This window comes from Papaver somniferum, chromosome 9, assembly GCF_003573695.1.
Source record: "Papaver somniferum cultivar HN1 chromosome 9, ASM357369v1, whole genome shotgun sequence".
NCBI classification, from domain to species: domain Eukaryota; kingdom Viridiplantae; phylum Streptophyta; class Magnoliopsida; order Ranunculales; family Papaveraceae; genus Papaver; species Papaver somniferum.
In genome coordinates, this window is record NC_039366.1 from 9,112,474 (window position 1) to 9,240,440 (window position 127,967).

The 127,967-nt window shown below is 37.1% G+C and overlaps 8 protein-coding genes, 1 long non-coding RNA gene and 1 other non-coding gene across 16 annotated transcripts; 3 read left to right on the top strand and 7 right to left on the bottom strand.

Moving 5' to 3' along the window:
- Nucleotides 1–29,190: 29,190 nt before the first annotated feature.
- LOC113308281 (probable proline transporter 2) lies at nucleotides 29,191–30,430 on the bottom strand. Its single transcript, XM_026556769.1, has one exon. The coding sequence runs from the start codon at nucleotides 30,412–30,414 to the stop codon at nucleotides 29,191–29,193; it is 1,224 nt and encodes a 407-aa protein (XP_026412554.1). The 5' UTR covers nucleotides 30,415–30,430.
- Nucleotides 30,431–33,353: 2,923 nt separating this feature from the next.
- LOC113308061 lies at nucleotides 33,354–36,904 on the bottom strand. Of its 3 annotated transcripts, XR_003339485.1 has the most exons (10): nucleotides 36,381–36,904; nucleotides 36,212–36,296; nucleotides 35,918–35,967; nucleotides 35,743–35,826; nucleotides 35,552–35,635; nucleotides 35,154–35,210; nucleotides 34,893–34,995; nucleotides 34,277–34,351; nucleotides 33,715–33,817; nucleotides 33,354–33,613 (listed from the first exon to the last, which is right to left on the bottom strand). It is a non-coding gene; the product is annotated as an uncharacterized LOC113308061 (long non-coding RNA). The 3 variants fall into 3 exon arrangements; XR_003339484.1 differs by having other exon boundaries at nucleotides 33,354–33,817; nucleotides 35,579–35,635; XR_003339483.1 differs by having other exon boundaries at nucleotides 33,354–33,817.
- Nucleotides 36,905–40,547: 3,643 nt separating this feature from the next.
- TRNAE-UUC lies at nucleotides 40,548–40,621 on the top strand. The gene has a single exon. It is a non-coding gene; the product is annotated as a tRNA-Glu (tRNA).
- Nucleotides 40,622–46,476: 5,855 nt separating this feature from the next.
- LOC113311323 lies at nucleotides 46,477–47,640 on the bottom strand. Its single transcript, XM_026560161.1, has 3 exons — nucleotides 47,334–47,640; nucleotides 46,839–47,180; nucleotides 46,477–46,652 (listed from the first exon to the last, which is right to left on the bottom strand). Exons 1-3 carry the CDS (start codon nucleotides 47,638–47,640, stop codon nucleotides 46,477–46,479), a joined length of 825 nt encoding a protein of 274 aa, XP_026415946.1.
- Nucleotides 47,641–70,711: 23,071 nt separating this feature from the next.
- On the top strand, nucleotides 70,712–73,183 carry LOC113308840. The gene has a single exon (XM_026557287.1). It carries the CDS (start codon nucleotides 71,480–71,482, stop codon nucleotides 72,989–72,991), a length of 1,512 nt encoding a protein of 503 aa, XP_026413072.1. The 5' UTR covers nucleotides 70,712–71,479; the 3' UTR covers nucleotides 72,992–73,183.
- An 823-nt stretch (nucleotides 73,184–74,006) lies between these two features.
- On the bottom strand, nucleotides 74,007–75,089 carry LOC113311324 (basic 7S globulin-like). The gene has a single exon (XM_026560162.1). It carries the CDS (start codon nucleotides 75,087–75,089, stop codon nucleotides 74,007–74,009), a length of 1,083 nt encoding a protein of 360 aa, XP_026415947.1.
- A 481-nt stretch (nucleotides 75,090–75,570) lies between these two features.
- Nucleotides 75,571–80,123, bottom strand: LOC113309702 (probable mediator of RNA polymerase II transcription subunit 37c). 4 transcript variants are annotated; one of them, XM_026558198.1, is made up of 5 exons: nucleotides 79,960–80,123; nucleotides 79,264–79,834; nucleotides 78,639–78,775; nucleotides 77,961–78,167; nucleotides 75,571–77,505 (listed from the first exon to the last, which is right to left on the bottom strand). In XM_026558198.1, exons 4-5 carry the CDS (start codon nucleotides 77,983–77,985, stop codon nucleotides 75,755–75,757), a joined length of 1,776 nt encoding a protein of 591 aa, XP_026413983.1. In that variant the 5' UTR covers nucleotides 77,986–78,167; nucleotides 78,639–78,775; nucleotides 79,264–79,834; nucleotides 79,960–80,123; the 3' UTR covers nucleotides 75,571–75,754. The 4 variants fall into 4 exon arrangements, with proteins under 4 accessions (XP_026413983.1, XP_026413982.1, XP_026413981.1 ...); XM_026558197.1 differs by having other exon boundaries at nucleotides 79,938–80,123; XM_026558196.1 differs by having other exon boundaries at nucleotides 79,264–80,123.
- A 4,587-nt stretch (nucleotides 80,124–84,710) lies between these two features.
- On the bottom strand, nucleotides 84,711–91,962 carry LOC113310382 (probable mediator of RNA polymerase II transcription subunit 37c). Its single transcript, XM_026559040.1, has 11 exons — nucleotides 91,836–91,962; nucleotides 89,775–89,900; nucleotides 89,509–89,638; nucleotides 89,349–89,424; nucleotides 89,162–89,257; nucleotides 88,857–89,062; nucleotides 88,515–88,773; nucleotides 88,097–88,423; nucleotides 87,822–87,937; nucleotides 86,959–87,740; nucleotides 84,711–86,660 (listed from the first exon to the last, which is right to left on the bottom strand). Exons 10-11 carry the CDS (start codon nucleotides 87,161–87,163, stop codon nucleotides 84,910–84,912), a joined length of 1,956 nt encoding a protein of 651 aa, XP_026414825.1. The 5' UTR covers nucleotides 87,164–87,740; nucleotides 87,822–87,937; nucleotides 88,097–88,423; nucleotides 88,515–88,773; nucleotides 88,857–89,062; nucleotides 89,162–89,257; nucleotides 89,349–89,424; nucleotides 89,509–89,638; nucleotides 89,775–89,900; nucleotides 91,836–91,962; the 3' UTR covers nucleotides 84,711–84,909.
- A 123-nt stretch (nucleotides 91,963–92,085) lies between these two features.
- Nucleotides 92,086–93,513, top strand: LOC113310383. Its single transcript, XM_026559041.1, has one exon. It carries the CDS (start codon nucleotides 92,295–92,297, stop codon nucleotides 93,360–93,362), a length of 1,068 nt encoding a protein of 355 aa, XP_026414826.1. The 5' UTR covers nucleotides 92,086–92,294; the 3' UTR covers nucleotides 93,363–93,513.
- A 7,193-nt stretch (nucleotides 93,514–100,706) lies between these two features.
- LOC113309797 (probable mediator of RNA polymerase II transcription subunit 37c) lies at nucleotides 100,707–103,871 on the bottom strand. Of its 2 annotated transcripts, none has more exons than XM_026558310.1 (2): nucleotides 103,481–103,505; nucleotides 100,707–103,087 (listed from the first exon to the last, which is right to left on the bottom strand). In XM_026558310.1, exons 1-2 carry the CDS (start codon nucleotides 103,503–103,505, stop codon nucleotides 101,337–101,339), a joined length of 1,776 nt encoding a protein of 591 aa, XP_026414095.1. In that variant the 3' UTR covers nucleotides 100,707–101,336. The 2 variants fall into 2 exon arrangements, with proteins under 2 accessions (XP_026414095.1, XP_026414094.1); XM_026558309.1 differs by lacking the exon at nucleotides 103,481–103,505 and adding an exon at nucleotides 103,567–103,871 and having other exon boundaries at nucleotides 100,716–103,087.
- Nucleotides 103,872–127,967: the final 24,096 nt, after the last annotated feature.

A 127,967-nucleotide genomic window follows, 5' to 3' on the forward strand; every position in this document is an offset into this window, starting at 1 on the left:
GAAGAAACTGAGAGAAAAATAAGATAAAATGAGGAAAGGATTTGAGAGGGTTAGGGATGAAATAAATGAAATTCAATCTTGCAGCGAATTGAATCTTCTGAAACTGAGAGAGAACTGAAGAAGAAGAATGGAAGAGTTGGAGAGGGAGATGAAATGAGAGAACTGAAAATGACGGTAATAAAAATAGGACAGAAATAAAGAGAGATTTGTCTCGGTGACATCTATGCTGAGGTGGTAGCTGACTCATTCGAAATTTTTGCTGAGGTGGTAGCTGACTCAGTCAAGAGGGTGTGGACCTTTTCTAAACAAGGGTATAAACGTCCATAAAACCCCAAAAGGGTATTATCTGTATATTTCATTTAAGGTGGCAGTTTTGGAAGCTTGTTTTCAAAGGGGGCTATTTTTACACATTAAAGTTTTATTATATTTATATTAGCTAGGGACCAAATTACGGAATGCTAAAAAATTTGTGAGCTTTGCCGAGTTGAAAGAAGTTGGGTTTTTTCTGATTAGAAACCTGAGCAAGACCTATTTAAGAACTCTCGAGATTGTTAGAAACAAGGATTCATCGTACACTGTGTACTTCCCAATAAAACCCTCTGCTAGGTGTATCCGCTTGAGATAGCCTTATAGATCTATTCTTTTACTAATAATCATCAATGGCATCTGAAGAATTAATAGAGGTTTCTTCATCTTATAACTTCGTGTAGAAGATTGAAAAGTTTTCAAAGAGTAACTCTCACGATGGACATTGCTCTAGAGTTTTCTCTGTGGGTAATAATCCCAATTCCAAATGATTTTCTAGTTCATTGTTTTTATTTTGTCATGATGATTAAGTAGTTTCTTCATATCTTCTGATGTTGATTAACCCATCAAAGCTTGTCACTTATTAGGAAAATTCGTATTTATCCAAAGGGAAAAGGGAAAGTGTATGATCATGTTGGATAATTGTGGGAATTGTTATGTTGTTGTTTGAACTTGTTTTATGTTTTTATGAACTTCAAATCTTACTTGTGAATTCCCTTTATTATTCACTCACTTCTGTAAGTACTTCTTTCTTTTTCATTCACCAACTCTCTTTCTTCTATTTTCTTTTTCTTACAAAGTGAACGATACAAGTACAAATACATATATGTAATACATAGCCGACCTTAGACTGTTGTAGACTTTTCTAGAATTCTCATGACTAAGCTACTTTGACTGACACTCTTTACAATCTCTAAAGAATTCATTCTCTATCTTTTCTAAGACCCTTTCCACATCAGTTTACATTACAGGACTTACTCTAGCATACTCTAGAGTTTTCTTACCGCAAACTACATTCACACTAACCTGACTAACTAGCTAGGTTATTCTTCTAACTTTTTAACTGTTTTACAACTTAAGTAATTTTGTAAAATGCATTAATTCCAACTCTCCTCCTTAATGCATTTTTTGTTCTCTTCAAAGGTGCTGCTTTCATCTCACAGGTGCACTTTGTTTCTTTGTTAAAACCTCTTGATCCAAGTACAATATAACGGTAAGACTCAACTGCGCGCACTGGCTTTGGTCTCCATACTTTCTTGTGCATAGAATGTGACCTGCAATGCCTATAACCTTGACCTTCACATGACTTATGTTGTTGATGCGGCTTTAGCGAATGAAACTGTGCCTTCATTTTTGTATTGTGAACATAACTCCAATACATAGGAAAATTTTTATCTTTCACTTTTATTTTTTTTATGACCTGGTGCCTATTTTTCTTTTCATATATGAAGCAAAAACCATTATCAAAGTATAAAGCATACCCATTTTCTACCATCTTCCCAACACTTAGTAAATTAGATTTTAGGTTGGGAACTAGAAAAACATCTCTGATTAGTCACATGCCTTTTCTGGTATGTATGGCTATCTTACCTTTTCCTTGCGCCTCCACTAAATCACCATTTCCCATCCTGATTAGTGATTTGATAGACGTATCTATGTCGCGAAAAATGCTTTCATCTCTCGTCATATGATTGCTGCAACCGCTGTCTATGTACCATGCTTGTTTTTTCTCTTTTATTGTTGTTTGGCAAGCATATAACATGTGCTCCTCCACCTTTTCAGCTTCATGAAAATTGGCTTGATTGTTTTTCTTAAAGCGGCATTCTTTTGCGAGATGTCCTTGTCGACGATAATTGTAGCATTGTGGTTTGCTTTCGTCAAACCAACAATCCTTTTTAAAATGATTATTCTTTCCACAAATCCTACAAGTTGGATAATTCTTCTCACATCTTTCATTTCTGTAGTTTTCTCCTCTTTCTTTAGAAATTTCACTGCTGACTTTTTTTCTTCTCTAGATTTTCCATACCTTAGGTTTAATTTAGACTGAAAGGCACTCTCTATTGATTATTCATGACGCCTATTCAACCTCTGTTCATAACTTCAAGAAAACCCATAAGTTCTGTCACCGAAAGAGTTGCGACGTCTTTCGACTCTTCAATGGCAGTAACAATTGGGTCATACTTATCTGTAAGGCTAATAAGGATTTTTTCCTCCAACTTTTTATCACCAATTTTTTCACCATAGCTTTGCATCTGATTAACTATTTCTTTTACTCTAGAATAGTAGTCTTTTGCAGGCTCAAATTCTTTCATTTTATATTCTCCAAATCTCTTGTCAAAGATTGTAATTTAACCATACGTACCTTGTCGTTTCCTTGGAACTCATTCTTCAGCGTAATTCATGCTTATTTAGCCGTTGTAGCTCCCATAATCCGCGGAAATATTGTATCATCTACTGCCATTTAAATCGTGTACAAGGATTTGTCATCATTCAATTTCATGTTCTTCAGTTTCTTTTGTTGCTTTGGAGGTTTTGTTGTAGTCTCGGTCAGGGTTACGCCAAATTCGACAATATCCCATAGCTTGAGATAGGAAGTATGTTTTCATTTTGACACTCCAGAAATCGTAATTCTCTCCGAAAAAGATTGGCACAACTATTGATTGATTTGAACCTCTACTAGTCGACATGATTTCAAGCGGAAGTTATTGCGAAACTTCAATCGAACGAATCTCTGATACCACTGTTGTATAATCGAGGGAGCTGTTATGTTGTTGTTTGAACTTGTTTTATGTTTTTATGAACTTCAACTCTTACTTGTGAATTCTCTGTATTATTCACTCACTTCTGTAATTACTTGTTTCTTTTTCATTCACCAACTCTCTTTCTTCATTTTTCTTTTTGTTACAAACTGAATGATACAAGTACCCATACATATATGCAATACATAGCCGACCTTAGACTATTGTAGACTTTTCTAGAATTCTCATGACTAAGCTACTTTGACTGACACTCTTTAAAATCTCTGGAGAATTCATTCTCTATCTTTTCTAAGACCCTTTCCACATCAGTTTACATTACTGATAGACGCATTTTTGTGTCTAATATGATCTCAATTGTATATATTTTTAGTGCTCGATTTTGTACTTATTTTGGTTATTTTATGTCTTTATAGGTATTTTGGAGAAATAAGCTTTTGCGGCGAAATTGGCTGAGAATGCGGCGTTTGGACCTCCGTTGATAGAGTACCGGAAGCGCCCCAGAAATACCCCAGAGGAACCCCGAAAAAGTGCGGAAAATGTCCCAGAAAAATCACTATACGGACACTCGATATTGGATAAGGGGTAACCTAATTACTAAGGGGTGACCTATTTCCAGGCAGCTGCTAAAGGGACACCGGAACTGGATAGGGGGACACCCACCTTCTTCACGTTTCAAATTAGAAATTTTGGCGGGAAACTATGTGCAGCGCCTGGCAAATTTGGACTCGATTTTTGGAGCAGTTTTAAAGAGATTCAACACTGGAATTTGATTGGGCTGGACTTCTCATGGCAAGACAAGTTTACTAGAAGCAATTGATTCGATCGAATTGGGCTGGAATGGCCGGAAAAGGGAAACAGAGGTGAATAAGGAAACACGGTCCTGTTGGGTTTGTTTTTGGATATTCAGAGAGATTAAAGGCAAGAAATTTGTTCCAAAGGTACATATTCTATCTAAGGAAGAGGTTGATATAAGTGGGAGAGCTCAGAAACGCGTAAAACAATTTCTGGAAGGAATTATTGTCGTGACTGCCAAGGAAGGAAAGAAGAGATTTCGAAGCGATTTGGGAGAGATTTAATCATCATGTGGAGTATAAATAGATTGTTTGGGTCATGTAGAAGGGGTGTCGAGAGTTTGGGGTAATTTAGAGAATCACAGGAGACAAAAATCAGAGTTACAGACATTCGTTTCTGCTGGTGTAGAAGGAAGAACACGAGGAACATCGACCCTCACCTAACTGTCGCAGAAAACTGTCGTCTTTCTACAGCACTAAGCTTCTATCTTTCTGTAACAGTTCCGCTTGTAATAGAAAAAGTCAGTCTGTAATGCTTATAAACGTTGCAAACTGTCTGCTTATTACTTTTTCATTCTTTTAATCAACTTTTGGGCTATAAACATGTATTTTGAGAAAGTGATTAATATGAGGAGCTAAACCCCATCACTGGGACGACGGAGGAAGCCCTATTTCACGCATGTGGTAATTCTAATAATTCTTTTATGACTATTTGCATCGATTTTTAATCGATTTATGATTTTTATTGAATGGGTGTGATTTCCTTTGATGGTGTATTCTTGGTCTATGTATTTTTGATACATCATGCTTTTGATTTACAGTCATTGCTTTTCAAAAGTCTATTTTTGGCAAAGAACAAGAGTCCATATTTTTATTATTCGAACTATAATTGATTGGAATTATTATTTGAGTCGCATGAATGGAATTTGGTGGAATCCTGAGTCTCAGTCTCTCTCTCGACATTGTGACAAACCTTTTGTATATATATTTTCTATTTTTATTTTAAGTCTAGAACCCAATCTTATCGAGTCCGAGTTGAACGAACTTTACTACCACTTTTAAAACTACATCAATTACAAGACTTACTCTAGCATACTCTAGAGTTTTCTTACCGCAAACTACATTCAGACTAATCTGACTAACTAGCTAGATTATTCTTCTAACTTCTTAACCGTTTTACAACTTAAGTAATTTTGTAAAATGCATTAATTCCAACAGATCACGTATCAGTATACATATTAACGACCTGACAGAACCGGTGAACATTGAGTTCAGTGTTGCGGTTACTAGTCAGATAGATCCCAATAATACAGTGACTCATGGTATGTTTATCATATAATGCTATAGATATTTGTTGTTACTCACATTCTTTTTACCTTACATTTTTTATTTTGATTCTGCAGAATTCAAACACAGATTCCCTGAAAATTTTAATAAAGGCAGGGGTTGGCCAATGTTTTATGCGTCTTAGTGAACTCCATGACCCTGCTAAAGGATATTTTGTGAATGATGCATGTATCTTCAAATTTGAGGTTACGTGTTGGTTGAAGGAGGACTCGGTTGATGATGGACATATCGAAGAGACTGAGCCAGACAAGGTCTCGGAGGTCAAGCGTTGCAAAATGAACGGCAGTAAGGATTTGGAGAAGGTCGTAGAGAGGTTCGGCTTGATTGCAGCTACGAGTACTCTAAGAATTATGACTTCTTGTTTGTTTTGGAAAGTAAAGTTTAATAATTACAATGGTTTATGATGAAATTGACGCTATGCCAGTGGGAATTTGATACATCTTTTTGGGATTAGATCTTTGGTCATATTTTGAGGCGTAATTTCAAGGTTAACCTTGGTCTTCTCTATCTTATGCTTCTTGAAATTGAATTTCTACTATTTTCAAGGGTAGAAAAATGTTATAATTACCTGACAAGTGCAGTATGCCTGCCTGTATAAGTCCTGGTACATCTTTTATCAGCTTATAGATGGATGCAAATACTTATATGAAAATCAGATTTTTGCTAAACAACCTCATAATCCGATTTTTAGCAACATTTTTGCTTCTAACAGGTATAGTTTTTCTTATAGTGTGGTGATTTTTCCGGCTTTAGCAGTTGTAAAAGTAACCATATTGGGTACCATCAGGGCAAAGTTTGTCCTTTTGCTCATCAACACCAGAGCCCAAAATTCTTACTCTCTCCAAGATCTAACACCAACATTTGTCAATCCTAATAGCCATTCTCATGGGGTTGTGCACCTGAGTTATAAGCAGAAGCAAACGATGGAAATGTACCACGGATTCTGCAGAATGGAAATACAGATTCCTTAAAGAAACTAATCAAGGCGGGGGTTGTAAAAAATTTATGCTCCTTAGTGAACTCCATGACCATGCTAAAGGACAATTGGAAGATCATGTTTCAATGAGCTTATAAGTGTAATACCTTACGGTATAAGTCCTGGTACATCTTGTATCAGCTTATCGTTGGTGAAAATCCTGGACTCATGAATTGGAGGCAGGCAAAAGAAAACAAAAGACAACTTCTTAATTATGATTTGGAAGTTTCCTACTGTGGTAATTTCAGGCTTTTGCAGTAGTAAAACGAGACCATATTGTGTACCATCAGGGCAAAGGTTTTGTCCTTCTCTTATGCTCATCAACTCCAGATAACCAGAACCCAAAGTTCTTACTTCCCCCAAGAAGTACTCTCATGGGGTTGAGTACTTGCGTTATAAGCAGAACCAAACAACGAGAATGTTCTAATGGTACTAGTTCAACCTTGGATTATGCCGGGGCAGATGCTAATAATTATCATCATGGAACGCAGAGATCCATATTATGTGGTGTACCATCAGGCATCAGGGCAAAGTTTTTGTCCTTGTGCTCAGCAACACAAGCCAATCTTAATAAAAGACCATCTCTGATTTCAACAATTCTTCCACGCAATTTTTCACTACTAGTATGGGCAAAGTGAGAACGGTTAAGAATTTAACTTTTCTTCGCTGATCACCAATCTTATAAACCTGTAATTGAACATTCAGTTGTGTTTGGATAGATTGATGAAATGCAGCAAAAAAAAAAAAAAGTAAAGAGCGGAAAAAGTTAACATATCTATAGTCACTGAACCATGGGAAAGATGGATGGTTACTTTACTTAGACAGAAGCTGCAGCAGTATACACTATATCCCTCCTACAGATGCAGCTCGGAATATAGCAAACCATATACCAAGAAGGAAAAAAAAAAGGAATAACCAAATTTCAATTGCATTTTAGCTGTTCAACCCACAAACAGTCACTAACAGACTACCACACACAAGTCTAATCATATGCGTAAGTAAAAAATCATATGCATGATCATACTAATATCTCTATACTGTCTTGTAAATAAGAATGCCTAATAATGGGAGATATCTGCCTAAATATCTTTTAGATATTTAAGAAAAAAAAAAAAATTCTGCAACATCCAAAACTGATATGCACCAATGTAAAGTAATTGAAATATATTATCAACACTAGTCTATAATTTGACACGCTAACAACATTTATAGATGAAGAACAACATTCAAAAAAATTTGCTTTAACAATTGAAATGAAAGCGCCGAACTGATCTTCATTCTATGATCTGATAACCCCAAGTTACAAGTCGAGCACTACCCGAATCTGATATTAATACATCCTGAATTAATTTCCAACACAGACCAATTACATAGTCTCAATTGCATTTAACTAGAAAAAAACACTGGGTTTTTGAGGTCGTCAGTGTGAAGCTGGTACCTAAATAACTGAAGCTTTGGTCCTACACACAAATTGATAGTTTCACATAATTGAACAATTAACAAACTTAAAAAATCTCTAAGTCAATGATTACCAACACATCAGATCTTCAATTTTCTGCAGATCTACCACTTCAGCAGTTGTGGCATTGGTAGTAGCCTCTATTGGATATCTCCATAGAGTAGTTTAGAAGGAAGATAGCTCGAAATCATGTCTTTTTGGTGCTTGCGTTTGTCCCTGCATACAAAAACCAAAAGATGAATGTGAATATTGTGGGATAAGACGATGAAAATACCAAACACAATAATTTTACAGATCTTATCAAAGAGGCTGTCTCAATTCTAAAAGCATGTGCAACTTAGTTTTGAGAGGATAAGTCATTATGACTGAGAATTTCAAAGATGAAACTAATACTCTTCTATTTGTGTAAGGGTTACGAGATTAAACTAAAACTACCACCCATCTGATTCTGGTAACGTCAGAAAACTCTCATCACCAGATATCCGGTTACTGGGTTTGCACTCAGCGCCCCCTCAGTCCCGGTAGTCTCTCTCTACTAACAGACAGGGTTTGGTGGTTTTATACAAGGAAATATTCGATTTATTAAAATGACCTTTAGCTAATCTACTGGTAACTGTTTATTTGAATAAGCCCCAGTGTGCAAGCCCGGTTATGTGAGACTGCCAGGCGGCCCAAACATGATTATGGTGGATCAATAATGAACCTCACGGCTCACACAGTGGGTATGTTTTTATGGATGTGTTCGGCATGGCTTATAAATGAAGCATTATATAAATCAATTTTAGCTCCACATTACATGCCCATAGAACTCTTCTGCCTTGCCTTAATCCAGATTGTAAATGTCATGGAGCAATTAGCCTTACATTTGTCTTTGATTCTAGAAATTTTTACCACATGTAATCTTGTTCAAAAATTTTGTCGGATTGAAATTTGAGATGCATGACTTTTGCATCTAAGGTGTTGTTCGCACTGGTCAAGGTGGGAATGAACATGCACACTTAATTCTGAGAGATTCTGCATCCATTTATATGCTCCATATGATAACAAATGTGAAGGCTTAAAAGGTCAAGGTGCATGCTCATTGTGCTCAAATAAATCTACTTTGGCTCACCTCTAGCATCTTCTTAAAAAAATTCCGGCTACATATTTGACCAGACGTGGTACCCATTTAAACAGTCATCTTCTCTTTTCTTTGAGTCTCCATTTTGCCTATAAAACCCAAACTGATTTCTTTCTCCAACAATCAATTTGAACCCCTGTTTTGTGTTAAAATTCTGATTGTCAAAAGAGATTACATAGAATACCATTTAGTTTGAAGTTTCTTGTTGTTTGAGTGCTCCATCAACAAGAAGAAGATTGTTGTATCCTGGGAGACGAACACCATTAACCATACGACATCATTGTGGGGGCATAACCGTTTTAAGGACATAGATAATTTCTCTAGCCTCAATCCAAGATAGTTGTATCTATCATTCTCTCTGTCCTTTCTATTTTCATATATATTTATGAATGAATGATTGTATTGTATTGTATTGAATTGAGTTTGATGGATTCTTAAAAGTGTACGTGTAATTGGGTATTGTTTGAATACACCAATCTCTGTAATTTTCTGGTGAATACTTGTGTTGAATTAGAGTAACAACATCTTACAATTCTGGTGCTTACAAAGTGTTCGTGAAAACGCCACAGTGACAAAAAAAACAAGCAAAGCCACCATTTCATTCAATTGAAGGTAGGCAAATAGAACCAATTGAATTAATTCATAGTGATCTTAGTGAATTAAAAATAGTGCAAACTACACGCGGTAAGAAGTACTTCGTTACCTTCATTGATGACAATACAAGGTACAATCATGTTTACTTGTTGGCAAGTAAAGATGAAGCGGTAGAAATGTTTAAACGTTTCAAAACTGAGGTTGAGAATCAACTCAACAAGAAAATAAAAATTATGAGAAGTGATAGGGGGAGAATATAAGTCACATTTTGAAGATATATGTGCTAAACTTGGGATCATTCACCAATATGCACCACCATATTCTCCTCAATCAAATGGAGTTTCTGAAAGAAAGAATCACACCTTAAAAGAAATGATGAATGCATTATTACTAAGTTCTGGTTTTCCATAGAACTTATGGGGAGATGCAATACTTTCTGCAAACTACATTCTAAACAAAGTACCCCAGAAAAGAAATGAGAAAACTCCGTATGAACTTTGGAAGGGAAGAAAACCTTCTTACAAGTATCTAAAAGTTTGGGGTTGCTTAGATAAGGTAATGGTTTCTCCACCTAAGAAAGTGAAAATCGGTCCGAACACAATTAATTGCGTTTTCATAGGACATGCTGAAAATAGTAGTGCATATCGTTTCTTTGTCCACAAATTTGAAATTCAGATATACATGAGAATATTGTGATTGAGTCAAGGAGTTCTTTACTCATTCTTTGAAGACATATTCCCATGTAAGGGAAGGAAAGAAAGAAGTTTAAAAAGAACTTATGAATTTATTTCCAGTGAAAAGTCAATTCAAATGAGTTGGAGAAACCAGAACCTAGGCGTAGTAATAGGGGCCGAATTAGTAAAGATTTTGGTTCTGACTTTATAACATTTTTGGTAGAAAATGTTTTTTTAAGCGTTTGAAGAATTGTCTTGTTAATAATGACGCTAGTAGTGGTTATGGTAGTTTTGTTTTTCATAGAGTAGGCATTGCTATTCAGAGGGGGTTGGTGCCCAGCTTATTGTTAGGTTGCCAACCAATAGCTCTGTGTGATTTATTTTTGATTAAAATTTATGTTACGTAGAAAATAATTTTTTTATTTTAATTTAAAAAATAATTATTATAATAGTAATTAATAAATCATACAGAACTTTTGGTTGGTAACCTACCAACAAGCTGGGCTACAACCCCCTTTAAAATAATTAAAAAATATAAATAATAAAAGCATTTTTGCCATTATGAAAAATTGCTAGATAAGGGACACTACAAAAACACTATTTAGCATCCTAGTTTTGTCTTATTCTATATGCCCCAAAAATTTTGTGTATGCCCCAAATGATGGTTCTAATTGTACCACGGAGCGAGGCTAACAATGCTGGACAAACAAAACCGGAACTGAATGGTGCCTGGTGTGAGTGAAACACTACCCTACCATAACATAGGTGCGATAAGTGTAGTCACAACGGTGAAACCTGGGCAACACCTTTTAGAACTCTCTAAATTTGCTTCCCCATTTGATTTATGACCCCCTCGGGCCCCACCATTCAAAATCTTAAGAATTCAAATTTCAAAATCGACCGTACACTGTGTACTGCCCGATAAACCCTTTGCTACGTGTCTCCTCTTGAGTGTGCCTCCTACATCTCTATTAGCTGCCCCTTCTGCCCTAAAATCCCTAGACGGTTGGTTCCAAATAAATACCCTTTTTCACCGTAATCTCATTTGCCTTGCGTTTCTTGAAATTGAATTGTTACTTCTTTAAAGTTTAAGATGCTCGTGTTTCAAATGAGTAAACAATGTGAATTCTTTTTCAAGGCCGCTAACGCCGTGCCAGGTTTAGTGTGTATAAAGTCAAGACAAAAACTGTTTTGTCATATATGAAAATCTGTTTTGTTTTATTATAATTTTGGTACCCATATTAGCAATGTTGTTCTTTTCCATCTTTTTCGTTCCGATGGTTATAATAGCATTTGTGGCGGATAATGTTTGAATGACCTTACAAGTGTAATACCTCTGCCTGTATATATAAATCTTGGTACATTGTGTATCAGCTTGTAGACGGATGCAACAGAGATACAAATAAGATTTGTGTAAAATAATCTCATAATTATGATTTGGTACCTTCCGGTTTTTGCAACAGTTTTGCCTCTAACCTCCTAGTAAGCGTTTGCATCAGATCATTTTTCTGGTCATTCAACTGTATGTTGCAATATCATTCAACTTAAACTTCAATTTGGGCCCAACATAGAAACTCTCATTTATTTGATCCAAAAAAAGGAATTTTTCAAGTTTTCTCTCTGTTTAGAAAACTCACCTATTAAGAGGTTTCTTAATAAGAGGTTTCTTAAGCTTGCTGCAGCATGGGATTTTTTTGTTAACTTAAATTCTTATAGCTATGGCAAGGATTGCTTTCGTTGTTATGATGATGGTAATGTCAACTGATGCAGTAGAAGGGGTTACTACATCTTCAGAACTCACTTGGAAGATCCAAACCTCTACAAAAACCGAAGTATAAGAGGTTTCTATAGATGGGGATGAGTAATGCAACACAAAGTGAGAATGATTGACAATTCTTTAATTTCTTTGGTTATCATTAAGGCTAGTGGATAACATCTTTTTAAGTATAAGGGTCGCCACAACTATAGAGTTCTTTAAAGTTTCATGGGATATTCTTAAAGATGACTTGATGCTGGTTATTAAAGAATTTGAATCTACAACTACTCTTGATTGGAGGTTGAATTGCACTAACTTGAAGTTGATTCCAAAAATCACTGGTGTTGTTTCTCTTCAAAATTTTAGACCAATAAGTCTCATTGGTGGAGTTTTCTCAAAGCTCCTTACTGAAAGAATGAAGAAAGTAATGTCTACTATCATTTCCAACTTCCAAGGTGCTTTTGTCCAAGAAAGGCAGATAAATGATGGTATCCTTATTGCTGCAGAGTTAGTAGACTCCAAAATGAAGCAAAATAAGACAGGTCTAGTGTGCAAAGTGGATTTCGAAAAAGCCATTGACATCATTAATTGGAATTGTGTTGACTTGGTTTTGGAAACTTGTGGAGGAGCTGGATTAAATGGTGTTTAACCCATGCTAGATTCTCTATTCTCATAAATGGTGAAGCTTCCAAGTGTTTTGAGAGTCAAAAATGCGTAAGACAGGGAGATCCACTATCTCCCTTTCTCTTCATTATGGTTGCTGAAATTCTATCTTCAATGATTCAGAAGACTACTGTGATGAACCTTATTTCTGGTTTCCAAGTAATTCCAAATGGTACAACAAATAATCATTTGCAATTTGCTGATGATTTGATTATTTTCTTGGATGATTCTGAGGAACAGGTAACTAATCTTCGAAACATTTTATTTGCTTTTGAGATATTTGCAGGTCTCAAGGTGAATTTTAGAAAAAGTTCTATAGTGGGAATTGGAGATAATCACAATGCAGATTTGTGTGCTGCTAGTTTTGGTTGTCATGTAACTAACTTCCCAATAAATTATTTGGGCATCCCACTTGGTAGCAGATCAAAGACGAAAGCTATTTGGGAGGTGATAATCCAGAAATGTCACCAAAAGATGAGTACTTGGAAGAGAAGACACTTATAAAAAGGAAAAAGATTGATTATGTTAAATAGTGTTCTTGCAAGTTTGTCTATTTATTATCATTCTATATTTCAAATGCCAATATCGATTGTTAAGGAAATAAAGAAGATAATGAGAAATTTCATTTGGGGTTATTATCAAGCAAACAAGAAAAGAAGTTGGGTAGCTTGGTCCAAAGCTACTTTTTCAAAATCCAGAGGAGGCATTGGAGTTAAGAAACTAAAATTGGTTAATAAGGACTTGCACTGTAAGTGGGTGTGGAGATATGGTAGAGAAAAGAAGGCTCTCTGGAGATCTATCATACATGAGAAATTTGCCGAAAATGCAAACTCTATCTATCCTTCTGCTTATTCTAAATCTCTAAAATACATCTTATGGGCAGGTATGCTGAAATCTAGAAGGTATGTTGTTCAAAATTCTAAGCTAATATTGCAGAATGGCGCAATTATACTTTTCTGGTCAGATATTTGGGTTGGTGATGTATCGCTAGAAGACAAATATCCTGCGATATATAAACTCTCAAGATCAGAAAAGGCAACAGTTAGGGATATCTCACCGAGGATGAAGGTTGGAATTTCAATTTCAAGAGGTCCCTAAATGAAACTGAAATGGTTGAAGTTGCAAGCTGTTTAATTTTAATAGGTGACTTATCAGCTGGCATTCTTAGTACATAAGAAGAAGATGAGTTAAAATGGAACTTTGGGTCTGAATTTACAGTTGCAAACTGTTACTCTTCTTTGGATATATATGATTTTTTAAGGTTCCCATATAAACAACTGCAGAACCCAAAAATTCCACTGAAAGTTTCTTTTCTTGCTTGGACACTTTGTTACAAAGGAGCCCCTACCATGGACTATCTACTGAAGCATGAAAAGTAACTAATAGCTTATGTTTATTCTGTCAGTTTGAACAGGAGACAAACAATCATCTTTTCTTGCATTGTTCAGAAACAAGAAAGTTTGGCATTATTTCTTGGACAACTTTGGAGCTCAATGGGTGTTTGCAGAGGATGTTAAAGCTAATCTATGGGAGTGGTCAAACAAAAAGAGCACAAACATTATCAAGAAAATTTCGGGTTTACTCCCTTTTGCGATAGAGAAACAAGGAATTCATACCAACTGATTATTTCTGTTAAATACATTTTGTTCAATTGGTCTGTGCATACCAATTTGTTTAGCGGTTATTCTTTAAGCACTCTAATATGTAACTGGGATGCACCGGTGAGCGGAAATTAGTCTTTTCAGGCTGCTTTGTAACTTTTATAACTTTTCGTCTTATCGGTGAGAGTTATTTTTAATTGATTTTGCCCTTTGCTTTGTCAAAAGAAAAAGTATAAGGGTAACCAGAGGGAAAAGAATTTTTCAACATCTTTTTTCTTGGGGCTTTTTTGGTACAAATACTTGTGCCTCATCATTGTTGTTTAGATTTTCTGGCTTTTGGTTATAAGGGTCTTCTTGTGAATATCGAAGGAGGCACAAAGTAGAGGAAGAAGGAGAAGAAGAATTCTATTAATCAGTACATTAGACAAATATTAAGGCCTCTATTTATAGGGTAAGACACAAGGGCATCCCATTAATAAACGAGATTTACCCTAGATACTATTAACATAATTACACGTTTATAACGCTCCCCCTAATGACATTGTGTCTAAGCTATTTTCCTCGTTAAGACCTTGTCAGGAAACCCCAAAGGGACAAAACCTGATCGAAGGGAAAAAAGTACAATTGTGAAAACTTAGAAAAGATTTGGACACACAAATGTTGCCTCATTAAAACCTTAACAAGGAAAACCCAGTGGGAAAAACCTTAACGAAGGAAAAAGAGTACAACTTGATAGTCCAGTAAAATACCTTCTAATTTGACACTCCCCCTGATAAGTACTTCAGTTAAATCTTGTCTTGCAAATCTTCGAGTCGGGAAAATCTCAATAAACGAATTGCTTGAATGCTGGAGATAACAATGCTTTTGTAAGAAATTGTCCAGCTGATGAAGTCTTCTTTTGTGTTAGTCTTCTAACAGTAGTGTTCTCGAGTCTTCACATTTCTTTAAATACATTGAGGACTTTCTTCTTGGATTGCTAACTTCTCGGAGATGATTTACAAAAGTAATTGATGTATCTTCTTCAACAAAGGGCCAATATGCAGTTACAGTACCAAAGGTGAGAAAAGTTTGTAGTCATACCTTATATGGATCATAATGATATCCAAATTACTAGGGTCTTATTATGTTGATTTGGTATAACAAAATTACCTAGTTAATGGTGGGAATACACCAAATAACCGAAATTATACAACTCCCCCTTGGATGACCACCATGTTGAATTAATTTGCCTCACTAAAACCTTGCCAATAAAATCCAACAGGAAACAATTTGGACGAAGGAAAAGAGCACAGATATCAACAATTTTAAAGAAAATTAAACGTCAACAAAATATTGCCTCGTTAAAACCTTGTCAGGAAAACCACATGGGATAAAACCTGAAACGAAGGGAAAAAAGTACAACTTTTGACGTAAATATGGATGCTAACCCAACTATATGAGTTTTACAAAAAAAAAAAGCATCAAAATAATAACTCTAGTTTATTTCAAAGACGAGTTTAATCTAGCATAATTCTAATTGCAGATTTAAGAAAATAAAGAAGAAAAATAGAATTTATGTTGATAAAGCGTGGATTTTTGTGTTTTTAAGGACTCCTCAAGAGACCCATAAAGTTGATAGCATGAACTAATTAATCCGGATTCTTGGTTTTATACCAAATTCTAAAAACACATAAAAGATTGTTCAACCAGACATAATCGAGTAAGGTGGATGCCATAATATAACTTGAATCCTACAAGGATAACAAATTTGAATATGTTCCCAATCATATTTCTTGTGTAAATGCAATATGAGTCCTTCAAGGACTACCACGCAAAAAGCATCATACATGGAGAACAAAAATTTATTGAATCAATCCTAGGGTCTGAGAATAAATAGAACCCTCAAATCGTTTTTAAAACGAAGAAATTTCTCGTATAAAGATGCAATATGACTACACCAACCTGTAATTAATATGCTTGGAATGTTTATGGTGTTAAGTTTGGATCCAAAATTGCATCAATCGAGAAATTAATCCAACCTAACTTGTGTTGTATGCCAACCAATCACATATGTCGATATTTCTCTGCAAAGGGGTTAAGAACCACCATCTGTTATTATTTCAGTAGCTACTTTAAATTAATATTCAACAATGTTAACTAACTATGATCCCACATAATTCTCAAGTGTATGCATATCTTGAAAAATTCACAGAATTACTGGTACCATCTCCCAGAGGCATTATAATCTTCCCATCTTCTAGTGAGGAGATATGAAGTACCAGAATGTGGATATTTTTGATAGACTCTATTAGAGCACTTTGTATCCTCTTATAAAATGCTACGTTTATTATAGATGTGACTGGATTCACCTTCCAAGATACATAAGCTTATTAAAAGCATAATGAAATATTTTCGTGCCTTATTTGAGATGGCAGCCTTTTTCGATTTGATCATGATGGGAGAAAAATATAACTTTTAAAGTTAATGAACATCGACCTTTAGTGGTGTATAATCTCTCCCTGATTATGGCGGAAATATTTTCATCATATGTACGAAAGAAAACCTCATAAAGTATTGCCCGTTCAATTCGAGACGTATATTCATTATGAAATATGTCTATCGACATGAAGAAAAAAATTGTCGCTTGATATACTATTATCTGCAACCATGTATACGTTTGGAACCCGAAATTAATTGGTACAAAAACATGTAAAATATGTACACTCTCCAAAAAAAAAAAAATGGCGATCTACGGGCTAGGAAAAATAATCATTCACCTTAGAAAAAAATAATCATTCACCTTAGAATAAAATTATGGACATTATATTTCATCAAAATAAATTAATTCAAGACCAATATAGTCACTACAAGGACTAATGATTTTGGATAACAATCCGGGTGCGCACCTTTTGATTTTTAATGTCCAATTCCAATTACAAGCGGAAGTATTTCAAAAATAAATAAATGGGAGAATAATATTTCTCAATACACCTAGGGAATGAAACAATTCTTAGTTTCATCGGTGTTACCATAATAACGATATCTCATTCTGAAGTCGATAGAGAAAATCAATTTCAATTGGCTTATATGATTCTTTTTAAGAAAATAAAGAAATCATTGTCGTTATCGATTTTGAAAAAAAAGAATATATATCCATTATTGGTTGAAAATGGCAAAAAATATTTTTAGAGAATATGCCAATTTATTTTCTCACATCTTATAAAAATTATGAATAAAAACCAATACCAATTGGTTTATACGACACAACCAAAATTGCATCGACAAAAAAGAGGAAAAAATGTCGTAATAGTCATCCTTTATGGAAAATCCATTCTACGTTGAGGATGGTTTCTTATAGATATATAGAAACCATATAAATCACATGATCCTTGTTTAACAAACAAAGATACCAAATTTAATTAGCCGTAGGTTTTTCAACCATGCACTTGATTAGTGTAAACGTAATTGTTGGGATATATGGTTTTTTAAAAGAATTATTTTGTACATTTATATCAACAATTCAAGCTTGGCCCAGTGGTTAAGTATTTTGGGTCTTGAGGGTGAGGTATCAGGATCAAATCCTTCCCCCTACTGATTGGGTATATATATCATTAGTCCGGGAGCGGGGCCTTGGGGGAGGGATTTGATCCTGAGACCTTGGGTGTCTTGGGAGGTCTCTTGAATTTGGAAAGTATTTTTTACTGTTTTATAAAAAGATTTTTTTCAAAACGTTTTTACAGGTTTTAATTACGGATTCAATTGTATTTATTTTGGCATAAATTACTTGACCGCTTTTGGACTATTACACAGGATTTTATGGAGACAATTAAAACCAAAATTTATTTCCATTAATTTTGTCTTAATTGAGAAGGTATAAAAAGCCAGTTTTGAGAGGCAGCATGGTAAGAGTTTTCCATATACTGTTTTTGTGAATGAAGAGACCAAGTTTTTTTTGAGAAAGAATAAAAGAGTGAAAGTGATCGATTTATCACTGTGTGCGTGAGAGATCGTCGAGAGTTTTTTTTCTCGGCTGTTTTATCCTGGGGACGTTGTGACAAAGAGAGACTGCTTGCACAAAACTCAAGGCAGAGCCACGAAACGTCTTAAAGAGAGCGAACTGGTCGTGACTCAGCCGATACCTTGGATTTTGTGTTTGACCCTTGTTTTGCAGATGTGAAATCGGTAATTGTTCCAACAATTTTAAGATGCATCTTTCTGCCATGGAATCTGAAAAGAAAACCGTTGCTGATATCAACAAGTCGTTCAAGTTTGAAGGACTTCATTTCAGAAGATGAAAGCTAAAGTTGTTTTTCTATCTCAAATTGATGAAGTTGCACATGATGGTGACCTCAATCAAACCATCTAATCCACAAGATGCAGAAGCTGCGAAAAAAGCAACTCCAGCCGCAACAACTGCAACTCCTCAACCAACTGAACAACCTATTGAAATCCAAACTGCTGAAGAAAAAAAAAAGCCTATGAAAAATGGATTGATAATGACTTTGATTGCAAAAACTATATTTGAATGCTTTGTCTGACGATTTTATGAATACTCCATTTGATACTGCTAAAGATGTGTGGGATGCCTTACAGAAAAATATACTGAAGAAGCCGGATCAAGAAATATGTGTAAGCCGCTACCTGAGATATCAAATGGTGGATGAAAAATCAGTCGTTGCTCAGGCTCATGAACTTCAGAAAATAGCTCATGAAATTATGACGGAAGGTATGAAAACTGATGAACAATTTCAAGTATCTGTATGATTGATAAATTACCCCCATCTTGGAAAGATTTTCGTAATACTTTGCGTCATAAAACTAAGGAATTTTCTCTTGAAAGTTTGATTTCTAAGCTCAGGGTTGAAGAGGAAGCACGGAAACAAGACAGAAAGGAAGAGATTCTTATCGTTTCCAACAATAAGAATCAGACTCAACCGAGTTTGAAACCTAAGAAAAAACCATGAAACCTGACCAGAACCAAAGGAAAGGAAAACCTAATCAAAACAAGAACCCACACCCATCAAGAATTTCAGAATTCTGATTCTGAGTTCCTTTGTTATGCCTGCGGTAAACCAAACCACATGGCTAGGGATTGCAGGAATAACAAAGGAAAGAATAACGCACAAGCTAATGCTGCTGAAAGCGTTATAATTGCCATGGTTTCTGATCCAGAGATTCACATGGTTGGTGGAACCGATGGGTGGATAGACAGTGGTGCTTCGCATTGTTGTTTTGATAGGTCCCTATTTAAGACCTATGCATAAATCAAGGATAAGAAAGTGTTGTTGGGAGACTCCCATACCACTATTGTGAAAGGTTCTGGTACGGTAGAACTGAAGTTTACTTCTGGGAAGACAATTATGCTGAAAGATGTCCTCCACACTCCAGAAATGAGAAAAAATCTTGTTTCTGGCTATCATCTCAACAAGGCTGGGTTGTCTCAAACTATTGGATATGATGTTTACACAATTACTAAAAACAGAGTGTTTGTAGGAAACGGTTATGCTGCTGATGGAATGTTTATGCTTAATGTTGAAATGAATAAAATTGCATCTTCTTCTTATATGGTGTGTACTTTTAATGTTTGGCATGCTAGACTTTGTCATGTGAACAGTAGATCAGTAGATACCATGAGAAAGCAAGGTCTTATTCCAAAAATATCCATGCATAATTTTGAAAAGTGTGAATCTTGTAGTCAAGCAAAAATAACAAAGAGTTTCCATAAATCTGTTGTTAGAGAATCTGAGCCTTTAGAGTTAGTGCATTCTGATTTGTGTGAATATGAAGGTATACTAACTAGAAATGTCAAAAGATATGTCATGACTTTTATTGATGATTACTCTAATTATACCTTTATCTACTTGCTAAGTCATAAGAATGAAGTTATTGGAAAATTTAAGGTTTTTATTGCTGAAGTTGAAAATGAATTTGGTAGGAAAATTAAGAGATTTCGTAGTGATAAAGGAACTAAATATGATTCTAAACCATTCACTGAAATTTATGAATCGTCTGGAATTATACATGAAAAAACTGCTCATTATAACCCTGAAATGAATGGAAAATCTGAAAGAAAGAATCGTACTTTTATTACTCTTGTGACTGCATGTTTTTTGAGTTCTGGTGCTGCCCCTCATTGGTGGGGACAAATCTTGATGACTGTTTGTTATGTTTTGAATCGTGTTACAAATTCAAAAACAAAAATATCACCTTATGAACTTTGGAAAAACAGAAAACCTAATGTTTCATATTTTAGAGTATGGGGTTGTTTGGCTTATGTTCGTATTCCTGATCCTAAAAGATCAAAGCTAGCAAGTAAAGCTTATGAATGTGTTTTTGTTGGGTATGCTCAAAATAGTAAAACTTATAGATTTTTTTATCTAATTAATAAAGTTATTATTGAATCTATTGATGCTGATTTCTTCGAAGATAGATTTCCTTTTAAATGTAGAAATAGTGGGGGTTCTCTAGCTAGTACAAGTTCTGAACTTAGAATAGAAGAACCTAAAACTGCAGAAACTAGAGACGCTGAAATTGAACCTAGGCGTAGCAAAAGGGCTAGGATTGCGACAGACTATGGTTCTGATTTTGAAGTTTATACCCTAGAGAAAGACCCTTATAGTCTTCAAGAGGCACTTAACTCTCCTGAATATGGTTTTTGGCAGGAAGCCATAGATAATGAAATGGACTCCCATAATCTTAATGGAACTTGGAACCTAGCAGACTTACCCCTTGGTTGTAAAGCAATAGGTTGTAAATGGGTACTTAAAAGGAAGTTGAACCCTGATGGTACAATAGACAAACACAAAGCTAGGTTGGTAGCTAAAGGATATAGGCAAAGAGAAGATGTAGATTTATTTTATACTTATTCTCCTGTTACAAGATTGAATTATATTCGTGTTTCGATTGTTGTTGCTGCTATGCATAATCTTGTTGTTCATCAAATGGATGTTAAAACAGCTTTTTTGAATGGTGTATTAGAAGAAGAAATTTACAGGACAACCTGAAGGTTTTGTTGTTCCTAGTCAAGAGCATAAAGTGTTTAAGTTAGATAAGTCACTGTATGGTCTGAAACAAGCTCCTAAGCAATGACATGAAAAATTTGATAACTTGATGATTTCACATGGTTTCAGAATTAATGAAAATGACAAATACATATGCTATAAGTTTGAAAACAATGCATGCACCATGATTTGTTTGTATGTGGATGATTTGCTGATTTTTGGTTCAAATTTGTCTGTGGTTGAAGAAACTAAGAATATGCTTAAGTCTAACTTTGAAATGAAATATTTGGGTGAAGCTAGTGTAATTATGGGAATTAAGATTACTAGAACTAATGATGGTATTTCTTTGGATCAGTCTCATTATATTGAAAAGATTTAAAGAAGTACAACTATTTTGATTGTAAATCTGTGAGTAATCCTTTTGATGCTAGTGTTAAACTGTTTAAGAATACTGGTGATAGCGTTAGACAATCTGAATATGCTAGTATAATTGGTAGTCTTCGTTATGCAACTGATTGTACTAGACCAGACATTGCGTATGCAGTGGGGGTTTTATGCAGGTTTACCAGTTGTCCTGGTTTGGAACACTGGAATGCAGTTGAGAGGGTTATGCGGTATCTTAAAAAGACCGTTAACCTAGGATTACACTACAAGAGGTTTCCTGCAGTCCTTGAAGGATACTGCGATGCTGATTGGAACTCTCTTTCGAATGACTCCAAGGCCACTGGTGGATATTTGTTTAATATTGCTGGTGGCGCTGTGTCTTGGAAGTCAAAGAAACAGACAATTCTGGCTCAATCTATGATGGAGTCTAAATTGATAGCACTAGGAGCAGCTAGTGAAGAAGCTGGATGGTTGAGAAACTTTCTTTCTCAAATTCCTGTATGGGATATACCGATACCAGCTATTATGATCCATTGTGATAGTACCGCGGCTATTGTAAAAGTACAGAACTGTTTTTATAACGATAAGAATCGAAAAATGCGTCGAAAGCACATCACATTTAGAGAGTTTCTCACAACTAGTGTTGTACGTGTTGATCATGTTAGGTCGGAAGAGAACATAGCCAATTCTTTGACGAAAGGATTAGCTAGAGAAAAGGTATTATATACCTCTAAAGGCATGGGACTTTTGCCCACTAGAAGTTGAGTCATTTTATGATGTATACCCACCTAGAAATAGGTTCAAAGGGAATAACGATTCACAAATGATATGGAGATAGAATCATGCATCTTTCCCATGGAATGATATTCTGAATCAGGTTAAGTTTGAGTTCTTTAACTCTTAATGAAGTCTATAACTCTGTATAGAGTGGGGTACCAAGCTATAGGAGTACCTTTGATAGAGTCATCTGTGTGAATGACAAAGTGTGGCCGCTTTCTATGAGAACATGGGCAGTTCTCTAGAACATTCATTGAAACCGAGATAAGCACAAGGCTGTAATGTGCTGGCATTTAGGACTTTACTCTTAGTATAGTTGCGTGTGTATTAAGTAACCTGTTCTCTCCATAGAGTTCAAAGACATGTGTTCACTCTATGTCAGAGTTCAGAGAATTTAATACTATTTAAAGGTTCAAAATCGAAAGATACCTTTACTGATGCACATAACTATACGGATCTTGCTCAGTGTTTTTTAAAAAACATATAAGTGGGGGATTGTTGGGATATATGGTTTTTTAAAAGAATTATTTTGTACATTTATATCATCAATTCAAGCTTGGCCCAGTGGTTAAGTATTTTGCGACTTGAGGGTGAGGTCTCAGGATCAAATCCCCCCTACTGATTGGGTACATATATATCATTAGTCCGGGAGCGGGGCCTTGGGGGAGGTATTTGATCCTGAGACCTTGGGGGTCTTAGGAAGTCTCTTGAATTTGGAAAGTATTTTTTACTGTTTTTAAAAAAAGATTTTTTCAAAACGTTTTTACAGATTTTAATGATGGATTCAATTGTATTTATTTTGGAATAAATTACTTGACCGTTTTTGGACTCTTACACAGGATTTTATGGAGACAATTAAAACAAAAATTTATTTCTATTAATTTTGTCTTAATTGAGAAGGCTATAATAAGCCAGTTTTGAGAGGTAGAATGGTAAGAGTTTTCCATATACTGTTTTTGTGAATCAGGAGACCAAGTTTTTTTTTAGCAAAAATAAAAGAGTGAAAGTGATCGATTTCTCACTTTGTGCATGAGAGATCGTTGAGATTTTTTTTACTCGGGGACGTTGTGACAAAGAGAGACTGCTTGCATAAAACTCAAGGCAGAGCCACGAAACGTTTTAAAGAGAGCGACCTGGTCGTGACTCATCCGATACCTTGGATTTTGTGTTTAACCCTTGTTTTGCAGGTGTGAAATCGTAACTTTTCTAACAGTAACCAAATTGCGATGACACCAATTTTGGTGATTACAGTTTCACTAGATGAATAGAAACTGTAAATCATCATTTGATGGATTTGTTTTTTTTCTTTCTCTATGTGAGAAGTTGATGGATTTGTTTTTTCTTTCTCTATATGAAAAGATTAGAAAAATTGACAAGACCACACCACACCACGCAGAGAGCACTAACTTTAGAACGATTTTTTGGGGACCATGGTTTTATTTTTGGTAAAGGCATTAGAAGTAATTTTAGGTCACCCCATATCTAGTTATTTATTTAATACCTAATCTACCCTCTTAATTAATTTTAGGTTATGATTAGTGAATGATTTAGTTAAAAACAATTAGTGAGATTAAATTAAAAGATGGGTTTATTATTAGTTGAGTAGAATTATTGAGAGAGTGGAGTTGGAGAAGATGAAGGAGAAAAACATGAAAAATAATTTTTTTTTCCAATTCACTAAGTTTGAGTATTCCGATGATGAAAACTCATATGATTCTTCATCTCCATCCTCTCATAGAATATTTGTTAATCTTCAAAATGATCCGGATTTGAACTGGATTTTGAAAAGTTCGGTTACTTTATATGAAGAACAAGTAACCGAACTCATCTGAAGCTGTAGTTCGGTTACCCCGTGAGATGAACATGTAATCGAACTCATCTGAAAGTGTAGTTCGGTTACTTGTTCCAAACACGCAGATTACCGAACTCTCAAATAATAGAATTTCTAGGAGTTACAGCTTTATGTTCGGTTGGTTCGCAAACTGCATGTAATTTTGATCTAACCGAACTTTACATAATATAAGAGTATATAAGTTTACAAAGTTCGGTTCTTTCACAAACTTGAACCTAACAGCTAACCAACCGAACTCTGAGTTCGGTTTCTGCGATAAAATTGTGAAGTTACCGAACTTAACAAACAAAAAAAAATGTGAAGTTCCAGCGTCTATTGGCTAAGTTCGGTTACTTTGTAGTTTTAAGAGTTTTTGCGAACAAACCGAACTCTATTGGCTAAGTTCGGTTATTTTGGAACTCAACATAGTGGCCACAGTAACACAGTTCGGTTAGATTGGATTTGGTTTTTTTTCGGTTCTAAGGGTGGAGTTCGGTTATTTTGTAGTTAAAAATTTTTTGCGAAACAACTGAACAGCGAGTTCGGTGACTTAGTTTTAAATCCAATAGAACCGAACTGTTCTTCGTGTTCTTCATTTTCAAGAAATTCGGTTAGTAAACTAGGGTTTTTTGGAAAATCGACCTAACCGAACATGGCTCTGTAACTCCTATTAAAACCCTATTTTGATGATTTCTATTCGATTGAAGCAATCAAAATCAAATTAAAATGAAAGGTTTGTTGGAAAATACCTCCAGAGTGGTCCCATGGAAGAATCAAGTTGCGGCTGGCGTCTTTTATACTCGATAAAATTATTATATAACCGAACTTAATTGTGATTGCATTGATGTTGTTACATTTCTTAAATAGGCGGTGGCGGTGGTGGTGGGAGGAAGTGGTGGTGGTAATCCGCGGTTGATGGTGGTGATAATCGGAGGTGGAGGTGGCGGTGGTGGTAATCGGCGGTGGTGGTGGTGGTGGTAATCGGTGGTTGCTGGTGGTGATAATCGGAGGTGGTGGTGGTTATAATCAGGGTTGGTGGGCGCAGGTGGTGGTTATATATATATATATGTGATTATTAGATTGATTTTAAATTAAATTAGGTTAAGGATAGGTTAGTCATTTCAACGTTTTAGGACACCCCTTATCACTATAGAGAAGGTGGTTTAATAAAACCATGGTCCCCTCAAAAGAACCATGGTCCCTGAAAAATCATTCTAACTTTACTTGTCCGCATCTCTTTGTAAAACTAGTCTCAAATCAGAAGTCAAAATCAGTCCTCACTGTTGATCATATTTTGAATTTTCCCTTCCTCCTTGGTAAAAGTTAAACTCATCGACATTACTTCAGTTTACCATTTCATTCCCGCTCAAAATTATGACAATTCAAACTTCGCTCAAGATTTTGGCGCGTGTATTCCCGCCAGATATTTGGCGCCCAAAATTTCATCTCTTATTTTTTACCCCTTTCTATCTCCAGAGGAGAAAAAATAGAATCCCCCATTGTAATCCGTTTTCATCTGTTATCTATAAACCCAGATTTGATATTTTTCCCCTTTCTTTACTTGATCATTTATTCACTATCATCAAGTAGTAACAACATATCTATGCTAACAATCAAATCAATGGCATCCAATAAGATAATGAATCGGTCTACACATTTTTCTACGAAATTCGATTAGAAGATTGAAAACTTTTCACAGGTGTCTAAGGATGCGCTTGACTCTGATGTTTTCTATATGGGTGGTTACAAATGGTATGGCGTCTATCTTACTAATCAATTTTCCTTTTCAATACTTTTTTTTCCTGATGAATTGGTGGGGTTTTCATCATGGTTTCTCCCGATTCTTACAGGCAAACTAGGGTTTTTCCAAAGGGATGCAAACCACGTAACTAACGTGACGGTGAGTGATCACATATCTCTGTACCTGCTGTGGGCTTGAAAGAAACACAATTGCTGAACGTGGAGGTCAATTTTGGAATTATAAGTCAAACGGATTTTGCACGAACACAATGAGAAAAGGTATAATCGGGATTATGTTACACCACCACATTTTTGTTAATTAATCGCATTACCTTGTAAGTAAATTGTTTGGGTTCTGCAGAAATTAAACGCAATATCCCTGAAAAACGTATCGATGGCATTTTTTGGTTGGATACTGTTATTGGTTTGGATAAATTCATGCTTCTTGGTGAATTCGATGACCCTGCTAAGAGATATATTGTGAATGATACTTGCATCATTACAGTTGAGTTTACTTGTGAGATGATAGAGGATGGTGCTGCCGTCAAAGGGGTTGAGTACTTAAAGAAGCGTAGAAGAATTTCTACTAATGGCAGCAACGATTACTATTAGAATCAGAGATTAACAATTATATTTTTGGTTATGTTTTGAGTCAACTTTTAGTTGTAATCTCCTTCGGGTCAATTTTTGAAATTTGATGAAATGCTACTACTTTTTAATGTTTGAAATTAATTCCTTATTAGTCGATTTGGTCCGACAACTAATGCAGATCAGTTGTACAAGAGAATCACTGGTTGTGGCAGACTATTTTTTGGATAACTTGATTGCTAATAGTGGATGAAGAAGGGAGACTTGTTCTCAGTGATATGTTCTTCTTTGGTACTGCCTTCCACTGCTCGTGATTTATAATTACACCAAATATGTGAATGCTTAGTAAGAGTTCCACTCCCTGAGGTTGTGAACACTGGCTGTTCGTATAAATGCCTAATAGGAAAATAAAGTTGATCAGCTAAATGCCTAAGAGAAAGTTTACTGTTAACATAATTCTGTTTTACATATCAAAATTGAAGATAAAGGGAAATAAAGGGGTATGGTTTGGAGAAAGTACGAGTTCAGCTTCATTGCAGCGGAGTAAAGTTGAGTAACGAAACTTTAGGTCTTCATCCTGAAATTGATGATGCTTGTTGTGAGCGTTTGATACATTTTGAGGCGTAATTTTGTAGTTAACCTTAGTCTTTTCTGCCTTGTGTTTCTTGAAGTTGAATTGCTGCTATTTTTGAGTTTTATGAATTTCAGGTTTCAAATTAGAGGAAAAATGTGAATCCTTTTCAATCGATTCATTACTTGAAAATGAATGACCCTACAAGAGCTATGCCCCTGCCTCTATTACTATAGAAGTCCCAAGACATAAAAATCTGAAAAATCTCAACTCATGACGAGCAAAAATAAAAACTTAATTATGATCTTTTAATTTCAGGTTTTCGCAACAATTTTAAAAGCCTCGCTAAATGGGGCGTACATGACAAAAAAGAGACATTTTGAAGTAAAATGGAAAACCCCTTAACTAATTATTTTTTAATGACAAAATTACCCCTGATTAATTAGTGTTAATTTGGATGATTAGTGATAAAATTACGTGTTAGACGTGAAATTAACTTGTGTTAATGAAAACAAAAGAAGGGAGTAGGAGAGTACGATGTAACTTGATAACCAAAACTGATGTTGATGACATCCATGAAGGAATTACAGGAAAAATACAAAAGCGAGATTTCGAAGGAAAGAAAATTATGACGGTGGAAAAGATATCTCCCTGGAGGAGTGGGAATAGAAAAGGATAACATTCACAGATGAGGAAATACCAGAATAAATTTAAGACGAACAGCTCTTTTGTGGTAACAATAACTATTGGGTGAAAAGAAAAAAAGTATGGGAGCGAAAACACAAGATGAATGGGCGATAGATAGAACCTTAGTAGGTACAGGGAGTTCAGTGGACATTTTATTCTATCGAGCATTCAAAGGAATGGGATATAAGGATTCAGATATGGATCTTTCAACCTACATTATTCATGGATTCAATAAAAAAACAACCAAGCCAAAAGGAGAAATAATTGTGCGAATAATGTTGGGAGAAATAGAAACACAAGTGACATTGTGCATGGTTGATATGGAATCACCGTACAACATGCTCTTGGGACGACCATGGATACATGCGATAAAAGTCTTAGTATCAACTCTTCACCAATGCGTTAGATTTCCAATATCAAGTGGAATAGGAGAAATCAAAGGAGATACCAAGAGTGCGAAGATCTGCAACCAGATAGACATAAAAAATTATGAAGGTCGCGCAAAAAAGCGAAAGGATCGTTGGAGAAGAGCGAGAGAGTTAAGGAAGGAAGAAGAATTAAGAGTATATATGATAAGAGCACCAGAAGGGAGAGGAATACCAAGCAAAATTCCTGAAAAAGAGGGCCAATCAATGCATGAATTAAAAGAGCCAATACCAATGGGATAACCTAAAACGAATTTCACCAAAACAGGGCCAACAAAAGAAATAAATGTTGGAACAATGGAAGAACCAAAGATGTTAAAAATTGGAACTACAAAAGCAAAGGATAAGGAAGATAACTACAACATATCATCCTCAGAAAGAAACAGAGTTACAAAAGATGCTTGAAGAAGGAATAATTAGACCAACAAAGTATCCGAAGTGGATAGCAAATATGGTGGTGGTCCCAAAGAAAAATAAGGGAATAAGATTTGTATTGACTTCAGTGATTTAAACAAAGCATAAGGACGGCTTTCCATTGCCAGACATACCTCAGATGGTTGAATCGGCAGCAGGGAATGACAGGGTATCATTGATGGATGGATACAAGGATTACAATCAAATTTCGTTAGCTGAGAAGGATCAAGAACATACCGCATTCTTCGCGCCTAGAGGATTATATTGTTATACAAAAATTCCTTTTGATTGTTCATGATATTTCCATGTTTTATGATATTTTTGTGAACATTACCCGGGGGATTGGAATGGTGATAAAGATTAGTAATGTCTTTGTCTAAACGACTTTCATTTAGAAATTTTCCTTATTAATTATGACAAAAAAAAAAAAAAAAATTTATGCTGGAACACACTGTAATTATTCTACTAAGTTAAAAAATAGAATACAAGATCTTCAAGAGCGCAGAAGGCTCGAATATTAGACCTTCCTTATTTCATATGGAAGAATGACTTCAAAGAAAAAAGAAAAATCACCCGAGTAACATTACTCCGCTGCAGCATAAACAGCCGGAATATCTGAATTAGTAATGATCTGAACACTTTGGCGCATCTCTCCGATACGGATACAGTAGTGATCTCCTCTGGTGCCTACTGGTATGTTAGGATCCGATTGGTCATGAACATAGTAAGGTGCTGCCTGTCTGGTCTTTAGAGATCCGCAAAAATGTTGTACGTTTTGGAGTCAGCTAGGATTAGCCTCACGGCAGAAACCCCTGCTGCAACAGACACTACACTAAAAAATGTGATATTCAGCCAGTGCCAAGATTTTTGTGGCATTGAAAGCTTATGCTTCTTCGCCATTAGGTACATATGATTGGCGAGGACAAATGTGAGTGGCAATGTGCTGAAGGCCCCAGTTAAACTCATGAAATCTCCGAGGAAAGGTAGAAGGGCTGACACTAAGGTGTTTATAGTAAGGTAACCCCCTCGTACAAGAACTCTGAATGAGATATGGCTTAGAGAAAATGCACCTCCTTTAGTTGGACCAAATTTTGTATCCAAGTATTCGTACATTGGACTAGCAAATATATGTAAAGCGATGACGGACTGCAGAAAGGCTGAAATGTTGGCAACTGCTTTCACCCATACTGGACCTGAGACATTGTTAAGGAGGTATGCTGATGTTTGGTTTCCGTATGCCCAGTAACCCATTAAAGTAATGGCGTACATAGGTACAAGTCCGATTGTGAACTGAAAGACAAGAGCTTTCACCATGTTTCCAACCACGGGCTGTTTCACTGTTGCCTGTATCTCTGGAAGCATTCCTGTATTGAATGAGAAAAAGAGATTTGCAAATCCACCGATACAGGAGAAAATCTTGGTTGCTGTTGAACCCGGAATGTTGTAGTCTCTAGGTGAAGCCTTCTTCCCGTCGTTAAGCGCCAATATAAATGCTATGACGATGTATATGATACTTAAGAAATTTGAAAATCCTAGCCAAATCTTCAGAGCTGATAGATGTGGTACACCAAAGGCAAACAAAGCGCAAACGAACCCAGCTATAACAATGAAGTAAGGGAGCTTCATTAAGTGATCATCCCTGAAAAGAACGTACATGGCCTTGAGAGCTTGACCAGCTAAAATGATATAACCAGTGTTAATCATGAAAAGATTTATGTACTGGAATGCCCATGTAAGAGCGTACGCATTCTTTCCGTAGATATGGCCAGCAAGATCTCTGTATCTGATGTGTCTCTTTCCACCAAGCTCATGAATTCTGGCAAGAAGAACATTGGCATACAACGACAAAGCTGCTGCTAAAACCAAACCAACTGAACCTCCTACCCAACCTAAAGGAACCATAACCGTGCCGGAATATCCCAATACATACGCACTGTTTATGCCGGTGGTAAGTATAAAAGCAATTTGCATCCATGAATCTTGACTAATTTGATGTGCAGTTTCTGGTACTTTGACATCACCGCTTTCAAGGTCTCTTTTGACATCACCGCTTTCAATATCTCTTGATTCTCTCATACCAGAATCGAAGTCTGCCATTATTATTTTCTCCGCCTCCTTTTGTTTTTTCCTTCCCCAATTGATAATTCAATAGAGGGGGAGGACCACTATATATATAGATTGATTACCTTATGTATTCCTCTTCAAACAAGGATTGGATTTCCTATTTCCTTGAGAAACTAAATCCTGGTAGAAACCTGATATTTTTCGTTCTTTGTTTATTTCTTTCTTTCAGGAGATCTAAAAAAACCTCGCGTTTTTAGGGGCCACCCCAAAGGATTTAGGGGCCATCAATTTATACCCAGCCAAAGACTCTAGTTAAGGGGTACCATGTATGATATTGAAGTTACATAAATGCCCTTCTGGTAAAACTGTATAAAAAACAAATCAAAAAATATTCTACTCATTTCAACTCTTCTTCTTCCAGTTTCATATTATCTTCCGATTGTGGAAGAAAAAAAACTTTCCCTCGTTCTTGTGTTCAACCGAAACATCGCCGCGAATCGTAAAATCAAAACTTCGTCGATTCGTTTATAAAACAATGGATAAGGGAAATGAAACCCACAGACCTAGAACCAAAAATGTTGCTCGGGGTATCGATCCAAAGATTGGAATTTTAGCAAGAAATAAAGAAATTGTTGCTGCAAATGAAGAAGAACGCGAAGAACGCGAAGAAGAAGTACCCGTCGATGTAGTCGGTGGTTGCGATTCCGATAGTCAAACACTTCGTCAACTTCAAATGGCCCCAATAAGGTAAGAATCTATCATTTTTGGGGTTTATTTCGCTTTAATTCGACGAATCGAGAAAAAAAATTCTAGGGTTTTCGGTTATTTATTCAGATTCGGGCGATATTCATGCTTATTTACTTCCGAATGTAGTCGTGTTCTTCATTTCTCAAGAACATCGACAGTATTCGGGAGAAATATTTGATGGTTATCGGCCGAATATTGTTGGCCATATCTTCCTGGATACAAACTGGTAATAATCGGTAGTTTAATGAATTTTTTGGCTCCCGAATATATTTAAGTAGACACACAGTATTCGGAAGTGCACTCACTACCGTATATATTGAAAAAATCTCAAAATTTCTGATATAGGAAAAATCCCATTTTGGGGCCAGTATTTATTCGGAAGACAATATAATGTTTTATACCTCCGATTGTGTAGGATAAAATATTATAGGTTACTGAACTCCAAATGACGCATATTCAGTAGGAAATGATCCATCTCTTGTTCCGAATGTTGGTTATTCTGTGGCTAGGTACTTATTTTGTTTTCCGATTATATATAGTCGGAAATATTCTTTTGATATTAGAACCGAATATACAGGCCAGAAAAACTATAGGTTACTGAACTCCAAATGACGCATATTCGTTAGGAAATGATCCATATCTATTTCCGAATGTTGGTTATTCGGTGGATAGGTACTTAGTTTTATTTCTGATTATATATAATCGGAAATAATGTTTGGAAATTACTACCGAATATACACAATCTATTTACTAAAACTTGGTTTCTTATGTATATAGGCATGTATCTATGACCACTTCCTTATCCTGAAGTTGGCCGGAGAGAACCCGGGGTGGTGCAAAGGTACTCCTAGAGGAACAAAGTATATATTTGAAGACAACCGTTCTAGGAAAAAAGAGCAGCAGTTGATTCGCATGAGGGAGACTTTGGACCAATTGAAGGCCTCAGACGTATGCTTTGATCCATACAAGGAAGATCGAGCCAGTGGGCATATAAATGTTCGGTCGGACTTGTCCCTTTATTTTGGACCATTGTGGCACCCCACAGGATATGTGATGTATAACCCCTCTAGGGTGATGCGACAACACGGGTATATACAACATCAACCTGTGGAGGAAATGGGGGATTACTACAAATTGGAGTTGGAGTTGTGCTCTTCTAGTGGTGACAATCTCACGATTGTTCACACAGGCCCACCTACTGTTCTTGATAACTGGGATAAGAGGAATGACTTCATTATCGACACTGGTAGACGAACCACCCAAGGTGATGAAAATTCTCCAGACTATATGAGTTGGTATAACAACGTATCACATCCTTTGGTTATCCGTGAAATCAAATCCAACACTACTGCGGCGGGTTCAAGTTATAATTGTATCTTAGTAACTTGCTTCGAGAGCTACATGCACCTCTACTACCACCTGGAAGACTTTCTTCGCCAAAATTAACCTTAAACTTTATAGGAAACGACCAATACCGTCTCATATCGGGAAATGTAGGAAAATTTCGTATCGACCGATACGGCCGATATTATCGGGCGAATATCGTATCCCTGATATCCTTCTTATCGTATCGTTCTGGGCCGATATTGACTACATTGGTTTTGACAACCGTTATCAACTTTATACATTTTATACTCTTTATTTTTAATACCATCGGGATTATAGAAGACAATCTTAAATGGGCATCCTATCTTCTTGGTATTGCTTCAGTATTTCATATTCGTCTTCCTTACGTACTTACTATTCTTTCCCTCGTGACTCTTTCGCGTCCCACCTCGCTCACAAATCATTTCAAATCGAGTGTCCACTAGTGGAAAATGGAAGCACCACTGCTGGGACAAGAGGTAATATCGTTCAAAACGACTGTGTCCATCAGCTCTAATTTAGAAGTGGTTTTTTCCAAAACGACTGTGTCTCACAAACGTTGAATTCTTTAAAAAAACGATTTCTTTTCACAGTGTAATTATTAACTCTGAAGACACAGTAGTTTATTTTGATTATATATTATTAAAAAAAGGATTTGATTCAGCTGAATCTAAACCTGATTCAGTTGAAGCTTAACCTGAATCAGCTATATTGGATTAAAAGTGAGTCCGGAACTGAATTTTACAAATTGAATTGATAACGACTTTCAACTGAATTTGTATGAAAATGAGTTCTCAATTACAACTTTTACAATCTTCCAAATATGAAAATTTCAACATTAAGGAAAAATAAGTTTAACCTGCAGATATTCCTCCTACAAACTTAACAAACCAACTACAGAATCTTCCATACAAGTTAGCAGCTTATTACCAATTAACAAGACATCATTGCCTGACAAACTAGCCCAATTCATGTCCATCACTCTATCCTTAAGCTACAAATAAAACCCAAGACTATTTCAACTAACAACCGCAAAATGAAAAAGAGACGAGAAAAAGAACTCAAACAAGCACATGAAGAATAGAACTGCAATACCTGGATACTTGTTAAATAAGGTGTTTCTGAATGATAATAAGCTGCCATTTCACAACACATCAGTAGTTTGATCATTTAGAAATATCTGCACCAATGAATTCACCTACAAAGAAGAGAACTTATATTAGTAATCGATCAAAAAGAAGATTAAAAATCCACATTCACAAAAAAAAAAAAAAAAAAATCTTTATCAAGAAATTTATTCCCATGCATTTAAATTGACAATAAGATGAACTCCGCAGAACATAACTCTAGAGAGCGTATTGACTAACATAAATATATGTTAATAAACAGCGAGCAACATGGCTCAACACTATGAACTAGCTCAGAAGAATACTCAACATAGCATCATGAAGAGTGAGAGACATATAGCTAGGCTGTACTGGATGCCAAGGGGTACTAAAGATAATATGATTCGACATTATTTCAAATCTCCAATAGTCCAGTATATGCCATCACTTTGAAATCATGAACTGGGGAATACTTTTTCCATTCTCAAACTCATGAAGACAAAAATTAAGATACACATTTAGTACTAGATATGTTTTGGGGAGAGATTTACCTTACTTGAGTCGGCTATTAGATTAGGAATTTTTGACAACCTTAAGATATATTGGTAAAGCTTGTTTTCTGTAACCTGAAAATCAATAAAAAAATCTCAGTAATTTATCTTACTAAGTACTGTGGTATAAACTATAAAGCAATCAGTTACTGGTCTTTATAAACCATTAGAAGGACATGCAAAAAAAAGGATTCACATAAACCTATTTTGATCATTTAAATATGGGTACTACTGTCAACTACAAAGTCTTTCAGTAAATTCACACGTCGATCACCTCCAAATAGAACATGCTTCCTGCAAGGTCAAATATGCTTAGGAAGGACAAATCTTCAGAAGTAAACCAAGCCTAGGATTTTGTAGTTAGGTCAACCATCCTAAGATGTTGTGATAAGGCTTCGTAAGAAAGGAAACTAAGGTTAAACATGCTGTCAAGAAAGACTACTTCAGTAAAATTTTGAAGTCCATAAACCCTGCACCATTGAATTGTTTATTTTTGTCACTAGCATTCCCACATAAAACAGAACTTGTCATAACCATACATGCTTTATAAGAAGAAGCAAATCTACCCGGTACCTAAACATAACAGAAAAGTAATTCACTATGTGGAGCTGGTTACCAATCAAATAGGGTGCATGAGATGATACAAGGAAAACCACAGGAGATGGTTGGTGTTGCTATTGATTTGCTTCCTTAGAAGAATTTCACATATTCCTAGCCCCCTGTAAAACATTATCAACAGAATGTAATGCTTAGAAGGCTGATACCATCAAATCCCGAAATTAGAATAATACTGGCATCTAAATTACAAGAATGAGAAGTTAGTTTATCAAAAGTCACTAATTAAACTTGCAAACATAGTTTATTACTGGAATATTACTTTTAGGTCAGAGAGACTTCAGGATTTGGAGAAACTTTGGCGAGTGCACCAACTATCCTGCATACAAAAGAAGAAAAATGATGATGCTTAATTCTAGCTGATACTGTTAATCAACAACAAAATATAAAATTATAACATGCTACTCATATAGAATTGGTACAGGGCATAATGAAAAATAGGGTTCATGGTATGATACATAGATCGTCACAGATAATGGTTGGAGATGCTCTTCATTTGCTTCCTTAGAAGCATTTTGCATATTTCTAGCCCCTTGTAAAAAATTATCAAGAGAATGTAATGCTTACAAGGATGAGACCATCAAATCCTAGAGTAACAGTAATAGTGGCATCTAAATTACATGAATGAGCAGTTAGCTTATTAAAAATCACTGAACTTACACACTTAGTTTATTACTGATATATTACTTTTCGGTTAAAGAGACTTTAGGCTTTGGAGAAACTTTGGCGGATGCACCAAGTATCCTGAATACAAAAGAAGCAAAATATTACAAACTTAACTGCTTAATTAAAATTATTAGGTCCTCAAAACAGGAGAGGTGGTGACAAGATGTGAGAATCATACACCGTACCTGCATGTCATAAGCATATCCATAGGATCGACATCAAACCATAATTGTAAAACTACATGGCTATAAGTAAAGTATACTGTCAATCTGCACAAAATTTCAATCTTCCAAATGATTTTTATGTCACAGCAAAACTCAAGTAGATAAGCTCACTTAAGATAAAAATACATTGATTTACCTTGATAAGCCCAGATTTTTTGGAGTGCGTATAAGATTGATTCTCGTAATCTACAAACAAGTAAGATTATTCAATCAGCTGTCATACAGTTTACCACAGTAAGCAACACCAATATACTACAGTTACTTCTTGAAACTATAAGTACAACATACTTGCTTCAGAGCTAGGACACAGTAATTTAAACAACTTCAGATAGTTACATCAATTGTAACGCACCATAAGCCGAAACACCAAATTTCTAGATAAATCACCAAAACAGTCTATACGAACATGGCCAACAGAGTCTACACTCACCCTGCGACTTTCCTTAGTGCAGAATTACATGCCACCTTCAGCTCTGAACTTAGTCCAAGATCACACATCACTACCTCTTCAAATGCTGAAACATCCAAAACAGTTTCATGTTAGGGGATACCTCGCAAGCACCAAACCAAATGCAAAACAAAATAGAAGTTAATTAGACCTTATATTCAATGATGCAAGAAACAGATGTCCTCCACAGGTGGTTCTCGTTGCCTAGAAGAGCAATCCAAAAGTCAGCAGGCCGATAAAAATCCAGCAACACAAACTGATGTAGTGAGAAGAACAACCACCTAACAAGAAACACCACCACGACAACAACAACATACAAATAAAATGGTCGGAAAACCCCATTCAAGAACAACTTTTATCCATTCAAGAAAACCCATAACTGAAAAAGAGGAGAAAAAATGAAAACCAATACCAAAATTGAATGTCTACCAACTACATAAACAATTAAAATCAATAAAAAATGCCCAAATCTACGAATTTGAACTCCAAATAAGAAAAACATGTTAAAATTAAAAACCCTAATTTGAGAAATTGAAATCAGAGGAAGTTTTTGTATACATTAGAAGTTATTTCTCATGAAGTTGTTTAATTAAGCCGTTAATTCAAAACCCTTTTCATCACCAACCAAACTGAAAAAACATCAACTTATCAGCATCAGAAACCCTAAAACCCAAATCTGAGAATCAAAAACAGAAATTTAATAATACCCATATGTAATTATTTCCCAAAAATCTCTTTAAGAACCTTAGAAACCTTAGATTTCTTCATACTGATTCGGTTAAGAGAAATAGGTTGAGAGAAATCTCAAAACTATAGGTCTAAGAATTTTATTTGTGATGGATCTCTTTGAAGAAGAAGAAAATCAGCACCTAATACTGATTCACAAGCGACTTACTGTTGTGATTGAGAAAAAATCGACAAAAGATAGAGAGTGATTAAGTTGTGAGAGATAGGTGGTGAGAGAGAAGTGAAGGAAGCAGAAGAAGTGCAGACCGAGATAAAGATAAGTCAAAGAGATAAAGAGAGAGGATTATAGAAGTTGCTTTCTCTTGCAGACGTTTTTCAAGTCTGATAGAAGCTATTAGGGAGCTATGTATTTTTACGGAAATACCCTCCAAGAAAACAACTGTTTCAGAGACAAGTTTTAGTAACACTATTGTGGCTCACAGCACCAATGGTTACATCTGCCCAGTAACAGTGGTTTTTATGAATCCCAGGAAGTGGTTAAAAATCCATTTTCCACTAGTGGTCACTAACATGATTATTTTGAACTACCACGCACATGTTATCATTTGCCTTGTTCATAAGTCATTCCTTTGCCTCCTTCTTACTTCCAAATGTCTAAACGTGCATAAAACAAAAAAAAATCTAATAAGCATAACCATTTAACATATATATTTTGTAGAAAAAAAAGTAGTAATGAGTATACCAAATCGTTTGCATAGTATAGAGAAGTGTCGGGCCTCAAATAGAAATCATCAACAAACTCTTCAACGGCCTGCATATGAAAGCAACAAATTATTATATAATAATCTGAGGTTATTAAATAAGTCAAACTGCCGAATATACTATATTCAGAATCCTATCGGTTACCAAAAACACCTGATTTATGCAAATGAATGTACGCAATTTACTGAGTGCAAAAAATGATATAATCGGAAGCTAAAATATATAGTAACACAGCCGAATATAAATAACCGGGAGATAACTTTAATCGATAAACATCTGATTTTCAAGTTTTCGGAAATTTTATTTTGAGGCCACTGTTATATTCGACAGTCAAATAATGTTAAACTATTATCGATTGTAAAGGATAAGAATACTGAGTTTTGAAATTTTTGAGGAATTCGTTTTTGGGGCCATTCGGGGGTAAATAACTCTACATAACTACCGAATGTAGATTTTTTTGGAAAACCAGTTTGGGGTTTTTTGTATGGGTAAAAAACATGATGGATTGCAAACCAATTGCAACTCCAATGGGTACTAATGAAAAGTTGGTAAAAAATGATGGAGTGACAAAGGTCGATCCAACCTTATTCAGAAGTCTAGTCGGCTCACTGATCTACTCAACAAATACAAGGTCAAACATCGTCAATGCAACCAGCATTGTTTCTCGGTATATGATCGATCCAAGCAAGTTACACTATGCAGCCGCAAAGAGAATTCTTCGGTATATTAAGGGAACAAAGAATTTCGGCATTAAGTATACAAGAGAAAAAGACAATGATTTAATTGGCTTCACAGATAGCGATTGGGGAGGTTCTATTGAAGACCGAAAGAGCACATCAGGCTATGTTTTCTGTATGGGAACAAAAGTTATATCCTGGAGTTCTAAAAAACAAAGTACGGTGGCACTATCGTCAGCCGAAGCAGAGTACATAGCATCAACAAGTACAACATGTGAAGCAGTATGGTTGAGAAGAATAATGACCGACCTACAACAAAGGCAAAAGCAGCCGACAACTACCTACTGTGACAACATGTCTACAATTGCAATGACAAAAAATCCAGTGTTCCACGGAAGGACGAAGCCCATAGAGCTACGACACCATTTCATCAGAGACTTAGTGGAAAATAAAGAAATCGAGCTCCAATTCTGTCTGACACAAGAACAAAATGCGGACATTTTCACAAAAGCAGTCACGATAGACAAGTTCAATAATTTTATAGAAAAGTTTAACATCACAAATTAAGAGGGAGTGCTAAAAATATAAGTTAATTTGTGATTACTCTAGAATAATCTTGGAGAGTGTACGGCTTAGTCTCATGGACTAAGTAAAGCCCAATAACTATCTACACTAAGTAAGGCCCAGTACAGTCTAGAGAGTCTTCTAGGCTTTCTTTTCCATCACGTATTATCTAGAGAATTCTTTCTCTAGAACTTGTAATGTCGGTCAATTGAGAGTGTAAAGAAGAGTCGAGAATGTAAAGAAGAGTCTAGATAGAACTATTTAGAGAGGTAAGTAATCGCTGTAAAAAGCCTATAAATAGGCAACGATGGTTCATTTGCAAACCATCCAAACTCGAGTGAGTAAACAAGCAGTAGAGTGAGAGCTAGTAGAAAGAGCCAAAGAGCTTTGTAATAAAGAAACGAGTGTATGCCAAAGTTGCTACACCAAATCCCTGGATAATCAAAGCCTCACTTTTCAAATTAACCAACCTCTTCTCCTAAATCGTTTTCATAAACCCATTACATTTTCCCATTGCGCCAACAAACCTCAATCGTGCGGTCTTCATTTGACAAGAAGGAAAACAACGAGTAAACAAACTTTTTACCATGTTTACAGTTCAGGATACTTGTTCACTATATAATATAAACAGCTAGTCACTAAGCACGATCCTAGAGTTGCTCACTATACTAGCTATCAAACAATCAGTATCCAGCTTCTACAGCACTTAGAAACTCTACCTATTTCTATACCGGTACTAATAACTCTCTTCATGGATACTGCACATCATCTATAATCCGCTATAGTGAACGATTAGTTCATCTAAAAATTTAAAGAAGTCGTTCAAAATAGAGTTAATCAATGTAAAGTCGACCGAAGGTGAACGATTTTTTCTTCACCATAACAGTACCAACAAAATTGAATTTAAACATAAATTTCTACACACAATCATACATCAAAAAAAATATATTTACAATTAGGTTTAGCTTTGATTTCGTTTTGAGAATTGATTTTGCTATAACATTCCTTGATATCTTAGGCATCTTTAGAGACAGAGCCAAAAACATGAAGCAAAATTATGATAATATCACTGAAAGGTGGTGGTGCATTGTGGAGAAGTAGTGGCCGGTGATGGAGATGGAGAGCAAAAAGTGATTTATTTATTTTTTTTCTGAAGCAAAAAAGTAATGTTGTAACTTGGGTTTTTTTCTTTTTTGTTGGGTACAAATAACATGTCAAACATATGGTATTTAGAAAATTTGAAAATATATACGGGTGGTTCATATGAATACTGGGGATACGAGTTTATGTGGATAGGAAATATCGAAAGTGGGGATTGGAGATAGGGAAAATCGAATTTAAAATTTAAATGGCAAAGTTAATAAATAATCTGAAATCCAAATTTTAGTTAGTCATTCACACGTTAACAGATTTTTTAACTCTCAAGGTAGTCGACGACAGTGAGTGACCAAACTCTAATTAAAAAAATTTGGTGACCTAATCGTAACTCTGCTCACTTTTATGTGACCTCAAAATATCCCCACTTTTTAATCCCATTTGTACTTTGAAACCCGAACTTATCCTTGGAGATTTTACAAGTTTAATGATAGTAACATCGATAGGTGATTTTAATGCTTTGCTGTCAACAATCCATTGTAGTCCAGCCCGGTTAGGATACCTGGCTTTCACCCAGGCGACCCGGGTTCAAATCCCGGCAATGGAACTTTTTATTTTTGCATTTTTCTGGGTTCAACTCCCGGCATCGTATCATCAGTACCAGCGGCCCTCATGAGTGGTTTCATAATTTTTTCAAAGTCTACTACCGCCGACCGGTACTTCAAACCACCCTCAATCCATGCGATAAACACTGGCCGTATGCTTGCATAAGTAGGACAGAACCTTACTCTATCATCCTCTCGTCAGTTTTTCTGCTAAAAAGCTCATCGAACGAAACTGCAGTGGAATAGACCAATTTTTGAAGCTATGTTGGCGAAGCTATTACTGGCCAATTATTTGGAAAGTTCAAAATATTATAACTATTTGAGAAGGGTCAAAAATATTTAATGAAAAGAATCGCAAGACCTTGAATTCAATGATAAAACATTCTTTCCTGCTCTCTTAATTTCATCCTCCGGTATCCAATTTTCCAACAAAATTGACCACACACCTTGCTTTTTGTAGTTAGGCCAGATCTTCAATTGCTGACGTATTGAGTCCATTGACTATCCAGACCTGGGGCGAATGAATTGCCAAACTTCCTAAGTGAAACGCATTTAGACGACCCAATCTAAGTTACGGAGCCATCTAAAAGTAACATTTCGGAAATGCTAGGTCCTGTAAGAAAATCATGTATAACCAATGGTTGAATGTCACTTAGGATTGGTATGCATTTAGTCTCCCACAACTGTTTTCGCTACTTTGTCAACTCTCTTTGTGATACTTAAATGTTTTTGTGATACTTTTGGCGAACAAAATATCCTGGAGCTGGGGATCGGAAATGTGATAATGACTAGGAATGTCTCCGTCTAAACGACTTCTTAGAGAATTTTCTTAAAGATTATGACGTTTGAATAACACAAATTCACTTTTCTTCCATTATAAGCAAGAAAAGTTAGCTAAGGACCTAAGGTTGTACTAATGTTTGGATTTTGGTGAAGCACTGTTGGGTACAATAATCAAAAACAAGTAAAAATCAAATAAGCAAAAGTTATTGATACTTGGCTCCTTTATAGTGGAAGTGGTCGATTTGATGAAACAGACGAGCTCCCCAAATACCCGCAACATCAACAAGGCAAAACTTTGGAAAAACAAAGTGAGTCATGTGTTCAACACGTTGCCCTTAAGACATTAGCGTCCGGATACACTCAAGAGTGATGCTATAGCCCTCACAGGACGGATATCTCCAGGATAAAACACCCTACTACACCTACTACTAGCATATGTAGTAGATGCTCAAACTTGAGCTTGGCAACTCCAAAAAAAACCGTTAAGGAAAATCGCGAACGCTTAAGAAACGCTATAAAATATTTTCCCTTTAGGGGTCCTCTAAAATATAGAGCAACCTCTTTCCCATAGATTTTACAAAAGTAGTAAATTTGTTTATATAATTGACAAATACAACTTAAGAAGAGGAACTCTCCGATGTGGGACTAAAAGGTTTATATAATCTCTTATAACTACTAAAAAACGAAAACTCCACAATGTGGGACTAATAAGTTTCATTCACAAAGAAAACAATAAATTAATTTTATCTAGTTTAAAACCTTAAAATAATTATTAATAAAAATTGTTTCCAACAATCCCCCACATGAATGAAAACCTTAATAAAACATGAAAACACAGATAGATCTTGGTAAATCAACATCCCAATCTCACGAACCGAATGGACTGAACAGACAGACGGATCGTGCAAGTGTTGAAATCATACTAGTCATTTTCTACGTCCTCTCATCCACACAAAAAGTGTGTTGACCCCATGGTCATACTATGGATTGCAAAAAACATATGGTATAGAGAGCTTTCATCTTTAGTTCCTCACAAGTGAGACTAAAGGTTCCTTTCACCAAAGTGAAAAAGCATGAACTAGTGAATCTTTAGTGACCCTTAGGTCCTAAGTTCCAGTAATACCAAAACCATCAAAACGAAAATCACATAAAAAGCGCAGGAAATACCATTTTAGGCAGAGGTGTCCATGAGGTCTTGAACCTTTGCTTAGTGAGATATCACCAGAATTACTTTCTAGAGACAGTGAATTATGTCTTGAACTGCTAGCGTTTAATGTAAGTTGCGATAACAACCAAGGATGATATCTCCAAGGGTGCTGCCAAGCTCGTGTTGTTTTGTCCAATTTGGCCCTGGACATATCATGTTTATCAGAATGCTCTAGAGAATCAAAGGCCATATTCTCATAGGAAGCGTCCTCACTTCCTCATTCAGATAGGTGAGTTTCCATAAAGAGTATTACTGCTACACCCCACTTCAATCTTAAATTGAAACTATAGAACTCATTAAGACTTCTTAAAAGTCATCCTTCACATGCAGTCACACTATCACGTCTACACCATAGGGAAGGGACATAGAATGAAATTATCTGATAGTGTTTACCTTTTATCCACCACAAATTAGTTGTCTCATTCGAAACCTTGATCTTGGGATCTCCAGCCAGCAAGGTTGAGTATCCTTCATGGCAAGTTTAATTTATGAGCTTAAGCCCCATCCCCCTCGATGCATTTCTAACTATCTCTTTGGATAAACCTATCGTCAAAGGTTGCGCGATATTCTCCTTGGACTTTATCCAATCAATGGAAATAACGCCGATTGAGATTAGTTATCTTTAGCTTTAGCTATTACAGCTTGGCCAACACAATATATAGATATAGCTGGCACAGGCCTATGCCAGAGAGGAATGTCTTCTAAAAAGCATCTTAGGCACTCGGCCCCTTCTCGTGCTTTATCTAACGCAATACTCTCAGATTCCATAATGAATTGAGAAATATATGTCTGTTTGGAAATCTTCCAAAAACAAACCCTCCTGCTAGAGTGAAAATATATCCACTCGTAGACTTAGACTCCTCTGAGTCAACTATCCAGTTTGCATCATAAAGTCCCTCAAGGACAGCAAGATACCTTTCATAAATAAAATAAAAGGTAATAGAGTATTTTAGGTACCATAATACTCTACTCGGTGCATCTGAATGCTCTTGCTCTGGACTACAATTATATCTACATAACTTACTCACAATATAGTCAATGTCTGGACTATTACAGTTCATTAAATTCATCAGACATCCTATAACTCTTGAGTATTCAAGTTAAGATACTCCACTACCCTTATTTTTCTTGAGTCTACAAGAATAATCGTACGGAGTACAAGAAGGCCTACAATCAGACTGATTGTATATCTTAAGCACAATTCAACATAATGAGAATGACTAAGACTATAAAAGTTTATTATCTTCTAATCCTCATCCCTAATATTACATCAAAAGGGCCTAAGTCTTTCAAGTCAACGTTCTCATTCAGTGCATGTTTTTAGTGGAATTAATCACATCTATGTTTGTATAAAGTAAAAGCATATCATCAATATACAAGCATATAATCACACAGGCATCCTTAACAAGTGACTTGTAATACTTGTCAGATTCATTAAATTAAATCCACTACATATTATCACATGATCAAATTTTCTATGTCACTGTTTACGTGCTTATTTTATAAACCATACAAAGATTTTTTCAACTTACAAACTTTGTCTTCATAACCTTTCACTACAAAGTCCTCAGGTTGGTCTATGCAAATTTCTTTATCTAATTCACGGTTTTAGAAAAGCTGTCTTAACATCCATATGATGTATTTCTAAGTTCTTTATGGCAGCAATAGCAATTAGCATCTCAACGGAAGTAATTCTCGTCACAAGTGAATAATAATCAATCAAATTTACACTTTCTTTTAGTTTATAGCCTTTAGCTATCCACCTAGCCTCATAATTTTCCACAGTTCCATCTACCCTACGTTTCTTCTTAAAGACTCATTTACATCTTATGGTCTTACTCCCTGGAGGTAAACTAGCAAGCTCCCAAGTCTGGTTTTGACGGACTGAGTCCATTTCACTAAATGAAGCTTCTTACCATAATGGGGTTTCCATAAATGTTATGGCTTATTTACGAGTCTGGAACTCATACTAAGTTAGGCATATTATGAAGTCATGTCCATAAGAAGTCTCAGTTCTAATCCTTTTACTTCTCCTAGGATAAACTCTACTTCATCTTCCTTTGAAGGTAAATTTTGACTAGTTGAAAATAAATCTAGGGGATCAACAACACATCTCTAATGAGGTACAGGTTTAAGAATAAACATGTTCAAAGAACTCAGCATCCCTAGATTATGTAATAATACTCACAACAAAGTCATAAAAATCACACCAAAGTCTGAAAATCAGAACACCCAACCAAAAATCTATATGTAGAAGTATACTCAGCATACCCTATATGAACACACAATTAAAAAATTTAGGAAGAGGAATGACAATCTTAGTCAAACACCCCCGCACTTTGACGTATGCATAAGAAGGTTGTATATCTTTCCATAAATCATATGGAGTTTCATCTGATCCTTAAAAGGATACTCTATTCATGATATACTAGTTAAGAGGACTGCCTCCCCCCATAAGGCCGCAGAAAATCCTGAACTAATCAACATGGCAATTATCATCTTCTTAAGGATATAGTTGTCATGTTCAAGGCTTATAATCGTTTTTCAACTTCAAGTTTATACATATTAAGGCTTCTAAGGCATCATCCTTATCCCTAAGAAAGTATACAAGATAGTACCTCGTACAATCATCCACGAAAGTTATAAACCATATTTTACCAAAGAGGTTTTGGGTTAAACTCATGTCAACTATGCCTAACTGAATCAATTCTAAGGGCTTAGAATTACTCTGAACATTTGTGCTAAAAGATTTTATATCATATTCATTTTACTTTTGTATTCAAGATCCAAACTAAATTTGGGTACGCAGCCTATGATAGGCAGTTTATGCATTGACTTGTAATTTTATGGTTCCAAGTCTACCATGCAAAACATTCAAAGACATACAAAAGAAAACACAAGAATCAATTATGTTCACTTAATCAGATTTTCCTTTAAGCTTATATAGACCCTAAGTCCTATAAATGTTTCCTAAAAAATCGTTGCCCTTAGTTATAACAAGTTTTCCACATTTAATTAAGATCTTCAATCTTTTACCATCTTCAAGAGAACAAGATACAAGATTCTTTCATATGCTCGGAACATGAAAACTTCATTCAGTGTGAGAATATTACAGATATGAGCTTATGTTCGACCTTTCCCTTTTATGCAACCTCTGTCGCAGATGAGTTACTCATATCGAGTTTCTCGACATCCCTTATCCTCTGATAAGAGGTGAACAGGTCTCTGTTTCAACAAACATACTTAGTGGCTCCAGAGTCCACCCACCAGTCTCTCTCACATTGGTTATTAAAATAACTTCCCACATCATGTCAATGAACTCGTTTTAATTTGTTTCAACTAAATTAGCATTAACTTTCAACTTATTAAGGTTTTATGTTGTCTACACTTTTGGCACATGTGCATATGCAATGCACCCAAAAATTTTCAGATGTCTTACACTTGGTCTTACTCCTCTCCATGCTTCTTATAGTGTCTTGTTATTCAAACTATTTGTAGGACATCTGTTAAGTAGATACACTGATGTATCAACTGCATAACCCCAGAAATTTTTTGGTAAACCTTTTGTTCTTCTTATAGTTCTTGTCATCTCCATTATAGTTCTGTTCTTTCTCTCTGCTACATCATTCTGTTGAGGTGTATATCTTGCTGATAACTGATGTAGAATCCATGTTCTTCCATGAAACTATCAACAACAATATATTTTGTTCCTCTATCAGTTCTTAATATCTTGATGTTTTTACCAATTTGTTTCTCAGCATAAGCTTTGAAACTTCTAAAAGCATCACTCTTTTGTTTAAGTAAATATACTCATGCTTTCCTACTAAAGTCATCAATGAAAGTTAAGAAATAGTTATTACCTCCATGTTATATAACTTCTATAGGACCACACAATTCACTATGAATGATCTCCAACTGTTGTTCAGTTCTTCTTGCTTTGTTAACTGGAAATGGATCTCTCTGCTGCTTGCCAAAGATACAGTTTTCACATCTTGATTCTGGAATTTGAATAAAAGGTAATCCTGACATCATCTCCTTCTTTGCTAAAGTTTGTAAACTGTTAAAGTTTACATGTCACATCATCTTATACCATAACCAAGTATCATTATGTACACTAGTACTATAACAGTTTTCCTTTTGATGCTGAATATTCAAAGGAAATAATCTGTTTTTGGTCATCTGTACTTTAACAATCAATCTTCTTCTTCTATATCTGATGAAACACAAACCATTATAAATATTCATAGAGTATCCTCTTTCAGATAATTGGCCCATACTCAGCAAGTTTCGGTGTAATCCTGGTACATATAACACATCCATGAAATATGCTTTTGAACCATTCTTAAGAATAATTCCAATTCTTCCTTTTGCCATAACTGGAATTGTTAAACTGTTACCAAACTTCACTGTGGATCTTACAGACTCATCTAGTCTGTCAAATAAATCTTTTCTTCCATACATATGATTGCTGAAACCTATATCCAGATACCACTTCAGTTGGGATTGTTCTTCTGCTGTATGATATGCTAATAACATATTTTCATCCTTCTGCTCTTCTTCTTCCTCTTCTTCTTGACTTTCAACAATATTTTCTTTGAAATTTGATTTATAATTATTTTCAGAAGTCTTTCTAGGTATTGGACGCTCTGTAGCAAAATGCCCATAATCTCCACAGTTGAAACACGGAATTTTTGATCTATCAACATGTTTTCTTCCTTGATAACCTCCAGTATTAAATCTTCCTCCATTGTTATATCTTCCTTGAAACCTTCCAGCATTAGGTTTTCCTTGGTTGCTTCTCCAGCTAACTTGACTTTGAAGTGCTTCTTCAACTTGTTTTGCAGAAAATGTCTTCTCTAACAATCTTTGTTCATAGGCTTGTAAAGAACCCAATAACTCATTAAGAGTCATGGTTGCAACTGTGCTGCATTCCTCTTTAGCAGTCACCTTTGATTCAAATTTCTCTGGTAAGCTTCTTAATATCTTTTCAACAACTGTTGAATCTTCTACAGTATCACTATTAGCCTTCATCTCATTGACAAGATTCAAAGTCTTTGAGAAAAAATCTTATATTGTTTCAGTACTTTCCATCTGCAATAATTCATACTTTCTCTTTAGGGTTTGCAATCTAACCTTCTTGACCTTGTCAGACCCTGTGTAATAGCTAACCAAACCATCTTATGTTGCTTTAACTTGCTTGATATAGATAACTTTGTCCATGAGAGATTCATGAATACCCTGATGAAGAATATATGTAGCTTTATAATTCTTCTTTCTGTTTTCAGTTAATTGAATTTGCACATCTCCTTCAAGTACAACTCCTTGTGCTGGTTCTACATAACCATCCTTCATAATATCCCAAACCTCTTGGAATATGAATATATTCTCCATTTGCAACCTCCAGTGTTCAAAGTTTTTACCTTCAAACACCGGCACCTTGATTGAACTTAAACTTGTCATCTTCTTCAACTTAACTTCTCATACCCACAGTCCTAGAACCTGATACCAGTGCTCTGATATCAGATGTAGAAAATCTGGTATCAAAGACTTAATGAAAACACACACAAACTAAAAGTTAAACAAACTTCTCTTAATTGATGTGTTACGACTCATGGCTCAACAGCTTATTTATATGATTAACAAACTTGATTCTCAAGTAAAAAGACTTTCCTAACATAATCAAACTCTAAGAAAGAAACTTCTAGATAATTCTCACGTAAACAAACTCTTAAAACCAGTAATACTTGCAACCCAAGTAAACTTCTAAATACCGTACCATGGATCAACAACTCTTGTTGATCCATCCGCTTCATGTCAACTGTCCCAGTTGATTCATACTATACTGGATCAACACACTGTTGATCCATACCACTTTCTTCATACTGTATCAACACACATTGTTGATCCCTCCTATCTTCTTCATAGTATCTTGGTTTATTTCTCAACAATTGAGGTTCCAATCACACACCTAAAATCAAACTATGCCAACAAGAACAGACGCCACATGAAATTATCAATATCATGCATGAAAAAGAAACATTTTTTTGACGGCCAATGAGTTTCTTAAAATTAAAGAGATGACAAAATCCAATAGCACCTACTAATTAGTTCAACCAGCATATTTGTCATTTGGATTTTTCCAATCAAAGATCGTGAACCCATGGCATCTTCATGAATGCGTTATATACTTTAGTTCTCGAAGGAAATTGGCCGGGTGTCCATAATTTTGCGTTAGTGAGCCCACTTACTTAGCTGATTCTCATAATCAATACCGGCTTAGAAATCAGCTTGTTTTGGCTACCATAGCACATCCTAAATGAATTCGAAGCCCTATTTTGCTGTTGTTGTTTTTTCGTGTGTTTGTTTTTTGGGCAAAAAAATCACCTAACTAGCAAACTCATTTTCATACAATTTAAATCTTTAGTTGTTTCATGTAAATATTTCGTAACTTATATGCATCGTTAAAACCAACTCTCCCACACGGCACCTCAACAGAAGTGGCATTTTGTTTCGACGGAGAAGTGACACGTTAAAGAATATAGGTCGTGAAGATAGAAATTGGTGAATGGAAGTGTCATGAACCTGGTACTGATTCACAACAAGAATAGGTTAATTACAGATAACGGTAACGTCAAGATCCTCACGGATCAAGCCTCCTGATTTTGAACACGGTTTAATCGATTGAGACGATTTAGGTTTTGATTAATTTCTTAGTTGATCCTCTCTTACAGACTCCTGGGTTTATAAAGCTTCACTCAATACTACCCTAGATTTAACGGCTAAACACCCTCCAGGTGGTCACAACTCGACCATCTATTACAACCACATTAACTAACAACTAATCCCTGATTAAGCTAATTAACTCTCTAACTACATTTACTAACAACCAACATAGAACATGATATGCGCCACCTCTTCTCCCACAGTAGGTATAGGTACATGACAGGAAGATAGTCGGTATGATTATTTACAGTTTAATGAGCAGTATCGTGAGAAGCTGGAGGAAACTGAATATAGAAGAATGGTACTAAAGAAAGCTTGAACATCATTCAATGCGTGTAAGACGGTTTTTTGAATCTTAGTTTTCGAGTAAAATAAATTTGTGACTCTAAGTGGAGAACAATTTCCTATATGTTTGAATGAATCGAAGGAGGTTGAAAAACCAACGACACATCAAACACTAAATTTTCCTAAGTGTGAAATTGCAAAGGTCACTATTTCGGCGCTGATTGAATTGCTGATAAAATTTGTCAAATTAAGGATCTGTATTCGGCTAATAAAATATCCGTTGCCATCACAGTTTCAAGGTACATAGCATTTGGGGATTGATTATGCCTTATATTATCTTAAATAGTGTTACATGGACCATAACAGATATCATAATCAACTTAATTCAATAATTTGCGCAAGTCAAATGAATATATCCGAAAAACAAAAACGGGTGGCGAGTCTGGTGACCACAGCATAGTGTATATGTGAGATACGTTTATGAAAGTCAAATTAGCTTTACTTCAATTATATAAGCGATGAACTGTTCTAGTACTGGTCGAACAAAGTACAGATGGTAACAACTAACATGTGAATGAAAGGTAATTGCTAAGAGATTATTAGACAGTAAATGATTTTGGTTCAACGATACATGAATTTTTTTTTTGATTCGGCCCATTTTTATTGTTAGCCCAACAAATATAGGTGTTAGGCTAACCCCTATGGACTAGATATTTAGCTGCTAAATTGACCATCCACGTCAGATTGGGCAATCTCTTAATCCCTATGGGAATGACCAATCTAGTCGCGAAAGGCCTAACAATTCGGCGTCCAACGCCGAACCAAACATCGTTACATTTTTTATTTTTTAAAAAAACTGATTATTTAATATTTCTCTCTCCATTATTTCATCTGGCTCCCCATTTTTTTTCTTATCTCTCCTTCTTTTCCTCTCTCCTCTCTCCCTCTTTTTTTCTCTCTCTATTTCTTCCTCTTTCACCACGTTCTCCGTCACTTTATTTCCTTCTTTTTCTCTCTCTTTCTACGAAAAAAAATATATATCGCCGAACCATTCGGCGTTCGGATCACCTTTTGAGCGCCGAACGATTCAACGTTTCGATCTCGCTGATAGTTGGATGGCGAGCAGCTGTTAGGAGAGAAAACTATCCACTATTACTGTTAACTTTTCTCCAACACTTATTTTTTGATTTGCAACATTTTTTGGCCAATCTAGCACTCAAATCTAGCCCATAGGAGTTAGCCCTAGCCCAGCAGTGGACAGATTATCGCCCATATCATGTTAAGCCCATGTAAAAGTTATACCTTGAAATCAAATCTCTCACGCCATCACCCCTCAAGAGTTAGAACAGTTTGTAGTATAGTACTTACCACTATAAAACTCTAATTCCCGTGTGGTTTGGTATGGTTTTGGTAGACATTAATTTAAGCTTAACGACCGTGGAGTGATTCTCAATTAGGAACTCAGGGCATTCATGTTTTTTTAACTCTAAATGGGTAAATGTGTACCTTATTTGATATTTGATTATAGTGGCATGCATCTATTTGATTATAGTTTTTTACTATCTAAAGACTTTTGGTAGCCGGTACCCCTACTACAGGAAAGAAATAGCCTTATTCCAGGTACATTTTTGGATCCCTCCCTGTGGCATATGCTGCTATAAATGGGATACTAAGGTGGAGAGTGAACTCTAGAGGTGTAAATTGGGTTGTGGCAGTACGAGCACAGCCCAACACGATAGTTTTGTGTGTAGTGCTGGGCTAGACTAACCGGACAGTGGCACAACAGTTACATCATAGCAAGTCAAGAAAGCACGTCATAACATGCATAAAACACAACATAACATGGTTTTTGCGTATACAAAAGAGTTTATTCTAAACCATTTTTTGACATTTTAGTTTCATTACGTACAAGAAAAATAAACGTTCAAAGTGTGAGATAGTTTGAGAATAAAAGTGTGAGGAAATCCTCCCTCTGTGTATATGTACATATATATATTAGTAGTTGTTAAACCATTAATTCTAATTACACGTAGTCATCGAAGTGAAATAATTAAAGATGTCAGCATGATTATTTTCTGGTTAGTAAGCATTCTTCTCAAGATGCCGGAGGAAGCTGAAAGCGAAAGAACACTAAAGATTGACGGTCCTAAGGTTTAATTTTAATAGTAAGGATTTCTGCCATATTTGTTTCTGCCATATTTTTTCCCGATCAATTTATGATAATGTTGGAGTAAAATGGTTGTTTGAAAATTAATCTTTGAGTAAAATCAATTTGTCACTTAAGTGGAAACCAAAATTCTATTTTTCTTGGTTTAAAGGGGTGTATTGGATCAGGATTTATCTAGATAAAATTAGATATTAGTTTTACCTAAATCTAGTGGATTTATAATGTTATTTTAAAGAATCTTCAAGATTTTTATAGATATATGATTCTGGAATTATAATGGATTGTCTTAGGAGTAGTTAGATTTTGATGTCAGAAAAAACTCAGGAGAAAGGAAAAGTCCAAGAAGCAGCTTCGACCGTCGATCCAGAAGTTTTCCCAGTCCATGTAGTCGACGATGATGAAGTCCACAAATCTGCGGAGAAACCGACATCAAAGGATCCCGTCGGTTTCATGGAGGACCGTGGGAAAGGAACTACGCCAACTGTCCACCGTCATCAACCTCCATACGCTGCTGCTACACAAAAGATCCCTCTCCCAAAAGTCTACACTTCTCCAACATTCACGTTTTACAACGGAACGGGGAACGCTCGAGAACATGTCTCTCGGTTCCTAGAAGCGCTAGACGAACATGAGCACAACCATGTCGTCTGTTTGAAAGAATTTTCAAAATCTTTGACGGGCCGAGCGTACACATGGTACAATAACATTGCACCAGGAAGCATCACAAGTTGGGGAGAAATGGTCAATGCCTTCTAGAGGAAATACTTCTTCGTCTCAGAGAAGATTACTCTTTATGACTTAGGAAGGATGAATCAGAAGAACACTGAACACCCGAACGAATATGTGAAGAGGTTCAGGGTTCAAGCCTTGGATTGCCATGATCTGAATGTCACCGAACAACAATTGGTGGACTTGTGCATCAATGGGATGATCCATGTCTATAGAGCCTTACCGGAGAATCTGCGATTCCAAACTTTTTCAGAACTTCATTAAGCAAGCAAGCGATCAGCAACTACCGTGCATGCTTCACTGAAAGAGAAAGACCTAGACTAAGAAAAAACCAAGGTCATATATTTTAAAAAACCAAGGTCATCATGATTCCCTAAAGGGAAAAAAAAGTTTAGGTGATGGATGGAGGTGGTGATGGGCGGTGGTGGCTGGTATGTGTGGTGGGGTGTGGTGTGGGGATGGCGCTGATGGTTGATGGTGGCAACGTGGGCGGTGGCGGACTGGGTGGTGGTGGTTGGTGTGTCGCGATGATGGTGATGGTTGGTGCCGGCGGCGGTGGTCGATGATGGTGGTTGTGATGGTGTCAGTTGGTGGTGTGTGGTGGTGGTGGTGGTGGTTTGTAGTGGTGATGGGGAAAAATATAGCATGTTGTGATAAAAAATAATTGTCCATAAGAATCCATGAAACTCTTGTGGTTTGGGTTAAGAAAGATATGAGATAATAATATACATATTTTGCCTACAAATATCCACAAGAATCCATATATATCATGTCTCTTAACTATCCTAAGAAATCTTAAATGAATTGAATACCTAGAATATTGGTGGAATTTAAAACAATCATAATTGAATACGATGGATATTTAATGATTCTTTACATATCCTAATTGAATACCAATGAGTTTTTAGGATTGTAAAATATCCATGTAAATCATAATCCAATACACGCTTATTAGTTAAGTAAATTGGGAGAACAATGACATGCTAGGAAAGAGTAATCACCTTTACATAATTTACCTCAATTATGGAGATGACTATAGCAAAATAAGTGAGATAAGATCTTAATCTTAATATACATACATACATGATAATGGAGGTTCTCAGGGAATATAGGCAAATTGGGAGATAACGTGTATAAGTAATTTAGCCGACGCTTGTGTTTCTTATTTTACAAAGTCAAATTACCTTTACTTGAATTGTAAGCGATGAACTGTTCCATTGCTTATCAAAACTAACCAAAATAATTTCCCAGGAAATCATTTATTATTCAATCGTTACAGATGTAAGGAAACAAAACGGTTCTAGACTTTTTATGTTAGGATCAAGACGTATGGATAATGGACGTAGCTTGCTGATAAGGTTGGAACAATGGAATCTAATGTTGGTAATACCCAATAATAAATCTATTTCAATCAATATAATTGAGCAAAGAATCAAACTTTGGTGAAAACAAATTCATCCACGGTTAAAAGGTGACAACGTGTTAAAATTTTATGTTAAATCAAAATCATTGCTTGTGAAAATTGGATTCACACGTTAGTTTAATATAATATGATATACTATCTCTGTTATTGAAGGAGATATTATCATTTTTTTCATTTTAATCAAAAATATGTCAAATTAAAAAAATAATAGTAACTTTTTAAAACGGAAAATGGTTTATTTATTCAAATATTTTAAAACATAGTTTTAATGGACGAGTAAAAATTAGTATCGGTGAAATGTACAAAAAAAAATAGCAAGAATGAAATTGGATTCATCTTGGTTTAGACTTAAAAAAGAGGAGGATGAAACTGGATGCACCCTGATGTAAATTAAAAATAAGAAAAAATATTTGAAAATGGGTGGGATGAAACTGTTTACATCCTATTTATTTTTACATTCACGTTCATTTAAACAATATCAAAATTTGGATGTCTTTCTCTCCCAGAAATTGTTGGTTTTCGTCTTTTTAACCAATTTTGTGTTTTCATCCGCGGTTAAAAGGTGACAACTTGTTAAAATTTTATGCTAAATCAAAATCATTGCTTGTGAAAATTGCATTCACACGTCAGTTTAATATAATATGATATACTACCACTGTTACTGAATGAGATACTATCATTTTAACAAAAAAAAAGGTCTTATTAGAAAAATGATAGTAATTTTTCCTAAAACGGAGAGTGTTCAATTTAAATTGGCAGATGGTTGAATAAAAAACACAAAATTGGTTAAAAAGATCAAAGTCAACAATTCCTAAGTGAAAAGAACATTTAGATTTTGATACTGTTTAAATGGAAAAAAAATGTAAAAATAGTCAAGATGTAAACAATTTCATCCAACCCATTTTCAAATATTTTTTCTTATTTTTAATTTACATCAGGATGCATCCAGTTTCATCCTTATTATTTTTTAAGTTTTAGTCAGAATGAATCTAGTTTCATCCTTCTATTTTCTTAATGTCCATTTCACCGATACTAATTTTTATTCGTCCATTTGAACCATGTTTTAAAAATATTTGGACAAATGACCCATTTTCCGAATAAAAAATTATCAGAATTTGACACAAAACGGTAAATGAAAAAAAAATCAATGTACATGCCAATTAGCACAAAAGACACTAATCACACCTGAACATAACCCTAATCACTCATTCATCCTAATATAGAATACTTAAATTCCTCGTTATTATCTAGTGGTTTTATATTTCTATTCTTTTGCATTTGTTTACCCAATGGCCGGTCCTCTAAATGCCCTAATCGATGTGTACGTATTTTCCCTTGTAAACTCGTCGACTTCACCTAAACGAAAATAGTTTAGTCACCAAATGAGTCGATTATATTATTGAGAAATTGTAACCCAAGGTTGTCCCCTCTTGGAATAGAGTGTTGGGTGCAATAATCTTAAGGTTTCTAAGGCACCACCCTTAAGCACGTATACAAGATAATACCTCGTACAATTATCTACGGAAGTTATAAACCATCTTTTACCACAGTAGTTTTGGGTTGAATTCAAGTCAAATAGACCTAACTGAATTAATTCTAAAGGTTTAAAACTACTCTGAACATTTGTGCTAAAAAGTTTTATAGCATATTTTGATTATTCACAGATTTCACTTTTTTGCTCAAAATCCAAACTAAATTTGGGTACGCAGCCTATGCTAGCCAGTTAAGCATTGACTTATAAGTTTACGGTTCCAAGTCTACCACGTAAAAAATCAGTCACTCAAATAAAGCACAAGAATCAACTATGTTCACATCATCAGTTTTCGTTAAGCTTATATAGACCCAAAGTCCTATAACTCTTGCTTAAAAAATCAATGCCTGGTTACAAAAATTTCTCCAGATTCAATTAAATTTTTAAATCTTTTGCCATCTATAACAGAACAAGATACAAGATTCTTTCATATGCTCGGAACATGAAAACTTCATTCAATGTGAGAATATTATAGATATGAGCTTCTGCTCGACCTTTTCCTTTTATGCAACCTCTGTTGCAGATGAGTTACTCAAAAAGAGTTTCTTGACATCCCCTATCCTCTGATAGGAGGTGAACATGTCTCTGTTTCAATAAAGATTCTCGGTGGCTCCAGAGTCCACCTACTGGTCTCTCACATTGGTTATTAAACTTGTTCTAGTTTGTTTCAACTAAATTAGCATTAACTTTCTTATTATTAAGGTTTTTATGTTGTCTACAATTTACTTCCGCGGGGCCAGGAATTTTACAAACATAACAATCACCCTTTAATTAAAGTAATGCCGGATTCAGTTTTACGAAACATACATTTCTTCTGAAGACTACGCTTAGAATTGTTTGATGTTCTCTCCTTTGTCAGCTTTGGAAGACTTGTGTTCATCCACAGGCTCCTGGTATCCATGTCCCTTTCAAATTTCTTCGTTTACACTTTGACCACGGACACGGTAATTTCCCAATTACCTAATACACCACATCTCACAAACCTTAATTCCGAATCGGAAAATAAAATATGAGTTCTGAAGATAACATCTAGATATACAAACTTCATTTGAATCACCATATCAAAAAACTCATGGTTACCCCATAAAAACTACTTTAGTTAACAACAAATTTCTGCTCGTCAGAATTTCTCAGAAACGTTTTTCTGCTTTTTAAAATATCAAAAAAATACTTTTACAACTCCAAAAATTCCGAAATTTTATGTGGGTAACTATAAAGATGTCTACTACATTAGGTCAAAAGGGTTCATCGAAATTCCTTTTAGGTTAAGAGATAAATTCTAAACTCTACAGCTGACCAAAAATTCGTTTTTTTGTTTTTCACTTCACAATTAACATCCATGATTATTACAAATTGTAATGTCTTAAGATTGTTTGGTGCAATAACCAAAAACAAGAAAAAAATAAAATAAGAAAAAGATATTGATACTTATATCCTTTATAGTGGAACTGATCGATTTGATGAAACGGACGAGCTCCCCAAATCTGCGGAACAACAACAAGGCAAAACTTTGGAAAAACAGAGTGAGACACGTGTTCAACACGTTGCCCTTAAGACATTAGTGCTCGTCTACACTCAAGAGTGATGCTATAGACCTCATTGGATTGATATCTCCAGGATAAAACACCCTACTATACCTACTACTAGCATATGTAGTAGATGCTCAACTTGAGCTTGGCAACTCCGAAAAAACCGTTAAGGAAAAACGCGAACGCTTAAGAAATGATATAAAATATTTTCCCTTAGGGGTCCCTCTAAAATATAGAGCAACCCCTTCTCCATAGATTTTACAAAAGTAGTGAATTTGTTTATGTAATTGACAAATACAACTTAAGAAGAAAAACTCCCCGATGTGAGACTAAAATGCTTATATAGTCTCTTATAACAATTAAAACGTGGAAACTCCACAATGTGGGACTAATAAGTTTTTCATTCACAAAAGAAAACAATAAATTATAATTTTATTAAAACCTTAAAAATCATTTTTTTATTAATCGTTTTCCAACAATCCCCCACATGAATGAAAACTCAATAAAACACGAAAACACAGATAGATCTTGGTAAATCAACAACCCAATCTCACGACCCGAACTGACTGAACAGGCAGACAGGTCGTGCATGTTGAAGTCATACTAGCCATTCCAACGTCATCTCCCTCACACAACAGTGTGTTGACCCCAAGGTCATACAGTATATAGTATAGATTGCAAAAATCATATAGTATAGAGAGCTTTCATCTTTAGTTCCTCACAAGTGAGACTAAAGGTTCCTTTCACCAAAGTGAAAAAGCATGAACTAGTGAACCCTTAGTGATCCTTAGGTCCTAAGTTCCATTAATACCAAAACCATCAAAACGAAAATCACATACAAAACGCAGGAAATATCATTTTATGCAGAAGTGTCCATGAGGTCTTGAACCTTTGCTTAGTGAGATATTACCGGAATTACTTGCTAGAGACAGTGAACTATGTCTTGAACTGCTAGCGTTTGATGTAATTCGCGATAACAACAACGGATGATATCTCCAAGATTGCTGCCAAGCTCGTGCCGTTTTGTCCAATTTGGCCCTGGACATATCATGTTTCTCAGAATGCTATAGAGAATCAAAGCTCATATTCTCATAGGAAGAGGCCCCACTTCCTCATTCAGATAGGTGAGTTTCCATAAAGAGCGTTACTGCTACACCACACTTCAATATTAAATTGAAACTATAGAACTCATTAAGACTTCTTAAAAGTCATCCTTCACATGCAGTCACACTATCACGTCTACACCATAGGGAAGGGACATAGAATGAAATTCTCTGATAGTGTTTACCTTTACCCACCACAAATTAATTGTCTCATTCGAAACCTTGATCAAGGGATCTCCAGTCAGCAAGGTTGAGTATCCTTCATGGCAAGTTTAATTTATGAGCTTAAGCCCCATCCCCCTCGATGCATTTCTAACTATCTCTTTGGATAAACCTATCGTCAAAGGTTGCGCGATATTCTCCTTGGACTTTATCCAATCAATGGAAATAACGCCGATTGAGATTAGTTATCTTTAGCTTTAGCTATTACAGCTTGGCTAACACAATATATAGATATAGCTGGCACAGGCCTATGCCAGAGAGGAATGTCTTCTAAAAAGCATCTTAGGCACTCGTCCCCCTCTCGTGCTTTATCTAACGCAATAATCTCAGATTCCATAATGAATTGAGCAATATATGTCTGTTTGGAAATCTTCCAAAAACAAACCCTCCTGCTAGAGTGAAAATATATCCACTCGTAGACTTAGACTCCTCTGAGTCAACTATCCAGTTTGCATCATAAAGTCCCTCAAGGACAGCAAGATACCTTTGATAAATAAAATAAAAGGTAATAGAGTATTTTAGGTACCATAATACTCTACTCGGTGCATCTGAATGCTCTTGCTCTGAACAGCAAGTATATCGATTTAACTTACTCACAATAGGCAATATCTGGACTCTTACAGTTCATTAAATTCACCGGACATCCTATAACTCTTGAGTATTCAAGTTAAGATACTCCACTGCCCTTGTTTTTCTCGAGTCTACAAGAATAATAATACGAAGTACATGCAGGCTTACAATCACACTGATTTTATCTCTTAAGCACAAAAATCAACATAATGAGAACGGCTAAGACTATAAATGTTATATTATCTTCTAATCCTCATCCTCATCCCTAAGATTACATCTCATGATCAAATTTTCCATGTCATTGTTTACTTGCTTATTTGAAAACCATACAATGATTCATTCAATTTACAAACTTTGTCTTCATAACCTTTCACTACAAAGTCCTCAGGTTGGTCTATGTAAATTTCTTTATCTAATTCACGGTTTTAGAAAAGTTGTCTTAACATCCATCTGATGTATTTCCAAGTTGTTTATGGCAGCAATATTAATTAGCATCTCAACAGAAGTAATTCTCGTCACAAGTGAATAAGAATCAAGGAAATCAACACCTTATTTTAGTTTATAGCCTTTAGATACCAACTTAGCTTAATATTTTTCCAAAGTTCCATCTACCTATCGTTTCCTCTTAAAGACTCATTTACATCCCATGGTCTTACTCCCTGGAGGTAAACTAGCAAGCTCCCAAGTCTGGTTCCGACGGACTGAATCCATTTCACTAAATGAAGCTTCTTACCAGAATAGGGTTTCAGTAGATATCAAGGATTATTTATAATTCTGGAGATCATACTAAGCTAGGCATGTTATGAAGTCGGTTTCATAAGAAGTCTCAAGTCTAATTGTTTTATTTCTCTTAGGCTCAACATCAACTTCATCTTCCTTTAAAATAAGTTCTGACTATTTGAAAATAAATCTAGGGAATCAACAACACATCTCTAATGAGGTACAGGTTTGGAATAAACATGTTCAAAGAACTCAGCATCCCTAGATTCCGTAATAAAATTCACACCAAAGTCAGAAAAAATCAGAACACACAACCAAAAATCTATATGTAGAAGTATACTCAGCATACCCTATATGAAGACACAATCAACATTTTTGGTTTCAATCTAGTTCTTTTAGGAAGAGGAATTACAATCTTAGTCAACACCCCCACATTTTGACGCATTCATAAGAAGGTCATCTACCTTTCCATAAATCATATGGAGTTTCATCTGATCCTTAAAAGGGTACTCTATTCAGGATATACTAGTTAAGAGGACTGCCTCCCCCCACAAGGATGCAGGTAAAACTGAACTAATCAACATGACAATTATCATCTCCTTAAGGATACAGTTGTTATGTTCAAGGATTCTAATTGGTTTCCAACTTCAAGTTTATACATCTTAAGGCTTCTAAGGAATCATCCTTAAGCAAGTATACAAGATAATACCTCGTACAATCATCTACGGAAGTTATAAACCATCTTTTACCACAGTGGTTTCCGGTTGAACTCATGTCAAATAGGACTAACTGAATTAATTCTAAAGGCTTAAAATTACTCTGAACATTTGTGCTAAAAGGTTTTATAGCATATTTTGATTATTCACAGATTTCACTTTTCTGCTCAAAATCTAAACTAAATTTGGGTGCGCAGCCTATGCTAGCCAGTTAAGCAATGACTTATAAGTTTACGGTTCCAATTCTACCACGTAAAACAATCAATCACTCAAATAAAGCACAAGAATCAACTATGTTCACATCATCAATTTTTCCGTTAAGCTTATATAGACCCAAAGTCCTATAACTCTTGCTTAAAAAATCACTGCCTAGTTACAAAAAGTTTTCCAGATTCAATTAAAATTTTAAATCTTTTACCATCTATAACAGAACAAGATACAAGATTCTTTCATATGCTCGGAACATGAAAACTTCATTCAATGTGAGAATATTACAGATATGAGCTTCTGCTCGACCTTTTCCTTTTATGCAACCTCTGTTGCAGATGAGTTACTCAAAAAGAGTTTCTTGACATCCCCTATCCTCTGATAGGAGGTGAACATGTCTCTGTTTCAATAAAGATTCTCGGTGGCTCCAGAGTCCACCTACTGGTCTCTCACATTGGTTATTAAACTTGTTCTAGTTTGTTTCAACTAAATTGGCATTAACTTTCTTATTATTAAGGTTTTTATGTTGTCTACAATTTACTTCCGCGGGGCCAGGAATTTTACAAACATAACAATCACCCTTAATTAAAGTAATGCCGGATTCAGTTTTACGAAGCATACCTTTCTTCTGAAGACTACGCTTAGAATTGTTTGATGTTCTCGCCTTTGTCATCTTGGAAGATTTGTGTTCATCTACAGGATCCTGGTATCCATGTCCCTTTCCAATTTCTTCGTTTATACTTTGACCACAGACACGGTAATTTCCCAATCACCTAATACACCACATCTCACAAACCTTAGTTCCGAATCGGAAAATAAAACATGAGTTTTGAAAATAACATCTAGATATACAAACTTCGTTTGAATCACCATATAAAAAAACTTATGGTTATCCCACAAAAACTACTTTAGTTAACAACAAATTTCTGCTCGTCAGAATATTTCAGAAACGTTTCTCTGTTTTGTAAAATATCAAACAAATACTTTTACAACTCCAAAAATTCCGAAATTTTATTTGGGTAACTATCAAGATGTATACTACATTATGTCAAAAGGGTTCATCTAAATTCCTTTTAGGTTAAGAGATAAATTTGAAACTCTACAGCTGACCAAAAATTCGTTTTTTTTGTTTTTCACTTCACAATTAACATCCATGATTATTACAAATTGTAATGTCTTAAGATTGTTTGGTGCAATAATCAAAAATAAGGAAAAAATAAAATAAGCAAAAGTTATTGATACTTAGCTCCTTTATAGTGGAAGTGATCGATTTGATGAAACGGACGAGCTTCCCAAATCTCCGGAACAACAACAAGGCAAAACTTTGGAAAAACAGAGTGAGTCACGTGTTCAACACGTGACTCTTAAGACATTAGCGTCTGGCTACACTCGAGAGTGAATTTATTTATATAATTGACAAATACAACTTAAGAAGAAAAACTCACCGATGTGGGACTAAAATGCTTATTTGGTCTCTTAAAACAACTAAAACGTGGAAACTTCACAATGTGGGACTAATAAGTTTTTCATTCACAAAAGAAAACAATAAATTATAATTTTATTAAAATCTTAGAAATCATTTTTTAGTAATCGTTTTCCAACATAGAGAATAGTTAGTAATGGTTCGGTTTCTTCTGGATGTTTTATGCAAAAAGAGGGTGGCACTGGTAACTGTAGTCATATACATCAACTTCGTGTGTTATACCAGGCGATTATAAATTCATTCTCATGCAATTCAGTTTGGATGTTTTTGTTTCACGCAAAATTATTCGAACATATTGAAACTAGATTTTGGTTTTGTCATATGACAATATAAGTATATATATCTATGTAGATGAGTGAGTGAGAGTTTTGTCAAAATGGATATTAGATGGCCTTCGTTAAATTAGCACCACTTATAAGGTGTCGGAGAAAACTAAAAGATTCTTGGAAAAATAAGGTTGTGCATACGGCAAGTTCGTAATAAGATTAAATTACAAAACTTGTAGATCTCATATGACTTCTTATGGATTTATTACACCAAGGTAACCAACAGTAATCGATATGATCGAACCATTCAAACCTGGCTCATCTAGTTCCCCTCAAAGTTTATCCAACCAACTGTTCTACGCACTTGTTTGGTTATATTTTTACATGTTTCGCATATAACACATTTACAAGGAATCAATATAAATATTAAAAATTAGTATATCACGGTTACAAATGTTAATCAATTTATTATATTTATGGGCCAAATTCTGTGTGAGAGTTCATATTTCTAAATCGGATGATGCATGTATTTATACATTTCGAATTAATTCTGAATCACGAACCGTTGACCAAATGTTTGACCGTTCTCGACTTTTATGGATCCAAATAATACCCGTACGTATGTCGTGCGGTACATCTGTCGAATCACGAACTTCTAACTAGGGTTCATATCCCTCAACTAATTTACATATCCCCCGATTGTGGGTTCTATAACGGTGACGATAACGTATACTATTTTAACAAGTAACCAGTAGCATATAAGATTAGATTATATGATGATATTTTGGGAGACACTCATCATGTACACTAGCCAGCGAAAATTTTGTTCTACTAAATTTCATAATGACTTCTTGAAGTGAAAAGTAAAATTTACTTGTCCTTTCTGAAGAAGCAGGAACAGTGAGAAAACTAGAAATTTAATGTAATAGGGGTTTAAAAGATAACTGGACATGTAAAACAAAAATCACACCGCCTATTTTTCAGGCTTGTCCTGTCAACCCCACTTAAATTGCAAAGGAAAATTTTACTTTTTGATGGTTCTCAATCTTTCTCTTATAGGAGATGTTAAAGATCGAACCCCTGCAAAAGTATAAATCTCACGCTGAGGCCACTGTTCTATGTATAAAAAAAAAAGAAAAATTTGGGCGTGGCTTCAGGCAAAGAAGCCTGACCATTGTTCCGCTCCTGATCAGCAACACTTCTCTTTTCTGATTGCTAAACAGACTTTTCATTTTAACTTTTTATGTGAACGATCTCACCATTTATTTTTAATATGAGATAATGCAACAATCGCAAACCAAAATCATCATAGTGTCCCATCGGATATGCAAGAGACCCAAATCAATTCCACCTTCATCTACTACTGGGTTGTGCATAATCAAATCAATCTCATTAGCATTCTCCCCCAGTGGGAATCCAACTTTCCTCTTCCTTGTTGCTTCTTACAACTTAGTCAGTTGATACATATATGTTGTATCTACGTCAAAAGTTAATGAAACTAGATCAAAAGTTAATGGAAGTAGATCACTAGGATACTCTTTAATTCAATATAAGCATACAATTATTTCAGTAGTCGTAAGCAAAAGCAGTGATTAGTCGAATGTTATAACTACGATTTAAAACTAAACTACTTATTTAATTAATTAACAAATCAGATAATACCTCAACCAATACTAGGTGATATCAGTGGGGGAACACATTATGCGTATCCTCTTATATAGTATTAGCCTATTAGCTAAGAATCATAGCTCGAATCATACTTTAATTAGAAATTAAGTCATTGGTTAACAAAAAATGATAATACTCAATTATTCAAATCCTAAACTCATTACCAGACAATTAAACATGCATGTTCTTGCTAGATCTCTATTATTGTCCATAGTTTATTATTTAGTTCGTGGCCCAATGCTATTCTATTGCTTATATAAGTTAAGCATTTTTGGGTGCTTTCTCCATTCTTAATCAATAAAATGTTGATGATTAAGCAGAGAAAAATTATGTTTATTGTTTGTTTTTGTTCTGGTCAGTGCTCTTTAGGGAAAGTACATTAAAAGAAAATTTAAATTAATTTTATTTTTTCTATTTTGATAAGCATTTAAGGTCGCATACTCGTATCTAGTCGTGTACTATGAACATGAAAAAGCTAACCATGAAGCTTCACTGTGTGGTGCAATGGCCATTATAAAACTACTTATCTGCACAAGCCGAAAGGAGTCATAGACTTATTATAATCAGTATAACATCAGTGAAACAGGGATCTATCAGATGTTTGTGGGTTTGTGCAAAGAAAACCCAACTTGCAGGAGCCAGGAAGGACTTTAAATAGCTTTAAGTGGTGTCAATGAGCTAAGCACGTACCTTGAACCTAGGAACTCGAACTTCCATAACTAACCGGAATTATTCGAGTTATCTATGAAACTATAATTTTGTTAAAATAATATATATTCAATTATGAACTTTTTTTCATTATAATCCAGTGAAGGGAGGAATTTCTTGACACAGTTAATCTTGCATTATCGATCTTACAATTTTGGTGCCATTTTCATACAAACTCCAATTGATAATGAACACTGTCAAGCCAAAAACCTGATTAAATGGAAGCAAAGTCTTATTATGGGTGCAAGAAAGCAAAAACCGGGTTGGAAGCCTGACTTCTTTGAAATGTTAGGCTTAGGAACCAGATGGATAGCACACCATACTTTCAACTAGCTTCGCTCCTGATAATGAGTTTGAAGTTAATCTTTTGCTAATATGTTATGATTCTTTACGTATAACCAGGGACAGGATCCATGATTTTTCCTTGGATATGGTTGGATTGTAACAGCCGATAATGCGGCCTTCGGCCACGGCAATGTTTTTTGGAATACATCACATAAGTAGTGGCCAAATAGTAATCCACCCGAACGATACTAAATAGCTAGGAAAATAAAAGTTAAAACAAACACAAATAACAGAAAAACAAAGTGATTACCAAAAAAGAAGAAAATAGGAGTAGAAAGTAGTGAGTGGAATAAGATTATTTACTTTAAACATGACTTAAATTTTGATCACCTCATAGTATGGGCTAAAAATCACATACAATTAACTAAATATACAACTAATATGTGGGCTAAACATAAAATTTAACCTAAATTTCTATATTAATTTTTTTTACCTAAAATTTAGGGACGGGCTATAGCCTCCTCTAGCCCCTTGCTAGACCCGTCCATGCGTATAACATAATCGGTCGCCAAAATTAAAATAATAAAATATGAAATTTGGAATATGATTATATTATTGGATAGATATTATTACATGAAAATAGTTGGAAACCTAACAAGCTAAGCTCCAACGACATACTATTACATTAATTAAACAGGTTGCTGTGCTAACCTACCAGCGAGCCTCATAGGTCCTAGTCAAGGGAGACGAAACGGCGGGAGAGGGTGAGATTGTGTCACAAGGGGGCAAACTAACACTACCTTCCATGTTAATTCCTGCAATATTACGCCATTGGGGACTCGAACCTGTGACCTCCTGGAGCACATTAAACTTTGGGGAACGGGAATGACCAGCTGAGCTCTTAGTCCCCTTCTATGTAAAATCCTGGCTCCTCACCTGGTTATTATCTGGTGAAAACATTATAGATAAGAATTGAACTTCCAAAATATGTATCTATCGTCAACTCATCAAGCCTATCTTCGCAAAACAAAATCAATAGCAACAACCATTGATCATAGGTGATGCATGTGATGAGATCAGGGAGAGGTTAGAAATATCTTGAGCTAGAATGTTGACAAATCACATTAAACACCTCTTCATTCATAAAGGCACCAAAAGCCATTAAGCCAACCTACTTATATAACCGACTCCAAAATCACTTGCACATTGTTTTTTTATAAGAATCAACTTGGTGCACTTGGTTTGCCATCATCAATGTTGTGTCAATTTCTGAGTGGGCCTCATCCACAAAATATTCATATGGATTGGACCCACCCAAAGAAACCATTAAGAAAACAAAATCAAACAAGAAAATATACTTAAAAATAATCGACATCTTTTGTTTGTGGTTACCTGTTTATAGAATTTATGCATTATTATCTTTTTGTTGTTGATGGGGTTGGTTGGAGTGTGTGCTTGAGAATTGCGTTCAAGAAAAAGTGCAAAGGTGATACCACCAATCAAAGCTCAATACGGTTTACTTTTATAGTCTTTAGGTCTTTGTTTAATTAGATTCCTTACAAAAGATAGCTTTTATTAACTAGCGTTTTCGTGGTTGTTGTTGGCGAGATTTGAACTCAGCAGTCAGCACTAACTAGTTGTTATGCTGGTTTCGCCACTGATTGAAAATCCACATATATGAAGACATAAAGTGAAAAGAAACGAGGGGATTCAGTTGGTGAATAGTGGTGCTTTATGAAGATTCATTGATTCTCACAAAAAAAGAAGAAGAAGGAAAAAAAAGTCATGGTGATGGCAGTAGCTGGTGTAGTACCCATCAGTGTAGTCAATATCGGCCGTATCGGCCGATATATCGGGGATATTTCGGATATCGGCCCAGAACGATACGATAAGAAGGATATCGGGGATACGATATTCGCCCGATAATATCGACCGTATCGGTCGAATATCGGCCGTATCGGTCGATATGAAATTTTCCTATATTTTCTGATATGAGACGGTATTGGTCGTTTTCTATAAAGTTTAAGGGTAATTTTCGCGAAGAAAGTCTTCCAGGTGGTAGTAGAGGTGCATGTAGCTCTCGAAGCAAGTCTACTAAAATTACTCTTTTGTTTTTTGGATAAAATTGATGTTATCTATTATATCTTATCCGAAAATGTGTGGACAAATGTTTAATATAAAATTATAGTCTCTAAATCTAGAACCGATATTTCAACGATAATATCCCGATATAAAATCGTACAAGTGTATCGGTCCCGGCCGAGATGAACCGATATCCGATATTAACTACATTGGTACCCATACATTTGGATGTGGTTGTTGTTGACGAGATTTGAACTCAGCAGTCAGCACTAACTAGTTGTTATGCTGGTTTTGCCACTGATTGAAAATCCACATATACGAAGACATAAAGTGAAAAGAAACGAGGGGATTCAGTTGGTGAATAGTGGTGCTTTATGAAGATTCATTGATTCTCACAAAAGAGGAAGAAGAAGGAAAAAAAAAGTCATGGTGATGGCACTAGCTGGTGTAGTATCCATACATTTGGATGTCTTAACGCCTCCCACATACTAAAAGTTGTAAAAGCAACTGCTCTTTCGAAGAAGAGATGAGATAAGAAGAGAAGAAGAGATGGATTATTAGCTGCTAGGGTTTTCTTTCGGATAAGGGTCCACAATGAATCAACTATTCACTACGTGACATAAAAACGTGTGTGTTGCTTGTTTCTCTGCATATAAGCAGAAAGAGATAAGCCAATCAAAGTCTCTCTTTTCCTCTATATCTTCGGGCCTTTCTTCTTGGACGCCTATTTTGACCGTTAAGATTCCACATTCTAACCGTTATGATGTGCACTGGCATGGGGATAAACTGGATAACAACCTTGGCCAGTGCTTTGACAACCATAATCATTTTTTTCTTCTTTTATACTCTTGCTAAGACTGATAAAACAAATTAAATGGGAAAATAAAGCCAGAAGTTCCTAAATAGAGAAGTAAAAAAAGACAATATATAAATTATAAAAAATCAGAATAACCCAAAAATTGCATTAACAAATTCACACAAGGGGATTCATCTTGAAATATCTCCCAAAGTTTAGAATGAAATCTCTAATAGCGGGTGTTAAAATCCTAGGTGGAAGTTTTATTGAGATCTCTGTTTATGAAGATTTTTACATAATTAATAAACTATTTCTAATAGCATAGAAGTTTGGCCCTTCGAAAATCTTACTTAATGAAATCTTGACCGTTAAAGTGTATTTTAATTAATTATTAAAAATCGAAAAATATGGTATGGAGATCATTTTGAAGGTCTAAATAAGATTTTTTTTTAAAACCTTCAAAATTAATGTTGCATCTCTCCTGTCTTTTGTTGGAGATAAATTTAGTTAAAATGAATGTCTAAAATTGTACGTGGCATTAAAAAATAAATATTTCACCTTCTAGTGGAGATGCTCGACATTTCAGGATAAATCACCTTATTCCTCAGCTCATTGATTTTTTTTTTTGACTCTTTACTTGTTGCTTTAGTTACGTTCTTAATTCTTTTACCATTTGTGTGACATGCTTTCCCCAACAGAATCTGGCCTAGTCGTCCCGAAGCCTGAATCGCGTAGTTGAATAGTAGTTGCAGACCTAGAATGGCGTGCGGAAACAAAAATTATGTCTATCTAGGCCTCATCGACACTTTGTGAGGCACCAGATTGGAAGCATGCTTGGATAGCGGAAGCAAAAATATCATATCCCCAAAGTCAGAAGTAAATTTCTTTTTTTTTTTATAAAAGCTATTTTTTTTCTATTTTTTTTTTCTCAAGGTATGTCGCTATTTAACTTCATAAAATTTATCCAAATATCTTATCAATTTATGAATTGGAGCTATGTGAACGAGTCCCCTAAGAGCATCCACAGTGGGCGAGTATAACCAAAAATTTGGGATGAGATCGTAACACAGTGGGACGGAGTAAAGATTAAATCCCAACCAAAGATCAAATTCCAGACCAAATATGGTCGCGACCAAATCCCAAATTCTAATATAGTCGGGCGTAAATTTAAAGTACGCTTGTTGTTGGGCGTAAATTTAAAGTACGCTTGTTAACGGGCGGAGATTTAAATTACGCCCGATGAAATTTTAATTAAATAATAAAAAAAATGGGGGCGGACTTTTAAAGTCCGCCTGATGAAAGTTGCAAAGAATGGGGCGGACTTTTAAAGTCCGCCTGATGAAATTTTAATGGGGCGGACTTTTAAAGTCCGCCTGATGAAATTTACAAAAAATGGGGCGGACTTTTAAAGTCCGCCTGATGAAATTTTACAAAAAAAAATGGGGCGGACTTTTAAAGTCCGCCTGATGAAATTTTAATCATGTACCGTTGCGTCACAACACGGACTAAACCCAAATTTTGGTCTTTTTTTTGATCTTTGATCTTTGGTTTTGATCGCACCACTGCAGTTGCTCTAACCACCTAAGCTAACCCAATTTGATTTTCTAAAGCATTTTCTACATCATAGGAACTTTTTTTTTTTTTTTGATGGGATAGGAACTTTTTATTGGATGTCCAAACTCTTAGAGTAAACAAGTAGTAATAGATACCCTCTCTCCTCTCTCTGTCCCTTAACAGAAGAACAAAGTTTTCTCGTCGGAAACACCACTTGCTCAAATCTGGTCTGTTTTGGATCGGATTTGAGTGGGAATCTCATCTCCTTTTATTACTTATCACTAGATCTTTGTTATCATAAGGTTATATATGTTTTCAAAAATTCTTTACAAACAACAAAAAAAAACCTAGAACAAAAACCGCCCCCATCTTCTCTCACAAATACCGACCCCCTGCCGTCTTCTGTGGGGCCATCGAGACCCACAAAAAAAAAAAACTCTGGCGGTTTTGCCGTAGTCAGTTTTCTCGGTCGTAAAGAGTTACTGATATGTTTTTCTCTTATCATTTGATAAGTTTTGTGCACATTTATGGTGATTTTATCTCCTCTACTATAGAGGTTTATCTCGGCTTTGATGGTCGTTTTTTGGGTACTATGGGTTTTAAAATCACTTGAAATGCATTCCAACTACGAGATCCTCATCATTTTTGTCTCCGGCGACGGAATCTTCATCCTTGGATTATCCGGCGACGGAATCTTCAACAATAATATTCTTGACGAGGGGATGTTCAGTTTTAAGAGATTTGAGCAAATCACTCCAACTTAAGGAGCATTTCCTTATGAAGAAGAAAAACAAACAAAACGGTTGGAATTTAATTCCGATAAAAACCATTATTCCACCGATTTAATCGGTTCTTATTCATGCTTGTATTCGTCATGTTCCGTTAATCCTTCTTTTTCTCTTGTCAGATTTTTCGGTTTTGTACCAGTATGGCACGTTCTGATTACTTTGTATTCTATAATTTTCCATTTTAAATCTAATATAACCTTGAATTTCCATTAATGAAAGGTTCCTTTGTTCTCAAAAAAAAAAAAAAACGCATCAAACAAATCAGTTGCGGAGCCAAGAGTTGAATAACCCAGGTGTCTAGCACCCTAGAATCATAATAACCATATAAAAGCCCTAAATTTATCTTATAATTTCTATTTGACCAACTTATATTTTGCATTTAGTCCACTATGGTCTTTATGTTTATTTGATTTCCTCTTTATTAGCTCCCCTCAAATAACCTAGCTACAAATGAATTAACTAACAGCGTTAATAAACTTAGACGGTAGTGGGCAACTAGGGCAGGTCTTAACCGTGTAAAATCCGTTAATTTATACACGGTTTGTTTCATTTCTCTCTTCTCTTCTCCTCTCCTTATCTCTCATTTTCTTCTTCATTCATCTTTTTCTGTGTTCTTATCAGAAAAATAATGTAAAGAATCTCAACCTGAAAAAAATGTCAAACAAGAGACTTAATATTGAAGATCTCTGCTTCTCTGCTTGTGGATTTAAACCTTACCCAAAAAGGTAATCCAAGATCTCATTTCTGGTTTTGAAAAAAAAGAAGTTTTTTTTTTTTTTTTCTTTCTTCAGTAGACAATGTAAATCAGGTTATACTTAATGGAATTGATTGTTAAAGTACAGTATTTCCCTCCTGTTTTTGGAGGATTTCAGAAAACATCAGTGTTTCAGGATATGGGTTTTGTTTATATTTAGGATATATTATTAGAAAGATTGATTTTTTTTAGGGATTTAGAAATAAGAGACACCCCAAAATGATGATTTGGGGGTTTTTAGATTTAGGGTTTGAAAATAAATCTGGTTTAATTTCTTTGATTCCAGAAGGTCTTTCTGGAACTGGGTTAGGCTTGGAATTTCCTTTCATCTAGGTTTTTCTTTGTTTTTTTTGTTCTTCATCTGATTAAGCAGATTAAAAATCACTTCTTGAAAAAAATAATTTGTTTGATCTTTGTATGTAATTTTGTTGATTGATTGATAATGGTATGATGGATCTAGGGTTTTGGTAAAAGGTTTTATTGATTTTTGTTGATTGTTGTTTTGGTGGGACTGTTTAATCCCACCATTACTAGCAAGAAAAAACTCTGGTTCAAAGGAAAATGACTGAAGCTCTTTTAAGAAGAACATTGATAATGGAAAATCACCAGCCATCAACACTATTATCTATGGATTCACGTGTCGGTTCACACGAAGAATTAGATAGAGAGATGAATCGGCAGATCATTCTTTCACGGCCGCCTGATATTAATCTGCCGTTGTCTGCTGAACCAAGCCCACCACCACCACAACTATGGAATCCTGATAATGATATCGTCTTAGATGTTCATCTAGGACCTCAAGCTTATGAAACAGAAGCGTTACTCCATTTACCGAAAGTTGTGCGGAAATGTGCAAAGAGGGTTGATAGCATCTGGGGAGCTTGGTTTTTCTTTAATTTCTATTTCAAGCCTGTTTTGAATGAGAAGTCCAAGGGGAAGATTAGTAGAGATGTGAATGGTATTTGTGGGTTTGATAAAACGGATCTCCAGCTCGACGTGTTCTTGGTTCAGCATGATATGGAGAATATGTATATGTGGGTCTTCAAGGAAAGACCTGAGAATGCGTTGGGGAAGATGCAGCTGCGGAGTTACATGAATGGGCACTCTCGTCAAGGAGAGCGTCCGTTTCCGTTCAGTGTGGACAAGGGTTTTGTTCGATCTCACAGAATGCAGCGGAAACACTACAGGGGACTTTCTAATCCACAGTGTGTTCATGGAATCGAGATTGTGCGTTCGCCCAATCTTAACTGTCTGAATGATGAAGAAAGGAAAAGATGGATGGAGCTCACTGGGCGTGATATGAACTTCTTGATTCCTCACGAAGCCAGTGATTTTGGGTCTTGGAGGAACCTTCCGAACACTGATTTTGAGCTTGAGAGGCCTCCTGCGTCTAAGGCAGCTGCTGGTCATCCTAATCAGAGGAGATTGCTTAATGGGTCTGGTTTGAATTTGGCAACGTCACCACCAAACCAGGCTAATGGAGATGCGATGGATCTTTCGCCAGTTAGTAACAAGCGGAGGAAGGATTTCTTCCCTCATGGAAGTGATGACGACAATTTGTCAAATAATGCTCCTGCTGATCGTGTGCAAGTTATGGAGATCCACCCTGTTGAACCTACCTGGTTGAATGGATTTAATGCGACGCAGAGGAATAACACCCATGGACCTGTTGCTGCAAAAACTATATATGAGGATGAAGAAGGTTATTTGATTGTTGTTAGCTTGCCTTTTACGGATTTACAAAAGGTAAAAGTCTCATGGAGGAACACTCTTACTTGTGGCATCGTCAAGATATCATGTGTTAGCACTGCAAGAATGCCATTTATCAAACGGAACGACAGGACATTCAAACTTGCAGATCCATCACCAGAGCACTGTCCACCAGGCGAATTTGTTAGGGAAATCCAGCTGGCAACACGAATTCCAGAAGATGCAAAGCTTGAGGCTTACTTTGATGAGTCTGGAACGGTGCTGGAGATCATGGTGCCTAAACATCGCGTTGGACCAGAAGAACATGAGGTTCGTGTTTGTCTTCGACCTCATCTTGGTACCAATGACCTTCTATTAACTTAATAGAATTATTATTTAAATTTTAAGAACTGTAAGGCAGGAAGGGATGATCAAAAATGGTTTGTATTTTCATTCTTTGCTAAATTCATACCATAAAGTCGATTATTAAATGGAAATTTCATCCTTTCAATATGTGTTCATTGTCGTGCATCTGTTCTTATCTGTATGGTAATATCTACATGTTTGAATTTGTCATCTGTTCTGAAAGTGTATATAGTGTCTTCTACCTTAATGCATCACTTCTTTCCGTATCCTAGGTTCTCATGTTATGCTTTGTACACCCTGACACACTCTTTTCTTCCATTTCGGACATGTTTCACCTTATTTTGGAACTTTTCCTTTTTCAAGTTTTAGGTAGGATTTGAGTTTATCTTACAACTTCAAGTAGACCAAATGAAGCAGTAGGGATTCCACAAGAATAAAGTTCCTAACAGTGACATCCTCCTCCTCCAACTTCCACTACATCAACTTCCCTCATGTTTTTTTTTTCCTTGCATCTGAGTCGTCAGGATTTGACTGAAATCACCTAATTCATCTGGATTGGACTCAACATGTTGGTTTTTATAACAACACCGGACTCATCTGATTCAAAAATGTGGGAGTCAATGCTCTGTCCCACTAGTCAGGAGTATTCAAAAATCTGACTCAAACTAAAAATTTTGTTCCCCGACTTAAGTCTGAGTCAGGTACCGACTCAAACTAAAAAATTTGTTCCCCAAGTTTAGGAAAAGATTTGAGTAAAATTTTTAGAACCCCTTCAAAACTGATACCATACTAGAAAATTGTAGAGAGTTTTATTAGAGATAAAAGCTGATAAATGATGATCTCATAGAGACGATCAGCTTTTGATATACAGAGCTGTAACAAATTACAATTGAAGAAGGTGAGCTGTGTCGACAATGACAATAGAACCAGCAACAGAATAGACAGTTCAGAGAACCGTCATTACACAGCATTTATTAATAGAATGAAATGGGAATCCTTGTTGCTGAAGTTGGCCAACTTTTCTGCAGCTTGATCAAACTTGAACCGGTGGACTGAACCCCAATCTTGATCTTGGAATATCAAACTCCATAATGTTGAATTGCATCTGATGACCACCAATAACAATTGAAGTCTTCGGCTTTGAACCTCCGTCTACAAATGCTAAACAGTAGACATTATCCTTAACAAGCTTCAGAGAATTAGCTGGCCCGGTCATCTGCCAAAATGCATCGTTGCGCAATCCGAGAACAATCGTTGGCACAACAAGACCATCTGGTCTGCTTTCTATCGTGGACGCATTAAAACAAGCACTGAAAGGCGCAACAGGAGCTACCATAGAAATACCCATGGCTTTAGCTCTCTGAAAATAAAGACTTGTCAAGGCCTTGTATATTGATGTCTCCATAGTAGTGTAAGGAACTAAAGTGCTGAATTTGGTTCCTCCAATTCCAGTTTTCTTGTTAATGGACAACAATCCTTTGTCGTACGTGACATTTTCATTGCCTGCTTCGATGTACTTTACATCGACGAAATAGTCGGTAGGGAAATAAGAGTTGGTGAGGAGTGGTGTGTAGGCTAATGGCTGCCTGAACTGCTGGTTAGTGTAAGGACCGTCCCCGAAATACAAAGTACCTTCGCTAGTTGAAGATAGTTCCATAGCAAATTTCCGAGAGAACCGGAATGCAGATGCAAATTGTGAAGTTAAGGAAAGTCCTGATCTTCCAAGACCAACAATTCCTCTAGCACCTTTCGCTAGCCCACGTAAGGCGCCAGCAGATTCTTCACAACCGAATGAAATCCCACGAACCGTAACATTTGGACCTGACACCCACTCCCCATTCTTCAAATTGTTTGATTGAGCAGTCACCACGCCTGAAATCGCTGCAGCTGCACAACCTCGGCTAGAATAAATCCAGGAAGATTTACGCCCGAGATCAACAACTATATTTACAGGGACTTTTCCTAGGCTGATTTTTGTCAGATACTGCAGTGTAGATGGATCTCTGCTGACAGTGAAAACCAGCCCGCTAGGCCGAGAAGAAGATGAAGGTTGTTGAGCATTAGAGACGGAGAGAACGAAGGAACTGAGCAAAAGAAATGTGAAAACTGAAGCCATGAGAGATTGAATTTGATTGATATAACTAGTAGTGGAATCACTGGAATGTAGAACAAGTGAGGAGGTATGAGGTTTATATAGTAGTAATCTAGTCCAAGGACACGGTTTAGTTGGTCAAATGAAATGGGCGCCAGATTTCAAGTCATAATACACAAAAGTGTATAGCAATAAACTAAACAGTGCCAAAACATTGAATTGAATGAATACCAGCAGCCTAAAGTAGTGGGAATGTTTTCTGTCATTGTTTTTGGGTTTTTCTGCTGCAATTATCATTTTGATTGACAAAAGAAGCAAAAATAACAGGGGCTGCTGCTATTTGTCCACTCAATTATCTAAAGCACATGTTAGATTGAGAGATCTAAACTCGAATTCTCACCTGTTCTTTTTTTGTATTTTAGAACCATGACAAATAGCTTTGATTTTTTTTTTGCCAATCAATTTCGCCGTCTCACCTCCTCCCCGAATTGGAGGAGACACCAAATAATGCTCACAAGATAAGGTCAGAGATATCAGTAAGTACTTACTAAGTAGTTTTAGAGATTCACAGAGAGAGGCATAAAGATATGAAAAATGACATTTTAACAGACTAAAACTAAAGTAAATTTAAACAAAATAGATCCCCATCAACTTCCAACCCTACTAGCTTTTCCTCCAATTTGGTTTGCTTAATCAACTTCCTCAATCTTAGGTCCCGCACCAGTGTTACCAGAACCACCCATTGAAGGACTATCCTCTTCCATGCCACCAAAGCCACCCATGTCAGGTCCAGCACCACCTTGATACATCTTAGCAATGATTGGGTTGCACAGACTCTCCAAATCTTTCATCTTATCGTCAAATTCCTCCGCCTCTGCAAGCTGGTTGGTGTCGAGCCACTGGATAGCAGCTTCAATGGCATCCTCAATCTTCTTCTTGTCAGCTGGATCCAACTTCCCAGCAATCTTCTCGTCCTTGATGGTGTTCCTCATATTGTAAGCATAATTCTCCAAACCATTTTTCGATTCAATTTTCTTCTTGTGCTCTTCATCCTCTGTCTTGTACATTTCTGCCTCTTGCACCATCTTCTCAATCTCCTCCTTGGACAACCTTCCTTTATCGTTTGTAATTGTGATTTTGTTCTTCTTCCCTGTAGTTTTCTCCTCAGCAGACACATTAAGAATACCATTTGCGTCAATGTCGAAGCAAACAGTGATCTGAGGGACACCACGAGGCGCAGGTGGAATTCCAGAAAGCTCAAATTTACCAAGCAAGTTGTTATCTCTGGTTCTTGCCCTCTCCCCTTCAAACACCTGAATCAGCACTCCAGGTTGGTTGTCGGCGTAGGTTGAGAAAACTTGCTCCTTCTTGGTGGGAATGGTGGTGTTTCTTGGAATCAAAGTAGTCATAACCCCTCCAGCTGTCTCAAGTCCAAGGGAGAGAGGAGCAACGTCCAACAGCAACAATGTAGTCAACTTCTCAGTACTATCACCACTCAAAATCGCTGCCTGCACAGCCGCTCCATAAGCCACAGCTTCATCGGGATTAATACTCTTGCAGAGTTCTTTCCCATTAAAAAACTCCTGCAACAGCTGTTGCACTTTAGGAATCCTGGTTGATCCACCGACTAGAACAACATCATGAACACTACTCTTGTCCATCTTAGCATCCCTCAAACACTTCTCAACAGGCTCCATGCACTTCCTGAATAGATCCATGTTCATCTCTTCAAATCTAGCACGAGTAATGGATGTGTAAAAATCAACACCTTCATATAAGGAATCAATCTCAATATTGGTCTGAGCGGTGGCTGAAAGAGTCCTCTTTGCTCTCTCACATGCTGTCCTCAACCTTCTTAGAGCCCTAGGATTTCCACTGATATCCTTCTTGTTCTTCCTCTTAAACTCTTGCACAAAGTGATTCACCATCCTGTTATCAAAATCTTCTCCTCCAAGATGGGTATCTCCAGCAGTAGCTTTCACTTCGAAAATACCCTCTTCAATGGTCAGTAAGGAAACATCAAATGTACCACCACCAAGATCAAAAATTAGAACATTCTTCTCCCCGGTGCTCGAAGTTTTCTTATCAAGACCATAAGCAATTGCAGCAGCAGTTGGCTCATTGATAATTCGCATCACATTAAGACCAGCAATAACACCAGCATCCTTTGTAGCTTGACGCTGCGAGTCATTGAAGTATGCAGGGACAGTAACAACAGCATTCTTTATAGAAGAACCGAGATAAGCTTCTGCAATCTCACGCATTTTGATAAGAACCATAGATGATATTTCTTCAGCTAAAAATTGCTTCTCTTCGCCTTTGTAAGTCACATTAATCATAGGTTTTTCACCTGGTCCAGCTGTAACCTTGTAAGGCCACAGCTTCATATCAGCTTGAACTGATGGATCTGAAACCCTTCTCCCAATCAAACGCTTTGCATCTACAAGTATCAGAAACAAGAGTAATTCAGTATAGGCACTAACAACAAGAAGAGGCATAATAATAACAATAATAATAATTCTAAATCAACAAAAACAAATTGGTCAAAAACTGGCAACTCTTTTTGGCTGGATCGATCAACCCGAATTGACTCAGCCGAGTCAGACTCATGATTTTTATTTATCTATACAAAGCCTGATACAAATCAAATCAAATCAAACATAGAAAAATACGCAACAAGGCCAATACTAAGGTTTACATGTTGAGAAATCTTGTTCAAACAAACAAACATGCACATTGTTCTATTAGCTTCTAAACCGACTCTGTTTCACTTTGAGTCAGACATATTCATCGAGCTCGCTACATAACTCAGACATGCAATATATGGTCTACTTGACTAATCCACACAAAATCAATGAAAAAGAAATATTAGAAAAAGAACCAAAAAAATCTTACCAAAGACAGTGTTGACAGGATTCATAGCAACTTGATTTTTAGCAGCATCACCAATCAACCTCTCAGTATCAGTGAAAGCAACATAAGAAGGTGTAGTTCTATTCCCTTGATCATTAGCAATAATCTCAACTCTATCATGTTGCCAAACTCCTACACACGAATATGTTGTACCCAAATCAATACCAATCGCTGGCCCTTCCCCTGTTCCTGTCATTCTCCTTAAATATTATAAATAACTCACAGAAAAAAAAATTGCTTAGAAGGAAAATTTGCAGAACTTGGTTATGAGAATTTTGTGAAGCAAAGAATAATTTTATGAGGAGAAAGAGAGGTTGGTTGTTGTTTATATACAGGAATGGATTTCTCTAGTTAGTTCCAGAAGTTTCCGGAAGATCAACTAAAGGAAATTGGGATCAAATAAGGAAACTGGGGTTCAGATACATCTGGAAGATTCTAGAACTCCCACACCTTTGTATGGAAACTTCTTAATATGCCATATTTATGGAAACCTTGCAAAAATTTGGCTAGGCTTCTATGTTGCGTTTAACATTCTTAAAGTTGAGCATAATTAAAATTAACTTCTATCATTTTTGTGCTTCCTAAGTTGCTCACTTTTTTCACTGAACAATGCGGACCTACAGCAACAGGACAAAGGCAATGAAGCATAAGATATTTTACCTCTTCAAGTTTTCTTCTTAGGCTTTTGCTTATGCTCCCATTGGTTTCCTCTTATCGGTCCTTCATTCTATTGTTAAATGAAATTAAGCCAACCCCATAATCTTCTTCTGGTTATATAAGATTAAACTCCGATCAACCTGCAATAACAAAATCAACTTTTCTTAATTTGTTATGGAGTATGGACAGTGAATATGATAAGAGCATTTAGTAGAAAGAAACAACACATTCTTTTACATTTCAATTGAGTTGCCTCACTTTCTATCCTGACCTATACTACCCTATAATGAATTGAACTCATTGAGCCAAATACGAAATGGTAACACTTGGACAGCATTCTTGGAACAAATCTATACATGATTCTGCACTTAGCACTGCAACCGTACACAAAAAGCAATATGGAACATGCAATTCTAACAGAAGGTTCAGAGAGACGCAAAAAGCGTAAATTAAAATTCACGTATCAGCAGTTAGAGTTTGTTTTCCTGTGCATAAGGTTCCATTCTAATGATTCAGAGAGACACCTTGGTGTAAAATAGTAAAGGGTATCCAGTCAATCTTATCATGAACAGAAATGAATTAAGCTGCCAAGAATACATAGAGAAAGAGATAATGAAGATGAACAAACCTGCACTTCCTCGAGTATCATCGCTTCGAAATTACCAAGTCTGATTACAGGAATAACAAGACCTGGAAAGTAGATAGGACCAACGCACGCTACAGAACGACAAAAAAATGATCTTCTTCCTCTACTACTTCTCTCCAATGGAATACAAGGTCATTCTTAAAGAAACTCTAACACCAACAGAGAAACTGTCAATCCTTTCACCTAACCAATGATAAATTCCAGAGTCTTCCTGCACATACGCTCTCATTTTGTCCACGAATCTGGTCCCATCGTATAGACATCAACTATAGAACCATCAGAATGGACATACAAGCATATCACTTTGCAATCACCAGAATTGTATTCATAAACTATTTCGATCCACTGGTTTATCTGGTAATTCCTTGTATAGCCAGGACTCCAAAGACAAGAGAATTTTTTCTATTGATTCCAAATGCAAACAAAACCATTACAAGAACCAATAAATTGAACATCTCTTTCTAAACACCCCCAATGGCTTACCAATTTTGACACCACACAAATGAATATCATTCGAGAATCAAAGCTTAATGACCAAATTACCTTTCCCAACCTACCAAAATCGAAGTTAGATATCATGAGAATAGAGTTGGTTTATTTGGATGGTAAGATTACAGTGCATTCTAACAAAATTAGGGTTAGGAATGAGTTCATACCAAGAATTGTAAACACACTTACATACAAGTGTAGATTTCACTGGTAATTTCAAAAGAATTTCGAGGAAGATCTCATTTGGAGTGCTTGACATTATTCGATGCTTCTTCTTCTTCTTCTTCTTCTTCTTCAGATTCAGGGGATTCTGAGAGATTCAAGAGAATGTTTCGGATTTGGACTTTCAAGGACATTTGGGGTATTTGCATAAAGAATGAGGTTTGGAAATAGACAACAAATAGTTTTGGATGGAGTCATTTTTTGTAGCTGGAGCGCTTACCTTCGGCTATGCCTCTCCGGCTCTACAAGTATGTGTCTAACAAGGTTGGGCTGAGGGACGACCCAGAAATCTTTCCAAGATCGGACAGGAATATCACTAGCTGTCAATGCGGCTGAAGGCCGCGGCAACTTTTTTTTGGAACGAGTTATATAATTAGTGGTTAATTGGAATTTGCATATAAAATGCTAAATAAACAACTAGAAAATTAAAATCCGCAAAATTTAATTACCGAAAGTGATTTGAAATGGAAATTTATGGTTTATAAAAGAAGAATGAGAAAGTAAATGAACGTGTCACAGGAAATTTGAAGTTCTGAAAAGAAAAAAAATTGGGCCAAAAATTATTCGTGCTTCAATTACAAGGACTATATATGAATAAAGGTGGGCTACGTACTAATTCTGAAAAAAATCCTTATACAAAAATTTTATTCAGCTAAAAATTAGGACGGGCTATAGTCCGGATTAGCCCCTTGCTAGACCCGTCCCTGAAATTGGGTACGAAATAATACTCACTCGAATAACTCTGAGGTATCATCTCATATTTCAAGACAAATAGTGCGAAAATAAGAAAGCAAATACTCTGACATTGACTCAAGCTGAGTCGAACACTAAGTCAAATTCAAATATGAGATCACGAGTTAAATCAAATAAACATGGGGTGAACAACACGATTGTCTTCTATTGAATTGATGTTTGGATCTGACTCGGTCCTTGATTGGGTGCGAGTCGGATATCATATTAGACAGTGTGCTTTTTAGTTTGAGTAAGATCTGACTCGCAACCTGACTCGGACCTAATCCCTGAGCCTGGTCTGTTTGAGTCAATTAATAAAATGTCACTGATACTCGTTTTTTTAGTCAATTGAGTCAAATATGACTGGAAAAACAAACACATTGACTAAGATCCAGAATCAGGTGATTGCAGTCAAAAGTAATATTTGTGTTAACTGTGTGCGTCATTTCTTGGAGAACTTCTATACGACTTTCAACGATGCGACGGTACGTGAGTTCATGTGGATAGCCGCTACTACAGCTCTTCCCCGAAATTTTGAATACCATATGGGTGAGATCCGTAAAGCCTCGCCAAGGTGTGCAGAATGGTTTCTTAAGTATGACAAGGCACTATGGACTCAAGCCTTTCTGTTTCCCCTGAAACGGTGGGGTATATTCACAACAAATATGTGCGAGTCGACAAATTCTCAACTTCAAGTTGCACGGTCTTATCTCGTTGCGGCACTTGTCCAGGCTACCCGCGTGAAGGCAGCTCTTTACTTTGCTAAGCGCCATGACAGGAGTTTCACGCGTACTAAGTCTATCACCCGATATGCATCAAAGAAATTGGTCAAAGTTGTTAACAAGACCAAACAATTCATTCCCACTAGTTACGGCAACAACAAGTTTTCTGTCGACCACCTGGGAGAATTGTATTCTGTGGATCTTACATTGCGGACGTGTAGCTGTTTACAGTTCCAAAGTGTTGGTATTCCATGTATACATGCATGCTCGTCTATATTACTGCCATGACTGGTATTCCATGGACAATTATCGGCTTTAGCACCAAAGTGTTTATCACTTTCTATTTGGTGCTTTTTATCTCTGGAAAAATCCAGTCTTCATTTTAGTTTGAAATTTTCCATTTTATTGAGTGTATCCTATTACGGTTTACCATTGATACTCTTTATACTTTGTGAATTGATTGTTTCTTACATGTTGGTAAATGATTGTACCAAGCCTGTAACATTTCCATTCAAGTAAATGATTGGTATATTTGTTTATCCAGATAGAATGGTGTTGTTAAAAATGGGCATTAACTGTACACGATTTAAGATTTTTTTTTTCTTCCTATTACTACAACACTATTATTACAATAGAAGTTCATAATAAAAACAGTACCTATAATAGCTCATGTGATCCAGCGGCAAGTTGGAGTACACGGATACCCGACTTGTCGATCTACTTTTCCATTAGAAACTAAAACAATGCACCAAATATTTTTAATAGTACAGACTGGGCAGCATACGTAGTTAAATTAATACGATCCTCCAACAGATTTACCCATCAAAATTTTTGAGCTTTTTTTGGGAAAAATTTATATGACCCTCCAACAGAGTAACCCATCAAAAACTTTAGTACTTGAAGAATCAGGTATCAATTGAAACTTGTACTATTATCAGAAGATCCTAACTAATTACTTGATGCGACCCTGTTACGGTTGTTGCCATTTTTAGTTTGGTACCCAATTTATTTTAAACATAATTCTTTATTACGTACCAGATTAATTTTATACGACTTTTCTTTGCTATTTACCCAATTTATTTATACGACCGTCTGAAGACCAACCGACCAATCTTTCAATAAAATTCACAAATAGATAGGCGCTTCTTTAGTACTACAAACTTTACCAGGAACCGACCGTATATTTTCAGGAAACATTTAAGAATACCATATCATTTAATTCACTTGCGCATTAAGATAAAATTGTATTTACATTGCGGCAACTACAAGGACCGAAGTTTATTCTGCCATTTCTCAAGTGTTGTACAAGTCAATGGGAAACCTCAACACTTAGTTGTATGATGTTTCACATCCGTGAAAATCTGTTCGCCTGCATCTAAAGTCTTGTAAATGTCTTTGTTCTCCCGCAGGCCCTGCAATTGTTTGTCGGCTTATTTGGTTTTACCATCGGACACGGGGTAAGATCGACAATAACAGATTTATTCCGTTGCCCATGCTGCATTAACGGGTCAGCAACCACAGACATGTTCACCGTGGACGTTATGTGATTTTGAAGCCTTGGATCACAGCCATTTTTTTCATCTTGGATGCAGTAACTATCCAACACCGATGCCAACTCATCTTCGTCAAAACCTTCCCAAGGAGCGTCGCCCGCCATTTGAACTATAAATGTGCATATTAAAAGGACGAATAAACAAAGTTTAAACAGACTGACCCAGTGAGTTAAAATTAATGTGGAACTAACTATACATACCAAAAACATAACAATGAAGGATGATGGGTTTCATTATCGCTTTCAATCTTATGGAACAGAACAAAACCGAAGTTCGACATACAGGGAATCAACTGGGTAAGCCAGAAACAATAAATATTTATCCCAGCTCAGATGGGTAATCCTTAGTATGATTATGCAGTGTCGTTTAAAAATCTAAAGGAGAAGCACGGGAATTGGGTTTTTAAACAGTAAAAAGATGGTTAGGGTTTCAACCACCAGATTACAATCAATCTACTATATGATATGAATTCATATCCATCCGTCTCTGCAAAGTTACATAAGAGGAAGAAGAGGGAGGAAAAACTGGAATGGAGAAACTAAAAGAAAAATAGTGATGGATACTAAAAGAATTGGGATATGACTCTCTCTAAACTAGTATCCATTTCATATCCGGGTAAACCTCACAAACCCAAATTAGCTTAACTATGGTTGGTAACTAACTTGGCTTAAGGGGTAAACTTGGAAAAAATAAATCAAAACTTAAGCAATGGAAACGGACAGACTCGCTTGTCCGTTTATAAAGGAAGAATGAAAAGTGGGCTGGATCCCTAAATAAGAAAGTAAAAAAAAAAATCCCGTAAATATTTTATAAAGACAAAAAAAAAAAAAAAAAAAAAAAAAAACAGTAGTTAACATATATCGCTCAGTAAGACAATGCCAATATCATTTGGTTTCACGTGAGTTTTACTTGTTATCTCATTCCGAAAGCAAACTGTGTGAAGATTACATAACCATTTTATAAGTATGTATCCGTCATGAGTTTGATCCTCTTGTACAACTGGTTAAAAGGATGATCATGGATTTGTGCCTCCTCAATTTAATTCTACTGGCTCCATTATCTCCGTATCTTCTTCGATTATATTCGTAATTCTTTCAACAAAACCAAGGTGTCATATGAGGGAATATTTGATGTAAACATTCCTGAAATTCAACAAGCCTTTTGAAGGTTGAAGATTTGGAGTGTATGTTAAAAGTGGTTATAATGATTAATTTTTTTAATTTTTGTGAAAACCAAACGAGCCTATTTTTTAGAAACGGAGGGAGATGTGTTTAAGAAATTTGGATGGACCATGGAGAGGTTTTTGTCTTAGGGAACTGGAAAAGGGTTGTTATTATGAGAGAAGAGAATGGACCTGGCTGAGCCTCATCTGGTAGTCGGATTTTTGTTGGAGATTTCCAACTTGTCAAGGTGTTCATAACTCTGGGCACCATCCAATTAGGCATATCAAGCCCCAACTACCAGAGCAGTAACAAAGATGGCATCCTCTTCAGAACAAGCCGAAATACTAAAATGTGTTTTGGGTAAATTTTGTGTGTTTGGTTAAGCCGAGATGCGTGAAGCGTGAATGTAAAAATATGGGCTACAAGCTTGCTATGGCAGCTAAAGACTCTGCAATGTCTGTCAATTAGATTAGTAATCCAAGGCGTTTCAATCTCAAGTGAAATTTGGAGCATAAACAATGATCGAAATATGTTTGCAGGGCCGAAGATAGCAAGCAGCTATTTAAGATTCAGACAGAATAACAAAGAAATCAAAATTTAAAAAATAATTAACAAACTAAAACTGAAATATTTCCATTTGGTATCTGAACTTCAACCAACATCCAGACTGTACCACCAAAATAAAAGCTTAAAAAAATTTAAAAAGAATAAACTAAAACTGAGCTACCCAAAAAAAAAATCCTCCACTTAATCAACCTCTTCAATCTTAGGTCCTGCACCAGTGCTACCAGCACCGCCCATTGAAGGACCATCCTCGCCCATGCCACCAAAACCACCCATGTCAGGTCCAGCACCACCTTGATACATCTTGGCGATGATTGGGTTGCACAGACTCTCCAGCTCCTTCATCTTATCATCAAATTCCTCCGCCTCTGCGAGCTGGTTGCTGTCAAGCCACTGGATAGCAGCTTCAATGGCATCCTCAATCTTCTTCTTGTCTTCTGGTGCTAACTTCCCAGCAATCTTCTCATCCTTGATGGTATTTCTCATATTGTAAGCATAATTCTCCAAACCATTCTTCGACTCGATTTTCTTCTTGTGTTCCTCATCCTCTGTCTTGTACCTCTCTGCCTCCTGCACCATCTTCTCAATCTCCTCCTTGGACAACCTTCCTTTATCGTTTGTGATGGTGATTTTGTTTTTCTTCCCTGTAGTTTTGTCCTCAGCAGATACATTAAGAATACCATTTGCGTCAATGTCGAAGCAAACAGTGATCTGAGGGACACCACGAGGCGCAGGTGGAATTCCAGAAAGCTCAAATTTACCAAGCAAGTTGTTATCCCTGGTTCTTGCCCTCTCCCCTTCAAACACCTGAATCAGCACTCCAGGTTGGTTGTCGGCGTAGGTTGAGAAAACTTGCTCCTTCTTGGTGGGAATGGTGGTGTTTCTTGCGATCAAAGTAGTCATAACCCCTCCGGCAGTTTCGAGCCCAAGAGAGAGAGGAGCAACATCCAACAGCAAAATCTGATTCAAGTTATCATTACTTGCACCAGTCAAAATGGCAGCCTGCACAGCCGCTCCATAAGCCACAGCTTCATCGGGATTAATGCTCTTGCAGAGTTCCTTGCCATTAAAGAACTCCTGCAACAGTTGCTGCACTTTAGGAATCCGAGTTGATCCACCAACCAGAACAACATCATGAACACTGCTCTTGTCCATCTTAGCATCTCTCAAGCACTTCTCGACTGGTTCCATACACTTCCTGAACAAATCCATGTTCATCTCTTCGAATCTGGCACGAGTAATAGATGTGTAGAAATCAACACCCTCATAGAGAGAATCAATTTCAATTGTAGTCTGGGCAGTGGATGAAAGAGTCCTCTTAGCCCTCTCACAAGCTGTCCTCAACCTTCTTAATGCCCTTGGATTTCCAGTGATATCCTTCTTATTCTTCCTCTTAAACTCTTGCACGAAGTGATTGACCATCCTGTTGTCAAAATCTTCTCCTCCAAGATGAGTATCTCCAGCCGTAGCCTTCACTTCGAAGATACCCTCTTCAATAGTCAGCAAGGAAACATCAAATGTACCACCACCAAGATCAAAAATTAGAACATTCTTCTCCCCTGTACTCGATGATTTCTTATCAAGACCATAAGCAATTGCAGCAGCAGTTGGTTCGTTGATGATTCTCAGGACATTAAGACCAGCAATGGAACCAGCATCCTTTGTAGCTTGACGCTGCGAGTCATTGAAGTATGCAGGTACGGTAACAACTGCATTCTTTATAGAAGAACCAAGGTACGCCTCTGCAATCTCGCGCATCTTGATGAGAACCATAGATGAGATTTCTTCAGCTGAAAATTGCTTCTCTTCGCCTTTGTAAGTGACAGTAATGACGGGTTTTTCAGCTGGTCCAGCTGTAACCTTGTAAGGCCATAGCTTCATATCAGCCTGAACTGATGGATCAGAAACCTTTCTTCCAATCAAACGCTTTGCATCTGCATATATCAGAAAAACATTTAGTACACAAGAAGAATCACAACAATTCAAAACCAACAAAAACAAATTGGTGGGCAGAGATGAGTAAATTTGGTGGTTTAACTTTTTATTTTAATTTTGATTTTGTAGGTTAAGATTTACTTCCTCTTTAAAAGACAAAGACAGATTTTGGTCTAAAAAGCAGACCTAATTGACTCGGACCGAGTCAGACACCAAAACCCTCATATCAAACCCTAACCAAATTCACAAATAATCACTGAAAAGTAAGTAATAGAGAAAGGAAATCAGAAATCTTACCAAAGACGGTGTTGACAGGGTTCATGGCAACCTGATTCTTAGCAGCATCACCGATCAACCGCTCAGTATCAGTAAAAGCAACATATGAAGGTGTTGTTCTGTTTCCTTGATCATTAGCAATGATCTCAACTCTATCATGTTGCCATACTCCAACACATGAATAAGTTGTGCCTAAATCTATACCAATCGCAGGTCCTTCAGCCATTCTTTGAAACTAAAGAAGAAAAAGAAAATTTTGCACAAGTTTGTTTCTGAGAAGAAAAGATTGTATTGAATGAGTTTTCAGGGGGGGACGAGATGTGCTTATATATAAGATAAGAATTTGATTCGTGAAGCTTCCGGCGGTGGAGTTGTATTTAGGAAAGGAGTTAAAGGAGGTTTCAGGTTTGGAAAGAGCTGGTTATTTCCAGAAGGTTCTTTTCTTCCGGGAGTTATGACCCGTTGGATTTAAGTTTGGGAAAGTGGGATTATTCTAGAAACATCTGGAACTCTCTCACGCGCAATTTTTTGAAATGGGTTAGTTGGGCCGGGTTTAAGGTTGTGCATATTATTGGTCGGGCTTGGGCTGAACTCCGAACGGTGCTGTGTAACTGTTTGAATTTCCGGCAATTCATGAATCAGATGCCCATGACTCTTGCAGCTGCCTTCTTTAGCTTGCTAGCTCACTTGAGCATTGACATCTTGGTCCTCGATCACTTCTTCCTGTATATCTTGAGGTTTTTAGCAATTTCTTCTTCCTTTTCAGCAGTCAAGAAGGATGGTGGCCTTGGGCGCCACAAAAACTGCAAGACCGAAAAGTTTATACATGGTTAGGTTTCAGGGTTCAGCAATTGAAGAGAATAAACAATAAAGATATTTCTTACCTCATAGACGTGTGATCGGTGATCCCTTGGGGGCCTGTACAGTAGCTTTCCATTGAAAGACGATGTTGAACCTATTTTTCATTTTATGAATGGAAATAACAGCAGTTGCAACATATCTGCAAATATAACACAATCCAAGAGGAATTACATTTCTCATCCGATATAAGTACCAAAAAGAGGAAATATAATTATCCCATAATACCAACTAAAGAGAAAATCCACGCATAGATAGGGTTAAAAACACTGTAAAATAATTTCTTAAAAAGTGTTGGTACCTTCCAGTGGGATCTTCATCAATTTCTGTTGCCATAAAATGCTCCCAGTGGCCATGGTTTCAAGCTCATCAACGTCCTAGTGTTCCAACTGTCAATTGAGATGTTTCAACCCAGCAACAAGTATGAAACTGCCAGAAGGAGGGCATTTGCATTCATTCCCTTGAGCTTCTCCATGGAAAACAGAAAAGATATGTCCTTTAGGCACCCAAGCATAAGCCATAATCACCAAGTCCTCACTTGAGTGCCTGTACAGTAGCTTTCTATCGAAAGACCAAATGTTGAACCCATTTTCCAGTTCATGAAGAAGTAACAGCAGTTGCAACATATCTGCACATATGACAAAATCCAAGAGGAAATTACATTTCTCATCTAATATATGTACCAAATAGAGGATCAAGGATTATGCCCTAATACTCACTAAAGAAATAATCCACATACTATAGAGAAGATTAAGAACACTGTCAAAAGCAAATCTATGTCCTTCAGGTCATATCTCTTTCTTTGATTCGGAAAAGCTCAAAATCAGTACACGTGCTTTTCTTGGTTTTGGTACACTGTATACCCAACCATAACCACAAGGTAATATCCATAGCTTTGCCAGTACATTTTGCAATCACTGACACTGAGAGATTCTTCTACTTGAGTTACTCTTTACCAGGAATTTGAAAAAGACTCACCTGCATACAAAAGACACATTTAGAATAATATAAGTAGCAGCATAGTTCTGAAAGGGATGCACATCGAGAACTTATGCACTCACTTTTACGGGTTGGTTAGCTCGAACGAACTTCGGAGCAAAGAGAGTAATGCTGAGATCAGCAGGTGACCAACTGAAGTCGAGCACATTCTGAACCTTTCAAGACTTCTTATCAGTTATCAGTAAGGGTGAAAGTCTCTGCCTCATAAATAGAGATAATATTCTTTCCAAGCTTGGCAAAATACTTATCATATATTCCACCGCCTCATCTGAACAGTAAAAAATGAAAAAAGAAGTTACTGATCGTCATCTGTCAACCTTTCCCATGACTAGTTAAAGCATCACGATATCACAAAAGGATAAATCACCTAAAAACGGGCCATGAGACTCCAGATACACCCCCAGCTCCACCAGCAGCAAACTCATCAGCACTTCCCTTGAAGTCTCGCATTCAAGAAAACTCTCTAGTAGAGCATAAAAAATACACCATTTCAGTGATGCTTGATATCAAACAATATAAAAACAGTAAAATAAACCCAAATAGAGGCTGCTCACATGTGTATCGCGAGGATTGCTGGCAGTTATACGTGAACAACCAATTTTTCCCGGGAGAGTAATCAATGAGCTTAACCTGCTATCAACAATATCAATATTATTAAATGCAGAAAAGAAAAAAGAAAAAAAATGAAAATGATAACTTGAACAAAGATATAACCTGTGGATGGGCACATCGCTAAAGGCGATCAAAGGTGGATGCACCTCCCTACACAACAGCACTTTGTCAGTGAACAGTGGCTAAGTATGTCCCAAGTGGAGACCACTGAACAAAAATTCTTGGTCCAGTACTGCAAGTCAAAAGAACAAAAATTACTTACGAATGAAGTTACAAAGACCTTCCTACTACTGGAATAGCACGGTATTTTTTTCAAACTACGTAGAAAGAGATATTACAAGTAATGTGGAAAAGATTGTTATACTTACTTGATGCTGACGGCAATAAGCTGGAACAGGCCTGGGATCCATTCGAAAAGATTTCAGTAACAAGATGTGCGTGTACAACAACTGATAGCGTGCTTTTAATCAGTCAACCATTGTTGTAAGTTCTCCCTGTAACAAACATGCAGATATTTGAGTAAGGAAGGAATTACCAGCTAAAAAAAGTAACAGCTCAGAACTGGACCAATAGTATAACACTAAACACATTAGGGAACCAGCTCAAGCACACTAATTCACAACTACAAACAGTAATAGCTGGAAAAACGTATTCTACGTAACACAAAATGAAAATGAAAACGAAAATGAAAACCACTGTGTTGTGGGACTTGCTAAAATAAAGAAATTCAGGGTGGAAGAAGCTGTAAAATAAGGTTGGACTTATTACCCCATAACTAAAATAAATGAGGCTGGACTTATTACCCCATAACTACCAACACACAAAGAGACTGAATCCGTATACATAATCAGGTTTAAATTTACAATGATGAATACCAAACAAGTGTATTCCTCGGAGAGATTTATAGTCTCGACTCGACTGACTATGCATATCTGAAATTCAGCAGATATCTGTATAGCCATAATTCAAACTTCCTTTGAAATAAAATTAAAATTAAGATCAGATCCTAACAAGAGATACCCAGGGCGTATACGGGCTAATAGCCCATTCATTTCATGAAATTGTCAAAAGTCATTGAATGCAAATTTATGAGCTTTTGTCCAATTTGTAGCACCCGTGCGTCTGCTTCTTTCCTTGGCAAGCTCAGCAGCTTCCAATGAAAAAGTAAGTAAAAGCGACACTATACCAATACAATAATGCCAAAAAAACTTAGGCAAAAAGCCAAAAATTACTGAATGAATAGGTACATTACATTGACAACTTAATCTCAACTAAATCTAGTTCCCCAACTTGATAACTATCGGAAACACTTGATAATTGAACTAACAGAGGTCCCTATTTTTTTCATTTTCTTCTTTAGAGTAATAAATCAATCAAGATTGAGTAAGGAATTACCAACTGTAAAAAGCAACAAAGCAGAACTAGACCAATAGCACAACACCAAACACAATTCACAACTACAAACAGTAATAGCGGGAATATGTAACACAAAATAAAAACGAAAACCATAGTGTCGTCGGACTTGTTAAGTTAAAGAGATTCGGGGTGGAAGAAGCTGCAGAAGTTGGACTTATAATCTCCCATAACTACCGAATAACAAAGAGACTGGAACCTATACAAAATCAGGTTCAAATTTACAATAATGAATATCAACCAAGTGTGAATTACTCAAAGATTTATGGTCTCGACTCGACTGATTACGTATATCTGAAAATCAGCAGATATCTGTATAGCTAATCCAATAATCCTTTAAAATAAAATTCAAATTAAGAAACAGAACCTAAAAAGAGATAGCCTAAGCATATATGGCTTAATAACCCAATCATTTCAAGAATTTGTCAAATACGTTGACTGCAAATGGGGTTTGTCCAATTTATAGCAACATCTGTCCGCTCCTTTCGTTGGCAAGCTCAGCAGCTTCCAACGAAAAGTAAGTAAAAGCGACACTACACCTTCCATTTACAATACCAAAATTTAGGCCAAAATTACCAAATAAGTACATTGCATTGACAACTTAATCTCAACTAAAATCTAGTTCCCCCAACTTGATAACAACAGGGGACACTTTATAATTGAACTAACACAAGTCCCTTTTTCCATATTCTTCATCAAATTAATGAATCAACCAAGATTGAGTAAAAGAAAATACTTTTATTTGTTCAATCTATGTAACAATAACCTAGAGTTTTCAGGATCAACAGGTAACCAATCTGACTCTAAATAACACCAATCTACTGTAAAATCTTTCAAACATTAACTCCACAATATCACATTTCTCATGAGGAACAACTACTAGTCTGGAACAAGATTATCAGCAACAACAATTTACCAAAATTCTGATTTAACCAGTCTAAAACAATCAAAAATCATAAAAATCAAAGAAAAAGCAAATAAAACTAGGGTTAAATTAAAAAGAGGGATTCATTTACCTTGGAATAAATACCAAAATCTTCAAACTGAATCCAAATCTAAAATCATTAATGGAGTCAACACATACCCACTTCCCTTCCCCTAGTAGGGCAAGGGCAAACAACCCAACCAGAAATTCACTTTCTCTCTCAATTTCACTTTTTTATTAAAGTAAAAAAAAAAAAAAAGAGAATTTGTGTTTTTTTTGAAAAATAATTAATGGGGCAATAAATTGGTGGTGTGGTACCAGACCACCAGACCAGACTAGAGAGACTATGTGTGAATATGTGTGACCTATTTATAACCTGCTTGTGTCCCTCTCTCCCAATTTAATATTTTTACCCACTCCCAACCTCCAAAAATAACACCTCCTCCTCCTCAAGCACAGACTAGACTAAAAACTCTCTTTTGACCTCTCTACCCTCATCTTCCTCCTCCTCTAAATCCAGTGAAGATCATCATCATCAGAGAAATCAGAAATGAGGTGTAAGAAACATATAACAGACCGGAGTAGTAGTGTCGGTGTCTGTGCATCGTGTCTCCGTGAAAGATTATTTGCTTTGGTTGAAGCTCAAGCTAGATCAGCAGCAGCTCTACAACAATCCGAAGAAGATCAACAACCACAACATCAACATCACCGGAAATCTGATCCGATACCGCCACCGTTAATCTTTCCACGGTCAGTTTCTCCTTATATATGTCGTCGTTCCGATGATTCGTCTTGGCATCAAAATCAATTAGATTCAAGATTTTACAGTACTCCTCAATTAGGTCCATCTTCAAACACTGTAAATACTACTAGTGTTACTCAGACGAAGAAGAAGAAACACACGAATAGATTCAGTATTTTATCGAATTTGTTCCGTTCTTCTACTCATAGATCGGTGGTTGCCGATGAACAACCACCACCGGAGCAACCAATTCCAATTCCAATTCCAGATCCTCCTAGCAGATTTGTTGAGAATTCAACGGTTTACAGGGCGTCAGTATCAACACCATCCCCAATTTCATCAACGTGGTACTCATCGTTAATCCGAAATCGCCGGAAAACAACACAAGAATCACCGTCTCGATCGACGATGACGACGAATAACAACTCCCACCACCATCGTCGTGGGCATCACAGAAACAAAGGATTATCACCGAATTGTACAGAAGAATTAGAACGAGATTTTGAAAACAACAATGGAGGAGTAATTGGAGATGAAGATATTAACAACATTGGTGGTTATTTATCAGAATCATCACCAGGATGGAGGAAACAGTCATCAACAACAGCAACACCAGGAAGACAAAGAAGAGGAGGTTCAAATTCAAAGAGTGGTGGTGGTGTTAGTAGTATGGCATTTTGTTTAAGTCCATTAGTTAGGGCAAGTCCAAAACGTCCATCAAGAAATCAAAAAGATGGATTTTCCGGTGAAATTAGGGCTGCTTCTTCTTCAATTCACCATAACAATAAACCTAATCTCTCAGCTGCTGCTTCATTTTGTGCTAATAGATCTAGAAAGCTTGCTAATTTTGGAAGATACAACAATTACAATCCTTAGAACTTACTTTGTTTCTTCATCATCATGACTGTTTTACCCTTGTATTTTTTCCATATTTACCCATTGTATTTTGTGAATTTGTGGTGATATTATTATTAAAGTAATTAGAATTATACACAAACAAAATATATATAAAAAACCCATTTAATAATGAATTCACTTCCTCTTTTTTTCTTTAATCTATGACGATGAGTGGGAGAAAGATTTTAAGTTCACGCGCTATTGTCTTTGTCTACATCACATAGAGGCGCGCCCTTGAGATTTATATCCAATTTATTGTGTTTGGTTTTTCTTATTTCTTTTTAAATTTGGTGCCAACGGGTTGATTCTGTTGTTGGATTAGTTGGTACACCGAAAGATTTCACCGACTATTTTCCCGGTAAGACTTATAAATAAATTCAGCTCTCCGGAGTCTGTCACTCTTTTATTTTATTTTTGAGTCCATCACCGATTTTTGAGTCCTTCTGAGTGATTAATCGACCCAGTTTCACCAATAAAATTAACCATTTCAGGATAATTATAACCTTCTGAACCTTAATTATCAAGCGATGAACCTTTTTCTAACGCAGCCAAGCTTCTAAATCCAAACAGACTTCGACAAGAGCTAGAGCTTAGTTCAGTATCACCTTCCCTTTGAAGGGCATCTGCTTCAGTTGAGGAACCTGCTAATCTAGACCGAAGCCTAAGAACTGATCCGACTTTTCTAACCTAAAGCACTTGACCCATAATTTTGTTTTGTTTGTTGGATTAGTTGGTACTCGTGAAATAAAATTATTTGGTTTTTTTATTTTATTTGTTCCATTGCATTATGACCCATTGTACCTTGTGCATATTATTGTTTTCGTATCATTTGTACGTTTGGTACTGTTCCGGTAAGGTTATGATATCCATCTTCTTCTACGAAAGAATCTACGATACTGTATTATTTTTGTCGTGTTTGTGTACAGTTATTTGGATTTTTATGTCAAATAATTTCTCATCTCCTAGGTAGGTTGTTGATGTACGAAAATGAAATGAGAAGTGCAGATATAAAGATTTGGATTGGAATACAGTGTCAGCTTTGGAAAGACGACCGTCTTTAATTCTGTTTCTTTCTGATACATGTCTATCTTTAGAGCCTTTTAGGGCGGCTCTGTAAGTTTTTGTCTGTGATTCTTTGAATAAGTGGTACTCAAGACAATGTCAATGAAAAATATATATTTATTTATTCTTCTTATGGAAAAAGTCTATTAAATGAACCTAATGGATGGTAGCCAACGATTTGTTTTTTTAACGGTTAGATTTGTTTTTTTATCCACTTTCATTTCATTTCTTTATGGACTCAAACCCAAACCCGTTACGCGATGTTTACAAACATATCCCTAGAATATTAGCTTGCAGTCCGATATTGTTTGGTTTGTATTCACGAAAGATATGCCTAAAATGTAAGATAACATGAGATAGAAGTGCGAAGGGATCCTCGTTCACACTTAAATGAGTTAAGAAAAGAAAACACAAAAAAACATCGTTATCTGATACTACATATATATGTATAAGTGGTCACATATAACATGATTTATATGCGCTGATAACAGCTCTATTAAGGATTGATATCAGTTCATATTAGGACAAAACGATTCTGGTGATCCTGACCATTGGATTGATGGTTGATATTAGCTCCTAATAGAGCTGGTATCAACCCATATAAATCATCACATATAAGGTCTCTCTTTGGTCGGCCCCGAAGATTTTTGTAGTTGACCATTATGTAAAAGGAAGTCGCATTTGACTTGAACTGGTTATATACCGGGAATCAAACTTTATTATATTATTCTTCATGTCCGTGGAGAAATCATAAGCAATGATTTTTGGTTTGAAATTACAAGTTTTATGTGGAGCACAGGAAGAAGAAGAAGAAAAAAGTTGAAAATAGATGGATGACGTATCATTATTATACCACCCACAAGGGTTTGAATTATGGGGTGATTTGAATATGTCATATTTATTCCCTCTTAAAAACATTTGAAGAAAAATCAATTCTTAGGTACAGTGAGTGATTAATGAGAAGTTTTATGGCCTCATGGTGCACCAAACATCTAACCGATAATATTAATATCTTTCAAGTTCAAAATTGTATGAACAAGAATAGTGAATGAAGTCAAATGTTCGACTCATGATCTTGACTATATCGGCAACCAACTTCTATGGTACCTTGAATTAGGTACTCCTAACAATTTAACTGATGGAACCCAATGAGGGACAACGGGTGGACTCGACGGTCAATCACGAATCCATAACCATCTTTTATTGCACATTGGAAATTTTGAATAGTATTTCGGAAATAATTTTCAATTGTAGAAAAATTCTGGAACATGGCCAAATTGGGGTATACCCGATTTTAAGTGGACTTTTTTTAAGGGATAAGGGGGAGTCCTAATGGGTAAAGTTACAAAACTACCCTTACCTTTTATAATTCGTATTACTCTAAAACAGTTTTCATTTTTTTCATTTCATCTTCTTTTCTTCTGCTTCTTCTCCTCCAACTCTACCTTACCGGCTCTTCCTCCCCCACCATTGAAAACTCGTCGATTAATTCGCTGTAATCGTCGATTCGAAAATTCCGATTAATCTTCAAACATGGATCCGTCGCGGCCTAGGGCTAGTCGTATGAAAGAAGCAAATAGAAAACGCAATGGATATAACCAAGGAATTGCAAAATTAGTTCAACAAAAGAGAAGAAAAAAATGGTTGAAGAAGAAGAAATCGAAGCCGCTCAAACCGAAGAATTGGCGCGATTGAGAAAGTAAGGGCCTACTTAAACTCACTCTAGAATTTCAATTTCATGTTTGCATGTCAAATTAGGTCATAAAAATCGAATTTGTGTATTTTCAGTTAATCAGCTGGCAAGGTGTTTGTTCCACGACCTTGCCGACTTTTCATGTTTAGGGTTAGTCGGCAAGCTCTTAGGTTCAAGATCTTGCCGGCTGTTTAGTATTTGTAACTGCTTTTACTGGTTCGACAAGTTATTCAACCTAGGAGCTTGCCGACGATAGTTTTTTTTTTCGTCGGTAGGTTATAATTTTTTACCTTGCCGGCTGTATTTCAAATTTTTGTGTCTCCCGATGCCTTAAAGTTATTTGAGTTGTTATGAGCCGGCAGGTTATTTGAATAAGACCATGTCGACTATAGTTTAGTCAGCATGTATTTTAGATATATACCCTTCCGACCATTGTTCCGCCGGCTTGATTATATTTGTCGACCCTGCCGACTATTGAATTTTTTTCTTCTTAATTTTGTTGTTCAGGTTGGCAAAGGGAAATAAGAAAAATGTTACTCCTCCTACAAGACCTCCTCTCTTTGGTGACAAACTCTTGACTGCAACACGTCGAGGGGCATTAGTTGATCCGGGAACGCTAAAGATCCGTGAACGGAATGATCCTCAACCACCACCGGAACCAAATGAAGACCAATCAATTCCATCTGGTAGAAGAGATGATGATGTTTGTAAGGACCCTCAAGCTCGTCATCGCTATTAGACTAGTCAAGAGACGTATTAGCCGCTAATAACTCGATTAGTTTAACACGGATGTTGATTAATATAAATTAATCTAACAGCGATTTAGATACGAAACCAGTATCGTTGAATAGATCTTGAAAAGTTACGTGTAATGGTCTACTCGAACGTTTCATTCGGATATCGGACGAAGAAGATATCATCAAATTCGCTTGAAGGGAAAAATAGTCTCTTTGACATTGGACCGACTGGGGCGGCCCTTATCCAGCTGAGTGGGTGTATAGCAAATCTATTTGGTCTTATCTAAAATTTGTGCGCATGAGAAAGCCATTTTCTCTTCTTATTTTTCTTTCTTCTTATTTCTTCTTGCTTTCTCTCTTTTCTCTGTTCTTCGTCTACGGTTCTTCTGTGAGAGAATTACGAGGTTGTGAAGTCTCTAATCTTAATAGAAACTCGAGGTGATGACTGATGTTGGTGGTGTTCTTATTCGTTGATCGTGAGAAGAAGGAGAGATGATGATTGTAGAGAAAACAGAAAAGTTAGGGTTTTTAAGATTGATTTGGGGATTAAGTGATATTGAAGATGAAATCAAGAATTTCATGATGGATTTTACGTGTTGCAGGTATGGGTGAGAAACTAGTGGATGAATTACAAGATTTAGTGAAGGTTTGAAGAACTGAAGTTAGGGTTTCATGGAAATCACTTAGAGAATTTGTAGAAGATGAAATAGATGTTTTGGATAGGAAATTTGATATGGGTATTGATCAATTGGGTGAGCCAGGGTTAAGAATGAAGATTAGTTCGAGATTAAAGAGAAGTTAGGATTTTGTAAGATTGTCCGGTGGAGTTTCAGAAGAAGAAATTGTTGATGATGTTGAGATTGATTGAACTCTGGAAGTATGGGAGAAGATGGAGGAGATGAAGTTGATGGTGGTGATTGATTTCAGGGTCAGAGATGATGATTCTAGGGTCCAATAAGGGTGATTTGGGGAAATAGAAAATCAGAGGATGATGATGCTTGGGGTAAGCCTTTCATTGTTTAAGTTTGGTATTTTGAGTTGAATTGTTAAGATCCATTCAGTTTATTTGTTTGTGTTTGTAACTGAGGTTGAAATGATTAGATAATAGAACTGTAAGTGTAGTTGGAAGTGGTGTTCATAGTAAAGGGGTTGTTGAGTTTGAAGTACCGTTGAGATTTAGGTGAATGAATCAGGTTATGTATGAATTGGTTTGGAAAGAAGTTTGGATAATGAATGGATTAGTTGTGGTCTGTAGCTATTAGACTTTGATTGTGCATTTAAGAAGGATAAGCATGGTTTGTGGAGAAAGTGTTTGGTAGTGGTGGTTTTGTATGTTGAGCTGATTTGAATTCTTGGGGTGGTATGTGTGTGGTTTGATCTGAGGTGAATATGGATCAGAATGGGTTTGTTCTAGTACAGCTGAGATATGGATAGTGAAGTGATGAAATAATACTGATGTAGAGTTTCAGTTGAAGTAAGTGGCATTGTAATGTTGAGATGATCTGAGTAAAGATTGGAACTGCTTTTGCAGTTAGTCTATTAACAACGATCGATTCAAAGGAGGAACTAGTGGATCGTGGATCTCGAGGTAGGCGTGGATTGTCATCAAAAGAGGTGGGAATACTTTAACTCTTTTGTAACCATTATTGTTTCTTTTACGAAAGTTTATGTTTACAAACTCATGCATTGCCCGTTTGTATATTCCATACATTGTTTACTTTGTATTATGATTGTTCTGTTAATTCTTTGAAACTTTCCACGATTCGGAAAGGACTTGTATTGTTTTGTTGTCAATACGAATTGTTATGGGAAATAAGGATTTCAACTTGTGGTATATAGGATTAGCTCCTTCGCATTTATACCTATTATATGTTTAATCAGTATGGAATTGGCATCAATATTACTAATCGGTGTGGAAGCGGGCATCAATATTATACATTGTTTGAACAAGGAGTTTGTCCATGTACCAGTTTGTTTATTTCAGTGACTCAGTCATTTTTTAATGTTCGCGGAAAACATTATTGTTTTCCAAAACTTTCCTTGATTACTTAAAAGTTAAATGTTATTCCTGCGGGGCACTCCTTTCAGGATGAGGTGCTCACCCATTCCCACTTTCAGTTTCAGAGACAAATCAGAGTTGCGCGACGAAAGCTTCGAGTAGTTGACTCCGTTAATTAGTTAGCTTCTGCTATGTTTATTATGTTGTATATTCTATTTGTAAAACCAAATGACTATTGTATATGTATCATTTGAGAGGAATTCTTATTTATATATTTCTGAGCGGGGTTAGTTTTTGGGTTAAGCTTTGTAACAGATTTCTTCATTGAATGTTAAGTAAATGTTTTAGATTCTTAGTGCCTCTTTATTTAGTTAATCTTTTGGATAGTCAGCTGCTAGCTTAGTGGGCGCTACAATGTTGAAAGAACTCCGACTGCTTGAGGAGGTAACAATGACGATGATGATGGTGATCAAAACATGCTACCTGTTGGAGGAGGTAATGATGATGATGATGATGGTAACGGAAATAAAGATAAGGATAGAGAAGATGCATGAAGTTGTTGAAGAGGAAGAAGAAGAAACTCAAGCTAATGATCAACAAACCCAAGTTGCAACTACAACTGAAACCAGAAAGAAGAAGACGAGGGTCATCACTAAACCAACTGATTCCCATATTATGTTTTCTGTTAGGTATAACTAAAGGTCGGCAAAGTTACAATCCGACTATTGGACCGCCGGCAATGTTAGAAAATTTATTGTCTGCCGACTTGTCATTAGCCAGCAAGGTAAGAAATATTTACATCCCAACTATAATATGGCCGGCAAGGTGAGAAATATTTATGTGCCGACTATAACATAGTCGGTAAGGTAGGAAATCAATAAAATTCCGACTAGTGATGCATAGAGTCGGCATGTTCTTCATCCGTAGACCTTGCCGGCCATAGGTAGTCGGCATGTTCTTCATTCATATACCTTGTCGGACATAGGTAGTCGGCATGTTCGTCATCCGTATACCTTGCCGACTATTCAAAAAAATCAAAATTGATTTTGATTGAACTCATGTGATAAAAGTTTTAATCTACTCCATTCATAATTTCAAAAGTTTTAATCTACTCAATTAATTTATCTGAACTCAATTAATTAACCTAATCAGATTTTTTAGCGTTAACTAAACAAGGATACATTAGCCATTTTGAAAATACATAGTTAAGGGGTGGCCTATTTTACTTCTAAATGTCTTGGGTTTTGTCTCATTAGGTATACCCCAATTAATCTGGGTATACTCCAATTTGGACAGGTTTAAGAATAACTAGAAGAAAATATGTTAATAACGCGTTTGGATACCAGAAGTAGAAGTACTTTTACCTCTCCTGAATCAAAAGTCAGAACTACAGATATTTTGCTTCACAAAAAGTCGATTTTTCTTTTGATCGTAGTAGTCATTCTGAAATTTTACACTCGAACTAACTTTTTGTTATTTGATTTTTAGAAATCAAAAAATTACTTTCAGATGTGTATACAAATACGTTATAATATTTTTGTTTTTGAATTCTGAGATTGAATCGTGCTTCGACAAAGCATGAGCCCAAAATGAAGAATTGATCATTTGCCAAGTACCACCAGTTGAATAGCCCTGTATATTATCTTCTCTTTTGTCTGTAGACTCTATACCACTTATATGATATAATAATAATCTAAAACTATCCATTTGATAGTGATCTTTTTCTCATCTTGTTTGCGTAATTGGAGGCACAAACATCTACTCCAATTACAACTTAATTAACAAAAGATTAGTTCAAAATCAGTGCATACTTACATAATAGAATATTAAAGGATATTTTGAAAAGGTCACAATCTTAGTCTCACATGATGTCTTGTAGGAAAATGATTATAAAGTAAGTAATAGTGGTAGTGGGTTTATAGGTGGTGTGCATTGCTCAATGACCAAAATGAGATAGTGTGTGTGATGGCTACTTTAATCATTGTTTTTGGTCAACTTGGGACCATTTTGAAACTTACACTGTATACACTAACTAGCTACACAATGGAATGTGCACATATGAAAACGAGAGAAAGAAAAAGTAGAAGAAAGTTTATAAAAAAATAAAATACAAAAGGCCTTTGTTTTTTTGTAAGTCAAAATGAAAAGAACAAAAAGAGGAGGAATGCATCCCGGCAGGCTTAAAAATGTGAACTGCGAGCACGCTGTGTCTAGCACCTAGGTAGAAGCAAAAGGAGTTGGAACTATGTGACTCTAGAGTTTAAAGTTGGGGCGCATGAGAATCACCACAGTACTATATATATATCTATATCCGCGGAAATAGGCCCAACAGGCCATCAATAAATATTGATTGTTAGAGGAAAAATAAAAACTTAAAGAACTAAACTAAACTGAACCGAACCGAACAGAATGAATCCCCTCCCATATCAGAACCCCAAGCAGTCACTCATATCCCTCCCAACTTAATCAACTTCCTCAATCTTAGGTCCTGCACCAGCACCACCCATTGAAGGGCCATCCTCATCCATGCCACCAAAGGCACCCATGTCAGCTCCAGCACCACCACCTTGATACATCTTAGCAATGATTGGGTTGCACAGACTCTCCAACTCTTTCATCTTATCATCAAATTCATCAGCCTCTGCAAGCTGGTTGGAGTCGAGCCACTGGATAGCAGCTTCAATGGCATCCTCAATCTTCTTCTTGTCAGCTGGATCCAACTTCCCAGCAATCTTCTCGTCCTTGATGGTGTTCCTCATATTGTAAGCATAATTCTCCAAACCATTTTTCGATTCAATTTTCTTCTTGTGTTCTTCATCCTCTGTCTTGTACCTCTCAGCCTCTTGCACCATCTTCTCAATTTCCTCCTTGGACAACCTTCCTTTATCATTTGTGATTGTAATTTTGTTCTTCTTCCCTGTAGTCTTATCCTCAGCAGATACATTCAGAATACCATTTGCATCAATGTCAAAGCAAACTGTGATCTGAGGAACACCACGGGGCGCAGGGGGAATTCCAGACAACTCGAACTTTCCAAGCAAGTTGTTATCCCTGGTCCTTGCCCTCTCGCCTTCAAACACCTGAATTAAGACTCCAGGCTGGTTGTCTGAGTAGGTAGAGAAAACTTGCTCCTTCTTGGTGGGAATAGTGGTGTTTCTTGGGATCAAAGTAGTCATAACCCCTCCAGCAGTCTCGAGCCCAAGGGAGAGAGGAGCAACATCCAACAGCAACAATGAAGACAAGTTCTCATTACCCTCACCAGCACCAGTCAAGATGGCAGCCTGCACAGCTGCTCCATAAGCCACGGCTTCATCAGGATTAATGCTCTTGCAGAGTTCTTTCCCATTAAAGAACTCCTGCAACAATTGCTGCACTTTGGGAATTCTAGTTGATCCACCAACCAGAACGACATCATGAACGCTGCTCTTGTCCATCTTAGCATCCCTCAAGCACTTCTCAACTGGCTCCATACACTTCCTGAATAGATCCATGTTCATCTCTTCGAATCTAGCACGAGTAAGGGAAGTGTAGAAATCAACACCCTCATAGAGAGAATCGACTTCAATTGTAGTCTGTGCAGTGGACGAAAGAGTCCTCTTTGCTCTCTCACAAGCTGTCCTCAACCTTCTTAGAGCCCTAGGATTTCCACTAATATCCTTCTTGTTCTTCCTCTTAAACTCTTGCACAAAGTGATTCACCATCCTGTTATCAAAATCCTCTCCTCCAAGATGAGTATCTCCAGCTGTTGCCTTCACTTCAAAAATACCCTCTTCAATAGTCAGTAAAGAAACATCAAATGTACCACCACCAAGATCGAAAATTAGGACATTCTTCTCCCTGGTGCTCGACGATTTCTTATCAAGACCATAAGCAATTGCAGCGGCTGTTGGTTCATTGATAATTCGTAGCACATTGAGACCAGCAATAACACCAGCATCCTTCGTGGCTTGACGCTGTGAATCATTGAAGTATGCAGGGACAGTAACAACAGCATTCTTCACAGAAGACCCAAGAAAAGCTTCTGCAATCTCGCGCATCTTGACAAGAACCATAGATGATATCTCTTCAGCAGAAAAGTGCTTCTCTTCGCCTTTGTAAGTTACAGAAATCATGGGCTTTTCACCTGCTCCAGCTGTAACCTTGTAAGGCCACAACTTCATGTCAGCTTGAACTGATGGATCAGAAATCTTTCGTCCGATCAAACGCTTGGCATCTGCAAATTGTCAGAAACATGAGTAACTCCGCACAAGACACTAACACAAACAACTACACATGAGTAATTCAGAATCAACAAAAACAAAACAAATTTGGTGGCGAACTAGCAACTAGTTGGATCGTTGAAACCCTAACTGACTCAACTAAGTCGACAAAAAATTGACTGAATCGAGTCGGACAAATCCTGAGATACTGTTGACAGTGTACTCAACTTCTTCCGGTCTGATTGAAAATACACAATGGTGACTCGTTCGATTTAACTCGTCAGAGTCAATCTATCTTGCTCTAAATCGACTGAGAATTAAACCAATTCATCGAACTAGATACATAATTCAGACATGCAATATTCCTTGACTCAGACCGAGTCAGACACCAAAACCCCCAATCTTACCAAAGACGGTGTTGACAGGGTTCATGGCAATATTCCTTGACCCTAACAATTTCGCAAATCGAATAGAAAAGGGAAATCAATCTTACCAAAGACGGTGTTGACAGGGTTCATGGCAACCTAATTCTTAGCAGCATCACCGATCAAACGTTCTGTATCAGTAAAAGCGACATAGGAAGGTGTTGTTCTATTCCCTTGATCATTAGCAATAATCTCAACTCTATCATGTTGCCATACTCCAACACATGAATAAGTTGTATCCAAATCTATACCAATGGCAGGTCCTTCACCTTTTCCAGCCATTCTTCCAAACTATTAACTTGCAGAAAGAAAAAATTTGCCAAGGAAAAAACAAATTGCTTAAAAGAGAATTTTGCAGAGCTTTGTTTTGAGAAATTCGAGAAGATTGTGAGGAGAAGAGAGGTGTTTTTGATTCTTTGTATATGGAACTGCAATTTTATTCGGGCGCTTTCTGGAATTCTCTGGTTAATTCTAGAAGTTTCTTTCTTCAGAGTGGTGGCCGTTGGGTTTTGTTTTGGTAAGAAGCGCCTGGAAGCATCCTGAAGTTTGGGACTAATTTGAGTTGGTTGAGGGTGTAGTGTGTATTGGGCTTGGGCTGGAATCAGATGTTAGGTCGTTTTTGTTGGATCTTTTTTTTTGTTGATTGCAAGCATGATTCACGTAAGATGTTGGATTGTTTGTTTATTATATTTGATTTTTGTTAAAGGGAGAGCAAAAACGGATTCGAAGAGTGCAAAAATCGTGGTTGATTCGTTAACTAGAGACAACTCGGTATATTTTCCTACTTTAGACTAAAAAATCCTTACTAAACTTAATCTCATTTTTATTATCGTCTTTTGATCAAAAAATAAAATAAAAAACCCTAACAAATCACTGTGTCTATAAGTATGTTGATTTCTTATGCAATTGTGGAGGACTTTTCGGGGTTTATCACGACATGGTAGTCTTACTTTGGAACAATAAAAAGATTCAAGAACAATATCTCGACAGAAGGGACGTTTTAACTGGAACTGTGAGATTAATCAGAGGATTGAGAGTTATAATTTTAATATACCTGTTAGCATATTATAAAAAAAAGATGTTTACCATTTAGAAACATTAGTGTTTATGATTAATAATCGTACAAGCATAGTCAAATTTGTTCCCGCCTATTATGTGCAGCTATGTCTGGATTTCAAACCCACGCCTCCATTACCATATGAATAACACAGATCATATGTGTAGCAGGGAGATATGGTACAAAGTCATTTCTTAATGAAAACTTGGGGGCTAATTTAATGTATAATATAACATAGATCACATTTCCCCCTTCTTACGAACCTGTTTGACAAAGTAGAGATTTTCTAATGTAAATTTTTTAGGGTTCATGATTGTCACAGAAGAAGAAGATAATATAGAGTTTCAGGTTTTTCTTATGACGAGTTTGAGTTTTTTGTGAAAACGTACGAGAAACTTGTGCGCCAGCAAGGGTAATTTAGACTAAGTCAGAAATAGTTATAGGATTGAGCCTAGTTTGCGAGTCAACCACGATTTTTGCACTCCTCGGATCCGTTTTTGCTCTTCCTTTAACAAAAATCTTTTTTTTTTTTTTACGTTTACTTCTGATTATACTTATTCAAAGGTATTTCCGATTCAAGTACTATCTGACTGGATCCAGTGACGGAAGCAGGATTGAAGATCTAGGTGGGATAAATCAAAAATATTAGCCTAAAAATCAAAACTTAGGGTGGACCGATATATTTTCCCGCAAAATTTTCCTTTGAAATAAATGAAAATTGGGTTGTATATAGAATTTTGGGGGTGGCTGGAGCAGCCCCAAGCCACCCCAATTCCGTCACTTATAAGATCTTATGATGCAATAATTGTTGGGTCTAATTCAAATGAGTTAGCAGCGCTAGTAAGAGACAAATTAAACTACATAATAATATTGAGCTTGTCAATATTGTATGGTATAACTAATGTCAAGTATGAAATTTATTTCCCTCGTTACATGTTGTAAACTATGGGATGTTACATTATGGATGTAGTAGTTCAGGGGATGAAAAATAAGTTCGATGTGGAGGATAAAATTTATAAATAAAGATGGTTGAGTAACTCTAATTAAAAGTTCTCTAGAGAGTTGCCTATATATTATATGTCAATTCTACAACTTCTTTTTTCCATAGAGAAAAAATAAATTATATTATGCGAAAGTTCTTATGGGAAGATCCTTAAGATAACAGAAAAATGAGTTAGATGTCAATTTGCGAGGGATCTAGGAATAAAAAATCTAAATGTATACAAGTCCTTAACGGGAAAGTGGCTGTATAGATATGCAAGAAAAAACCAATCTCTTTAGAGAAGTATAATATGTGATAAAAATATGGTGATCACATTTTTTTAGTGCATGCTAAAACCAAAATGATTATTCGCAAAAGCATACGGTAAACGATATTGCAGATAAGATATTATTTTCAACAATGTATTGAAGTGAAGTTGTTAAGTGATGCACAAACTAGATTTTGGCGTAATTGGTGGTTTCCATGGAAAACGTTGAAAGTGATATATCCAAGGTTGTTTAAGTTAAGCTTATAGTTGTAGCGTACGTGCTTGAGTTTTTTTAGATTTTCTTGGAGTCTGAGTTTTGTAAGAGTCTTGAATCCATATGAAATAGTTGATATGCTTGGAATGAGGAATGATCTACAATTAGTTACATGTTCAACATGTGTATGAAACTCTTAGTGAGGATCAAAATACGTGAGGTTATGCAGGAGTGGATATCCAACTCATTCCCTTTGCTTAAGCTTTCTCTTATGGACAGTCAAGATTCAAGCCAAAAATTATGGCTAAATGTCCATAGTCAAGAAAATGTTCAAAGGATAGCTTGAACACAATATGGAATCAACACTGTTTGGCGCTACTAAATTTAATTTTTGTGTCAAATCATTTGGCCCTTAAAATCTGAGTCATTAGATTTTATGTTAAAAGTTAAAATCTAACGGTTATGTTATTTATGCCATATCATTGGGCGCTTATATTATTAACCATTTTAAAATCTAATGACTTAAATCTTTTGTGCCAAACCATTTGGTGCTTGGTGGTAAATCATACGGTGATGTTGATTCAAATTAACGTGTCCAATATTGAATGTTGAATATTGACTGATGATAAAAGAAAGCCTTAGGGGGCTCTACCTAAATTAGTCCGCTCTACATTATTTAGTCCCTAATTAAAATTATGTTGAGAAACAGGGGTGTTAATGTAGTCAACACTGTGATACCCTGCACTTTTTCTTGGGTTTAACTAAACCCATTAGTTAAATACTAAGTAATTACATTACCTTAACTTTACAACATGTTTGGTTCAAGGAATTGAATTCTTGGTAATCCAATTCTGGAGAAATATGGTCAATTCCTTGAAGCAAACAACACAAATCAACTCTATGTAATTAAGAAATTTGATTTCAAGGAATCTGATTCTCTCCGAAATAATATATTTCCATTACATTAGTATAATAGTGCAATAGAATTGGATTCCTTGGTAACAAAAAAAAATTAATTGAATTACCTCAACCAAACGCATATTTTATGGAGTTGAATTCAATTCCAAGAATGAGATTACCCCATAATTGAATTCTTAGGAATCCAATTCTTCCAACCAAACGAGCTGTTAATACTCAATGTCTTTAATACTTTTAGTTTTTTCCAATAATACCCAAATTGGAAGACCGTCGGCGAAGATGGTTGGTATCTTATTACACGGACATTAGAGTAAGGTTCTCGTAATAAAACGATGACGCATTCGTACTTTTCTCCTTCTAACCCTATAATTAATTCTATCCTTCTTCAATAATTTCTAACCCTATCAATCCAATTTGTATTTGTATATCCAATTGTAGTGATGCTCACTACAAGTGGTATTAGAGCAGTCGATTTTGCGGCTGCAAACATGAGAACCCTAACAGAAAGTGAAGGACTATATATTCGAGTTGAATTATTAGAATTAGATCTAGATGAGATATCAAGAGTGTTGGGTGATTGAAAACTAAACTATCTTCTGAGTTTCTAGCAAGATGAAAGGATTATTTAGCTACATAAGTAATGAACCTTCTATTATTGAAGCGCTGGATGAGTGAATCTGTTGATCAAAACGAGAAATCTAAGTCGACATAAAGCTTTGAATTAGTTGGATCGGTACTGAAGGGAGCGACGCTGATTAAGAAAGTACTCGATGAGAAACTTGAAAAAGCTCATGTTGATTTAAATTCAACTAGTAATTTCACTCAACAATCTTCAAATCCACCAGTACCAGACGTGTCAGATGAGTTTTCGGTTCTTTTCCAACAACAAATGGTTCTCATATATCTGATAAATCGAAGATGACCGAGGATGAAATTGTTGTGCAATCGAAATCAATTTCACTTGGTTCAGCTGATTTGAGTTCAGTAAGAGAATTATTTCCAAATTTATCAACTCCTAGTCTAGCATGATAAAGGTAATTGTCGATCTAAACCAAGAATTGGTTTATCTGGTGTCGATGGGTCTGATGATGTTGATAAGATTCTGAAATACAATGCGACTGTAAAGACCTTTAAGCTCGTCAACGCTATTAGACCGGTCAAGAGTCGATCAAGAGATGATTTAGCCGAAAATGATTCATTTAGCTAATATAGATTTTAATTAATATAAATTAATCTAACAACGAACTAGATACAAAACTAGTACAGCTGGATAGATCTCGAAAAGTTATGTGGAATGGACTACTCGAACGTGTAGTTCGGATTAGAGCTGGCAAACAAGTCGAAAGCCGTGGATAAACCCGTACCCGACCCGTAAAAATCCTAACCCGGCTTGGCTGGGTTATAAACAAGCCGGGCGCGGGTTGGAAAAATAGCGGCTTGTGAGAAAACGGGTTAGCCCGTCCCGGCCCGTAAACCCGCGGGTTAAACCGGTAACCCGTCTACAGTAATAATTTGTAATTAATTTCCACCGTTAGATTATATAGGATTGATCTCATTCGTTCTTTTAGGATTTAAAACCCAAAAAACCCTAGAGAAGGTGTCATTTTCTCCTCATATTTTCTTTCTTCTCCACTGTCTCTCTCTTTCACAGACTCACAGATTAAACTAACGTCTTCCATTCTCTTTTTTAACAAGAACGATCCAATTATTAGTGTATGATTGGGTCAAAATCATCTCCAGAAAGTTAAACAATAGATTCTATTTTGTACAAATCTCAGATCTGTTTTAGGTCGGCTTCTTCTTTGAAGGTGAATAATAAACCAAACCCATAATTCTCTTTACATCTTCTCGATAAATTTGTTTTTGCTTTTTGTTTATTCAATTTGTTTGTTGCGGAGGTTTTAATTGTTTTTGATGATTTTCAGGTTCAGTTGGATTTCTCCCAAATTTACAGGTGAACCAACTGTAAATCTCCATCACTTTTATGATCTCAATTTGGGGTTTGTAAAATCTTTATCTAAGGTTATTCAAAGTACCATGTATGCAAAAAGAAGAAAAACCCCTTGTTTAATTCATGATCATCTAAGGGTGTTCAAGTTTCCTGTATTTGTAATGGTGGTTAGGGTTTGTGTTGATTTCTAATTTGGGGGTTTCTGTGATTTCTAATTACACCACAAATTCATTTTCTATTTGGGTTTTTTATTTTGTGTTGATTATGATTTTTTTTTTACCTTTTGGCTACCTGATTGATTTATTTCTCATTTTTTAGGAACGTGGCTTCTCCGGGTCCTTATGGGTGTTGTGTGGTTCTGGAAAGAAATGGGAGCTATGACATTTGAGGTGTTTAATGATGTATAAATGGTCTTACAGTCTTACTGATGCTGCTATGAGTCTGAGTTTGAGCAGAGAACACAAATGTGTATGAAATTCTTGCTGCGATTGAAGATATAATCTGTACTCATTTTAGATTAATCTTGTCTTCCATTGTTGTCTTCTGTTAAAATTAAGTTTTAATTTCGATTAGATGAATGATTAGATGTTGCAAAAAGATATAATATATACTCATTTTATTTTCAATTTAAATTAAGCTTTAATTTTGTTTTTAATTAAACAAGCCGGGTAAATCCGTGAACCTGCAAGCTTTACCCGTTACGGGTGCGGGTTGAAAAAATGACCACCCGTGAAGAACATCTACCCGCAGGTTTTGGCTCGTGTTAACCCGAACCCGTGTAACCCGTAACAAGCCAGTCCTAGCCCGCCCGTTTGCCAGCTCTAGTTCGGATATTGGACGAAGAAGAAATCTTCAGATTAGCATGAAGGGAAAAATAATCTATTTGAAGCCCAACCGACTTGGCTGCCCGTATCAATTTTCTGGGTGCTTTTGCAAGTTTTGGCCGGCCTTATCTTCACCAAAACCCGATCGCAGAATTCATTCGTCTTCCATCTTCTTATTTCTTCTTATCATTTTCTTTCTTCTTCTTCTTCTTCTTCTTCTTCTTCTTCTTCTTCTATCTGTAGATGAATTGAGATATCGAGATGGTGGTTCTGGAAGTTAGAGATGAGGTAAAAGACCATAGAATGGTTGATGACGATGTTGTTAACTCAAGAGATCGAATCTGAACAAGAAGAAAAGGTATTATAGGGAATTTGAATTAGGGTTTTAAGACTAGACTTTGAGTTGTTGCAATTTAAGATGCAAATCGAGTGGTTGGCAGATGAAGAATGATTGGGTTGAGGTTCAATTGAAATTCTAAAACTGTCTTGGAGTTGAAACAAAGAATTAGGGTTTGTCATAAGATTGTTTAAAATTCGATTAGAGATGAATAAGATGAAATTAGAGATGGGTTTTATATCAATTAGGGTTTGAAGTTGAAGAATAGCTTGAAATTGGTAGTTAGGGTTTGGATATGTTTAAATGAAGATTTGGGATTTGAATTGGGATTAATTGAGAACCATTGATGGGTTGAAGTCTTTGGGCATGGATTGAGTTGCGTTAATGAGTTCTGAGCAGTCTTGAATGTCTTGGTGAATTAACAATCAAAGTGAGAAGCAGTATATGATTCAGATGTTTGAAGAAAGTTATCTTGAGGTAATTGATTATTCTCAGTGAATCTACTTTAGTTATTTACTTCAGTTTTGAGTTTATGAAGTTGTTCATGATATTAGAATTGAAATGAGTTTACTGAGGAGAGTGGAATTGAAGGGTGTTAACTGAATTTGGGGTGAATGAGTTTACCTGAGATGCAGTGTTGAATGTTGCTCAGGAATTTGATTACAGGTGCAAGTAGAATAAGATGGTGGGGATTTAGGTTAGAGTTATGATGAGATGTTATTGTAGAGAGAATGAATATTACAGGTGGTGATGGAGATGTCTGGGTTGTTGGTGTTTATGATATAGATGGTTGCACTGAGGTACAAGTTGTAGTGGTGATGTTAAAGTTGAATTGGAATTTGATGAACAGGAAAGAAATAATGAAAGTATGCCTATGAAGTTGTAGTTGCTGGAGTTTTGGTTGTGCAGGCGAAATAAAAGTGGATATGAGAGTTTGGTGGTAACGGATATGCAGTGTAGTTTGAGATGGAGTTGAAATCAGTATAAAATGGAGTTGTGGTTATTGATCTGGTGGTGATGAAGTTGGTTGTTATAACATGAAATAGTTGTAAAGAAGAGAAGCTTGGGTTATGTCAGTGGATGAATGAGATTAGCTTTGTTGTGTCAGTTTGATGGTGTTGTTTAGAGTTGGAGTTGTAATTGGTGTTTGCTGTGAAAGCTTGGAACTGCAATTGCAGGTAGGCATAGTTTGTAATTGTAAATGAGATTTGAAATTATTTGAATGATTTACCTAATGCATTGTTAGATTGAAATTGATCTTGAGTTAGGTTGTAGAGTTAGAGTTGTAGTTGTGCAGGAAGAACCCTTGGCTTGTCTCACTGAGCTTATTCAGTCTAATTCAGTTTTGTTTAGCTGACTTAGTTAATCTGACTGAGTCGAGTTGACCCTGTTAGCCTGAGTTGAATCTGTTTGACTCAGTGAACCTTGGAATCTGTTGACCATACTCGACCTGACCTTGACTTGACCTTGGACTTTGACTAACGACTGACTGTTAGTAGACCTGTGACTGTTAGTGACTGTTTGTTGACCTAATGGACCATGTCTTAGATTAATGGGTCGGATTATTGGACTCGGGTTTAGGCATAGTTTTCATGCTTTGATTGTCTCGGACCCCTTATAGTCTGAATCGACCTTTGGTTTCTTCTACAAAGTTGTAGATATTCACAAGACTTATTTAGTGGACTAGAGAAACAACTTAATTGAATTATTAAACCTTTAGATATGCAAGATATGGATAATGAAGATGTGTAGAACCATAAATGGGCTTAGAAACATCAGATAGACTTCTATAATTCTTGTGTGAACCATTTTGGCTAGATTCTTAGAATTCTTGTGTGATTAACAGTTAGTCTTTATTAACAACGATCGATTCAAAGGATGAACCAGTGGATCGTGGATCTCAAGGTAGGCGTGGCTTGTCATCAAAAGAGGTGGGAATACATTTAACTCTTTTGTGATTATTGTTGTTTTCTTTAACCAAAGTTTATGTTTAACAAGCTCATGCATTATATGCATTGTTTATTTTAAATTCTAAAAGTTCTTTTATTTCTTTCAATCTTTCCATTGTTTGGAAAGAAATTGTAATGCTTTGTTTGTCTTAATAAATTGTTTGGGAAATGAGAATTTCCATCTGTGGTATATAGGATGTGTTCCTTCACCCCTTCTTTATATTTACGAGAGAATTATTAGGCGTGGAACGGGAGTGCATTATTACCATATTAGGCGTGGAATGGGCGTCAATATTAGTGAAGGAATTTGTCCGTATACATGATTGTTTATTTCAGTGTGTTGGTCGTCTTTCAGTATTGGGGAAAACATGTAATGTTTTCCAAACTATTTCAGTGATTACTTGAAAGTTAGATGTTATTCCTACTGGGCACTCTGTGCTCACTCTTTTCCACATTCAGTTTCAGAGACAGATCAGAGTTGCGCAGCGAAAGCTTCGAGGCGTTTAGATTACTTCGACTATGTTTATTATGTTGTATATTCTATTTGCAACATGACTGTTGTATATGTATCATTTGAGAGAAGTTTTTTTTATAAATATTTCAGAGTGGGGCTAGTTTTTGGGGTTAAGTTCTGTAGCAGATTTCTTATTGAATGCTTAAGTATATGATTTGGATTCTTAGTGCCTATGTATTTAGTTAATCTCTTGGATTAGTCAGCTGCTAGTTTTGGGGGCGCTTCAGCGACCTCAATGTTTCTACCCTACCAAGAGGGTAAATCCTTCAATTCTGATAATAAATCTTATGATGACGATGTGGGTTTTCAAGTTAGAAGGGTTGTAATTGATGAGGTCAAGGATTTTAGCTCGTTGAATGAGTTCAATAGAAATGTTTCTACTCCTCTAGTGATGGATGAAGGTAAATACATATCAAAACCTAAAATTCAATTCTCCGGCATTGATATAGCTAGTCCTGCAGATAAAATTTTGTCTACATACGGAAAATTTAGAGGTCAATTTAATTTCTATTCAGTTTGATTTATAAGGGAAGACGGAAACATGTTTTCTGGATTATCAAGAGGGAAAGCCCTTCTTTGCATGGCCAGGATTGATTAATGATGCTTGTCTTCAATTTGAAAAGGTAGAATATATGAAGAATTTCCATAGAATGGTGTCCTTCTCAACAGTGGAGATTTCTTATGAAAAAATTCAAGGTCGTGGGTTCTTGTTTGTTACTAACAACAAACTACTCATGAGGAGAAGTTTTCGTTTTAATTTCCTGGTTGGGTCATTCGAAAATATACAGTCCACCATTTGTGAACACACTGATCACGAAGGTATCAGAATGCTCACAACCAATCATCATAATATAGAATAATTTGTGATGATGATATCTTAGTGTTGATTCCTTAGCTCAAAACCTTCGGGTTTATCACAGCCTCATCCAACAACTCCATGCAGGGTGTTTGCGCACGGGATATAGATAAACACAAAGAAAACAAAACGTACAAGTAAAGATCCACGGGGTTAGACAGATATAAAGTGTTGAAATGTAAACAAGACCGAGGTTTACGTGGTTCAGCACTAAGGCCTACGTCCACGGGGTTTGTTGTTTCACTATGTTCTTCACGGTTACAAGAGTAGTCGAATGACTTTTCGGTTTACATGTATTTTCCCTTCTAAAGGATTAACTTACACTCGTAACCTTTCTCTCTCCTTTCCTTCCTGTTTTTCTCCGATCCCCCTTCCTCTTGGTGGAGAAGGGGTATTTATAGGGTTAGAGTGTGGGACCCATCTCTGAAGGCCGTTGGAACCTTATCTTCTAGTGTCTTGTGTCCATCACGCAGAGGTCTGCGTTTGCCACTTGATCACGCAGAGACATCCTCGCTCGTCCACGGGTTGATCGACACGTATACTGCTCAGAGTGTTTAATGAGGGTGGTTGAGATGCCTGCTCGTGTCAGACAAGTGTCTTCTGCCCCTGTCACGTCCGTGTCAGCTAACTTTCTCTCCACCGTTGATCTTAGCTTCTTTTGGGATGAGATAAAGTAACTCCTTGGGGTTTATTTGGTGTTCCGTAGTGCATCGTATTTTGATGTTGGCCTGCATGCTTTCCACGTATTTTTCTATATACACGTGTCTGATGGTGAGATATATGTATACACAATTTGCCCCTTTTCTTCGGGCTTGAATGTTTAATGGGTGCATTGAAGAAAACAGTCGTTGCATATTCTTCTATCTCTCCTAATAACTTTTCCTAGATACTTGGGCACGTCTTTTATTTGTGCATTAACTGCTCATGTAACGGGCACGTTTCCCATTCCTCCATTAATTTCCTTCTCTTTCTTTCGGGTATATTAAGGAGAGAAAGAAAATTAATTTCATTCTTCCTAAACATTCTCTCGATTTTATTCTTCGTTCTTCAGCCTTAAATTCTCTGTCAGTCTTCATTCTTCAGCCCTTAAATTCCAGTCTTCATTCTTCAGCCCTTAAATTCTGTCAGTCTTCATTCTTCAGCCCTTAAATTCTCTGTCAGTCTTCATCTTCAGCCCTTAAATTCTTTCCACTGAGCATTAATCACGCTTGCCTCCTCTTTATTTCTGATTTGTTCTTTCTGCTGCTGTTTTTGCTGGTAAGTTTTTCTTTTCTTTGTTTCCATGGTTTTACGCTATGTTGATTTGTAAATTTTCTGCTACTGTTGTTCCTTGTTTGTGATGAAGAACTTCTTTCAATGCTTGCATGCTAGTTTGCCCCTGTTCTTCGTCTTAAATCAAGGAGGCCATTGTTAGGGTAGGGATTTTATGGAATTTCGATGTATGCTAATTTTAGGGTTTCTGCGTTATCGTGTGTGGATTTCTATTTATGTGGTTTTTTGATCGTTGGTAATGTCCTGAGTTTGTTTTTGACTTGTTTATGATTAATCTTTTCGCAGCCATGTCTGACCGTCCGCGGCTTCCTTATCAGACTCCTGGTTCTGGTCTATCGAGATCTCCTCCGCGTAGAGAGTCTCAAGATGATGTTCGTAGAAGTCGAGTTTCTTCTGGGGCGAAGGCCTCATCTTCTAGGGAAGAGGTTCCTTTGACAAATCTTCTGGGGCTCGAAAAGTCTTTGATCGCGCGGTGTCTCGTCCTCGTGATGATTAGGAGTACGCAGCACCGACTCGTGCTGTCGCTTTTGATGTTCCTCCCTACGTTCTGTAGTGCCCGAGCTCTGCCGCCCCCTCCTACAACTTCTTTTAAAGGGAAGATACAAAGGTGGTGTTCCGAGGGCTGAATCTTCAAAAATCCTTCTTTGAAGAGAAAGGCTTCCGAGCGTTCATTGGTTCATCCGGTCCCGCCGAGGAGGATGAGGCTGCCCCATTGATACGCAGCGTTTCGGTCAGCAAGAAAAAAGTAACGTTCAAGCATATTGATCTCGAGATTTTCAAGGAAAAGCATGAGCTTCAAGCCTTCGAGTTCGTTTCTATGCCCCTGAGGATGATATTACTTATGAGCTTATCTCAAAGTATGAGTTCGATGAATTTCATTTGTTGACCACGGTTGGTGCGTTCGAAGCTGGTCTTATGCTGCCGTTGTACAAGTCAGGTGATTCCTTCTACTATGATGTGCTTGCTAGTCGTGAAGGCTCTTCCACCAATACTCACAGCCGTTCTGTATCGCAACTATCGGGGAATTATCTCCGCGCCCTGAAGGAATGCTATCTGCGGAGTAAGGGGGAGACGACAATGACTTGTTACGTTCCCAATCCCGCGGAGAAGGAATGGTATACTCCTGAGAATTTCAATAACTCCTTCGGTGATTACGTCAACAGTAGGAACCGTAAGCCGTGGAGTGTCAGCCTCCGGAATCTCGCTGCTCCTCGGGGCGAAATTCGTTTGTTAAATGAGGTCAGCGATGCCAAGCTGAAGTATGTTCCCGGCACGGAGGGGTCTAGTCAGCGGAAACTTTTCCCGGCCCGCGAGAGGATCAAGCGCGACCATGACTACGAGTGGCACGCTACCGTTATCGAAGTGGTTGGTCCATGGGCGTACGGTTGGATCCTGGTCCCCGCGGTTGGCGTCCTACTGAGAGTAGCAAGCCGCGTGAATCTCCTCCTGCTCGTTATGGAGATTTCTGTCCCTGGCGTTTAAACTTCGCAGGTATGAATTTTCCTTATGCCCTTGACGTTGTGAGGGAGACGAGGAGGAAGGTTCTGGTGCTATACTTCCACCGAGGAGTGCCTCGACTGCTCAGGTACGCGGATTCTAGCTGCGCTTCTCTTCTTTAGAAATTCAACTGTTCGGGAAAAATAATTCTTTGGTTTTCAGGTGTCGAAGAAGAAAAAGATTAAGCCGAAGCAGTCTTCTACCATTGTGATGGGTGAGGCTGAGGCCCATGAAGAAGTTACAAGTCCGGTGAACGAAGAGTTTGCTGAGGATGAGGAGATTACAGATGGGGAGGAACGTACTGGTACTTCCCCTATCAATGTCGAAGAAGAGGTCTGGTGGTCAAGATGGTGATGAAGGGAAAAAACACGCGTGTTATTGGTGATATTTCTGTCCCTGTTGGGATGCCACGGATACTCTCCCCACCCTTTCTCAAGAGTTTTCTTTTGATCGGCTGTATTCTACAGGGGAGTTTATGGATGATGCCCTCGATTTTCCTGAGGACTTCTCTCTACTGTCCCCCAATGATGATTGGGATGTCCTCGGGGGTGCTAGTAACGGAGACGCTGCTGTTCAAGATGGTGGCGCGGAGGAGCATGGTGCGCATGTGGTGCCGACATTTGTGCTGATGGGGCCGTGTCAGAAAAGGGGAAGTCGGTGATTGATTCGCCTGCTGCGGATCTCCCTCATTCGCCGACATCTGAGGGTGAGGACGCCATAATGGATTGGCTCAAGGAAAAGAATCTGCTATTTGTCCCTCATCCCCCCCTGTTGTTGCTGGTGAAAAGGATTCTGATGCGTATACCCGTCGTATGATGGAAATGTCTTCCAAGGCGGGGTGTCTGAGGCCTGGGGAAGAAATTTGAGTGTTCCCGAAGCTACCCTTGTGTCGGAGCCTCCTACTTCCGTTGCAGATATGATGGCCATAGCCGACGGGTATCAATATGGCTTTCCTCAGCAGCGTGTCTTGGAGGTAAATTTTCGTACGTACTTCTACGTGACGATCCAATTCTTCGGTGAAATAATGTTTTTCGTCTTGATGTGTAGATGATGAGGAGTGAGCATTGTAACCACGTGCTGTATCAGTTCTTCAAAGCGAAATCTCTGAAGCTCGAGGCTAAGCTTCGTCACAGAGAAAAGGAATTATCTGCGGCTGAGGTGGAAATAGAAGAGCTGAAGAAAAGCCTCAAGGAGAAAGAAAAGCTGGGTGAAGCGGAGGCCAGTCTTCGTTCAGAGCTTGTTGCTGTTCGCGCTGAGTTAGAGCAAACTCGCGGCCAAGTTTCAGCTTTCACAGGTTTGGTTCTTTTTTTCTCTTTTTCCCTCGCAGTGTGTCGTCATTCCTCTATTTCTTAGTTGTTCTGTCTGAGTCTCCCCACCCTATCTCCAGTGGGTGGTGTCCCCGAGCTGATATGGCTTCGAAACGAAAGGGCACGGCAGAAATCTCGTATTAAAGAACTTGTTCAGAAAATTAAAAGTGAAGCCAAGAAATGGGATGCTCGGGCTGAGGTATGGCGCGCAAGGCATGTTCAGATGGTCGACATGCAAAATCTGTATAACCATGACCGTGCTTTATTTAATGGTACGCTGCTGTGGACACGTGATAGTCTGCGGGAATCCCGTGAGCGTACTTCTTTGTTGGAGTCTAGGATACAACTTCTGGAAGAGGAATTACAAAAGGCTCGATCCCTCCCTTTTCCAGGAGTTGAGGATAGTGCGCGGTGTCTTATCAGAGAAAGGGACAATGCCCGTGCCGAAGCCAATGCTCTAAGCAAGGCCCTTGCCGCGTCCCGCGTTGAAGTAGCTCGTCAGGCTGAGTCTGAGAGGAATCTTGAAGTGTGTATGTACAGATTGAGCAAGGGGGTATCAGAGATAAAAAAGAAGTCGACCACCTTCGTCACATGGATTCGATGAAGCAGGTAGAATTAGATGCCAGTCAATTTACTCTCACCAACCTTCAACTAGATTATAAGAAATTATCCGCGGAATATGATCATCTTGATGAAGCGCGAGATGCGGTTGTTAATGAGTATGAAGAAGCTTCGGCTTGTGTCGAAGGTATAACCCTATTCCATCGAGTGTGATTGTGTTTTTCTGTGCTAACTCCCTGGTGTTGTCTTTTTCAGAACTCGAGGGACAACTTCGCGTTGCAAATGAAAAACTTGAAAAGGCTCAATCTTCCTTAGCGCAGCAGGAAGAACAGACTAAGCATTTTAAGAGTTTGGCGGCATCCCGCGAAGAGGCCGTCGGTGCTGCTTCTAAAGAAGTGAGTCGTCTGTCTTCATTGTTATCCCAAGCCCAACACGGACGACAGTTATTAAGCACAAGGCTCGGTGTCAATTGGCTGAGGAGACGAACAAGATGCTAGAGAAGATAGAACTTGGCCTAAAGAACGAGCATGGTCTTGTGAAGAATTATCCGCGTCGTCCAGTTCCTGCTGCCTTGCCTGGCTCCTCGGGACCCTCATCTGGTGGGAGCGTCCCTTCAAGTCTTCGGAACGATCCTGCTGATGGGGCGGCATCATCTAGGTAGAGACCGCTGCATTTTGTAGAGACCGCAGCGTCATTATCCTTCCACTTTTTGTAATCATGTAAAAAGAATATTTTTTGCTAGTATCATGTAAAAGGAATATTTTTTGATGTGTACTCTTCCTTGAATTGGCCTTCACTTTTTGTAATCGTCCTTATGAAATGGATCCTTTTCTTGATATACCTGCAATGTTGGTTTGTTTTTATTTTAAGCATTGTGATGAAAGACTCTAAAAATAAAAAAGGATTTTAAGTGTTTGGGTGCGATCCCGAAGGGAGGTACCTTCGTGATCGGCTTGAGACCTGTCTCCCCGCTGGCGAACCCTTGGCCAGAGGATTCCCAGACGGTGGGGGCCGAGGCAACGTTCTAGGATATGGGGTTAAAAAATTTACATACACCCATTCCGTCGACCCGTTGCCTTAAGATTGGTTGGGTATCTCTTTCTGCTGGGTGCCTTCCCCCTGGTCTTACACTTATGGACACTGACGGGGGAGCCCTGAGAGATTGTAGATTAACTACTTTCCCCAATATTGTCGATAGGTTTAGTGGATACATAGAAAGCTTGTTTGATTGATAGGTTGAGGCCTGCAATTCCTCGTCCAGAGATAGAAACATGTAGAGTGGTCACACTCCCTTCTTCTTCTGGTACCCTTCACGCAGTTGCAAGGCTGCGTTGCCTATGGGAAGTATGGTTTGAGCCACTTAGCATTCCAAGGATGTCGGAGGACTTCGCCTTTCAGATTACGAAGGTAGTAGGAACCGCTTCCCGCAATATCATGTATTATAAAAGGTCCTCCCCACGTAGGTGCTAACTTTCCCCATCTCTTCTCTCGTTGATACTGTGGGATTGTTCTTAACACATACTGCCCTTCTACAAAATTCCGGAGCTTTACCTTTTTGTTGTACTCCCTTGCAAGTCTTCGTTGGTAATTTTCCATCTTCTGCAATGCTGCTTCCCTTCTTTCTTCTAGGTCGTCCAATCTCTCTAACATCATGTCTGTTGTGAGATTTTTATCCCACGCTTCGGTCTTTGTGGTTGGCATGAGTATCTCTGTAGGGATGACTGCTTCAGCTCCATAAGTGAGAAGAAACGAGGATTCCCCCGTGGCGGATCTTCGCGTTGTCCTGTATGCCCATAACACATTGTGCAGCTGTTCACACCATCTCCCTTTATGCTCGTCTAATTGTTTTTTGAGTATAAGGGCGAGGGTCTTATTGGTAGCTTCCGCTTGCCCGTTGCTTTGAGGGTATATGGGGGTGGATTTGTTCTTTCTTATCTTGAAAGTATCGAAGAGCATGTCTATATTTTTCCCCTGTAATTGTTTACCATTATCAGATACAATTTCAGCGGGTATACCGAATCTGCAAATGATGTTCTGGAATATGAAAGTAAACACATCCACATCTCTGATCCTGGCCAAGGCCTTAGCCTCCACCCATTTACTGAAGTAGTCCGTGGCTACTATCAAAAATCGTCTTTTCCCTGATCCTTCGATGAAAGGCCCGACGATGTCTACGCCCCATTTTGCAAATGGCCACGGGCTATCGACGGAGTTTAACATTGTTTCCGGCGCGTGGATCTTTTTGGCGAAGAGCTGACATTCTTCACACCGTCGGGACATCCTCGCGGCATCCTGTATCATTGTCGGCCAGTAATATCCTTGCGTTTTTGCTTTGTCAGCTAGTGATCTCATGCCGCTATGATTCCCCGCGTCACCATAATGGATATCATTTAGAATTCGATGCCCCTCTTTCCGGGACAAGCAACGTAGTAATGGTCCGAGGAAGGATTTCTTGTACAGGACCCCATCCCGAAGATCATATCTTCCTACTTTGGAGAGTATCTTCCTAGCTTGTTTCTGATCCACAGGTAAGCTTCCTTTTTCGAGAAAGGCATGGATCATCACTCTCCAGTCATCTTCGTTGCTGAAGTCTTCGTCTTGATTTGCTCTTGACAGGATATCTTCTTCGTCAAAGTCGTTATGGATGTCTTCTCCTACCTAGTCTTCGATATTTTCTTCCACTGTATCTTGATTGGTAGCGAAGGAGAATTGAGATGCAATCGAAGGCTCGTATACCCTTTCTATTTTAATAGCTTCGACGTTTTTATCCCTCAGCATGGATGATATATATGCTAGGGCATCCGCGTGCCTGAGGTCCCTTCTGCATAAGTGCCGGAACTTGATGTTCGGGATTTGTGATGCCAATGTTTGGACCAAGGCCATGTAAGCTGAGAGGGTGTCATCGTACACATTATACTCGAGCCCTATTTGTCGTATGACAAGCTGCGAATCACTTGTCAGCCTTACATCGGTTACCCCCATCTCTATTATTATACGGAGGGCATGTACGACAGCTTCGTATTCAACGATGTTGTTGGTATGCTCTTTGAATTCTAACCTAAGTGCCTGTATAATCCTTTCTACGGCTGGGGTGATGATGACAATGCCTATTCCTGCTCCTTCCTTATTTTTGGATCCGTCGACGAAGACTTCCCATTGTCTTTGACTCGCAGGTTCGAGGATATCCATTGGATCCTTGTTTTCTTCCTCGGCTTCTGGTATTCCCTTAATCTCTTCGTCGTTGTCAAGGGGGAGGTCTGCTAAGAAATCCGCCAGAACTTGGGACTTCCGAGAATGTTGAATTTCATGAATGATGTTGAATTGGTCCAGATGGGTGTTCCATTTGGCTATTCGGCCCACTTTTCCCGTGCTTTTGAGGACTGCTTCCAATGGTGCTTTGCATGAGACCCTGACAAGGTGAGTTAGGAAGTAGGTTCTCAGCTTTTGAGTAGCCCATACCAATGCGAGGATGAGCTGTTCGATCTTGGTATAGTTCCTTTCCGCATAATTAAGGGTCTTGCTGACGTAATAGATAGGTTGTTCTATCTTTGTATTGGTTTTGACCAACACTGCGCTGACTGCGTCTTCTGTTGCTGCTATGTACAATGCCAAAACCTCATCAGGATCTGGCTTCTGCAGGATTGGGATTGAGGCTAGGTGTTATTTGATTTTTTGGAATGCTTCCTCGCATTCAGCGGCCCATTCGAACCTGCTCCCTTTTTTGAGAATATTGAAGAAATGTTTGCATTTGTCCGAGGATCGGGCAATAAATCTGCCCAAAGCTGCTATGGGTCCATTGAGTTTCTGTACTTCCCTTAAATTCTTCGGGGACGACATCTCTACTATGGCCTGAATCTTTGCTGGGTCTACCTCGATGCCCCTTTTTGTTACCAGATACCCGAGGAATTTCCCCGAGGTGACACCGAAAGTACATTTCTCCGGATTCACTTTCATGTGATGTTTTCTCATTGCTTCGAAGATATTTCTCAGATCCTGGTGGTGATCTTTGCGCAGCTTGCTTTTGACGAGCATGTCGTCAACGTAGACTTCTAAGGTTCCTCCAATCCATGGCTTGAAGATAGCATCGACCATTCTTTGGTAGGTTGCCCCTGCGTTTCGAAGTCCGAAGGGCATTCTAGTGTAGCAATAAAGGCCATGTGGGGTGTAGAACGCTGTGTGTGGCTGATCTTCTTCTGCCAGGGCCACTTGGTTGTAGCCAGAATGTCCATCCATGAATGACAGTTCTTCATATCCTTCTACTGCTTCTACCAGCTGATCTATGCTCGGCAGGGGATAGCTGTCCTTTGGACATGCCTTGTTGAGATTAGTAAAGTCGATGCATATTCTAACCCCTCCATTTTTCTTAGGAACAATGACCATGTTGGAGATCCAGGTAGGGTATTTGACTTCCTTGATAAATCCTGCGTCTAGTAGTTTCCGAAGTTTTGTTTCTACTGCCTCATGATACTCTGGAGCTACTTTTCGTATTTTCTGCCTGAACGGGGGTGTGCCCGGTTTGATGCGTAGCTCGTGTTGGATTACTTTTGGGTCAATCCCCGGCATATCTCCTAGCTTCCAGGCGAACACATCCGCGTATTCCTTAAGTAATTTGGTCAAAGAATCTTCCATTCCTCTCTCGTAGTGACCCGATCTCCCTTGATTTCCATTACTCCTTCAGGTGTTGGGAATCTAAGATATTGGTGGTACGTTGCCGCAACTCCTTTGAGTTTATGTATCCATTTTCGTCCAATGATGGCGTTGTAGGGGGATGGGGTGTCCACCACACTGAATCGGGTTTCTAGTTTCATGGGCCCTGCGTCGACCTGCAACACGATGTCTCCCAAGGGCTTCGTGGGTGTTCCATTGAATCCGTAGATGGTGTAATAAGAGGTCATTAACTGTTCATCATGGAGATTCATCCGTTTGAATGCATCGTACAATAGGACGTTTACGGAGCTTCCCCCGTCTATGAGGATCTTTTTGAGGTTACATCCAGCTACTGGTAGTGTTAGGACCAAGGGGTCGTTATGGTCTTCCATATCTTCTTCGATATCTTCGGCATCGAAGATGATAGGAGATTTCATCCACTCTTCGTGCTCGTCCACCTCTATCCCATCGACCTTATACAATTCGCAGCGGTCTTCGAATTGCTTCCGTAACCTCTTTCCTATCTGAGCTGTAAGTGAGGGCCCGGTGGCTTCGGAACACGAGATGGTGTTGATTGTGCGGTTTCCTTCCGGAAGTTGGACTGGTTTGGTTCGCTTGGATCTATCGTCGGTAATATCCTTTCGTACGTAATGTTTGAGCTCTCCCGCATCAATTAATTTTTGGATCATTATTTTAAGGTTCTTGCACTTTTCGGTTTGGTGTCCGTTAAAACAATGATATTCACAGTAATCCTTGGACTTCTCGGATCTCGGGGGCCGCTTTCCCTTAGACCATGGCCATTCCAGGTTTTCCCTCCCTTTGATCTCTCGTAGGATACGAGCATAGCTAGCGTTGAGTTTCGTGTAAACTTGATCTTCGAATTTTCGGTCACCTGTTCTTCGTTCATCCCTTCGTTCCTTCCTATCTTCGTGAGGTCTCTCCAATGAGCAACTCCTTTTGGCCCCATTGGTTTGTTCCGCTGAATTGGTGCGGTGAGATCTCTGCGGATATGCCCTCGGGTTTTCCCGTTGAATTTCTTCAAGTCGAGCGTGCTTTTCGATAATTATTCGAAGATCTCCCTCTGTCTTAGGCACGCTTCCATGAATCTCAACAAATAGGGGACTCATTCGGTCTAATCCCCATTTGTAGCAATTGATGCTTACCACTGGGTCCACGCTCCCAATGGCTTGGCAGATCTTGTGCCATCTGTTAGTGTATTCCCTCGTGGTTTCCTTGTAGCCAATCGCTAGTGAAAAGAGCTTATCCATTCCGGTGTTTACAGTCTTGTTATACATGTATGTTCTTAAGAATTTCTCTGCGAATTGGTCGTACGAGTGGATGGAGTCTGGTGGCAGATTATCAAACCATGATAATTCCGATTCCTTCAGGCTTGACGGGAAGTATCTGCAGAGTAATACGTCGTTCTGACCCCATCTAGCTAAGACACGGTTGTAATACCGAATATGTGCAGCAGGGTCGCTGGATCCATCATAGCATTCGAACGTTGGGACAGGGCATTTCAGTGGAATAGGGGTGTTGGCCAAGCGATGAGTTAAAGGCGTAGAGTTAGCTTCTCTCATGACCTCTTCTAACCTCCCCCCGCCTTGTCTATTTTTTAATTGCCTGATCTCGGCCATCATCTCATCTCGTAGCTCTTCCATCGCGCGGTGGTGCCCTAAGTTCTTCTGCTCGTTACCGTCTGATTCTCCGTCGTCATAATCCGGGTCGGATACGCTACTTCCCCTAGTCGCGTCTCCATTAACTGCTATGACGACTCTACGGACTCGGTTTGGCTCTGGTGCTTTGGAATTTGCTTCATCAAGTTGTTGGCTGGTCTTCGTGCTTAGATCAATCCGCTCCTTTAAATCTTGATTTTCTCTGGCCAACAGGACTACAACATCTGCGTAAACCTGCTGGATCTTCTTCAATTCTTCAATCTCAGCCATCAGTCGATGTGATTGGTTGGACCCTTGATTGGGAGTCCCAGCTCGTGCCACTACGGCCATGGTGCCTCCTTCCTCTACGGTCTGCACTAACGGTGGCAGAGGTTCAGCCTCGGTCGCTGGCATTTCCAAATCGTGGTGAGTGCCCCTCTGCGGTGCTAGAGCCGCCGGTATGGTTTGATTTTGATCATTTGTTGGTGGCATTCCGAAAGTTGGAAGGTGCACGGGTTGGAATGTTCTGGATTCATCCACCCTTTCTCTTGGTTGATGAAGTTGATTCATAGCGCAAGTTTTTCTAGCCTCTGCAGCCTTCGGGACTACCGCAGCCGCACCATACTTTGTCGCCGCTGCTCTGAGAGCCGCGGCTGCAACTGAATTAGCGTTCATAGGTGAAGTGATTTCCGCAGTATCTTGCCTTTGACTGGTCATTTTATCTTTGTCTCCTTTCTGCTTGCTTCGGGTGATGACCGAGGTTGTCCTGGGTGTTTCCTTTGAGAAATCTTTGGATTTTCCTATGAACTATTAGATGTTATTCCTACTGGGCACTCTGTGCTCACTCTTTTCCACATTCAGTTTCAGAGACAGATCAGAGTTGCGCAGCGAAAGCTTCGAGGCGTTTAGATTACTTCGACTATGTTTATTATGTTGTATATTCTATTTGCAAACCATGACTATTGTATATGTATCATTTGAGAGAAGTTTTTTTTATAAATATTTCAGAGTGGGGCTAGTTTTTGGGGTTAAGTTCTGTAGCAGATTTCTTATTGAATGCTTAAGTATATGATTTGGATTCTTAGTGCCTCTGTATTTAGTTAATCTCTTGTATTAGTCAGCTGCTAGTTTTGGGGGCGCTTCAGCGACCTCGATGTTTCTACCCTACCAAGAGGGTAAATCCTTCAATTCTGATAATAAATCTTATGATGACGATGTGGGTTTTCAAATTAGAAGGGTTGTAATTGATGAGGTCAAGGATTTTAGCTCGTTGAATGAGTTCAATAGAAATGTTTCTACTCCTCTAGTGATGGATGAAGGTAAATACATATCAAAACCTAAAATTCAATTCTCCGGCATTGATATAGCTAGTCCTGCAGATAAAATTTTGTCTACATACGGAAAATTTAGAGGTCAATTTAATTTCTATTCAGTTTGATTTATAAGGGAAGATGGAAACATGTTTTCTGGATTATCAAGAGGGAAAGCCCTTCTTTACATGGCCAGGATTGATTAATGATGCTTGTCTTCAATTTGAAAAGGTAGAATATATGAAGAATTTCCATAGAATGGTGTCCTTCTCAACAGTGGAGATTTCTTATGAAAAAATTCAAGGTCGTGGGTTCTTGTTTGTTACTAACAACAAACTACTCATGAGGAGAAGTTTTCGTTTCAATTTCCTGGTTGGGTCATTCGAAAATATACAGTCCACCATTTGTGAACACACTGATCACGAAGGTATCAGAATGCTCACAACCAATCATCATAATATAGAATAATTTGTGATGATGATATCTTAGTGTTGATTCCTTGGCTCAAAACCTTCGGGTTTATCACAGCCTCATCCAACAACTCCATGCAGGGTGTTTGCGCACGGGATATAGATAAACACAAAGAAAACAAAACGTACAAGTAAAGATCCACGGGGTTAGACAGATATAAAGTGCTGAAATGTAAACAAGACCGAGGTTTACGTGGTTCAGCACTAAGGCCTACGTCCACGGGGTTTGTTGTTTCACTATGTTCTTCACGGTTACAAGAGTAGTCGAATGACTTTTCGGTTTACATGTATTTTCCCTTCTAAAGGATTAACTTACACTCGTAACCTTTCTCTCTCCTTTCCTTCCTGTTTTTCTCCGATCCCCCTTCCTCTTGGTGGAGAAGGGGTATTTATAGGGTTAGAGTGTGGGACCCATCTCTGAAGGCCGTTGGAACCTTATCTTCTAGTGTCTTGTGTCCATCACGCAGATGTCTGCGTTTGCCACTTGATCACGCAGAGACATCCTCGCTCGTCCCACGGATTGATCGACACGTATACTGCTCAGAGTGTTTAATGAGGGTGGTTGAGATGCCTGCTCGTGTCAGACAAGTGTCTTCTGCCCCTGTCACGTCCGTGTCAGCTAACTTTCTCTCCACCGTTGATCTTAGCTTATTTTGGGATGAGATAAAGTAACTCCTTGGGGTTTATTTGGTGTTCCGTAGTACATCGTATTTTGATGTCTTGGCCTGCCTGCTTTCCACGTATTTTTCTATATACACGTGTCTGATGGTGAGATATATGTATACACACCATTCAAATTCCTTCATCAGATGGATCTCATAGAAGTTATCATCTTCAACTTAAATTGATTACAGCTCAAGAAGATCAGCTGGGAAACTCGAATATGTTGCTTTTTACAAGTATCAAGGTCCGGTAGGGTATGTTCTCGCTGTAGTTTCGATTCCTCTAGAACGCTCTTTGATCGGGAAAAGTTGTTTGAAATTATCAAGAGGTATTCTCATTACACTAACAGATGTTCTAATTTCAATTTGGATATACTTAATTCTGGTTTGATTGTTCTTAATAAGTCAATTTTAATGCATAAATTCAATACACATTTTTATAAGCAAATTCTAGATCTTGAATATGGAGTAGAATTATTTTCTACAAACTTGAATGTGTCATTAATTCATATGGTTCCGAGTAATAGTGCAATGAGAAGGTTGAATTGTGGAGGAGGTCTATATATATAGTTGCCAGGATTTTGCCGGATGGGTATTTGATCGAGGACGGAGGCTTGAATCGGTTATATGGAGTTCTAAATTACGCTTGAATATTCTTTCTTCTGAATTGTGAGGGGAGTATGCAATTGTGCTTGTGTTTGGTAACAGGAATGACAGTTGGGTTGTTTGCAAGTCCCTTGAAGAAATGTTGCACCTAGTTCTTGGTCTCTGGAATAATTTTTTTATTCAAGGGACAAGGCAAAGGGAGTCTAACCTTTGGGTTTTCTTATTTGAATCCGTCTGGTGCTCATGGGGTTAATGGGGTATGGAAAATGACAGTGATTATGTATTATTGATGGTCCTGAGTTACAACTTGTTGCACCTTGTTGTAGTAGGAATACATGGTGTTTAGGCTGGAGGAAATCCCTTGTGAGAGTGGTGGGAATCACAGTGGAGCTGGGTGTAATTAAGGGCAATGATTACTTTATGCTTCTTCCACAAGGAGGGATACATGAAGAACCTACATATCTCTTGCATTACAATTCTAAGTTTCCTTCCAATCATGAAGGTGGGCTAGATCAGTTTTTAAAGCAAGTCTATCCTCCAGCGTGGAATTTTCAGGTGATTATAGTGTATAAACTAGAAGATGGTGTGCCTTGGATCCATGTGTGTCATGTT

Bases quoted from the DNA above. Each gene is read 5' to 3' on its own strand.
- LOC113310382 (XM_026559040.1), bottom strand. From the start codon at position 87,163: ATGGCTGAAGGACCTGCGATTGGTATAGATTTAGGCACAACTTATTCA. The intron at 86,661-86,958 runs GTAAGATTTCTG...TGATATATGCAG, and splicing joins CCCTGTCAACACCGTCTTTG to ATGCAAAGCGTTTGATTGGA.
- LOC113308281 (XM_026556769.1), bottom strand. From the start codon at position 30,414: ATGCAAATTGCTTTTATACTTACCACCGGCATAAACAGTGCGTATGTA.
- LOC113310383 (XM_026559041.1), top strand. From the start codon at position 92,295: ATGAGGTGTAAGAAACATATAACAGACCGGAGTAGTAGTGTCGGTGTC.
- LOC113311323 (XM_026560161.1), bottom strand. From the start codon at position 47,640: ATGAAGGCTAATAGTGATACTGTAGAAGATTCAACAGTTGTTGAAAAG. The intron at 47,181-47,333 runs GTTATCAAGGAA...TTGAAAGTCAAG, and splicing joins AGGAAGATTTAATACTGGAG to AAGAAGAGGAAGAAGAAGAG. The intron at 46,653-46,838 runs GTTTGTGTTTCA...TACAAACTTTAG, and splicing joins CTCTATGAATATTTATAATG to CAAAGAAGGAGATGATGTCA.
- LOC113309702 (XM_026558195.1), bottom strand. From the start codon at position 78,174: ATGACAGGAACAGGGGAAGGGCCAGCGATTGGTATTGATTTGGGTACA. The intron at 77,506-77,960 runs GTAAGATTTTTT...TGATACTTGTAG, and splicing joins TCCTGTCAACACTGTCTTTG to ATGCAAAGCGTTTGATTGGG.
- LOC113309797 (XM_026558310.1), bottom strand. From the start codon at position 103,505: ATGAACCCTGTCAACACCGTCTTTG. The intron at 103,088-103,480 runs GTAAGATTGGGG...GACAATTTGCAG, and splicing joins CCCTGTCAACACCGTCTTTG to ATGCCAAGCGTTTGATCGGA.
- LOC113308840 (XM_026557287.1), top strand. From the start codon at position 71,480: ATGACTGAAGCTCTTTTAAGAAGAACATTGATAATGGAAAATCACCAG.
- LOC113311324 (XM_026560162.1), bottom strand. From the start codon at position 75,089: ATGGCTTCAGTTTTCACATTTCTTTTGCTCAGTTCCTTCGTTCTCTCC.